A 125667-nucleotide genomic window follows, 5' to 3' on the forward strand; every position below is an offset into this window, starting at 1 on the left:
ACTGCCCTGATTCTTGGTGATGGACTGTAAAAGGTCTTCCTCAGAGATCTGACATAAAGCATCAGACGGTTGCTGCAGATTTGTACCTCCATGATGACATGATGTCCCGTTCCACCACATCCTAAAGCTGCTCTGTTAGCCTTTCCCAAACTGGGACTTTTAACCCCCACAGAGACAATTTCAGATGGTAACCAGATTATTGTAAAAGAAATAAATATCACATGAAATTTGGGGATTTTATAAGAAAGGTCAAAATGCAAAGAGGTCACCCTGTGAATCCTAACTGGGCCTTATCTCAGAGAGAGAAGCTGACCTGGAGCCTGAAGGCCGCCTTGCTAAAGCAGCGAAAGGTCAGAGAAGCTGCTGAAGTTGTTTCAGGGTGAAACAAACCTGTTCACACTGATCCCTGCGGCAGGAGCATCCACAACACCAGGATCTACATGAAGCTGACTGGAAGAAAAATCAACCTTTTTAACCCTGTCCTGTCCAGCAAGGTTGCACACAGAACGGCAGCCTGTGTGTCACATTTAGCCCGACAGCTTGACCCTGCCAAGGGAGACGTGTCTTATATATGGCTGCCTTGATATTCTGAATATTTAATTATTATTTTTATCGTAATAATCAGTCCTGATATGGAAGTGCTGAACCTGGCAAGGGAAGAGAAGGTGAAAGGTACAGAATTACAGTGTGAAAGGAAAAGTTGTCTAAGCTGCCAAAATCACAATATTTGCAAAATAATAATAATTTAAAAAAAAGAAATAATAATAATCATAGACTAATAATAATAATCATAAAATAATAATAATATAATAACAACAACAACAACAACAACAATAATAATAATAATAATAATGATAATACAATTTAAGCAATATATTAAAAGAATAAAGTATTGGATTGGGGTCCATCATGTCACCTTCATGTAGTCATTTTAAAACTACTTCTATGTAAAGACAAATACCTGACACTGAAGATGTTTTACCCATTAAATGGAGTCTGGACTGAAGAGGGATTATTTCTGAGGCAACACTGCCCCCAAAAGGCTTCCAGCAGGAGTGATGATTATTTTTATTAGTAGATATTCCTGCACTAATATTGATGAGAATACAGTTTATATTACACAGTTACAGACTGAAGACATAATAAAAAATAATAAAATGATGTAAGAGGAAATACAAATAGCTCCTTTTTAAACACTGCTTGCTAATTTAAAATCATTTCCCGACATTTAAAGTTTACACATCAGACATTTATGTTAAAGCTGCAGAAGTCCGTGTTTATTTAGCTCATGTTAAAACATCGCAGTCCGGCAGGTTTTCTGCTAAAATCCAGCAGAAATCCTCACATATGAAGATTTTAGGGATCGAGCTCCACTGGATCTGAAAGATGTCAAAGTTCAACGGTTATAAAAAACAGAATAGTTTTCCGTTTTCAGGCCCGTGTCTTGTGAAATTAAATCCTAGTGTGGAACAGGAAGTAGACATTCATGTAGGTTAAAGGTAGCTGGTATCCATGGTGGCGTCACTGACCTGTCCTCTCACCTCTTAAGATGGCCGCCCTTCCTGAATCTGGCTCTGCTGTAGAAAAGGGTCCTCTTCCTCTCCAGTCGCCCACCAGCCAATATATGACCTGCACACTCCGATCTATGCAGTGTGAAGTTTAACGAAGCTTTCCATCATTGACCTTCATCATGTTTGACGCACTGTGTATGGAATCAGATTAGTTTCAGAATCTCCAAGCAAAACTTTTTAAAACTCAAGCAAAAAACAACAATTAAAACCAAAACTTTCTCAAACTTAAAGGGTTCCTATGATGGTATTTGGAGTTTTCTGAGCTTTCTACAGTGTTACAGTGTTGAATCCTCATCAGACATGTGAACGGCACTGTTTTTTATCACCTAAACGCATGTTTGACTTTGAATTTGAGTTGCAGCACGCTCTCCGTTCTGTTTCCATGGCGACGAAAAACGCGTCATTTTAGAGAGTTTTTTCTACTTGGAAATCCTTGTGACGTCCCGGGGGATAAGGTTCGGTGATTGGTTACCTTCTACTGGATAACAAGGGCATGTACAAATACATCAGGCGGGTGGAAAACGTGGGATAAAGTTATTTCCAACGATGGCTGGTGAGTTTACCAAAGAGAGACATCCTGCTGCATTCGTTGCTGTGGGTTGCTGTTTTCCACTTCGTTTTCAGGCTCTGATTCAGGTTCCAACATGTAGGGCTGTATGCTATGTGTTGACATTGTATTTTGTTTTTTATTGAGTTCATATGAGCCTAATCCTTCTGTTTATGAGATGTTACAATGACGGCAAAAGCAGGTACGGTGCGCACTCCCGATGTAGTGCAGTGGCGGGAGGCGGGGCTTAATGCGGAAGAGTCTCAATCCACTCGTTTTGCCCACAGGCTGATCTGACAGCCTACAGAGAGGGTCGGTCTGAAGTAAATAAAGTGATTTGTGACAATAACTCCATCAATCCCAGCCCTTCTGGTCTCACAAATAAAAATAAATTAGCCTGAAATGCACAGAATAGTTCCACTTTAAGTAAAAGAAATTATCTCAAAATCAAAAATGATCAATCATCATGAAAAATGTTAGGCTTTTATTTGGTTAAATTGAGTGGTTTTATTTGTGTCACTCCAAAACTCACCAGCCAATCGGAATGCGCCCCTGAAAGAGCCCGCCCATGAATGGTTTGTGTCAGAAATGAAACCAAACCATCGAGAATCAAAACCAAAGACTGTGAAGCGCAACCAAAACAGCGAGAAGAGAGAAACAGGAAGAGGAAACTGCAAACAAAACTACTCAATTTACCAAATAAAAGCCTCATAGTTTTCATGATGATTGATCATTTTTGATTTTGAGATCATTTATTTTAAAAGGTTTTGCTTGGAGATTCTGAAACAAACCTGATTCCATACACTGTGTCGTTTCTTCCTGAACTATCAACCACCTAAATCTGAGAAGGGAAGTTCAACCCAAACCTTTTCAGCCTCGACCCACAAGATAAACGTTGCTGTTTGCGACGCTTTAAAACGGTCAGAATCTTCATGAATAAAGGAGGATAAAATGTTTTGCTGGTGGATTGTGATAACAGCTGTGATGACACCGTCGATGAAGGTCAGCATCTCTCACTGAGATGATGACAAATTCAGATTTTATTTACAGCCCAAGTAGCAGCTTGTTGCTTTTGTATTAAATAAACCAACGTGTTATTTTGACAGAGTAAAATAATGAAGAAATCATGTGTTAATAATCAGGATTTCATATTTACTTTTTGCATCAAGTTAATGCTTTTGACAACCTTTATAAAAATCCCAAACTCATTTGATAAATTTCGGCTGTCTTTGTCTTTACTCAGTGATCCCCTGAAATTATCTGGCGACACAGATGAGAAAGACGGTTCTGTAAGTAGACTCAATTTGAGTGAATTAAAATGCCATAAACTGGACTAAATTAAAACCTTTACATGTCCACCAGCAGCACTGATGGAACTTGTTATTTTTTGACAACATTTGTTTTTGTTTATCCTTTCATTCATTTTCTGAACTGCTTATTCCAATTCAGGGTCGTGCGGAAGCTGGAGCCTATCCCAGCTAGCTTTGGGTGACAGGCAGGGTACACCCTGGACAGCTCGCCAGTCCATCACAGCGCCACACACACAGAGACGAACAACCACACTCATGCTCACACTCACTCCTAGGGGCAATTTAGAGTGACCAATTAACCTATCATGCATGTCTTTGGATGGTGGGAGGAAGCCGGAGTACCTGGAGAGAACCCACGCATACACGGGGAGAACATGCAAACTCCACACAGAAAGGCCACTGACCAAACCAGCCAAGGATCGAACCAGCGACCTTCTTGCTGTGAGGCCACAGTGCTAACCACTGCGCCACCCTTGTTTTTGTTTATTTATTTTTAAATCATTCACATAAGAGGATTAAGTTCAGGTGTGACTGTTTGCAGCCACTCAACCTGTGCTTTCAGGAACGTTGCAGAAATATTCATTTCTAAAACGACTCATTCATTACCAACGAAAGATGTGCAGGGAAAACACTAACCTCCATCTCTCAACCATTTCTGGGTTATTATGGTTATTATGAACTGTCTGGCCTGATTCAGCCAAATAAAAACTCCATGGTTTATGGTTTGGGTTTGTTCAGACAGATGTGACCTAATTGTAAAAAACCTCCAGAGAAGAAGAAGAGAGAAATAAATTCTGTCTTTTGTAGGCTACAAAAACTCCCAAATACAAACAATTTTCCATTAAACCTTTTTTTTTTTTTTTAAACTCCCTTCAAACACCCCCACAAGTGAATCACCGCCCGAGTATGAAACTAAACACAGGCACTTATTCAGTAACCAGAATACATTTAGGCATTGAGTGTATTATTCTTGCCGAAGTGGAGCTGGAGAGCCACTCAACCCCTCGCAGAGCAGGGTTGTTTTAGCCGGGACATGATGTGTGTTTGTGTGTGTCAGGGTCAGGAGAACAGCACTGTGAAGACAGGATGAGAGGCTTTAATAGGTGTGGCCGTTTTCCCTCAAATTGCGATGAAGGAGAGTCGTTGCTACGGCAATCCGGAGGGACCTAAACTCTCCAAGTGGCCCTGTAGTTGCCAGCTCGGCTGGCCTCCCACATGCCAGTTAATGGCGGGGGCTCAGAGCTGCGCGACGAACCAATGAAATCACCGGATGGTAACAGGGAGCTTGACACACTTTGTGGTTGTTGAAGCGTCTCTTGGTTGAAAACAGAGGGAATGTAAGATCATTAGGATTTGTTTGTTTGAATCGAGTGTTAGTAAAACCTTCTTGAGTGTTCAGGTGTAAAGGTACACCTTACCACTTAACACACACACACACACACACACACACACACACACACGTAAAACAGAACTGAACCATGAATGAAGCGGATTTTGTTTGCTCGTGTTTGTCTCTCGTGTCTGAGAGACAAACACGGGACCACCAATTGATGGGACGGGACCACCAAACTCCAGTGTGGAAATAAACCGCGAACTAACAGAAACTGATCACATGTGTCAGAAATCAGCGTTTCATATTTAGTTTGTGGGATCTGAAACAGGACCTCTCTGCAGGTTAATCCGCTGATGCAAAACGCTGCAGTCCTCGTTCTGCTGCTCTTACACACACATCATTTCTAACTGGTTTTAAGCTCTCAGCATTCCTGTTTGGATGCGACAGGAAAAGTAACAACTATTTAGTCCGAAAGTTCGTTGACTGAAATTTACTGCTTTTAATGTTCTGATTGTTCTGGATCCACAGAAAGGGAGGTTTCATCCTTTAACTTAGTTTAGCTGGACGTCTTGTGGACAACTGAGTGATGTCATATCTGCAGAACATCTCGTTCTGGCAACCTTACCTGGAATAAAGTTCACATTTTTCGTACTGACTCATGTTCCTTCCTGGTTCCGGTTCTAATGAAGGTTTTGTTTCCTGGTTTCAGTTCTAATAGAGGTTTTCCTTCCTGGTTCTGGTTCTCATAGAGGTTTTCCTTTATGGTTCCAGTTTTCATGGAGGTTTTGATTCCTGGTTCTGATTCGAATTTAGGTTTTCCTTCATGGTTCTAGTTCTAATAAAGGTTTTGTTTCCTGGTTTCGATACAAATAGAGGTTTTGTTTCCTGATTCCAGTTCTCATGGAGGTTTTGTTTCCTGGTTTCGATACAAATAGAAATTTTCCTTCCTGGTTCTGATCAGATAAAATAAGATAAACTTTATTTATATAGCGCTTTTCACACAAGGTCACAAAGTGCTTCACAACAATAAAAACATAGAAAACCTGTAACATGTGGAAAAATAAATAAATAAATAAAAACAGTACAAAAACACAACAGTGTCACTGAGTTTTTTTGGAGCTAAAATGCCTGAACAAAGATGTTTTTAAGAGGTTTTTAAAAGCATCTACTGAATCCAGAGAGCGCAGATCCTGGAGAAGCTCATTCCAGAGATGGAGAGTGACAGCTTTAAAAGAACGGTCTCCGGTTTCCCGGTCGTTCTGGTTCTCATGAAGGTTTTCCTTCCTGGTTCCAGTTCTTTTGAAGGTTTTCCTTCCTGGTTCTGGTTCTAATAAAGGTTTTTCTTTCCTGTTCCAGTTTTCATAGATGTTTTCCTTTCCACTGTCTCTTCATGCAGTTTAGAACGAAGAATTGAATTGAGGAGAAGATTTGATCCAATCTGTTGCTTTACTTAACTAGATTATTACTTTTATAAATTGGTTTAAATGAACCAAGTAGCTTTTCCAAAAGAAAGACACACACAGATGATGTCTCCTCTTCCCTGAACCACTCTTTTACAATCTGAGTCCCATGAATCCTGGCATTATCTTAAAATGTAACTGTGCCATCTGGGAAGTATATAAAAAAAAAACTACGCATCCAGGTATCAGCTGATCTCTTTCTCTGGACACATCATGTTGTTGAACCTAGACCTGAACATAGACCTGACTCACTGCAGCAACCTCAGATCATAGACTGCCCCCACAGGCTTGTACAGCCTGATGTCTATATCACCTCATCTGCCTTCCTTCTTACCCAGATGCTCCAATCTCTCTTAAACCGGGTCAGTCTGGACCAAGTAGCAACTTCTAAAAGTGAAACCTGTGCAGAAGTGCCAAAATTTGCAGTTCCCCCCTCATCCACTAGAGGCTCCAAAACAACAACTCTCCATAGAGTCATTCATTCATTATCTGAACCACTTAATCCGATTAAGAGTCGCAGTGGAGCTGGAGCCTATCCCAGCAGCCTTCGGGAAAGTGGCGGGGCACACCCTGGAAAGGTCGCCAGTCCTACGTAGTCCCATAGACTCCCATGTTAAAAAGACCAACTTCACAGCAGAAATAAACATGTTTACAGCCTGGTTCAAAAATCCATTTTAGGTTTAATATGTCAGGTTTCATGACAACTGTGGGGTGAGTGAATTTTTTATAACTCACCCATTTGTAACTACTTTAATCTTGAACAGGTACCCTAGACAGGTCACCAGTCCATCACAGGGCTATGATAGCCTTGTGATGGGTGTCTCTGCCTCTCGCCCAATGATTGTTGGGATAGGCTCCAGCTTCCCCAGGACCCTGAATGAGACCAAGCGGTTTGGAAAATGGAAGAAAGGTACCTGATATACCGCTGCAAGAAGGCAAAGTGCAGCACAATTACATTTTTTAGCGGGTTGACAACATGACTTAACTTTAGACCACTTCTCTCCGTTAGCTGGTTAGCTCCTATTAGCTTCAGGTTAGCAAAGCTAGCTCTTAGCTATAGGCAGGCTGGAGTTCGCTGGATTTCAATCCTCGACCCCCACACTCACAGTTAGGGTGGCCAGATGTCACGCTTTGTGCGGGATAGTCCCGCATTTCTATTACTCTTCACATGTCCCACAAAATGGGGCGCTGTCCCGCATTGTTACGACCAGTCTTCACTGTTGTGATAAAAAAAAACAAAAAAAACAAAAAAAAACCAAACTGGCTTTTACTAATTGTGTGTGGCAAAAGTTTTGATGGCTGTCACATCACACCGCCTTCTGATTTGAGTTACACTCATGTCAATCAAACTAGGAGGCGGGACTTAATGCACATCTAGGATGCACCGGTGCACCAACTAACAAAAACAAATAAATAGAAAAATACATCGAGCGGTCATGGAGGACAGGGAAACGACTGCAGTGAAGAAGAAAAGGAAGTTTTGTCACAACAAAGAGTGGGAAAGCATATATTCCTGGGTTAAACCTGTTCGAGGAGACTGAGAAGGTATTTTGTCAGAGTAATTTTTCTATGTCACACGGTGGAGAATATGACGTGAAACAGCACCAAAAATCCGAGAGTCACAAAAAAAAACATGCTACTCAGAGGGAGGCTTCCCAGTCAATGGACATGTTCCTGATAAAGCCTCGACTGCTCATTCTGTTTGATTCTTAATAACGTGAAAGGAACAAAGAAATAGTATGCAAGCTTTTACTGTTTCCCTTTGTCAGAGAACTTGAATTTCAATAAAAAAATATATATATAATAACCCATTTGTTATGTTTGGATAGTAATATAATTACCAAAGAGCAGAATAGAAAGGTGTTTTTTTTTTTTAAAAACACCTTGTCATGACAGAGTGGAATCTCACATTGTCCCACATTTTCATAGTCTTTGTCCCACATTTGGTGAGAGAAGATCTGGTCCCCCCTCTCAGCTCTACCTCTTTGCCCATTTGTATATTTTCTGGGAGTGGCGACACACGTGACGCTGCCAAGATGGCGACTGTGGGAACTGCCCAATACTTTTTTCTTTTTCCCAATGAGCTTTAATCCAGCTTTTCAGATACCTACTGGTGATGCCACGCTCCATCCATCCATCATAAACAGTCTATGATGTGGACTCATAGACTGCATGACCTTATTCCAGCTCCAGAGACCAGTCTTTATATTTCTTAGCAAACTGAAGCCTTTTTCTCCAGTTAGCCTCACTGATTAGTGTTTTCTTATATCTACACAGCTGTTCAACCCCTTAAGTTCTCTTCTACTAGTTGTTCATGTGGGAAAGTTCTTACTGTCACTATTAAACGTTGTCCTGAGTTCTGCTGCTGTGGTTTTCCCATCAGATCTCTGGTCATCATGATTCTGGGTGTTTTTTAGACCACATTTCTTCCAGGAAGATGATGGTTTTCTCACTATCCTTCCAGTTCTTAACAATGCCTTGGACGGTTCTTAACCAGTTTCAGAAAATTCTGCATCTCGTAAAATGTTTTCTCTGCTTGACATCGATGATTTGCACCTTCTTAAACAGGGTGTTACTTTCCACTTGGTTGGTTAAGAAATGAGAAGCTACTGGTTGCACCAGTTTGGGTTTCATCATCATCAACATCCTCATCCATCAGGAAGCTTTTACCTGTGTGCTCAGGTGGTGAGCTCTGGATGTGGAAGGGCAGTGAAATCACACTAATATGGATCATGTAACGGATTAACTTGGTCATATTTGGACTACAGTGAACCAGGTTGACCTAACACAACCTCTCCATAATCTTGATTCAAACTGTTTTTCTCAGAACAGGGTGCCTTCAGCACAAAGCAAATGGCCAAAGGATAATAAATATCTAAGCTTTATGGAATCCCAGACTTTGTCGCAGAAACACTGCCATGTAAAACTGAAGCGACACAACTTCACCTGAACTCATTGTACGTAAAAAAGGAGAATCTGACCCCCACAAGGAGCAGCCACCTCCATTCAGGGTCCCTCCTGCTCCATAAAAGATTCATTTGTACTCTCACATCCATTTACCACGAAGGCTAAAGCGTATTGTAGTATTCAAAATCAGTTTTATTACGAAGGTCAAATAGATTTATAATATGTGACTTTTTCAAAACAACGCCGAACAATGGAGGCCATTGGACCCTTTGGCAGTTTCGTTTGTCTCCATTCAGCTCAGCCTCTCTCCGGATGTTCAGTCAGCTTGTCATAAAATGTTTTGCTATTTTTGTTGAACATTCATAACTTCATTTTTCCCAACTGCGTGCTTGCAAATTCCTCTCGTCAGTGTTGATGGTGAATTGTTTTTGACGGTAACAGACTCCAGCGAACTGCTAGAGGTCACATTTGTTGTGTAAGCATTCCTCAGGGGAGCCATTTTTCTTCTGCCACCTACATCTGCACCTCACTAATTCATGACCTGTCTCTGAATGCTTTGTTAGAAACAATGCCACCCCCAAAGCTACTGGCTTAAAGATCAGAAGAAGTGCTGTCATTTGCAAATTTCCTCTGACAAACACAGATAATTACAGGAATTAGCCGCTATTTTGTCATTAGCCTTCACTTTCAATGAGTCAATAATGAAAAGAGAAACAAGAGTCGTTGACAAAGACAGATGTCTTTGGAGGATTTCAAGACCCCCCTCCTCAACTCTTAGCCCACATATTTAATTTGCTGTTTTATTAATATTATTAATGTAAGCAAGCTTGAAGCTTTGAAGCGGAGAGTTTTTCTCCTGATTGGTATTGTGTGAGCGCTGATGGCTCGGCTCAGGGGAAGTCAGACTGATTCCAAATGCACTTTGTTAGTGGCATGATGAAAATGGCAGCTCGCCTTTTTAAAGCCGTATATTTGCGAGCATGATTATGGGGTGTGTGTTCACATGAATGAAGCCAAAACAATGACACACAATCAGCACTTCATAAACCAGCAAAAGGCCACGGACAGATTAATAAGTGCTTTCAAGATACACACATAAACATGCAAAAGACTTTTGGGAATTACAGATATATGTGACCCATTACACAAGATTTGGTTCAGAAGCATTTTTTCCATCTTTTGTCTTAAATCCAAATGATTAGGTGAAAGCAGAGATCCTAACATATAATTTACTGTTGATTTGTGTACGCACAAATGGGATTTGATGTCTTTCAGCATTAATAAGGGTAATATTTACCCTCTCTCTGTCCTGTCAGGACTTGGCAGAAAGGAAGAGTTAGCTCTGTAAAGTGAGAGAAAGACAATGGAACGATAAACGTTGTTGCTAATTATGGACTTTGTCTTTTGTCTCATCCATTTTTGTCCATCATTTCCCATACGGGCATGACAGTCTCTGTGGCGCAATTGGTTAGCATGTTTGGCTGTTAACTGAAAGGATGGTGGTTCAAGCCCACCCAGGGATGATATGTATTACATTGTACTGGTGAATGAATGAATTTCCCATATGGGAGGATTGCCAGGTTCGAAGTGCTTGTGGCTGATGAAGCAGAAGGGCGGACCAGTGTAAAAATATGGTTTTAATGCCAAACACGAACGGACACAAAATGAAAATGAACTGGCAGTTGGAAAAGAAACCAAGAGGTACACACACATGCACACACACACACACATACTCACACAAAGGAGTGCTACCAAATGGCCCAAAGCAAGGCCAAAGAAAAGGAAAAAAAAGCCAAGTTGGGTGGAGGGGCTCCGGAGGAGGGACCAGACCAAATGTCAAGGTAACATGACCTAAAAGATTGGGCTGTGGAGGCTGTGACATCAGAAGACTGGACATCTGGTGGATGTCCTGGGGGCTGGCACCACGGTGCACCCCAGGGTGGTCAACAGGGCAAGGCCCCCAGGAGGAGAGAAACACAAGAGACTCAGAGAGCGACAATCTGAGGCATGTGAGCCAAAAGATGCCCCCTTGGAGGCAGGAAATGAGGTGGGTAAGAAGCATTTCATCCTGGGACCCCCTTGGAAACATGGACTTGTTGTTGAGGGATCCATGAGAACAGAAGCAAGGCTTGACGTTGGCAGGGGTAAGCAGCTTGGTCCGACACAAAAGGCAGTGTGGAACCCAGCTGGGACCAAGTGGCAACCTCCGGTGGTTAAAAGTGAAGCCTACGCGGAAGTGCAGAAAAATGCAGTTCCCCCTTCATCCACTAGGGGCTGCAAAACAGAGCAAATCCCCATAGACTCCCATGTTAAAAAGACCAACTTCACTGCAGAAATAAACATGTTTACAGCAGGAATAAACATGTTTACAGCAGGAATAAACATGTTTACAGCAGAAATAAACATGTTTACAGCAGAAATAAACATGTTTACAGACTGGTTCAAAAATCCATTTTAGGTTTAATAGGTCAGGTTTACTTTCATGACAACTGTGGGCAGAGGGAATTTTTTTCTAATTCGCCCGTTTAAAAGTAATTTAATCTCAAAGTTCCATATATTTAGGGGCGTGTCCTTTTGATTGACAGGTACCAATCTCCGGCTTCAAGTCAGAAGAACGTAGAACAACCGCGGATTTTAGCCGGTTAACAACGTGACTTAGCTTTAGCCCGCTTACCTCCGTTAGCTTGTTAGGTCCTGTTATCTCTGGGTTAGCTCGGTTAGCTTTTAGCTACAGAAAGCTCGGAGTTCGCTCGATGTCAATCATCCACCATGACGCTATGCCCACATTTGTATTTTCCAGGCGAGACGACATGCATGACGCTGCCAACATGGCGACGGTAGGAACCGCCCACCGAGCTTCAATTCAGTTCTTCAGAAACCTATGGGTGACGTCACAGAGGCTCCGTCCATCTCTTTATATACAGTGCGTCTATGGCTGGGACGCAGGTGACGTGGAACAGGGCCAAGACACAGCCGATGTAAAACCCACCCGTTGTGTAGACAAGGTGGAACAGGGCCAGGAAGCAGTAGAAGACCTGAACACTGTCGTAGGGTCAGGTAATTGTGGAGTCTAAGTCTGTTTTTGAGGGCTGCTACCTTTTGGCCACCAAAGCAGTGCAGGTATCATCAGGAGAGCCAGACATTCCAGGTGGTGTCCAGGGCTTCAATCTGCACCCTCTGAATGACAACCAAAACAAGTGTTGCCCTTTTCTTGGGCCCAACCCCAGAAGAATACCCACCAGTCAAGATGGGACGTTTGAAACGGAAGCGCCAAAGCCTGTTTCCTTCCAATGAGACGGACTTGCTCCAAACGCTGCGTTAAAGCCTGTATCAAAGCTCTTATGCCACATGACCGCTGACGTCTGACACTTTGTACACCTTAACGAGAGACCGGAAATGACGTAACTGATTCAAAGCGTCAGCGGTACTGGTGCCGCCTCATCTATCAGAACGAGACAGCACCAGGCATTCCCTCCTGCTCGCCGTTTTACAGGCTTTACAGAGAGATTTAATGAGAAAAATTTCAGGATGCAGAATTCAAGTAGAAGAAAACTATCACGTGTATGGGAATACTTCGACTTTTTGTCACACACAAAAGAAGGAGGATATTAATATGGTATAAGATTAAATAGCATGTCATAGATCTATTCTATTCTATTCTATTCTATTCTATTCTATTCTATTCTATTCTATTCTATTCAATCCTACAGTCATTTAGCACACTTTGGAATGTAAGTTCCAAAGCGACTTACATATGAATTATTACTGTATAATTACTGTATTATTGTAATTGCTGATGAATTACTGTGTTTATATGGTATTGCTAAATATATATCTGTGACATTGACTATGATAACTGACAACAGAAGATTAGTTAATGATGAAATGTAAAATTTCATGGTGTTCAGGGTGTTGCTGACTAATGTGGATGTGTAATCTATCATTCAGGAAATCAGGATTGCTCTAAGTAATTCCCGTTGAGATGCATAAGCACTTTTCTCAAACTATCACATATCCCAACAAACGGATGTTGGCATACCTGCCATCTTGTTTCACAGCACACTTGACGTGTTGAATCTAAATCATGTGTCATAAAACCTAACGAGTAACAGGACAACACATTGGACCATAACTAATACACTGATAATACTGACTGTTACAACACATATAGATCATTTCCTCAGACTGAAGACAGCGGCAAGACTGACTGAACTGTTTGTGTTGGAGGTTAAATCAAGAAAAATTATTAGTGTGCCTGTAATAACTACAGCTGACCACTAGGTGTCACTGCTGTGGTCTATTTTATGAGGCTTTGAAGCTTTGACTCTTTTTGAGTACAATCAAACAGAAGCCGAAAAGCTTCACAGGGCTTCATCGACCCATCCCCACCCACAAGGTCTCTGGAGGTGATGCTGGGGGAGTCTGCTGCACTAGTGGCCTCTTCATTCTGTCAGGCTCGTGTGAACGTGGACCTGATTTGTTAAGTATGACCGTCTTATTGTCCACCCTGCCAACCATGGTAAAACTGAGTGAGTTGCCTAAACCATAACCTGTAGAACAGAGTTTATGCTGTCGTTTTATTTTCATTATTTAATTTTATTTACCTAAACCTCTTTTTTTTCAACTTTTCAATTATTATGGAAAAAGTCCCTCTAAGTACACGATCTGAAAGTTCTTATCAACAGGAGAACTCACGTGAATACTTAGCATCCAGTCTACTAAATGGGTATGAAGAGGAAACTGATTCTTTCGATAATGATTGTTATGACCCTGATTTGAATATGTTTGGTCCCCAAATGGCTGAATCAAAGAAATGTCTAACTTACACAGAAACACTATATTTCTTTGTGTAAAAGCTACCAGGCTACTTCAATATTTTCAACTTTTTATATGAATGTACGTAGTTTACCTAAAAATTATGATGTTCTCACGGACTATCTATCTTATTTGAAACATGAATTATCTGTTGTGGCTCTCACTGAGACTTGGTTAACAGATGATGTAGAGTCTCTATATGACTTGCCGAAATATACAGCCTTTCACTGCAACAAGAAGGGTAGGTTGGCCGGTGGTGTGTCCCTGTTTGTGCAAAACGGCTGCCACTTTATAACAGAGATGACCTTAGACTTAAAACTCCAAATATGGACACTGAATCTATCTTTATTGAATTGAAATTGGATAGAAATGAGCAGAAAATAATATTTGGATGTATTTATCACCCACCAGATACTAACTTTAATCATTTCAATAACAGCATGGCCAATACGCTGGAATTATTAAACAAAGACGGTAAAATGGCCTATTTTCTTGGTGGCTATGACATAAATCTCCTGAAAAGGGAATCATACCTACTAGAGTTTCTAAATAACTTGTACTGTAATTACTTTTATCCTCTCATCACGAACCCACCAGAATAACAGACAAATCTGCAACTAATTGACAGTATTCTAACTAATTCAGGATCCCGAAGAAGCCGGACCAGTGCAGGAATATGGTTTTTAATGCCACAAACCAGCATTGACTGACTGTAATGTGACAACACATGAAATAAAAGGGAACTGGTAATGTGAAAAGAAACCAGGAGGTATATATACATGCATATGATTTAACAGGAAGCAGAAAGCAAAACAGACGACACAAAACTACAAAATGAAACAGGAAACCAGAAGACTACAAAACCTTAAACCAAAACCCAAAAAACCATGACAGGGTTAGGATGTCTCTATGTGTGTTGCATGTTTGTCTGATGTGCTCTTACTGCTGCTTTCTAATGTGGTTTTAATACGGCAAATGACAAATAAGCTGAACTGAACTGAGGATTGATTTACCTTGAAAGTGTCTTTTTTTTAAAGAACAATTAAATTTGTTTTTCAGTTTTACTTAATGGTTAAGAAGACAAACTGACCACCATTTCATATCATTAGAGGAAATAAAACTTCTATTGAACTGTTATAAAAACATTGCAGGGAATTTTTTTTTTTTTTACTAAATCATTTAGCTTCATCAATGGTCCAAAATATCTCAGCACTTTAGATTCCAGTTTAACGATGTGTTTTCATTCTTCCTAACAGAAGAAAAAAACCCAAAAACATTAATACACACTGTGGTGTGTTTTGGGTGGCCTGGGATCTTCGTGAAACATATTCTTAGTTTGTTCCAAAAATAAAATAATCAACTCCTTAAATCTGTTGTGTGGAAAATAAATCATTTTGTGTTTTTACTTTAATAAAAACAGTAATTAGATGTCATCAAAGTTACATTTTTTTTTTTTACTTAAAACAATGTTATTAATTAAATATCAAGTAGTTTTTGGTAATAAAGTTAATGGTAAGTTTTAAACAAAAAAAAAAAAAAAGGGGGGGGGGTATATTGCTGTTTTTGTCCATTAATAACCCAAAATACATTTTACTGCAATTTATTAATAATTAAAACTAATCTTCAAATCAAATTCCAGCCATTTAGCAATTTATTTAGCAATTAAAGCAAAAGAAAAAAGGAGAAAAGAAGTGTAAAAGAATATTATTCTGTGATGTTTCATAGCAGTTTTTAGTAGAAAACACACAGATGACCCATGAAAGGGTGGTAAATTAAAAGTTTTGACCATGAAATCACGGTGCTTTCCTGCAGCAGCAACACTGCCGTGACGAGTCAATAGAAGCAGTTTTATGTGATTTTACATGAATTCAGAAATCAGAATAAAGCTCACACTTTAACCCCCACTGAGGACCAGTTTGCTTTTTGGGGGTATGGTTGTTGTACATTTGTTGGTTTACCGATATAAACGACTTTGAGCTGAGAACAAACATACTGAAGGAGAAATATTTCATCATATCACACGCACATCATGACGGTTTGTCTCTTGCTTTGCTTGTGATCGTTTCTGCAGCTGCTTCCTGCACAGCAGCACCTTGGTTAAAACAGGACACCAGAAATGTTTTAATGCAAACTTTATTTAAAAGTTCAGACGGCTGCTTTTGCTTAAACTGGGCATGGAAGCACAGACTGGATCTCATTCTCAGACACCCTTTCTGTTCCACAGAAGATGGTTCTGTAAATGAAGAAAGAGACACCAACAGAGGCAGAATAACGATGAGATCTTATCGCTGAGGAGGTCTATGACATTTCTATATAAGCACCAATTTTCTTTTACTTTTTATGGTAAATGTTCCTGAACAGCAATGAACTTTCCTCTGATAGAATCATGAGGATGTGATCATTTAAACTGTGTGGCATAATAAGTCATATTTTAAATGTTGTCTTTATTTCTCGTCCATTTGAGCACGTTTGTGTCATTATACTTGAGGATCCATTAATAAAATGTAATAACAGCTGTTTTCTCACCACAGGAGGGCATGACGGGACCATGCTGCCCTCTGGTGGTCAGAGCTGGCTCCTGCGATTCTCTTAAAACAACAAGAAATATCCCCCATTTTTCCTTAAACACAGAGCTTTAAGTGGAACAAAATAAGTGCTGGTTCTCCCTTCATGACTTGCTGTCAGTTTATCATGCAAGTATGGGACAAAAACATGGCTGATACTTACATGTAGATCTATAAATTGATCTGTAGATTAATAGTTTTATAGCCCAGAAATGACAAAAAATAAACACAGCAAGTTCTAAATTAAATCCACATTTGCCAAATTCAAAGTGCCATGGAGACGCTTTTATGAACTTCAAGCCTCATTGCTGGACATTAAAAATAACACTGAAAAGTAAATACATAAACGTACAGTTCATTAACCCTTTCATGCATGAATTAATAATAAATTTTTTTAAAAAGCTACATTTTTCACATTTTTGAAAAAAAAAAAAAAAAAAAAGTAGAATTTACTCTTCTTCTCCTCGCATGACCTGATAGATCCAGATGTTCCCATCGGATCGCTTCACTCCCAGAGCGGACATTTACTGCTGGTTCCTGGAGGTTCTAGTAGAACCTTCAGATATCAGAGCCTCTCTGTGGAACCAGATCCTAGTACGGCTTCAGGAACCAGATCCATGTCCGGCTTCAGGACCAGATCCCAGTCTGGCTTTAGGAACCAGATCCCAGTCCGGCTTCAGGAACCAGATCCCAGTCCGGCTTCAGGAACCAGATCCCAGTCCGGCTTCAGGAACCAGATCCCAGTCCGGCTTCAGGACCAGATCCCAGTCTGGCTTTAGGAACCAGATCCCAGTCCAGCTTCAGGAACCAGATCCCAGTCCGGCTTCAGGAACCAGATCCCAGTCCGGCTTCAGGAACCAGATCCCAGTCCGGCTTCAGGACCAGATCCCAGTCTGGCTTTGGGAACTAGATCCCAGTCCGGCTTCAGGAAGCAGATCCCAGTCCGGCTTCAGGAAGCAGATCCCAGTACGGCTTCAGGAACCAGATCCTAATCCGGCTTCAGGAACCAGATCCTAGTCCGGCTTCAGGACCAGATCCCAGTCCGGCTTCAGGACCAGATCCCAGTCTGGCTTTAGGAACCAGATCCCAATCCGGCTTCAGGAGCAGATCCCAGTCCGGCTTCAGGAAGCAGATCCTAGTCCGGCTTCAGGAAACAGATCCTAGTCCGGCTTCAGGAACCAGATCCCAGTCCGGCTTCAGGAACCAGATCCCAGTCCGGCTTCAGGACCAGATCCCAGTCTGGCTTTGGGAACTAGATCCCAGTCCGGCTTCAGGAAGCAGATCCCAGTCCGGCTTCAGGAAGCAGATCCCAGTACGGCTTCAGGAACCAGATCCTAATCCGGCTTCAGGAACCAGATCCCAGTCCGGCTTCAGGACCAGATCCCAGTCCGGCTTCAGGACCAGATCCCAGTCTGGCTTTAGGAACCAGATCCCAGTCCGGCTTCAGGAGCAGATCCCAGTCCGGCTTCAGGAAGCAGATCCTAGTCCGGCTTCAGGAAACAGATCCTAGTCCGGCTTCAGGAACCAGATCCCAGTCCGGCTTCAGGAACCAGATCCCAGTCCGGCTTCAGGAACCAGATCCCAGTCCGGCTTCAGGACCAGATCCCAGTCCGGCTTCAGGAACCAGATCCTAGTCCGGCTTCAGGAACCAGATCCCAGTCCGGCTTCAGGAACCAGATCCCAGTCCAGCTTCAGGAAGCAGATCCCAGTACGGCTTCAGGAACCAGATCCTAGTCCGGCTTCAGGAACCAGATCCCAGTCCGGCTTCAGGACCAGATCCCAGTCTGGCTTTAGGAACCAGATCCCAGTCCGGCTTCAGGAAGCAGATCCCGGTCCGGCTTCAGGAACCAGATCCCAGTCCGGCTTCAGGAAGCAGATCCCGGTCCGGCTTCAGGAAGCAGATCCTAGTCCGGCTTCAGGAACCAGATCCCGGTCCGGCTTCAGGACCAGATCCCAGTCCGGCTTCAGGACCAGATCCTAGTCCGGCTTCAGGAACCAGATCCCGGTCTGGCTTCAGGAACCAGAACCCGGTCCGGCTTCAGGAAGCAGATCCCGGTCCGGCTTCAGGAAGCAGATCCTAGTCCGGCTTCAGGAAGCAGATCCCGGTCCGGCTTCAGGACCAGATCCCAGTCCGGCTTCAGGACCAGATCCCAGTCTGGCTTTAGGAACCAGATCCCAGTCCGGCTTCAGGAAGCAGATCCCGGTCCGGCTTCAGGAAGCAGATCCCGGTCCAACTTCAGGGACCAGATCCCAGTCCGGCTTCAGGAACCAGATCCCGGTCCGGCTTCAGGAACCAGATCCCGGTCCGGCTTCAGGACCAGATCCCAGTCTGGCTTTAGGAACCAGATCCCAGTCCGGCTTCAGGAACCAGATCCTAGTCCGGCTTCAGGAACCAGATCCCAGTCCGGCTTCAGGAACCAGATCCCAGTCCAGCTTCAGGAACCAGATCCCAGTCCGGCTTCAGGACCAGATCCCAGTCTGGCTTTAGGAACCAGATCCCAGTCCGGCTTCAGGAAGCAGATCCCAGTCCGGCTTCAGGAACCAGATCCTAGTCCGGCTTCAGGAACCAGATCCCAGTCCGGCTTCAGGACCAGATCCCAGTCTGGCTTTGGGAACCAGATCCCAGTCTGGCTTCAGGAAGCAGATCCCAGTACGGCTTCAGGAACCAGATCCTAGTCCGGCTTCAGGAACCAGATCCCAGTCCGGCTTCAGGACCAGATCCCAGTCCGGCTTCAGGACCAGATCCCAGTCTGGCTTTAGGAACCAGATCCCAGTCCGGCTTCAGGAAGCAGATCCCAGTCCGGCTTCAGGAAGCAGATCCCAGTCCGGCTTCAGGAACCAGATCCCAGTCCGGCTTCAGGAAGCAGATCCCAGTCCGGCTTCAGGAACCAGTTCCCGGTCCGGCTTCAGGACCAGATCCCAGTCTGGCTTTAGGAACCAGATCCCAGTCCGGCTTCAGGAACCAGATCCTAGTCCGGCTTCAGGAACCAGATCCCAGTCCGGCTTCAGGAACCAGATCCCAGTCCTGCTTCAGGAACCAGATCCAAGTCCGGCTTCAGGACCAGATCCCAGTCTGGCTTTAGGAACCAGATCCCAGTCCGGCTTCAGGAAGCAGATCCCAGTCCTGCTTCAGGAACCAGATCCTAGTCCGGCTTCAGGAACCAGATCCCAGTCCGGCTTCAGGACCAGATCCCAGTCCGGCTTCAGGACCAGATCCCAGTCTGGCTTTGGGAACCAGATCCCAGTCCGGCTTCAGGAAGCAGATCCCAGTCCGGCTTCAGGAAGCAGATCCCAGTACGGCTTCAGGAACCAGATCCTAGTCCGGCTTCAGGAACCAGATCCCAGTCCGGCTTCAGGACCAGATCCCAGTCTGGCTTCAGGACCAGATCCCAGTCTGGCTTCAGGAAGCAGATCCCGGTCCGGCTTCAGGAAGCAGATCCCGGTCCGGCTTCAGGAAGCAGATCCTAGTCCGGCTTCAGGAACCAGATCCCGGTCCGGCTTCAGGACCAGATCCCAGTCCGGCTACAGGACCAGATCCTAGTCCGGCTTCAGGAACCAGATCCCGGTCCGGCTTCAGGAACCAGATCCCAGTCCGGCTTCAGGAAGCAGATCCCGGTCCGGCTTCAGGAAGCAGATCCTAGTCCGGCTTCAGGAACCAGATCCCGGTCCGGCTTCAGGACCAGATCCCAGTCCGGCTTCAGGAACCAGATCCCAGTCCGGCTTCAGGAACCAGATCCCGGTCCGGCTTCAGGACCAGATCCCAGTCTGGCTTTAGGAACCAGATCCCAGTCCGGCTTCAGGAACCAGATCCTAGTCCGGCTTCAGGAACCAGATCCCAGTCCGGCTTCAGGAACCAGATCCCAGTCCGGCTTCAGGAACCAGATCCCAGTCCGGCTTCAGGACCAGATCCCAGTCCGGCTTCAGGAAGCAGATCCCGGTCCGGCTTCAGGAAGCAGATCCTAGTCCGGCTTCAGGAAGCAGATCCCGGTCCAACTTCAGGGACCAGATCCCAGTCCGGCTTCAGGAACCAGATCCCGGTCCGGCTTCAGGACCAGATCCCAGTCTGGCTTTAGGAACCAGATCCCAGTCCGGCTTCAGGAACCAGATCCTAGTCCGGCTTCAGGAACCAGATCCCAGTCCGGCTTCAGGAACCAGATCCCAGTCCGGCTTCAGGACCAGATCCCAGTCTGGCTTTAGGAACCAGATCCCAGTCCGGCTTCAGGAAGCAGATCCCAGTCCGGCTTCAGGAACCAGATCCTAGTCCGGCTTCAGGAACCAGATCCCAGTCCGGCTTCAGGACCAGATCCCAGTCCGGCTTCAGGACCAGATCCCAGTCTGGCTTTAGGAACCAGATCCCAGTCCGGCTTCAGGAAGCAGATCCCAGTCCGGCTTCAGGAAGCAGATCCCGGTCCGGCTTCAGGAACCAGATCCCAGTCCGGCTTCAGGAAGCAGATCCCGGTCCGGCTTCAGGAACCAGATCCTAGTCCGGCTTCAGGAACCAGATCCCGGTCCGGCTTCAGGACCAGATCCCAGTCCGGCTTCAGGACCAGATCCTAGTCCGGCTTCAGGAACCAGATCCCGGTCTGGCTTCAGGAACCAGAACCCGGTCCGGCTTCAGGAAGCAGATCCCGGTCCGGCTTCAGGAAGCAGATCCTAGTCCGGCTTCAGGAAGCAGATCCCGGTCCGGCTTCAGGACCAGATCCCAGTCCGGCTTCAGGACCAGATCCCAGTCTGGCTTTAGGAACCAGATCCCAGTCCGGCTTCAGGAAGCAGATCCCGGTCCGGCTTCAGGAAGCAGATCCCGGTCCAACTTCAGGGACCAGATCCCAGTCCGGCTTCAGGAACCAGATCCCGGTCCGGCTTCAGGAACCAGATCCCGGTCCGGCTTCAGGACCAGATCCCAGTCTGGCTTTAGGAACCAGATCCCAGTCCGGCTTCAGGAACCAGATCCTAGTCCGGCTTCAGGAACCAGATCCCAGTCCGGCTTCAGGAACCAGATCCCAGTCCAGCTTCAGGAACCAGATCCCAGTCCGGCTTCAGGACCAGATCCCAGTCTGGCTTTAGGAACCAGATCCCAGTCCGGCTTCAGGAAGCAGATCCCAGTCCGGCTTCAGGAACCAGATCCTAGTCCGGCTTCAGGAACCAGATCCCAGTCCGGCTTCAGGACCAGATCCCAGTCTGGCTTTGGGAACCAGATCCCAGTCTGGCTTCAGGAAGCAGATCCCAGTACGGCTTCAGGAACCAGATCCTAGTCCGGCTTCAGGAACCAGATCCCAGTCCGGCTTCAGGACCAGATCCCAGTCCGGCTTCAGGACCAGATCCCAGTCTGGCTTTAGGAACCAGATCCCAGTCCGGCTTCAGGAAGCAGATCCCAGTCCGGCTTCAGGAAGCAGATCCCAGTCCGGCTTCAGGAACCAGATCCCAGTCCGGCTTCAGGAAGCAGATCCCAGTCCGGCTTCAGGAACCAGTTCCCGGTCCGGCTTCAGGACCAGATCCCAGTCTGGCTTTAGGAACCAGATCCCAGTCCGGCTTCAGGAACCAGATCCTAGTCCGGCTTCAGGAACCAGATCCCAGTCCGGCTTCAGGAACCAGATCCCAGTCCTGCTTCAGGAACCAGATCCAAGTCCGGCTTCAGGACCAGATCCCAGTCTGGCTTTAGGAACCAGATCCCAGTCCGGCTTCAGGAAGCAGATCCCAGTCCTGCTTCAGGAACCAGATCCTAGTCCGGCTTCAGGAACCAGATCCCAGTCCGGCTTCAGGACCAGATCCCAGTCCGGCTTCAGGACCAGATCCCAGTCTGGCTTTGGGAACCAGATCCCAGTCCGGCTTCAGGAAGCAGATCCCAGTCCGGCTTCAGGAAGCAGATCCCAGTACGGCTTCAGGAACCAGATCCTAGTCCGGCTTCAGGAACCAGATCCCAGTCCGGCTTCAGGACCAGATCCCAGTCTGGCTTCAGGACCAGATCCCAGTCTGGCTTCAGGAAGCAGATCCCGGTCCGGCTTCAGGAAGCAGATCCCGGTCCGGCTTCAGGAAGCAGATCCTAGTCCGGCTTCAGGAACCAGATCCCGGTCCGGCTTCAGGACCAGATCCCAGTCCGGCTACAGGACCAGATCCTAGTCCGGCTTCAGGAACCAGATCCCGGTCCGGCTTCAGGAACCAGATCCCAGTCCGGCTTCAGGAAGCAGATCCCGGTCCGGCTTCAGGAAGCAGATCCTAGTCCGGCTTCAGGAACCAGATCCCGGTCCGGCTTCAGGACCAGATCCCAGTCCGGCTTCAGGAACCAGATCCCAGTCCGGCTTCAGGAACCAGATCCCGGTCCGGCTTCAGGACCAGATCCCAGTCTGGCTTTAGGAACCAGATCCCAGTCCGGCTTCAGGAACCAGATCCTAGTCCGGCTTCAGGAACCAGATCCCAGTCCGGCTTCAGGAACCAGATCCCAGTCCGGCTTCAGGAACCAGATCCCAGTCCGGCTTCAGGACCAGATCCCAGTCCGGCTTCAGGAAGCAGATCCCGGTCCGGCTTCAGGAAGCAGATCCTAGTCCGGCTTCAGGAAGCAGATCCCGGTCCAACTTCAGGGACCAGATCCCAGTCCGGCTTCAGGAACCAGATCCCGGTCCGGCTTCAGGACCAGATCCCAGTCTGGCTTTAGGAACCAGATCCCAGTCCGGCTTCAGGAACCAGATCCTAGTCCGGCTTCAGGAACCAGATCCCAGTCCGGCTTCAGGAACCAGATCCCAGTCCGGCTTCAGGACCAGATCCCAGTCTGGCTTTAGGAACCAGATCCCAGTCCGGCTTCAGGAAGCAGATCCCAGTCCGGCTTCAGGAACCAGATCCTAGTCCGGCTTCAGGAACCAGATCCCAGTCCGGCTTCAGGACCAGATCCCAGTCCGGCTTCAGGACCAGATCCCAGTCTGGCTTTAGGAACCAGATCCCAGTCCGGCTTCAGGAAGCAGATCCCAGTCCGGCTTCAGGAAGCAGATCCTAGTCCGGCTTCAGGAACCAGATCCCAGTCCGGCTTCAGGAAGCAGATCCCGGTCCGGCTTCAGGAACCAGATCCCAGTCCGGCTTCAGGAAGCAGATCCCGGTCCGGCTTCAGGAAGCAGATCCTAGTCCGGCTTCAGGAACCAGATCCCAGTCCGGCTTCAGGACCAGATCCTAGTCCGGCTTCAGGAAGCAGATCCTGGTCCGGCTTCAGGAACCAGATCCCAGTCCGGCTTCAGGAAGCAGATCCTGGTCCGGCTTCAGGAAGCAGATCCTAGTCCGGCTTCAGGAACCAGATCCCGGTCCGGCTTCAGGACCAGATCCCAGTCCGGCTTCAGGACCAGATCCCAGTCTGGCTTTAGGAACCAGATCCCAGTCCGGCTTCAGGAAGCAGATCCCGGTCCGGCTTCAGGAAGCAGATCCCGGTCCAGCTTCCGGGACCAGATCCCAGTCCGGCTTCAGGAACCAGATCCCAGTCCGGCTTCAGGAACCAGATCCCGGTCCGGCTTCAGGACCAGATCCCAGTCTGGCTTTAGGAACCAGATCCCAGTCCGGCTTCAGGAACCAGATCCCAGTCTGGCTTCAGGAACCAGATCCCAGTCCGGCTTCAGGAACCAGATCCCAGTCCAGCTTCAGGAACCAGATCCCAGTCCGGCTTCAGGACCAGATCCCAGTCTGGCTTTAGGAACCAGATCCCAGTCCGGCTTCAGGAAGCAGATCCCAGTCCGGCTTCAGGAACCAGATCCTAGTCCGGCTTCAGGAACCAGATCCCAGTCCGGCTTCAGGACCAGATCCCAGTCCGGCTTCAGGACCAGATCCCAGTCTGGCTTTAGGAACCAGATCCCAGTCCGGCTTCAGGAAGCAGATCCCAGTCCGGCTTCAGGAAGCAGATCCTAGTCCGGCTTCAGGAACCAGATCCCAGTCCGGCGTCAGGAACCAGATCCTAGTCCGGCTTCAGGAACCAGATCCCAGTCCGGCTTCAGGAACCAGATCCCAGTCTGGCTTTAGGAAGCAGATCCCAGTCCAGCTTCAGGAAGCAGATCCCAGTCCGGCTTCAGGAAGCAGATCCCAGTCTGGCTTCAGGACCAGATCCCGGTCCGGCTTCAGGAAGCAGATCCTGGTCCGGCTACAGGAAGCAGATCCCGGTCTGGCTTCAGGAACCAGATCCCAGTCCGGCTTCAGGACCAGATCCCGGTCCGGCTTCAGGAAGCAGATCCCAGTCCGGCTTCAGGAAGCAGATCCCGGTCCAACTTCAGGGACCAGATCCCAGTCCGGCTTCAGGAAGCAGATCCCGGTCCGGCTTCAGGGACCAGATCCCGGTCCGGCTTCAGGACCAGATCCCAGTCTGGCTTTAGGAACCAGATCCCAGTCCGGCTTCAGGAACCAGATCCTAGTCCGGCTTCAGGAACCAGATCCCAGTCCGGCTTCAGGAACCAGATCCCAGTCCAGCTTCAGGAACCAGATCCCAGTCCGGCTTCAGGACCAGATCCCAGTCCGGCTTCAGGACCAGATCCCAGTCTGGCTTTAGGAACCAGATCCCAGTCCGGCTTCAGGAAGCAGATCCCAGTCCGGCTTCAGGAACCAGATCCTAGTCCGGCTTCAGGAACCAGATCCCAGTCCGGCGTCAGGAACCAGATCCTAGTCTGGCTTCAGGAACCAGATCCCAGTCCGGCTTCAGGAACCAGATCCCAGTCTGGCTTTAGGAAGCAGATCCCAGTCCAGCTTCAGGAAGCAGATCCCAGTCCGGCTTCAGGAAGCAGATCCCAGTCTGGCTTCAGGACCAGATCCCGGTCCGGCTTCAGGAAGCAGATCCTGGTCCGGCTACAGGAAGCAGATCCCGGTCTGGCTTCAGGAACCAGATCCCAGTCCGGCTTCAGGACCAGATCCCGGTCCGGCTTCAGGAAGCAGATCCCAGTCCGGCTTCAGGAAGCAGATCCCGGTCCAACTTCAGGGACCAGATCCCAGTCCGGCTTCAGGAAGCAGATCCCGGTCCGGCTTCAGGGACCAGATCCCGGTCCGGCTTCAGGACCAGATCCCAGTCTGGCTTTAGGAACCAGATCCCAGTCCGGCTTCAGGAACCAGATCCTAGTCCGGCTTCAGGAACCAGATCCCAGTCCGGCTTCAGGAACCAGATCCCAGTCCAGCTTCAGGAACCAGATCCCAGTCCGGCTTCAGGACCAGATCCCAGTCTGGCTTTAGGAACCAGATCCCAGTCCGGCTTCAGGAAGCAGATCCCAGTCCGGCTTCAGGAACCAGATCCTGGTCCGGCTTCAGGAACCAGATCCCAGTCCGGCTTCAGGACCAGATCCCAGTCTGGCTTCGGGAACCAGATCCCAGTCCGGCTTCAGGAAGCAGATCCCAGTCCGGCTTCAGGAAGCAGATCCCAGTACGGCTTCAGGAACCAGATCCCAGTCCGGCTTCAGGACCAGATCCCAGTCCGGCTTCAGGACCAGATCCCAGTCTGGCTTTAGGAACCAGATCCCAGTCCGGCTTCAGGAAGCAGATCCCAGTCCGGCTTCAGGAAGCAGATCCTAGTCTGGCTTCAGGAAGCAGATCCTAGTCTGGCTTCAGGAACCAGATCCCAGTCCGGCTTCAGGAACCAGATCCCAGTCCGGCTTCAGGAACCAGATCCCAGTCCAGCTTCAGGAACCAGATCCCGGTCCGGCTTCAGGAAGCAGATCCTAGTCCGGCTTCAGGAACCAGATCCTTGTCCGGCTTCAGGACCAGATCCCAGTCCGGCTTCAGGACCAGATCCCAGTCTGGCTTTAGGAACCAGATCCCAGTCCGGCTTCAGGAAGCAGATCCCGGTCCGGCTTCAGGAACCAGATCCCGGTCCGGCTTCAGGACCAGATCCCAGTCTGGCTTTAGGAACCAGATCCCAGTCCGGCTTCAGGAACCAGATCCTAGTCCGGCTTCAGGAACCAGATCCCAGTCCGGCTTCAGGAACCAGATCCCAGTCCAGCTTCAGGAACCAGATCCCAGTCCGGCTTCAGGACCAGATCCCAGTCTGGCTTTAGGAACCAGATCCCAGTCCGGCTTCAGGAAGCAGATCACAGTCCGGCTTCAGGAACCAGATCCTAGTCCGGCTTCAGGAACCAGATCCCAGTCCGGCTTCAGGACCAGATCCCAGTCCGGCTTCAGGACCAGATCCCAGTCTGGCTTTAGGAACCAGATCCCAGTCCGGCTTCAGGAAGCAGATCCCAGTCTGGCTTCAGGACCAGATCCCGGTCCGGCTTCAGGAAGCAGATCCTGGTCCGGCTACAGGAAGCAGATCCCGGTCTGGCTTCAGGAAGCAGATCCCAGTCCGGCTTCAGGAAGCAGATCCCGGTCCGGCTTCAGAAAGCAGATCCCAGTCTGGCTTTAGGAACCAGATCCCAGTCCAGCTTCAGGAAGCAGATCCCAGTCCGGCTTCAGGAAGCAGATCCCAGTCTGGCTTCAGGACCAGATCCCGGTCCGGCTTCAGGAAGCAGATCCTGGTCCGGCTACAGGAAGCAGATCCCGGTCTGGCTTCAGGAAGCAGATCCCAGTCCGGCTTCAGGAAGCAGATCCCGGTCCGGCTTCAGAAAGCAGATCCCAGTCTGGCTTTAGGAACCAGATCCCAGTCCGGCTTCAGGACCAGATCCCAGTCCGGATTCAGGACCAGATCCCAGTCTGGCTTTAGGAACCAGATCCCAGTCCGGCTTCAGGAAGCAGATCCCAGTCCGGCTTCAGGAAGCAGATCCTAGTCCGGCTTCAGGAACCAGATCCCAGTCCGGCTTCAGGAAGCAGATCCCGGTCCGGCTTCAGGAACCAGATCCCAGTCCGGCTTCAGGAAGCAGATCCCGGTCCGGCTTCAGGAAGCAGATCCTAGTCCGGCTTCAGGAACCAGATCCCAGTCCGGCTTCAGGACCAGATCCTAGTCCGGCTTCAGGAAGCAGATCCTGGTCCGGCTTCAGGAACCAGATCCCAGTCCGGCTTCAGGAAGCAGATCCTGGTCCGGCTTCAGGAAGCAGATCCTAGTCCGGCTTCAGGAACCAGATCCCGGTCCGGCTTCAGGACCAGATCCCAGTCCGGCTTCAGGACCAGATCCCAGTCTGGCTTTAGGAACCAGATCCCAGTCCGGCTTCAGGAAGCAGATCCCGGTCCGGCTTCAGGAAGCAGATCCCGGTCCAGCTTCAGGAACCAGATCCCAGTCCGGCTTCAGGAACCAGATCCCAGTCCGGCTTCAGGAACCAGATCCCGGTCCGGCTTCAGGACCAGATCCCAGTCTGGCTTTAGGAACCAGATCCCAGTCCGGCTTCAGGAACCAGATCCTAGTCCGGCTTCAGGAACCAGATCCCAGTCCGGCTTCAGGAAGCAGATCCCAGTCCGGCTTCAGGAACCAGATCCTAGTCCGGCTTCAGGAACCAGATCCCAGTCCGGCTTCAGGACCAGATCCCAGTCCGGCTTCAGGACCAGATCCCAGTCTGGCTTTAGGAACCAGATCCCAGTCCGGCTTCAGGAAGCAGATCCCAGTCCGGCTTCAGGAAGCAGATCCTAGTCCGGCTTCAGGAACCAGATCCCAGTCCGGCTTCAGGAACCAGATCCTAGTCCGGCTTCAGGAACCAGATCCCAGTCCGGCTTCAGGAACCAGATCCCAGTCTGGCTTTAGGAAGCAGATCCCAGTCCAGCTTCAGGAACCAGATCCCAGTCCGGCTTCAGGAAGCAGATCCCAGTCTGGCTTCAGGACCAGATCCCGGTCCGGCTTCAGGAAGCAGATCCTGGTCCGGCTACAGGAAGCAGATCCTGGTCCGGCTTCAGGAACCAGATCCCAGTCCGGCTTCAGGAACCAGATCCCAGTCCGGCTTCAGGACCAGATCCCGGTCCGGCTTCAGGAAGCAGATCCCAGTCCGGCTTCAGGAAGCAGATCCCGGTCCAACTTCAGGGACCAGATCCCAGTCCGGCTTCAGGAAGCAGATCCCGGTCCGGCTTCAGGGACCAGATCCCGGTCCGGCTTTAGGAACCAGATCCCAGTCCGGCTTCAGGAACCAGATCCTAGTCCGGCTTCAGGAACCAGATCCCAGTCCGGCTTCAGGAACCAGATCCCAGTCCAGCTTCAGGAACCAGATCCCAGTCCGGCTTCAGGACCAGATCCCAGTCTGGCTTTAGGAACCAGATCCCAGTCCGGCTTCAGGAAGCAGATCCCAGTCCGGCTTCAGGAACCAGATCCTGGTCCGGCTTCAGGAACCAGATCCCAGTCCGGCTTCAGGACCAGATCCCAGTCTGGCTTCGGGAACCAGATCCCAGTCCGGCTTCAGGAAGCAGATCCCAGTCCGGCTTCAGGAAGCAGATCCCAGTACGGCTTCAGGAACCAGATCCCAGTCCGGCTTCAGGACCAGATCCCAGTCCGGCTTCAGGACCAGATCCCAGTCCGGCTTCAGGAAGCAGATCCCAGTCCGGCTTCAGGAAGCAGATCCTAGTCTGGCTTCAGGAAGCAGATCCTAGTCCGGCTTCAGGAACCAGATCCCAGTCCGGCTTCAGGAACCAGATCCCAGTCCGGCTTCAGGAACCAGATCCCAGTCCGGCTTCAGGAACCAGATCCCAGTCTGGCTTTAGGAAGCAGATCCCAGTCTGGCTTTAGGAACCAGATCCCAGTCCGGCTTCAGGAAGCAGATCCCAGTCCGGCTTCAGGAAGCAGATCCTAGTCTGGCTTCAGGAAGCAGATCCCAGTCCGGCTTCAGGAACCAGATCCCAGTCCGGCTTCAGGAACCAGATCCCAGTCCGGCTTCAGGAACCAGATCCCAGTCTGGCTTTAGGAAGCAGATCCCAGTCTGGCTTTAGGAACCAGATCCCAGTCCAGCTTCAGGAAGCAGATCCCAGTCCGGCTTCAGGAAGCAGATCCCAGTTTGGCTTCAGGACCAGATCCCGGTCCGGCTTCAGGAAGCAGATCCTGGTCCGGCTACAGGAACCAGATCCCAGTCCGGCTTCAGGAAGCAGATCCCAGTCCGGCTTCAGGAAGCAGATCCCAGTCCGGCTTCAGGAAGCAGATCCCAGTCCGGCTTCAGGAACCAGATCCCGGTCCGGCTTCAGGAAGCAGATCCTGGTCCGGCTACAGGAAGCAGATCCCGGTCCGGCTACAGGAAGCAGATCCCAGTCCGGCTTCAGGAAGCAGATCCCAGTCCGGCTTCAGGAACCAGATCCCAGTCCGGCTTCAGGAACCAGATCCCGGTCCGGCTTCAGGAAGCAGATCCTGGTCCGGCTACAGGAAGCAGATCCCAGTCCGGCTTCAGGAAGCAGATCCCAGTCCGGCTTCAGGAACCAGATCCCGGTCCGGCTTCAGGAAGCAGATCCTGGTCCGGCTACAGGAAGCAGATCCCGGTCCGGCTTCAGGAACCAGATCCCGGTCTGGCTTCAGGAACCAGATCCCAGTCCAGCTTCAGGAACCAGATCCCAGTCCCATGATGCACTGGGAGACGTCCCATGATGCACTGGGGTCCTCTCTCTCTCTTTCCCAGCAGGATCCCAGGTTCAGAGTTCTGCTGCTTGTTGGTCCCGTTCCTGTCCCCCCCCCCACCCCAAACTTTAGTTTCCTTTGCTAAATCATCATTTCATGAACTGGTTTCTACACTGATGTGGATCATATACTGGATTCTAACTGGACTACGTTGACCTGGACTGAGTCTGTAAAAGTGACTTAAGAGTTTTTTGTGAATTTAGAGATTTCTGAGCCATGACGTGAGCCATGATCCCATCAGAAGTCTCACCTAATACCAGTCGAAAGTTTGGACACACTTTCCCATTGGATTTAATGGGCTTTTATCACAGTATCCGTAAACATTCTGATTCTTCTCAACTTTCTGCTTCTGTCCACAGATTCCATCCGAGAAAACAAGCTGTCCGTTTCCCTGACAGTCAGTACTTACATCTTATTGCTGCTTCCTCTGTGAAGCTCCACCTTGGACGCTCCGTATTTAGGCCTCATGGGGTTGATGATGTGGTTGTTCCACCGAAACCTCACCTCCGTCACCACACCCACATCCACCTCAGCATCAATCAGCACGTCATACACCCTTCCAGGGATCAGCGTTCCCCTACAGAAAAGGCCCGGTGATGAGGAGGGTTTTCAGCATGCTGCGGTGACTCTAGGTGACTACTCCGAGAAGGCCGCATCTCTGCAGACGTTACCATGGAAACGTCCAGAAGACAGTCTACTTACAGATGAAGCTGGAACTCCTTGGTGCTTTCCTTTTTTCCAGCAAGTGCCACAAACATGAAGCCGATGTTTGGCCAGCTGGGGCCGTCCAGGGTGACTGTCACTTTGTAGCTGTAGCCTGAAAACGGGAAAAAAACTGAGAGCTGACATGTAAAAGTTTCAGCTGTGGCTCTTTTAACGAAGCCAAATCTAGTTTAAACTACAGCAAACGTCGTTTGTGTTTCATTCAAACACATGCAGCTGTGCTCATATGTCTTCATCCCCTTTCATTAAAGAAAAGGCTGAATTTACAACAGTCACTCAAAAAACTGGAGACTTAAAAAAGGAACAATAAATAAAAACTTATAAATAGATAATTTAGTAATGTAAGACACTGTTTTTTCATTTAATTGCGTCAAAGAAAGAAAAAAAAAATACAAACTAATGTGTCCTGGACAAATTAGAGACTTTTCTGTTGAACAGTGGGACAAAATACCTGTCAACAGGTGCAGAAGTCTGACTGAGAGGAACAGAAAACACCTGACTGGAGCGGAAACATTAAAGGATTGTTCAACTAAATATTACTTTATGACTCATGTAATATGTAATAAATGATCTTATTTGTTTGCTTTTTAATTAGAAAGAATTAGAATTAGAAAATAATGTCGTGATTTTCATAAAATGTTTATTTATTATTACTTTAGTCAGTTTCAGCTTATTTCACAGGCAGCTGTTTTTTTTTCCTTCTTTCATGAAAGGGGATGAATAAATATGAGCACAACTGTACCAACAGAGAAAATTCATTTTCTAGAAGATGTAAAGTTTCAGCCACAGCAACAACGTCTGAGGGGCCATTAGACGAGTTAAAACTTCTCCACCGCATCTCTGCAGATGTTACCGTGGAAACATCCACAGTATGAGGATTTACTACACGTTTCAGATCACTTTAATCACATGGCAAATCTCATTAACTCGTATTTTATTCCCAGCAGAACATAAACAACGTGATGGTGTAGTTGGGGGGGGGGCACAGTGTTAGGAGTTTCCCTGCTGCAACACGCCTGACAGTTCCTGGTAGCCTTGTGCAGATGTAAGGTGTGTTGCAGCAGGGAAACTCCTAACAGTTGACTGTTGGTCAGTATCATGACGGGTATGAAAGGAGTATTTCAGAGAGGCAGAGTCTCTCAGATGGACAGATGGACAGAACTTCTCCGAGCTGAGACAAACTGGGTCTAAAACTGTTGGACTATTGCAGAATCCTCCATCTGCTGTGTAGAAGATCTTCATTATTAAGACAATCAGGAGGGTCTTTAGTGGTTTTCCTTCCTGATTCTGGTTCTGATGGAGGTTTTCCTTCCTGGTTCTGGTTCTGATGGAGGTTTTCCTTCCTGGTTCTGGTTCTGATGGAGGTTTTCCTTCCTGGTTCTGTTTCTGATGGAGGTTTTCCTTCCTGGTTCTGGTTCTGATGGAGGTTTTCCTTCCTGGTTCTGGTTCTGATGGAAGTTTTCCTTCCTGGTTCTGGTTCTGATGGAAGTTTTTCTTCCTGGTTCTGGTTCTGATGGAGGTTTTCCTTCCTGGTTCTGGATCTGATGGAAGTTTTTCTTCCTGGTTCTGGTTATGATGGAGGTTTCCTTCCTGGTTCTGGTTCTGATGGAAGTTTTCCTTCCTGGTTCTGGTTCTGATGGAGGTTTTCCGTCCTGGTTCTGGTTCTGATGGAAGTTTTCCTTCCTGGTTCTGGTTCTGATGGAGGTTTTCCTTCCTGGTTCTGGTTCTGATGGAAGTTTTCCTTCCTGGTTCTGGTTCTGAAAGACGATTTCCGACCTGGTTCTGGTTCTGATGGAGGTTTTCCTTCCTGGTTCTGGTTCTGATGGAGGTTTCCTTCCTGGTTCTGGTTCTGATGGAAGTTTTCCTTCCTGGTTCTGGTTCTGATGGAGGTTTTCCGTCCTGGTTCTGGTTCTGATGGAAGTTTTCCTTCCTGGTTCTGGTTCTGATGGAGGTTTTCCTTCCTGGTTCTGGTTCTGATGGAAGTTTTCCTTCCTGGTTCTGGTTCTGATGGAAGTTTTCCTTCCTGGTTCTGGTTCTGATGGAGGTTTTCCATCCTGGTTCTGGTTCTGATGGACGTTTTCCTTCCTGGTTCTGGTTCTGATGGAAGTTTTTCTTCCTGGTTCTGGTTATGATGGAGGTTTCCTTCCTGGTTCTGGTTCTGATGGAAGTTTTCCTTCCTGGTTATGGTTCTGATGGAGGTTTTCCTTCCTGGTTCTGGTTCTGATGGAAGTTTTCCTTCCTGGTTCTGGTTCTGAAAGACGATTTCCGACCTGGTTCTGGTTCTGATGGAGGTTTTCCATCCTGGTTCTGGTTCTGATGGACGTTTTCCATCCTGGTTCTGGTTCTGATGGAGGTTTTCCTTCCTGGTTCTGGTTCTGGTTCTGATGGAGGTTTTCCATCCTGGTTCTGGTTCTGATGGTGGTTTTCCTTCCTGGTTCTGGTTCTGATGGAGGTTTCCTTCCTGGTTCTGGTTCTGATGGAGGTTTTCCTTCCTGGTTCTGGATCTGATGGAAGTTTTTCTTCCTGGTTCTGGTTATGATGGAGGTTTCCTTCCTGGTTCTGGTTCTGATGGAAGTTTTCCTTCCTGGTTCTGGTTCTGATGGAGGTTTTCCTTCCTGGTTCTGGTTCTGATGGAAGTTTTCCTTCCTGGTTCTGGTTCTGATGGAGGTTTTCCTTCCTGGTTCTGGTTCTGATGGAAGTTTTCCTTCCTGGTTCTGGTTCTGAAAGACGATTTCCGACCTGGTTCTGGTTCTGATGGAGGTTTTCCATCCTGGTTCTGGTTCTGATGGACGTTTTCCATCCTGGTTCTGGTTCTGATGGAGGTTTTCCTTCCTGGTTCTGGTTCTGGTTCTGATGGAGGTTTTCCATCCTGGTTCTGGTTCTGATGGTGGTTTTCCTTCCTGGTTCTGGTTCTGATGGAGGTTTCCTTCCTGGTTCTGGTTCTGATGGAGGTTTCCTTCCTGGTTCTGGTTCTGATGGAGGTTTTCCTTCCTGGTTCTGGTTCTGATGGAGGTTTCCTTCCTGGTTCTGGTTCTGATGGAGGTTTCCTTCCTGGTTCTGGTTCTGATCAAGGTTTTCCTTCCTGGTTCTGATGGAGGTTTTCCTTCCTGGTTCTGGTTCTGATGGAGGTTTTCCTTCCTGGTTCTGGTTCTGATGGACGTTTTCCATCCTGGTTCTGGTTCTGATGGAGGTTTTCCTTCCTGGTTCTGGTTCTGGTTCTGATGGAGGTTTTCCATCCTGGTTCTGGTTATGATGGAGGTTTCCTTCCTGGTTCTGGTTCTGATGGAGGTTTCCTTCCTGGTTCTGGTTCTGATGCAGGTTTTCCTTCCTGGTTCTGGTTCTGATGGAGGTTTCCTTCCTGGTTCTTGTTCTGATGGAGGTTTCCTTCCTGGTTCTGGTTCTGATCAAGGTTTTCCTTCCTGGTTCTGATGGAGGTTTTCCTTCCTGGTTCTGGTTCTGATGGAGGTTTTCCTTCCTGGTTCTGGTTCTGATGGAGGTTTTCCTTCCTGGTTCTGGTTCTGACGGAAGTTTTTCTTCCTGGTTCTGGTTCTGATGGAGGTTTTTCTTCCTGGGTTCTGTTTCTGATGGAGGTTTCCTTCCTGGTTCTGGTTCTGATGGAAGTTTTCCTTCCTGGTTCTGGTTCTGATGGTGGTTTTTCTTCCTGGTTTTGGTTCTGATGGAGGTTTTTCTTCCAGGTTATGGTTCTGATGGAGGTTTCCTTCCTGGTTCTGATGGAGGTTTTCCTTCCCGGTTCTGGTTCTGATGAAGGTTTTCCTTCCTGGTTCTGGTTCTGATGGAGGTTTTCCTTCCTGGTTCTGGTTCTGATGGAGGTTTTTCTTCCTGGTTCTGGTTCTGATGGAGGTTTTTCTTCCTGGTTCTGGTTCTGATGGAGGTTTCCTTCCTTGTTCTGGTTCTGATGGAAGTTTTCCTTCCTGGTTCTGGTTCTGATGGAAGTTTTCCTGCCTGGTTCTGGTTCTGATGGTGGTTTTTCTTCCTGGTTCTGGTTCTGATGGAGGTTTTTCTTCCTGGTTCTGGTTCTGATGGAGGTTTCCTTCCTTGTTCTGGTTCTGATGGAAGTTTTCCTTCCTGGTTCTGGTTCTGATGGAAGTTTTCCTTCCTTGTTCTGGTTCTGATGGAAGTTTTCCTTCCTGGTTCTGGTTCTGATGGTGGTTTTTCTTCCTGGTTCTGGTTCCGATGGAGGTTTTTCTTCCTGGTTCTGGTTCTGATGGAGGTTTCCTTCCTGGTTCTGGTTCTGATCATGGTTTTCCGTCCTGGTTCTGGTTCTGATGGAGGTTTTCCATCCTGGTTCTGGTTCTGATGGAGGTGTCCTTCCTGGTTCTGGTTCTGATGGAAGTTTTCCTTCCTGGTTCTGGTTCTGATGGAAGTTTTCCTTCCTGGTTCTGGTTCTGATGGTGGTTTTTCTTCCTGGTTCTGGTTCCGATGGAGGTTTTTCTTCCTGGTTCTGGTTCTGATGGAGGTTTCCTTCCTGGTTCTGGTTCTGATCATGGTTTTCCTTCATGGTTCTGATGGAGGTTTTCCATCCTGGTTCTGGTTCTGATGGGGGTGTCCTTCCTGGTTCTGGTTCTGATGGAGGTTTCCTTCCTGATTCTGGTTCTGATCAAGGTTTTCCTTCCTGGTTCTGATGGAGGTTTTCCTTCCTGGTTCTGGTTCTGGTTCTGATGGAAGTTTTCCTTCCTGGTTCTGGTTCTGATGGAAGTTTCCTTCCTGGTTCTGATGGAAGTTTCCTTCCTGGTTCTGGTTCTGATGGAGGTTTTTCTTCCTGGTTCTGGTTCTGATGGAGGTTTCCTTCCTGGTTCTGGTTCTGATGGAGGTTTCCTTCCTGGTTCTGGTTCTGATCAAGGTTTTCCTTCCTGGTTCTGATGGAGGATTTCCTTCCTGGTTCTGATGGAGGTTTTCCTTCCTGGTTCTGGTTCTGATGGAGGTTTCCTTCCTGGTTCTGGTTCTGATGGAGGTTTCCTTCCTGATTCTGGTTCTGATCAAGGTTTTCCTTCCTGGTTCTGATGGAAGTTTTCCTTCCTGGTTCTGGTTCTGATGGAGGTTTTCCTTCCTGATTCTGGTTCTGATCAAGGTTTTCCTTCCTGGTTCTGGTTCTGATGGAGGTTTTCCTTCCTGGTTCTGGTTCTGATGGAGGTTTTCCTTCCTGGTTCTGGTTCTGATGGAAGTTTTCCTTCCTGGTTCTGGTTCTGATGGAGGTTTCCTTCCTGGTTCTGCTTCTGATGGAAGTTTTCCTTCCTGGTTCTGGTTCTGATGGAGGTATTCCTTCCTGGTTCTGGTTCTGATGGAAGTTTTCCTTCCTGGTTCTGGTTCTGATGGAAAATTTCCTTCCTGGTTCTGGTTCGTTTGGAAGTTTTCCTTCCTGGTTCTGGTTCTGATGGAGGTTTCCTTCCTGGTTCTGATGGAAGTTTTCCTTCCTGGTTCTGGTTCTGGTTCTGATAGAGGTTTTCCATCCTGGTTCTGGTTCTGATGGAGGTTTTCCATCCTGGTTCTGGTTCTGGTTCTGATGGAGGTTTTCCATCCTGGTTCTGGTTCTGATTGTGGTTTTTCTTCCTGGTTCTGGTTCTGATGGAGGTTTTCCTTCCTGGTTCTGGTTCTGATGGAGGTTTTTCTTCCTGGTTCTGGTTCTGATGGAGGTTTCCTTCCTTGTTCTGGTTCTGATGGAAGTTTTCCTTCCTGGTTCTGGTTCTGATGGAAGTTTTCCTTCCTGGTTCTGGTTCTGATGGTGGTTTTCCTTCCTGGTTCTGGTTCTGATGGAGGTTTTTCTTCCTGGTTCTGGTTCTGATGGAGGTTTCCTTCCTGGTTCTGGTTCTGATCAAGGTTTTCCTTCCTGGTTCTGATGGAGGTTTTCCATGCTGGTTCTGGTTCTGATGGAGGTGTCCTTCCTGGTTCTGTTTCTGATGGAGGTTTCCTTCCTGATTCTGGTTCTGATCAAGGTTTTCCTTCCTGGTTCTGATGGAGGTTTTCCTTCCTGGTTCTGGTTCTGGTTCTGATGGAAGTTTTCCTTCCTGGTTCTGGTTCTGATGGAAGTTTCCTTCCTGGTTCTGGTTCTGATGGAGATTTTTCTTCCTGGTTCTGGTTCTGATGGAGGTTTCCTTCCTGGTTCTGGTTCTGATGGACGTTTTCCTTCCTGGTTCTGGTTCTGATGGAAGTTTTTCTTCCTGGTTCTGGTTATGATGGAGGTTTCCTTCCTGGTTCTGGTTCTGATGGAAGTTTTCCTTCCTGGTTATGGTTCTGATGGAGGTTTTCCTTCCTGGTTCTGGTTCTGATGGAAGTTTTCCTTCCTGGTTCTGGTTCTGAAAGACGATTTCCGACCTGGTTCTGGTTCTGATGGAGGTTTTCCATCCTGGTTCTGGTTCTGATGGACGTTTTCCATCCTGGTTCTGGTTCTGATGGAGGTTTTCCTTCCTGGTTCTGGTTCTGGTTCTGATGGAGGTTTTCCATCCTGGTTCTGGTTCTGATGGTGGTTTTCCTTCCTGGTTCTGGTTCTGATGGAGGTTTCCTTCCTGGTTCTGGTTCTGATGGAGGTTTTCCTTCCTGGTTCTGGATCTGATGGAAGTTTTTCTTCCTGGTTCTGGTTATGATGGAGGTTTCCTTCCTGGTTCTGGTTCTGATGGAAGTTTTCCTTCCTGGTTCTGGTTCTGATGGAGGTTTTCCTTCCTGGTTCTGGTTCTGATGGAAGTTTTCCTTCCTGGTTCTGGTTCTGATGGAGGTTTTCCTTCCTGGTTCTGGTTCTGATGGAAGTTTTCCTTCCTGGTTCTGGTTCTGAAAGACGATTTCCGACCTGGTTCTGGTTCTGATGGAGGTTTTCCATCCTGGTTCTGGTTCTGATGGACGTTTTCCATCCTGGTTCTGGTTCTGATGGAGGTTTTCCTTCCTGGTTCTGGTTCTGGTTCTGATGGAGGTTTTCCATCCTGGTTCTGGTTCTGATGGTGGTTTTCCTTCCTGGTTCTGGTTCTGATGGAGGTTTCCTTCCTGGTTCTGGTTCTGATGGAGGTTTCCTTCCTGGTTCTGGTTCTGATGGAGGTTTTCCTTCCTGGTTCTGGTTCTGATGGAGGTTTCCTTCCTGGTTCTGGTTCTGATGGAGGTTTCCTTCCTGGTTCTGGTTCTGATCAAGGTTTTCCTTCCTGGTTCTGATGGAGGTTTTCCTTCCTGGTTCTGGTTCTGATGGAGGTTTTCCTTCCTGGTTCTGGTTCTGATGGACGTTTTCCATCCTGGTTCTGGTTCTGATGGAGGTTTTCCTTCCTGGTTCTGGTTCTGGTTCTGATGGAGGTTTTCCATCCTGGTTCTGGTTATGATGGAGGTTTCCTTCCTGGTTCTGGTTCTGATGGAGGTTTCCTTCCTGGTTCTGGTTCTGATGCAGGTTTTCCTTCCTGGTTCTGGTTCTGATGGAGGTTTCCTTCCTGGTTCTTGTTCTGATGGAGGTTTCCTTCCTGGTTCTGGTTCTGATCAAGGTTTTCCTTCCTGGTTCTGATGGAGGTTTTCCTTCCTGGTTCTGGTTCTGATGGAGGTTTTCCTTCCTGGTTCTGGTTCTGATGGAGGTTTTCCTTCCTGGTTCTGGTTCTGACGGAAGTTTTTCTTCCTGGTTCTGGTTCTGATGGAGGTTTTTCTTCCTGGGTTCTGTTTCTGATGGAGGTTTCCTTCCTGGTTCTGGTTCTGATGGAAGTTTTCCTTCCTGGTTCTGGTTCTGATGGTGGTTTTTCTTCCTGGTTTTGGTTCTGATGGAGGTTTTTCTTCCAGGTTATGGTTCTGATGGAGGTTTCCTTCCTGGTTCTGATGGAGGTTTTCCTTCCCGGTTCTGGTTCTGATGAAGGTTTTCCTTCCTGGTTCTGGTTCTGATGGAGGTTTTCCTTCCTGGTTCTGGTTCTGATGGAGGTTTTTCTTCCTGGTTCTGGTTCTGATGGAGGTTTTTCTTCCTGGTTCTGGTTCTGATGGAGGTTTCCTTCCTTGTTCTGGTTCTGATGGAAGTTTTCCTTCCTGGTTCTGGTTCTGATGGAAGTTTTCCTGCCTGGTTCTGGTTCTGATGGTGGTTTTTCTTCCTGGTTCTGGTTCTGATGGAGGTTTTTCTTCCTGGTTCTGGTTCTGATGGAGGTTTCCTTCCTTGTTCTGGTTCTGATGGAAGTTTTCCTTCCTGGTTCTGGTTCTGATGGAAGTTTTCCTTCCTTGTTCTGGTTCTGATGGAAGTTTTCCTTCCTGGTTCTGGTTCTGATGGTGGTTTTTCTTCCTGGTTCTGGTTCCGATGGAGGTTTTTCTTCCTGGTTCTGGTTCTGATGGAGGTTTCCTTCCTGGTTCTGGTTCTGATCATGGTTTTCCGTCCTGGTTCTGGTTCTGATGGAGGTTTTCCATCCTGGTTCTGGTTCTGATGGAGGTGTCCTTCCTGGTTCTGGTTCTGATGGAAGTTTTCCTTCCTGGTTCTGGTTCTGATGGAAGTTTTCCTTCCTGGTTCTGGTTCTGATGGTGGTTTTTCTTCCTGGTTCTGGTTCCGATGGAGGTTTTTCTTCCTGGTTCTGGTTCTGATGGAGGTTTCCTTCCTGGTTCTGGTTCTGATCATGGTTTTCCTTCATGGTTCTGATGGAGGTTTTCCATCCTGGTTCTGGTTCTGATGGGGGTGTCCTTCCTGGTTCTGGTTCTGATGGAGGTTTCCTTCCTGATTCTGGTTCTGATCAAGGTTTTCCTTCCTGGTTCTGATGGAGGTTTTCCTTCCTGGTTCTGGTTCTGGTTCTGATGGAAGTTTTCCTTCCTGGTTCTGGTTCTGATGGAAGTTTCCTTCCTGGTTCTGATGGAAGTTTCCTTCCTGGTTCTGGTTCTGATGGAGGTTTTTCTTCCTGGTTCTGGTTCTGATGGAGGTTTCCTTCCTGGTTCTGGTTCTGATGGAGGTTTCCTTCCTGGTTCTGGTTCTGATCAAGGTTTTCCTTCCTGGTTCTGATGGAGGATTTCCTTCCTGGTTCTGATGGAGGTTTTCCTTCCTGGTTCTGGTTCTGATGGAGGTTTCCTTCCTGGTTCTGGTTCTGATGGAGGTTTCCTTCCTGATTCTGGTTCTGATCAAGGTTTTCCTTCCTGGTTCTGATGGAAGTTTTCCTTCCTGGTTCTGGTTCTGATGGAGGTTTTCCTTCCTGATTCTGGTTCTGATCAAGGTTTTCCTTCCTGGTTCTGGTTCTGATGGAGGTTTTCCTTCCTGGTTCTGGTTCTGATGGAGGTTTTCCTTCCTGGTTCTGGTTCTGATGGAAGTTTTCCTTCCTGGTTCTGGTTCTGATGGAGGTTTCCTTCCTGGTTCTGCTTCTGATGGAAGTTTTCCTTCCTGGTTCTGGTTCTGATGGAGGTATTCCTTCCTGGTTCTGGTTCTGATGGAAGTTTTCCTTCCTGGTTCTGGTTCTGATGGAAAATTTCCTTCCTGGTTCTGGTTCGTTTGGAAGTTTTCCTTCCTGGTTCTGGTTCTGATGGAGGTTTCCTTCCTGGTTCTGATGGAAGTTTTCCTTCCTGGTTCTGGTTCTGGTTCTGATAGAGGTTTTCCATCCTGGTTCTGGTTCTGATGGAGGTTTTCCATCCTGGTTCTGGTTCTGGTTCTGATGGAGGTTTTCCATCCTGGTTCTGGTTCTGATTGTGGTTTTTCTTCCTGGTTCTGGTTCTGATGGAGGTTTTCCTTCCTGGTTCTGGTTCTGATGGAGGTTTTTCTTCCTGGTTCTGGTTCTGATGGAGGTTTCCTTCCTTGTTCTGGTTCTGATGGAAGTTTTCCTTCCTGGTTCTGGTTCTGATGGAAGTTTTCCTTCCTGGTTCTGGTTCTGATGGTGGTTTTCCTTCCTGGTTCTGGTTCTGATGGAGGTTTTTCTTCCTGGTTCTGGTTCTGATGGAGGTTTCCTTCCTGGTTCTGGTTCTGATCAAGGTTTTCCTTCCTGGTTCTGATGGAGGTTTTCCATGCTGGTTCTGGTTCTGATGGAGGTGTCCTTCCTGGTTCTGTTTCTGATGGAGGTTTCCTTCCTGATTCTGGTTCTGATCAAGGTTTTCCTTCCTGGTTCTGATGGAGGTTTTCCTTCCTGGTTCTGGTTCTGGTTCTGATGGAAGTTTTCCTTCCTGGTTCTGGTTCTGATGGAAGTTTCCTTCCTGGTTCTGGTTCTGATGGAGATTTTTCTTCCTGGTTCTGGTTCTGATGGAGGTTTCCTTCCTGGTTCTGGTTCTGATGGAGGTTTCCTTCCTGGTTCTGGTTCTGATCAAGGTTTTCCTTCCTGGTTCTGATGGAGGATTTCCTTCCTGGTTCTGATGGAGGTTTTCCTTCCTGGTTCTGGTTCTGATGGAGGTTTCCTTCCTGGTTCTGGTTCTGATGGAGGTTTCCTTCCTGATTCTGGTTCTTATCAAGGTTTTCCTTCCTGGTTCTGATGGAGGTTTTCCTTCCTGGTTCTGGTTCTGATGGAAGTTTTCCTTCCTGGTTCTGGTTCTGATGGAGGTATTCCTTCCTGGTTCTGGTTCTGATGGAAGTTTTCCTTCCTGGTTCTGGTTCTGATGGAGGTTTTCCATCCTGGTTCTGGTTCTGGTTCTGATGGAGGTTTTCCTTCCTGGTTCTGGTTCTGATGGAGGTTTCCTTCCTGGTTCTGGTTCTGATGGAGGTTTCCTTCCTGGTTCTGGTTCTGATGAAGGTTTTCCTTCCTGGTTCTGGTTCTGATGAAGGTTTTCCTTCCTGGTTCTGGTTCTGATGGAGGTTTTCCTTCCTGGTTCTGGTTCTGATGGAAGTTTACCTTCCTGGTTCTGGTTCTGATGGAGGTTTCCTTCCTGGTTCTGGTTCTGATGGAGGTTTTCCTTCCTGGTTCTGGTTCTGATGGAAGTTTACCTTCTTGGTTCTGGTTCTGATGGAGGTTTTCCTTCCTGGTTCTGGTTCTGATGGAGGTTTCCTTCCTGGTTCTGGTTCTGATGGAAGTTTTCCTTCCTGGTTCTGGTTCTGATGGAGGTTTTCCTTCCTGGTTCTGGTTCTGATGGAAGTTTTCCTTCCTGGTTCTGGTTCTGATGGAAGTTTTCCTTCCTGGTTCTGGTTCTGATGGAGGTTTCCTTCCTGGTTCTGGTTCTGATGGAAGTTTTCCTTCCTGGTTCTGGTTCTGATGGAGGTTTACCTTCCTGGTTCTGGTTCTGATGGAAGTTTTCCTTCCTGGTTCTGGTTCTGATGGAGGTTTCCTTCCTGGTTCTGGTTCTGATGGAAAATTTCCTTCCTGGTTCTGGTTCTGTTGGAGGTTTTCCTTCCTGGTTCTGGTTCTGATGGAAGTTTTCCTTCCTGGTTCTGGTTCTGATGGAAGTTTTCCTTCCTGGTTCTGGTTCTGATGGAGGTTTTCCATCCTGGTTCTGGTTCTGGTTCTGATGGAGGTTTCCTTCCTGATTCTGGTTCTTATCAAGGTTTTCCTTCCTGGCTCTGATGGAGGTTTTCCTTCCTGGTTCTGGTTCTGATGGAAGTTTTCCTTCCTGATTCTGGTTCTGATGGAAGTTTTCCTTCCTGGTTCTGGTTCTGATGGAGGTTTTCCATCCTGGTTCTGGTTCTGGTTCTGATGGGGGTTTTCCATCCTGGTTCTGGTTCTGATGGTGGTTTTCCTTCCTGGTTCTGGTTCTGATGGAGGTTTTCCATCCTGGTTCTGGTTCTGATGGTGGTTTTCCTTCATGGTTCTGGTTCTGATGGTGGTTTTTCTTCCTGGTTCTGGTTCTGATGGAGGTTTTCCTTCCTGGTTCTGGTTCTGATGGAAGTTTCCTTCCTGGTTCTGGTTCTGATGGAGGTTTTCCGTCCTGGTTCTGGTTCTGATGGAGGTTTTCCTTCCTGGTTCTGGTTCTGATGGAGGTTTCCATCCTGGTTCTGGTTCTGATGGTGGTTTTCCTTCCTGGTTCTGGTTCTGATGGTGGTTTTTCTTCCTGGTTCTGGTTCTGATGGAGGTTTTCCTTCCTGGTTCTGGTTCTGATGGAAGTTTTCCTTCCTGGTTCTGGTTCTGATGGAGGTTTTCCGTCCTGGTTCTGGTTCTGGTTCTGATAGAGGTTTTCCATCCTGGTTCTGGTTCTGATGGAGGTTTTCCATCCTGGTTCTGGTTCTGGTTCTGATGGAGGTTTTCCATCCTGGTTCTGGTTCTGATTGTGGTTTTTCTTCCTGGTTCTGGTTCTGATGGAGGTTTCCTTCCTGGTTCTGGTTCTGATGGAGGTTTTCCTTCCTGGTTCTGGTTCTGATGGAGGTTTTCCTTCCTGGTTCTGGTTCTGATGGAGGTTTTCCTTCCTGGTTCTCGTTCTGATGGAGGTTTCCTTCCTGGTTCTGGTTCTGATGGAAGTTTACCTTCTTGGTTCTGGTTCTGATGGAGGTTTTCCTTCCTGGTTCTGGTTCTGATGGAGGTTTTTCTTCCTGGTTCTGGTTCTGATGGAAGTTTTTCTTCCTGGTTCTGGTTCTGATGGAGGTTTCCTTCCTGGTTCTGGTTCTGATGGAGGTTTCCTTCCTGGTTCTGGTTCTGATGGAAGTTTTCCTTCCTGATTCTGGTCCTGATGGAAGTTTTCCTTCCTGGTTCTGGTTCTGATGGACGTTTTCCGTTCTGGTTCTGGTTCTGATGGAGGTTTTCCGTCCTGGTTCTGGTTCTGATGGAGGTTTTCCATTCTGGTTCTGGTTCTGATGGAAGTTTTTCTTCCTGGTTCTGGTTCTGATGGATTTTTTCCTTCCTGGTTCTGGTTCTGATGGAAATTTTCCTTCCTGGTTCTGGTTCTGATGGAGGTTTTCCGTCCTGGTTCTGGTTCTGGTTCTGATGGAGGTTTTCCATCCTGGTTCTGGTTCTGATGGTGGTTTTTCTTCCTGGTTCTGGTTCTGATGGAGGTTTTTCTTCCTGGTTCTGGTTCTGATGGAGGTTTTTCTTCCAGGTTCTGGTTCTGATGGAGGTTTTCCTTCCTGGTTCTTGTTCTGATGGATGTTTTCCTTCCTGGTTCTGGTTCTGATGGAGGTTTTCCTTCCTGGTTCTGGCTCTAATGGAGGTTTTCCTTCCTGGTTCTGGTTCTGATGGAAGTTTTCCTTCCTGGTTCTGGTTCTGATGGAAGTTTCCTTCCTGGTTCTGGTTCTGATGGAAGTTTTCCTTCCTGGTTCTGGTTCTGATGGAGGTTTTCCTTCCTGGTTCTGGTTCTGATGGAGGTTTTTCTTCCTGGTTCTGGTTCTAATGGAGGTTTTCCTTCCTGGTTCTGGTTCTGGTGAAGGTTTTTCTTCCTGGTTCTGGTTCTGATGGAGGTTTTCTTCCTGGTTCCGGTTCTGATGGAGGTTTTCTTCCTGGTTCTGGTTCTGATGGAGGTTTTTCTTCCTGGTTCTGGTTCTAATGGAGGTTTTCCTTCCTGGTTCTGGTTCTGGTGAAGGTTTTTCTTCCTGGTTCTGGTTCTGATGGAGGTTTTTCTTCCTGGTTCTGGTTCTAATGGAGGTTTTCCTTCCTGGTTCTGGTTCTGATGGAGGTTACCTTCCTGGTTCTGGTTCTGATGGAGGTTTTCCTTCCTGGTTCTGGTTCTGATGGAGGTTTCCTTCCTGGTTCTTGTTCTGATGGAAAATTTCCTTCCTGATTCTGGTTCTGATGGAGGTTTTCCTTCCTGGTTCTGGTTCTGATGGAGGTTTTCCTTCCTGGTTCTGGTTCTGATGGAAGTTTTCCTTCCTGGTTCTGGTTCTGATGGAGGTTTTCCTTCCTGGTTCTGGTTCTGATGGAGGTTTTCCGTCCTGGTTCTGGTTCTGATGGAGGTTTTCCTTCCTGGTTCTGGTTCTGGTTCTGATGGAGGTTTGCCATCCTGGTTCTGGTTCTGATGGTTGTTTTTCTTCCTGGTTCTGGTTCTGATGGAGGTTTTCCGTCCTGGTTCTGGTCCTGATGGTGGTTTTTCTTCCTGCTTCTGGTTCTGATGGAGGTTTTAAATCTTTTTTCTTGATGACCGTAAGAATCGACGTATAAATAAAGCTAAATTGAACTGAAATGATTTCCATGAAATGATAAAACGTCTCCTGTTTACCTTCTACTGGGAATAAAACTTGAGTTAATGGGAATCAGCTAATTCTGGTTTTACTTCCATACATGTATTAAATCATGTGGCTCCTTATTAAACATATTTTGATTAAAGCTTCTGTCTATAATTTGTTCAGCTTAACATGATGGAAAATGTTATCAATAAAAATGTTCATTAATAAAACTTGGACAACATGAAGGATCATGAAACTGGTTGCTGGACTTCTGATATACAGACATCAGAGTGGGAAATTATGCCGTTCCTCCTGAACAATGTGGACATTTTTGTTGCCCTTCACAGTGAAATGGAAGCAGTCACACCTTTATTTTTACCAGGAGGAGGACAACAGCGGACTCACGGCTGAAAGGCTTTGATCCACCGGTGTTCAGGAAGTACTTTGTCTCTGAAATGCCGTTAGTCACGGTGAACTTGTCAGCAGAGTGGCCCATCAGAGGACACTGGCTGTCTGCACATGGGAAACACTTTCCCTGCGAAGGCGAGAACACGGTGAGATGTGAGGAATGCCTGAACGCCAGTCTCCTCCTGTCACTGAACACTCAGATTAGAAAGTGATAACCGAAGACTTCTCCTGCTACACTCTTTTCAAACGTAAATATGAAGGTGGTGAAGGTGCAGCTGAGTTGCTCAGAGGGATCAGGCTGACTGACAACTGCAGGAGAAGCTGCAGGAATAACAGCAGAGGGCGTTTATGAGGTGAGCTACAAGGAGGCGCTGTCATCTTCTGCAGGGACAGTCACATGAGGTCATTCTTGGCTCCCCGGGCCTCCTTTGATCGGGACATGTGTCCAAAGCGGGGATAAACTGTCATTAACGCCGACAGCTGCAGATACAAGTGCTCCCCATGGAAGACGTGAGGGAAGCCCGTCTACAGCGCTGCATGTGCCGCAACAAAGAATCCAGTCTTGGTGAATCAATTCCTGAAAGAAAAGACGTGGTTTGCGGCGTATCGATGTCATCCAGCGGGGACAGGTGGTGGCGTGAGGCGTCATGGTGGAGGAGCGGGACGCCCTGTCCTTAGAGCCACTCTGAGGGCAGCAGAAACCCTCACTGCGGGCTGTTTTATGGCCAAATCCTGGTTCTAGCTGAACAGAATTGTTTTTTTGTTTTTGTTTTTTTTAAAAAAAGTTTTTTTTATTTTTATGAGAAATTAAAATAATTTTAAAATGTTTTTTTCTTTTTGTCTATTTTTTTTCAGTATTTAACCCCAATTTTTAATTTGATCAAATTTTCTTTCAGGTATCAGCATAAATCAAAAGGATCAGGAAGCGATGCAAATGTAAAAAACCTGAACAGACAGAAGAAAAATGAAAATATGAATTTTACATCGACTATTTTCACTTAACAAAAATCTCTTCTCGTCATTTAATTTGTTGCTACATGTTGGACCTGCTGCACGTTCTCAAGGCGAGTCTGAGTCTGAAGGACCCTGAACATCAGGGTTCTGACAGGATCAGGGATCTGATAGGATCAGGGTTCTGATAGGATCAGGGTTCTGATGGGATCAGGGTTCTGATGGGATGGGATCAGGGTTCTGATGGGATGGGATCAGGGTTCTGATGGGATCAGGGTTCTGACGGGATCAGGGATCTGATAGGATCAGGGTTCTGATGGGATGGGATCAGGGTTCTGATGGGATCAGGGTTCTGATGGGATCAGGGTTCTGATAGGATCAGGGTTCTGACGGGATCAGGGATCTGATAGGATCAGGGTTCTGATGGGGTCAGGGTTCTGACGGGATCAGGGATCTGATAGGATCAGGGTTCTGATGGGGTCAGGGATCTGATGGGATCAGGGTTCTGATGGGATGGGATCAGGGTTCTGATGGGATCAGGGTTCTGATAGGATCAGGGTTCTGATGGGGTCAGGGATCTGATGGGATCAGGGTTCTGATGGGATGGGATCAGGGTTCTGATGGGATCAGGGTTCTGATGGGATCAGGGTTCTGATGGGATCAGGGATCTGATGGGATCAGGGATCTGATGGGATGGGATCAGGGTTCTGATGGGATCAGGGATCTGATGGGATCAGGGTTCTGATAGGACCATGGTTTTGGTGGTGGACTTTACATTTCTAATGCCTTCCTCCATAGAGTCTGTAAAGAAAATGAAGACCTACTTTAGCAAAGCTGCTCTGGTCAGAGCAGGGGAATCCAACGAAGCCTTGGGATTTACTGATACTTTCTATGTAGTACTCGTAGGCTCGAGCGTGGTTGCAGACATCAAAGTTCGACGTACCTGTCAAAAGATGGAAGCAAAGGAGCGAGAAGGATGTGAGAGGTGGAAAACATGGACATGAAGATGAGCTGATGATGTAATGAAGACCTGAGAAAGGTTATTTTATTTTCTCAGCTACGACAAACCTCCCTCCCCTCTCACAGCTAAATGTGAATTTGTTATAAATATTTGTCGTTTTGCTGATGGACATGAGTATTTTCTTGACAATATTTCAGTAGGAACCTTCAAAACATGTTCTCTCTTTAGCAGGATTCTTTCTGGGGGCCTTAAAATGTGCTTCAATGTTTGGTTTGGATCATTATTCCTTCTGGAACAGTTTTAAAGTGGAATAATTTCATATTTATGGTCATTTTTATGCCCTGTACATGCATGACATGTTGGGACAACCTTTAGCCCAGGAAGCAGGGCATTTGGACCGTATCTGCGCTACTTTTGGCGCTTATGCTCCAATTACGGCCCTGGCAACAACTGTTGTGTGGGCCCGATGTGCTCCAGACATTGGGAGCCGGCTGGATAGGTTACAGCAGTTTTCATGTGGACCACATATGGTGGAGTTTTGGTAGCATCATTTAGATGGAGTTAAGATTAAATAAACAGCAAACAAAGTTACAGATGGGCTACAAATGGGCCTGCTTAACGTGATGAAAAATGATGGAAAATGTTATAATAAAAATGCTCATTAATACAACTTGGACAACATAAAACAACCTTTTTATGTTGTTTTATGCTATAAAAACAACCTTTTGGGTCTGGAAGACCTTGAAGGATCTTGATGGGGATGATATTGTTGGAGAAAGACAGACATTTTTTTTAAAAAGTGTCATGGCGGCATTTGTTTTCCCTTTCAGTGCAGGGCATTCACCAGGAACTCCAACACCTCCAGCTATGCAGCTTTGGCTCCCATTCTCCCTCTCTTATCTACAGGATCAAACGTGGCAGATTCAGCTGCAACAACACCTGACCACTCCAGTCCCACCCACCCCCACCCTCTTTTCTCCAGACCCCCGGCATGGCACCAATGCTGCCACTTGATCCTGGCTGCTCAGTGGCACATTTCAGAGGACGGCCGTCGTCATCCTTTTTAGAAGATCTGCTCAGAAAGGTGCAGCTTGAATAACTCCGCAGGGGTTTCTTTATGATTTTTCCATTGGGACAACTCCAGTATTCCACAAGGCGCCCACTCTGCATTGTTAAGTCGTGTGGTTGAGGAAACATGAGTCATTATATTAGTAATGACTGCAATGAAGCCTGGTGTCAGCTTGAGATCACTTGATACACCATGTGAACATCGGAGGTCACATTGTCTGTTCATACCAACTGTTTGAAGTTTAGTTGATTAGTTGATAATAAAAGATGAAAAGAGACGTGCTACGTTGGTAACCGTGGCAACAGTAATGTTAGCGACAAACGGACAAAACAGAAGACAGAAAGAATATCTGGAAGGACTATGTCAAACAGCGGCCCATGGTTACTAATGAATGTATCTTATCTGCCAGTTTTAAAGTTATTTTATTTTTTCAGGTTAATTTAGACCATTGGTTGAACAATAACCAGAGTAAAAAAGGCAGAAAGGTCAGAAAGAAAAGTCTCCCGATCCCTCCCCATCATAGTACTGTATTATGTTCATGTTCTACCGAGATTGTTAGTTGAAATCACTGCAGATAAAATATCCATCATATTGTTTTAACCGTACTGAATAACATTTAATCAGTTAGTTTGTGATGAAGCCCCAGATCTCTCATAGAGGGACAGAGCGGCTCTGACGTCACCCTGCAGCGGTGCAGCGGACCGTGCGTGTGTTTCTCTGCATTAACGCTCCAGTGGTTACGCCAATTTCACAGCAATCTTCAAGATTTAAAAAGGTCCGTGCTGTTCACATGTAGATTTTTCCAAGTCCGAGTTTTTCTTACGCTGTCATAGAAACCAAACACCGCACGTCCTCCTCAATTTCCTTCATATTGTGAAAAAATATGCATTTTCAGGCAGAAAATCGCCATATTTTCATTGGAATCCGTTAAAAGGTGAGGGCGGCACTTCCGTTCAACACTCTTATCTTTCAGGCTCGATCACCTGACAGCATGCCGTGCACACACACTCACTCACATTCATATTCATTCATACACAGTCACACACATCCCACAACACTATCATATTTTACCATCATCTATGATTTGTTGCAATAGTATCTGCTGCTGAACGAACTGCAGGTGCTGCAAACAGCGGTTACCTTGGCAACACCACAACAAGAGACATTAAATAGTCCACTCAGCCACTTCTTGTTAAAAACATTATTTCAACAGTAAAAACAAAATTAGTAGTTGATCTTATATTATTTCATTTGTGAGTGACCATGGTATAAGTGGGATAATGCCCTCCGAGGTGTACACTGATGTGAAGCAGAGGACGGTTCACATCTCCACGTCGTCCATTAATTTCTGATAATGGACACCTCGTCGGGCATTAGCCCTTACCTAACAAACAGCTGCAGCTCCAGTTATTCTTTAATCAAAGACACATTCACATCAGCCTTTTTGATTCGAATCCGAGACTGTTTGCTCAGAAAGTCCGCTTCGTTTGGGGAAATGTGAACGTGATGAAATGAATTCTAATTCGGATCAAAGACACGAACTCGGTCCACCACAAACACACATCTTGGTACGTTTCAAGCGGACCAAATACAGGAAGTGGACTACAAAAACAATCTCTTCTTGCTTTTAATGTAGCATTGCATTGTGGGTGAATACATAGCGATGACGTTAAGAGTCCTCTGCCTTATCTGTTGTTCATACTGTGTCCATTGTTTCAGTGTATTTCTGCAGTAAACTTGCATAAGACGAAATAAAAACCTAAAACAGGGATAGTTTCATCTCCATATTTAACCCCCAAGAGGAGTAAACTGAGTTTTCTTCTTCAAGTGGGTCTTGTCCTCTCTTTTGCTAAATACTAGTGCAGCGCCACCTTTGGTCAGAATGGGGATATATTATTGTAAAGGTTTGGCGCGTTTGACCAAAGTGCAACATGAACATGATCTCGGTTTGCATTGATACACAACAAAGCCGAGTCCCCAACTGGACCAAGTCTAGTGGACTATCCTGATGTGAATGTATCCTAAGAGTCTACAACATGTTACTGTAATTTTACCTTTAGAAATGTTTCATCCACATTCTTCATAAATAGACCTTAATATCTGACAGTAAACCAGGACAAAGTAACAGCTTCAACTTCAGTCTGGTCATGCAGCAGAGGTGATCACCTCCTGCTCTGACTGCAGTGTGGAGCTACATGAGGACCGAGGACTGAGAGTTTAGGACGTGGGAGGGGGAGAGGGAGGGTGACAGGGGGCTTTGCAGCTGCTGCTAACAGAGAAGAGAAAACTACACAATCTTTCAGTGTTATTCAACAAAAGTCCTGATAACACCAGAAAAAGACACAAGACTTGTTGATGCTCCTTTTGTCTGTAAATAAACTCACTGAAGGGTCTGAAACATTGCTAAATATTACACCAATGTGGCTAAGTTAGTAGTGGAAATAGTGTGTGCATTAGTGTAATTGGTGTACCAGGAAATTGTGCTCTGACAAAAGCTCCACAATTAAATGCAATATTTGACATACGATTAATATAATCGTAATTAACACGTTAAAGTCCTACCTCTTATAAAAACACAACTTGACTACAGGTGTAACATCTAATTTAAAATCACCATCCAACTTGACCCAGGTTGGTAATGTTTTTCAATAGAAGTGGATTCACAGGGGCCTTATAGTCCAAACACTGTCACATCTGGTTTTTTTTTTTTCATTGAAATTTAAAAAGTTCAGGGCCAACCAAGCTTACATATCCTCTAAACAATCTAAAGAGGTTCGATGGTGCATGCTTTTTCAGGATGGAGCCAATAAATTCAATGAAAAAAGCATTAACCCTAGAACTGAGCCCTGTGGAACTCCACATGACAGGGGACCACACAGAAGGAAGGATCTATCCTTACAAGACTTGAACCAGTTAAGTGCTGTGTCACAAGTTGATAAAAGTGGGAAAAGTTATAGCTACTGTGTCAACAGCAGCAATTAAATCAAGCAAAGCTAAAATAACATCATCTGATTACTAAATAATTGAACTAAATCACTGAACAGATGTGTCTTTCTCTTTAAACACTGGTCGCCCTGCTTCACAGGAATCTCCATCAGGACATGCTGGTCATAACTTGTTTAGATTTTTTAACAATTCTCAATGATTTTTCTCATTTCAGCCCAAAGTCCATTATTTATATGAATAATGTTATGTCTTCATTTAGCTTGTCAAATTCATTGCATGTTGGAAGAAAATCTTTGTATCACATTTTGGTCGATTTTTGCAAGTTGTAGTTTTCTGTTGGCTACAGTACTGATTATGCACATTAATAAGGCAACTGTTTTTGTTGATGATGGATAAGAAATTGTGTGGATGCAGCAGATGAAAGAGGCACCAGGAGGTCCATGTGGAATTGTCACTTCTAATTAATCAGTTCAAATAAACATAAAACACAATCATTTTGTTTCCTGTAAATTGGATTGCATTTTTTTTACCTGTAGATTAGAGTGCTATCGTTGAAAATCCCATATATGCAAGATGATACGGTAAGATTCTCAGAATGTGAAACACCATGGTGTAAAATAAAAAGTGATTTGTTTAGCATAAATGATCTCACCCTCCCAGATGGAGTCCAGTTCGGTGGGGCTGCCTCTGTTTGCGGAGCAGCCTGGCATCAGTTCCCCTCCATTGGGGTAAAAGTCGATGTGACCCACTGACTCTGTCATCCCCAAACCTGAGAGGGAAGAAGCAGAAATCCAACAGGTTATCTACACTGTATTGCCAAACACTCACCACTCACCCACCAAAATTATGGAATTCAGCCATGTTGATAACTTCCAAGGCCACAGGTGTAATAAATGAAGCTTCTAGAGATGCAGACTGCCTCTATGAAACATTTGGGAAAGAATGAGTTGCTCTGAGGAGCTCTTCCACCGTGGTGCCGTGACAGGATGCTGCCTGTGCAACAAGCCCAGTGGGAGAATGTCCTCGCTACTAAATCCTCCACAGTCAACAGTCAGTGGTTTTATAACGAAGCTGAAGCGACTGAGAACAACAGCAGCTCAGACAGGAAGTGGTCACCATGTAAAATGACAGAGCAGGTCAACAGATGCGGACCAGAGGTCGCCAACCTTCAGTCCCTACAGACCTCCAAACTTCAACCTGGTCTTCAGGTTAGCTCCACAGCAGTGGCGAGACAGGCTGGTGGTTGGTTTCCATGGCGAGCTGCTGCATCAGAGCCAAACAGCAACAAGTGCAAAGCAAAGCGTCGGATGTGTGAAACTGGACTCCAGAGCAGTGGAAACATGTTCTCTGAAGTGACAAATCTTGCTTCTCCATCTGGCAATCTGACTTGTGAGTTTGGGTTTGGCGGTTGCCATGACAGCAGTTCCTGTTTCACTGCATTGTGCCAAATGTGAGGTTTGATGGAGGGGGGGATTATGGTGTGGGGCTGTTCTCCAGTAGCTACTTGGTCCCTTAGTTCCAGTTAGAGGAACTCTGAATGCTTCTGTATTCTGAGAGATTTCATGTTCCAGACTTTATGGGACCAGTTTGAGGATGTTTCCTTCCTGTTCCAACATGGCTGCACACCAGGACACAAAGCAAGCTCCATAAGGACATGATGAGTCAGTCTGGTAGACTGGACTGGTCTGCACTGGGTCCTGACCTCAGCAGGACAGAAGACCTTTGGGGTGAATCAGAGTGGAGACTGCGAGCCAGATCTTCTGGTTCATCATCAGTGTCTGACCTCACTAATCTGTTTCTGGAAGAATGGTCAAAAATTCCCATAAACGCTTCTAAACCTTGTGGAAAGTTTTCCCAGTAAACCAGAAGCTGTTGTACCAAACCCAGTTGATTAGGAATGGGATGTCACTAAAGTTCATCTGCATGTTAAGACAGACGAGGGAACATGTTCAGCAATATGGTGTATCAGTATGAAGACTTCTTCAGCGATACGCACCGAGTTTGGACTGGAAGGGAAGGCTGTCTGTGTGAATGACATCCACCAAAGTAGCATCGTTGGTGTCCAGATGAACAGAAGCATCAGTGCCTTGGAAGTACGGCTCAGCTGGATCCAGTCCTGAACAGAAAAGGACCATTTTCAACCACAAAGCTCTTCAGGATTTACATCTCATCCCATCCTGTGGGATGAAATCATCAGGGCAAGGACTTCTCTGTTACATAAGTAGAAGTGGAATCTGAAGAACCATTTCTGACTTTTAACAAATGAATTTCCATTTATAGGTTTGAAAATACCATAAATCCACACAAACATAACAGAAAACTGCAGATTCTAGGAAAAGATTGACTCTTTCTTTTATTGGCTGTAATCCAACCACAGCTCTATAAATAGTTTTAAAACTAAGACTTTAGGTAATCAAATCAACACATATTCTGCAACAAATGAGACAAAAAACTTTCAGCTCCTAAAAGAAACTTCTTTTCCCACAAACCAAACCAGGCTGTAAAGGTAAAATATGGATCACATTTTAAAGGTCGCATATATTCAAAAAAATGTATATGAGTGTCAGAAATCCCACAACATTATTTTAAAAGTGTTTTAGTCCTAATTTAGCCTTTTGTCCTTAATTTCAGCAGTTCAAAGGGTTCTCGCGAGCTCTCATAAGAACTGGATGTTTCCTGTCTCTCACCTCATAAATTCTTCATGAGTGGCATCTGTCCACGCCCATTCCACGCCCCTCTCGGGGAGAAGATGCAGCGTTCGCTGGTGACTGCTCACTGATATTAAAGGGCAGACTCAGCTGGCTGGTTGCAAGGGTCAGTATCCACTACTAGTGGGCGTGGTTATTTCCCTGCATGAAGTCACAAAGCGAACGACCTTTGGCTCACTCATCTGAGCTCACTTTCAATAAAAAGTTGAGAGAGGTGACAACATGTTCTCCTTTTTGAGCTTCATACACAGGCTAGAGAGACACATATGTCGGTTAGAAAACCTTTAGAAAGTGAATTTAGCTAAATATGGGACTTTTAAGATTAAACAAAGTTAAACAGTTAACAGCTGATCAGGACACAACTCCTCTGATCTGCAGATCTTCTCTTTGTTGCGCTACTCATCCTCTCTGATCCTCCCCATCCCTGCCCTCATCCCCACCCATCCACTGTTTATCTTTTATCATTTTATGATCATCTATTCCTCCTTTTCTTATCATTACTACTTCCATCCATTTTAACTCCATTAATAAATTCTTCCGTCTAATTTCTTTCTCCAGCCTTCATTATCCAACTGTATATCTATCTGTCCATTTCTCCTTGTTTTATCATTACTCTCCTTCCCACCAACCTCTCAATCCATTCCTCAACTTTTCATCACCCCTCCCTCTGTCGCACATCCAAGTTCCTCCCTCCCGTTTCCAAACGTCCATCTTTCTCTGAATCCTTTATTTCATGGTTGTATCATTCATCCAGAGGTTCATTTACACGTGTTGATTATTAGACATAACGTTAGTAGTTAAAGGGTTAAACAAGGTGGGAAAAAAGGGAAAACACCATCATTTTAGCCAAGATTAAAGTTTGAAAAGTAACTTTTGACAGATGAAAAGTTCTGCTACTGAGTAAATAAATTACTTACTACTAATTAGTACTGTTCAGAATCACAGTTAAATATTTAAGAATCTTGTTTTTTTTTAATCAAAATTATAGACCTAAGATTAGAAATGAGCTAATAATCAGTGTGAATCCTGCAGCAGGTTTACCTGAGATCCGGGCCAGACCGGGAATTCTGCCTCCCACCTCTCCTGCAGCGTGAGCTCCCACGCTGTGTCCGATAATGTGGAACTTATCAGCAGTCTGCTGGAAGTGGCCCTGCACCGTGTAACATGTTAGTTAATAACACTGAGCTTATCACACCTGTCCAGGAAGGTAGAAAGATGAGAATTTCCAGTCAGCTTCCAGGTGTGACCCTTTTCTGGGTTCTTTCAACACATTTGTTGTGTCATGTTCAGCTCATTTTATATGATGCTCAACCGTTATAATAAACATTTCACATGTAATTAAACATTAATTGTATTTGTCTCCTTGAAAGACTCAATGGAAAGAGAAGGAAGCAGCTGATCTGTGTTAAAATAAGAGTTCTGGTCTGGGTTTGTATGAGCTGTCTGTTAGACGCTGTCAGATTGTGTGTTGGGGGCCTCAGTTATGATTCAGACATTAAAATCAGTCCAATCAATCAGGTTTTTTTTTCTCTTTTAAACTAGTCCTGTCCAGCATAATGACAGCATAATGGTCGTCTGGCTGGCGTGTTGTGCTCAACACATTCACTCTACCAAGAGGAGCCTTTGGATGTGAGGACCTCCCTATTTGTTTGTTATTATACTGTTTATTATCATAGATATGTTTTTGCCTTTACTGCCTATAACTGCAGGACCGGACTGGAGAGAAAGAGATAGTTGAAAGACGTGTTGGAAAAAGGAAAAAACTGAGAAAAGAAGAGAAAGTGGGGGAAAAAAAAGGGAACAAGTGACAGCAGCTGCAATGCATCCCTTAATAGAACAACTAAACATGTCGTCCTCCTGACTCCATCATGTAAAAGCCTCCAGTTCTCACCGAGTCCGAGGTTTCCACTGCAGACTCCCTGGTTGTTCTGCAGGAAAGTAGGCTCGCCTCACAGTGATGAACCGGAGGTGTCTGTTCCGTTTTAGTTTAGCATAGCTCTTAATTTTACCGTGGATATTTACGGAATTAGATGCTGATCACTGCATCAGATAAAGCATAATATTTTGTCTTTTTTGGCTGTTTTTCGCAGCTATTTTTGTTTTGATCAAAGAAGCAAACTGTTCGGAGAACATTTGGAACAGATTCTCAGGTTTTTCTTAAGTTGTTTAGTTAAAGCAGCTTTTCTTTGGTCAGCAACAGTACATAGTAAAAGTGCTTCATCTGGAGTCAGAGGGTTGTTTAACAGGTGATGAGGTGCAGTATTTACCATGAGGAATGTGATCATGAAGGCCACCTGAGCAGCCACCACCCGGGCGTTGTTGGCAGCCTGAACGTAACGACACCTTGCTCCTGTCTTCCAGTCCACTGCGATGCAGTTCACATTCTCCTTCTTCACCACAGCCTGAACAATAAGTTCATCAAAACAACAAAAACAGAAAATTCTGGAACAGGTTTTTTCATATTTACGTCCAGCTGTGATGTTGTATCGTAAGTCTGTTTATAGGGAGCTTGGTATGAAATGTTAGACCTGCAGGACTAGAAAAAGAAAAAGAAATGGGAGTGACCAGTGGTGTAGTCCAGAGTATACACAGGTACACAGAGTACACCCACCTCTAAACCCCACTGGGATGCTGCTTTTACAATTACCAATGTCCCGACACGTGTACTACATCAACCAGCAGCTCAGCTAAGTGTTATGCACTGGACCATGGACACGCCCACACCAGCCAGATTCCAGCGCAGCCAACCTGTTCCTCATTCAGCCTCCAGCCTTAAATACCACAGCTCTTCAGTCAGTCATCGACGGACCTCGGAACTGCATCCAGATCCATCCCTACCTTCCCTTCCCACGCCCCGACTCACCAACCCCGAATAACGTTCTTGGTTTGACTTCCCGGTTCTGATCTCTCTTCGTCTCCCGGACTCTTCGGCTTGATTACCTGGTTTTGATCTCCTGCCCGTCTATCTGGTCTTCTCGTTAGCTGTTTACCTTGACAGCTTGGTGACAGCTTCAGTATTTTCCCTGGTGTCTAATAATACTGATTCTCATCAGACCTGTCTCAAAGAGTCCTTCGTTACACTAAGGTTATCTATGTTATACTGGTGCAGTTAACCATCAGCTGAATTATCTTTAGCATGAACATACACATAGTAAGAACATATGTATAAATGTCTATGAGTCTGTCTCTCTGGTCTGTGTACCAGTATTGGTTCAGTCATTTCATAACTTTTCCTCTCTGAAACCAAAGAGCAAAACTTATGTGACAATGACAAAATATTCTGATGGACTAAATAAAGTACTTGGCTGCGCAGTGGCGTATTGGTTAGCACTGTGGCCTGCCAGCAAGAAGGTTGCTGGTTTGATCCGCGGTTGGGGCGGGGTTTGGAGTTTGCATGTTCTCCCCTTGTATGCATGGGTTCTCTCCAGGTACTACGGCTTCCTCCCACCGTCCAAAGACATGCATGTTAGGTTAATTGGTTTCTCTAAATTGCCCACAGGAGTGAGTGTGAGCGTGAGTTGTTGTTTGTCTCTGTGTGGCCCTGCGATGGACTGGCAAGCTGTCCAGGGTGTACCCTGCCTTTCGCTTAGAGACTGCTGGGATAGGCTCCAGTTTTCCCGCGACCCTTACTTGGACTAAACGGTTAGGATAATGAATAAATAAAGCACTCTTACATTTAACTTTTTCTTTAACAGTGGTTTTCTGGGCTACTTTATTGTTTTTAAATGACATTTTCCAGACTAAAACAACACACTTAAATAGGGCAATCAGTTTAGATAATTACTGACGGTAAATAAAATCTATCGTGCTGCTTTTTGCAGTTCCATGTCCTTAAAATGTGTGTGTGCTTATCTGGCTGCCGGTGAGTTTGGTGTCGTGTGTGTAAGTTTGGTAGAGAAATACGATGCAGCGCTCAAAATTGCTTAATTTTTTTATATCTCCAACTTCTTCTTTTTTTTTTTTTTAAAGTAGGCCTTCATTCACAGTTTAAAAAATGGTCCATCACAGAATAAAATTGAGACATATTAACATGAACGACATGCCTCATTGTCAAGCAGATGACAGCTTTACCATTCAGAGACAGTTTGTGGTAAACATGTTTCTTCCACCATCTCTGTATCTTCTCTCTCAGGCTCAGTCGGGTTTAAACATAAATGGCTGACTACAGAAAGTTGCTGCTGTCAGCTAGCTGTCTATCATTAGCTGCTGTTGTTGTTAGCATCTGACGTACCGGACCCTCAGACGTACTGGGCCTGTCCCCCCTTCCAGCCTCTGGACTTCCAGCGATCAATCAGCGAGCACTTCATTAACATTATATAAACTAATTATCTATGTTTATCCAAATCTTGCATAAAATCTCACAAGAAAACTTTAGTTATGAATAAATGGTAAAAACAAGCACTTTTTAAACATTTTTTGATTTAATAAGTTTTTTTTAACAATTTAATTACTTAAAAACACTGAGAGGACAGTGGAGAACTGAAAAGACCAGGTTATGACTCTAAAAAAAAAAGCCAAAACATTGAGAGTATACCCACTTCTTGAGGGATCACTACTCCATTGTATGAACATTACAGTTTCTATAGAAGTTCCAACTAAATGTCTCAAAATGTTTGACAATCATGTGTTACAGGATGCATTTTATCTGCAGACACAATAGAATCAATGTAGGGCTCAGTGGTTTAATGGACCCTCAAGCAGTGGGTATACTCTGAATTTTTCGCCCTTTTTTTAAAAAAAAAAACCCAGAAAAAGCAGCGCAAAAACAATGCTGTTTCAGAAAAGTGACATGTAAAACTACTCTATTTAGTTTACCCCAAAAATCCATCAGTATATTTGGTCCATGTAATATAATTTCTGCTCTTCGGTTTCAGGGAAGAAGAGTTATGAAATGACTAAACCAATACTGGGACACAGACTGGTGAGAGACAGGCTTATAGAGATATACACATACATCTTTATTATGTCTATGTTTAGGCTAAAGTTAGTGCAGCTGATGGCTAACTGCACCAGTGCAGCATACTGGTAACCTTAGCTGGGCTGCTGGGTGACGTAGGTGCACATGTATAGCAATGTTTGTAATTGTAAAAGTAGCCTCACAGGAGTTTAGAAGTGGGTATACTCAATGCTGACTGAAAAAGAAGTCAGTACACTCCATATACCCGTGTATACCCTGGACTACACCATTGGTAGAGCTCCATTTTCAGATTTAGGAATTGCCCCTGCAAATCAAAATGGTTAAAAGGAAAAGACATGAAAGATTTGGCAAAATCATCATCAGATTTAAATGCTAATCAGTTTAATACAACTGCAGCTGTGATTCCACATTGATCAATCATCAGAATTTGGCAGGTCGTTGGAGCAAATCCAGTTAGAACGGCGGTAAACAAAATTTACAGACTGATTTCTAGGGTTTGGCTTAGTATAAAAATAATATAGAGACTTTTTCTTTGCTCTCTTTTTTGCATTAAGTATGGTTGTTGTTGTTATTCAACAATTTTCTAAAAGTTTCCCTTGTGCGCCTCTTACCTTGCACATCCTCTGAGGCCAGTCCTCATCTCCTTTAACCAAATAACCCGGAATGACGAACCGAGTCTTTCTCCTCCCGCTGTAGTTGGATGCATCGATGGATGAGTCAGGCTTGATCTCCTGATGCCAGTTAAACAAAGGATTGGGCTTTAATCAGACTTTTCAAGTCTCAGTACAGTTACATTCAAAGTAAAAAATACACATTCAGTTTTGCTGAAATGATTCATTCTGTTGATATTTTTAAGCTTCCTTTCCTCAGAAGTCAAATGGAGAATTTCTGATTCGCAATTATGGAGACAAAGACACACCAGATAGAAAGCAATGGCCAAATAATCCAAAAAACTAAACACCAGACAACAAACTGCAGAAACAAAAATGCTGATTTTCAATTGGCGTGACCAGAATTGTTTATTTCAGCACGAACCCCCACTGCTTCCTAAACCTAACCGAGTTACGTTATTGTCTATAAGACGAGGAAGAATTTCACAGTTTGCCATCCAACCTCCCCTCCTGCCAACTCATGAGGATATTATAAAAGAAAGATTGAGAGTTATGTTTTCCCTGAGGTGGAAATGCTCATGTTTCCATGAAGCAGTGCAGGGAAGGAACATTTTAAAGGTTTATGGGTGAAAAACAACCTGCTGTTTCAGGACTGAGTGCATTTGTAGAGTTTCAGTCCTTCGTCTTAACAAGAAACGGTTGTTATAAAGATGGAGAAGAAAATATTCACTGTAAAACACGGAAATCCTCTTGATTTGTTGAAATGAATAAAAATGTATCCTCATGTATTGGAGTGGTTGCTTATCTGATTGAATTACATTTGGCCTTCAGCCAGTGGCAGTGTCCATGGCATATAAGCAGCTGTCCTCTCGGTCCTAGAGACTAAAAGGTTTGCTATTAATGTCCTGAAAGATTGGCTGGACTGTTAGTTTGCCCTGGCATTTGAACTGCACACGCTGTCGGTAACTGGGTTCCTACGGTGCTTTATATTGTAATAGGTAACTACCATCAGAGTGGGGACAAAAGGCTTTCCTTCAGCGGGACCCTGCTGATCGGTATGTAGCTGCCAATATCTGACTCTGGTGTAGAGAGAGACATTTTTGCAGGAATCCCATGTGTCATTGGATTCTTGCAGGATTCACACAGGATGGAAGTCAATTTTACTAATAATCATATTATGGGGACGGTACAGGGGAGCAGATGGGAGTGGGAACCAACCAACCAACAGCCAACAAAAGATAAAAAGGACAGGCACCACTATTTTGGAGTTTTTTGCTACACTATAACCAAAGTAAAAAAAGAAAAATACACTAACCAGAAGCCAACACTGCTTCTGGCTAATGCTTCCCTGTTGGAACTGAAATAAGAAAAAAGAAATGGAAATAGCAAAGAAACCTATATGGATTTACAACAAAACGTCACAAGTAATGATGAAAAGGTTTGCGGAGTTTTATCATTTGCTCAAATTCAACGTATTGCATAAATATTAAATGAATTTTTTAAAAATGGGAGCTGGAGTCATTGTAAGTGGGTGTGGGATGGGATTGGGAGTAATTTTATCGGGATTGGGATGGGACAGGTCTTTTTATTTTACTTTGGCCCACGATTGGGACAGGACAAGTTTATGCTGTGGGAGTGGGATGGGACTGGAGTGAAAATCCACTCCTGTGTCTCCGTCTACTCTGGTGGGCTGCCGTTGTTTAAATTGTTCTATCCCTCCTAGACCAGGAGTATTCAGTTTGATCCCACAAGGTCCCAATCCAGCAGGTTTTCCATGTATCCTTGCTCCAACACAGCTGATAAAAATGAATGCGTCTTTGTGCAGAACCTGGTAAGCTGTTAGATGCAATTAGTTTGATTCAGGTGTGTTGAAACAGAAATACATGGGAATATGCCGAGTTGAATATGCCTGTCCAAGACACAGGGAACCTAGCCTCTTCCATGACCAGCAAGCCAAACTGCCCCCATTTTTAGCTGGTTTTATTTTATTCTCTTATTTCTTTTACATTTCTCAAGTGAAACTTGTCACTATTCTTTTGTATGTGAACCTGAGTAAGGTTGACTTCCCTGGGTGAAACTCCCAAGGTGGCGTTGTCATGCACTTGTGTTTATTTACTTCCAGGATCTCCATTAGATGCTGCTGAAGCAGCAGCTAGTCTTCCTGCGGTGCTATCATAAAACAAAATTAACAAAATTAATTGAATCAATATTTAATTCGCACCACACAAAACCCTAACCCACACTATATTTCAATCTATAGCCACAAGATTACAGACAAAAATGAACAATACACAAACAAACACGTAGCAGAAGGAGATGATTATCCACACACAAAACAACACTCAGGCTGGTGTGATTCACACTAACTATAAAAAAATAGCTTAAATCTCTTAAATTAAAAAATAGTTACATTTTTGTGTGTATTTGAGTTTATTTTTAAACTTTATTTTACTCGATAAAGACTGCATAAAACTGTTTCCTGCACAGCACATGAACAACAGGAGTTTAAAAGCTGTGAGGAAGCTACCTGTTAAAGTCACCTGTTGTCTTCCCCAGCAGCGTTCCCACGATGAGATGACTAAATACTTCTGATCCTAACAACATGTACTGTTACGGCTAAACTGTATTTTCATACATAAACCTAACTAATCATAAATAACAGAAAGAAAAAATCTTGCGGAAATGTTCGGTCAGACGGGGTCTGAATCACCAGACGACTCCTACTCTCCGATGAACAGCTTCAAAACGACAAACATCTATCTGGATACAAAACCTGCAGTAAGCATGAGTTAACTTGCAAACATTGACCTTTTCTTGTTGCGTTGTTGAATTTAAGCTGTTTTTTAGTATTTCCTAATTATAAATAAGACAGCAGCCAGACAACATGGAGTCAGACACCAACGTTACTGAAGCAGAACTCAGCTTTTCTCCAACATGAGGCTTCGTTCCCGCCTGCATCCCAGCACCTTCTAACAATATTACTTTTATAATCGATAAAGTCTGGAAATGATCTGATCTGATGTCATCAATGAATTCAAAATACACACATCACCAGTGAGAAACATGGTTACCCCCTGCCCCTCACCTGGTAATACTGGTTCTTCTGGGTGAAGAGGAGGAAGAGGGTGCCGAGGCGTTCAGGGGGCCAGGGTATAGCTGAAGCCGGTCTCTGTGGGGTCCCCCCCCAGGGAGGAAGGTCACTGAAGCAGCCCAGCTCTTCATAGCAGACCTCAGCTGCTGTGGATGAGGATAGAGACAGCAGATAAATCCTCCTTTACCCAGAAGTTCATTCACTCTGTTTGCTTTGATTTTTACAGACACTGTCAAATAAACATGTTCATAAGCCTAACCAAAGCTTGTCATAAAAAGCAGTTGAGTCTTGTTCCAGTTTTCTTCCATCAGATTCATTTAATGAGACTAGTTTGACCTTTTTTTCACACATGTATATGTTGGCAGGTGTCCTAGTGGTTCTGGGAATGGGCCGTTATGCTGGATGTTTTAGGTTCAAATCCAACAAGTAACATTTCACCAAATATTTCTGCACAATACAAGTAATCCCCTCTTTCCACATTTTATTCTTCAATAAATTATTCCCCTCTCTCTTTGCAATTTTCACCACTTCAAAAATATTTTTTTATATACTTTATCAGATTGGAAAGAATGCTGCACATCTGCTAGCTGGTGGAATGTCCTGCCACTAATTTTAGTAACATTTTCAGCTATTTTGCATTATACATCAGTAATTATATTATTATACATCAGTAATTACACATTTTCTCGTTGCAATTTTAAATGATCTTTTTGTTAAAAAGTAAACAAATAAATTAGGAAAAACACCAACGTAGCATTGAATGATTAAAATGAACATTTTAATACACACAAAATCTTTTATACTGTTTTGAAATGTATGAACCATTAAATTACAGAGTTTACATGCAAAATAATCCAAGTTTGATTATTTCCTGCTGCCTCTGCATGGCGAATGCAGGTTTTTGTACTGCAGCTTTTAGGTTTATGATGTAAGAAGACAAGTTAGCAGAAGTTTTAACCCTTTGATCCACTGTGTCCCCTGAAGTAGACTCAGGCTGTTTTCATGTATATTCATAAATGAGGGTGGTATATTTGCACCACTTCAGTGGACATTAGGAGAGTTACCCAACACACTGCCAATCACTGAAGAATAAACTCATATAGTTTAACATTTCATGTGTACACAGACATAATGAAATTACCAACTTTACCTCAGCGATCAACAGAAAAGAGGCCATTTTTAGAAGATACTTCTATCATATAAATTTGACAATATACTATTTTAGAGATATTTCTATGAGAATACATAGAATAAATAAACTAAATAAAAAATAAAAAAATATTAAAGAAAAGTGTTTCTACATTTCTGTTTAGGTAAAAGGTGTCATTGATTATTAATAATTCATGCATCAGAGAGTCAAGCACATTTTTAATGGGAGGTTATATCTTTTTAAATCTTTCATACCTTAAACATGAAATAAATAGGTCATTACTGGTGAACTGGTTAACTTGCAAATGTATCTGCTGATATATTTTATCTCACATTTAAGTACAAATGATACAGCATATAAAAGAGTAAAAATTAATACCAAACCACATTTAAAATTTTCTTACCCTGGCAATGCTAAAACAACCAGTGACACCAGTATGATGACAACTGTGAATAATGCTACTTGATGATGGTGTTATATTGAAAAAATAATCCCCAAACTGCTTCCAGGTTGCTGAAACGAGCTGCCCACTGCTCTCTAGTGCAGCTGTTCCCCACAAATTGTCATTAGTTGCATGAAGGGGGTCCTGAGGGTGAGTCTTTAACCACTGCTCTGGTGAAAAACTAGAACCAGTTAAAGCTAAACACTGGTGGTGCTGAGGTAATTTAGTGGGAACCCCCAGAAAATTCCTGTTTAGGGCCCCAAAAAGTCTTGGGTCGACCCTGGCATTGAGGACTGGCAGGTGCCATCCACCCATTAATGGTTTCTGTCATCAACCCCCTACATTTCCAGTCCTTTAGCTGTCTGTATCCCATTAACATGTCTGCTTTTGCTTGTATCCCAACACGGTTTCAGCATGTCGCTTTCCCCAAATTACCAACCAGATCCGGATTTTAGAGGTTGCATTCGCACATACGTGTGGTTATATATAAGTATTCTACATTAACTTACCATGTGATGCCGCGATGGCAGAGCAGAGGAGAGTCATCATCCACATCACAGCCATCTGCTGGAAAACATCAGTCTGATAAGAAGTTTTAAGAAAGAAATGAACTGAAGGTTTGATCGCTGTACGCACCTTGAGGCCAGATGAGCAGGTAGTGAACGGATTCAGACTCTGTCAGCTGCCTTTTAGCCCACGTAGGGATCAGGGAAACAAACAGATGTCAGAGGGTTGATATGTTCACGCACGAGCACACACTCAGCTGAACATGGAGGTTTACCTCAATGTTACACATCAAATAGCTGCTTTAATATTTCCTTTGTGCATCCTCCATCTAAATATATCAAATTTACAGTAAAAAGCTCAAGTTTAACCTCACAGATGTTTATTTGATCAGAAAAAATCTGTTTCATGTTAATAGTTTCTTCAGGGCAGAAGTCCCATGGCCGGGTTTAAGGAGGACTTGTGAAGTGTGTGTGGTCATGCGTCATGGAAAAAGAAAATAGAAAAGCTTCTTCTGGAGTTTTTAGGTATTAAAACATGTGAGACAGTTTTCCAAACAAGCCAGAAACTTGATGAAAAACAGTCGAGGTGGTTGATGATTAACTGCATGATTATGCAGCTGTTACACAGATTTCAGACACTCGTCCTCTTGATCATCTCCACCTGTTCAACTCCCAGTTAGATATCTAACCAGCCAATCACACGGCGGCAACTCAACACGAAGACGACTTGCTGAAGTTCAGACTGAGCATCATGATGAGGAAGAAAGGAGATTTACGTGACTTTGAACGCAGCATGGTTGTTGGTCTTTCACACACAACCATCTCTGGAGTTTCCAGAGAAGGTCTGGAGAAGAGAAAATCTCCAGCGAGGAGCAGCTGTCTGGACCGGAACTGAAGCAGATATCTACCAACCATGAAGCAGATGGTCTCCAGCAGCAGAAGACCACAGCGGGTTCCCTCCTGTCAGTAAGAACTGGAAACTGAGGCTACAATTCACACAGACTCACCAGAACTGGACAATAGAAGATGGAGAAACGTTGCTGGTCTGATGAGTCTCCAGTTCAGCTCCACATTCACATGGTAGGATCAGAATCTGCTGGAAACATCATGACAACATGGATCCATCCTGCTGTAGATCAGCATTGGGTCCACTTTGGTCCCCTTCAGTACCAGCATTAGTTACTATGAATCTTAAGTTGGCTTGTATGTGTATGTATATGTGTTGATACTGGCGAGTGCGTACGTGTTTGTACATATGTATGTATGTGTGTGTCTGTGCATAGATTTGTGTATATATATATATATATATATATATATATATATATATATATATATATATATATATATATATATATATATACGAATGTGTTTTTCTTTGCTCTCTCTTTATCTTTTTCACTTTCTCTCTGAGGTGTTTTCTCTTCTTTCTCTTTCTGTCTTTCTTCTGTCCTCTCCGGTCCAGCAGTACAAACTCTACAATTCAAACAAAAACACAAAATATATATAGAAATAAAATAAAAATTCAGAAAGTCAAGGGGATCATTATATCTATAAAGCTTCCCTTGGCAAAGAAAATTTGCTCAGCAGAACACAACATCCAGACCATCATTCTGCTTGCCTAAATGCTGGAAAAGACACACAAAAAAAAAACAAAAGTACCAACATAACATGGTTTAACCTCCACAGCCTACCTGAGTGTTGCTGCTGACCATGTCCATCCCTTTCTGAGCACAGTGTAGCATCTTCTGATGGAAACTTCCAGCAGGATGATGCACCATGTCACAAAGCTCACATCATCTCCACCATGACGATGAGTTCACTGTCCTCCAACGGCCTCCACAGTCACCAGATCTCCATCCAGCAGAGCAGCTTTGGGACGTGGTGGAACGGGAGATTCTCATCATGATGTGACTGATGCAACTGTGTGATGCTTCATGTCAACATGGAGAAAACCTCTGAGGAATGTTTCCACCACCTGGTTCAGTCTGTCACACCAAGAAATAAGGCAGTTCTGGAGGGGAAAGGAGTCCAACCCGGTTCATACATTTCCTCATTTATAAATTTCATTTCAGACTTCAGAGCAAAAAACAAGTTAAAGTTAATCCTGCTTGTGCTTGTAGACCTCAAGCAATGTGCTGATCATTTTTCTTCCTGTCTGTCCTCCTAATCCTGCAGCTTCTTATTTTAACACCCCATAAATGTCCAACAGATGGCATCGGAGAGTAAGTACCTGTACTTCAGTACCTTCAGCTGCTGCATTCAGATCTCAGCTGCGCTACACCACAGCTCCTGCCTCCTGCACCAATGTTTCCACGCTGGGATTCATGGAACGTCACACCGATTTCCAAAGTCTAAATCATTTAATGATTTCATGTGTCCCAAACAACACAATGCAGATCAGCTCTGATTTAACGTATCCACCTCACGTTACTGGTTTTTACTGTCATCGTCTTGTTTTAGCTGCTAAAACTCTGCTTTAATGACAAACTTTCATGTCTTTCATGTCTCGCACACAGGTTAGTTTTCATGTTATCAGATTAATCCAGACTACTGAAGTGATGGAGGAGTTTAGAGCCATCACCTGCCAGATGACCTGCATCTCAGACATCCAGAGCTAAATGGGAATAGTCAGGTTGGGTAAACAGGCCTGCGGGGGCCAATCTTTGCCAGATGATGCAGAGAGATGCCGGGGTCTCTCTCTGTGAAGAGTGCTGGGATTTGGAGCAGGGTTAATCCCATGTGAAAACAGCCCTGCATGCACTCTGCTCTCCTGGGCTCCTGGATAAATACCAGCCAATTAGAGGTGTCTGGAATGGGTTTTACACAGGAGTTGCAGCTCCTGCCACAAGGTGTGTCTGTGTCTGTGTCTGTGTGTGTGTGTGTGTGTGTGTGTGTGTGTGTGTGTGTGAGGGGCGACTTATTTTCCGCCTTTTTAAATCCGTTTGGATTTAAACTGGTTAAAATGAGTCCTGACAGTATGAGGAAAAGTAGAGCTGAGGAGGTAAAATATTAAAAATAAAGGCTGATGAGTGGTGAACACGACGACGCTCAGACTGGAAACCAGTTGCAAGTCATTCATCTGTAGTAGTTAAAACCATTCTAACAGCAGAACCAGAGAATTATTTACAGTAATAAACCAGCTTATAATCTGTGTTTGACTTGGAACAATTTCAGGATGAACCTTTATTATAGATATATAAATATATAGAAAAATGAGGCTAAAACTCTTCTATATGGGCTGAAAAGTTTTGTCTTTCTGCCACCAACCTCACTCATTTCTCTAGTTTTTCATTCTAATTTGACATTTATTTCATTTTATTTTGCTTTTTCTGTCTGAAATAAATTAAAAACGTTCAGTTTAGTCTCCAAAGTGAACAAAACTTTGCTTTGCTTGATGGGGCGAATCAGGACAATCCAGACTCTTCTGTTTGGAGACTTGTGTCCGAGCAGCAGTTTGCTGATTGTTGTTACGAACATGACTGAGTCGTGAAAAACACTGGGAGCAGAGAGCTTTGGATAAACAGTGCAGGGAGAACTGGGTGGACTGGGTGAGAACTGGTTAAAGTGGCGTTTTGGCAGGAAAGATGGATCTGGGCATGTGATGTCACTCTTTGGTTTGGGAGCAGCTGCTTTGAAGCTTTGCGCTTGGCTTGCGGCCATCTTCATCCGGATCTTTTCGGAGCCTGAAGTGACCGTAAAACAACAACATGGAGCTGGAGGGTGATGCCTGGAACCTGGTGACACGGAGTTTTACTTTCTATGACTGATATCCGTTTAATTCTCAGATTATTTGCAAAGAGACCACCAACAGCCTGAGCAGAGGGATGGAAGGAGTTTTATCTTCCGTGAGAGAAGTCGACGTCTTTCTAAGAGGGCGTCAACTGGAAACGCTTCAGAAGTCACATGGTCGTCACTGGTTTTACATTTTAGCTTCAAATTAGCTTCAACTCAGACACAGTACAGAGTTTCATACAGAAGCTCAATCAATTTCAGTCCAACATCTCAAAATGACTCACTGCATTAAAATAAAATAAAATAAAATAAAGCGATGGACTGGTGAGCTGTCCAGGGTGCACCCTGCCTTTCCCCCAAAGACTGCTGGGATAGGCTCCAGCTTCCCCAAGACCCTTCATTGGATTAAGCGGTTAGGAAAATGAATGAATGAGTGAAAGTAAAATAAAATAAAATAAAATAAAATAAAGTAAAGTAAAGTAAAGTAAAGTAAAGTAAAGTAAAGTAAAGTAAAGTAAAGTAAAGTAAAATTAAATTAAACAAATACTTAAAAATAAAATAATATTAAAATATAGTATTAAACAACAAAAAGTAAAACAATTTAACAATATAATAATATAGTATGAAACAAAATGACAAATAAAATAAACATATTTTAATAATAAAATAAATGAAATAGTATTGTTGTGGACTCTTACTCATACTCTATACTCTTACATACATAATTCACCATTCGCATATTTAGCTTTATGTTCCAGGTTATCATATGTTCCCGAAAACCAGGAACCCTGAGCTCAGTCTTTGGCCTCTGAAAGAGCTGTGTTATGTTGGATTGGTCATTTTGTTTGAAACTCTACTAAACAACACATTGTTGGGTTGTCAATATGAGAAATTTCCTCTTCACATTTCTGTTCCTATTTCTACAGTTTCAAACAAAATGAAAAAAACATATTTTAATAACATAATAAAATAGTATTAAACAAAATGAAAAATATAATAAAATGTTTTAATAAAAATAAAATAAAATGGGACCAAACACAATTAAAAATAAAATTGAAATTTCTAAATAAAATAAAATAAAATAAAGACACAACAAATCATTATTGCATTCAGGTCTGTCATTATTATGTCCAGCTAAAGCAGAATAAGTGCACTGTGTGTGTGTCTGATGACTTCTGATTACATGTGTAAGGTAATGAGTTAATGTGATGTGTGGTACAGGTGCATAACAGGACCAATAACACGACACGATAACATGCCAACATTAATTCATCCATCTTTATTGACTTTATAATTTATGATTACACAATCCTTGCAAATGTCTTCAGGTCTGTCGACTGTCCAGCTCATCACCCTTTGACATGGCTGACCTGCGCGCTGACCCTCCTTGCTGACCCTTTCTTTTGCTCAGCCTTGCTCGGTATTGATCACAGATAACCCAAAACTGGGAACAAATTAAATAAATATCTACAAACAAGCCAGGCGTGAGAATGTAGAAAGTAAAGCATGCTCTTATTGTCTCGTCAGGCAGCTGGTCCCAGTCTGATCCACAGCCTTATTTATTCCATGGACCCATGTTAAAAGTGGACATGCACTTAAAATCCCAACAAAAAAACTTTATTTTGTTTTATAATCTTCATGAGCCCACGTGATAATATGCAGATTTTGAACTGCTCAGGTGATATTGCAGCCTCTCTCAGCTCATCTTGCAGGACAGACAGCGAGTCTGCAGCAGGTTCACATGCAAACACACATGCAAACTAAAATCTTTCCTGAAGGCGACGCAGAGATGGAGGCAAAAAGTCTTTTCACATCAACCGAAATGATTATTTCACCTTTTAACATCACATCCTATCACGTCTTCCACATACGGACAGGTTGCATTATTATTATTATTATTATTATTATTATTATTATTATTATTATTATTATTATTATTACTACTATCATTATTATTATTATTATTATTATTATTATTATCATCATTATTATTGTAGTTATTACATGATGATAAAGAATAAATTATTTTCTTCATTTTATCAGTGGACTAAATAATCACTTCAGATTAAAATCTTTCAAAATTTTTTCACATTATTTATTGTGTGTGTGTGGGGGGAGGGAGTATTTTAGGATTACTGTAATTAAATATCTTTTTTTTATTATTATTATTGTATTTCTTTGCTTATTATTATTTTTTATTAATTCTTATTAATAGTGTTTTTATCTGTCTTTTTCTCTTATTTTGTTATTTTCTATTGTGACTTTTGGAAAAACACAATAAGTTCTGTGTGATCATTGTGTGTGTGAGTTTGTTGAAGTGTGTGTTTATGCCACTGCCTTGCTCCGCAGGTGTCCGTCCAGCCTCTCCGTTCTGCTCAGGAGAAAGAAGTCCTGATACCGATTAATCGTTTTTATTGCAAATCACTCTGCTGGTTTTGTTTAAATAAAGTGATTCTTATTATGAGAAACAAAATAATAAAAGAACCTCACTTCTAATATCTCTGAATGTGATGAAGTGAGATCTCTCCAAGACGATCATCTTTCAGTGGGTGTGAACTTTTTGTCAAAGTTTGTTTTTAAATGATCCCAACTTTTTGTAACAGTGTCGGCTTTGTGTTGCATGATGGGTGGAAGGTGTGGACTGCAGCAGACCAGTTCTCCTGTTCCACCATGCTGCTGGGATGATGCAGGATGTGGTTCAGCATGGTGGAACCTGCAAGGTCTTCCCTGAAGGAGACGTTGTCTGGATGGGAGCAGATGTTCCAGCATTGATGGAGCTTCCCAGATGTGGAAGCTGCCCACATCTGCACTGATGCAACCCCATCCCATCAGAGATGCAGCTTTTCTACTGTCCACTGATAACAAGCTGGATGCTCCCTCTCCTCTCCAGTCTGCAGGACACGCCGTCCATGCTGTCCACAAAGAGTTCCACATCTTCATCCAGGTTATCTCAGAACATTTTAGATGATCTCTGGTCCAGAGGAGACGGCTTCTGCTTCTGGATCCTCTTCACATCCAGAAACATGGGTTAATCTGGATGGCATTAATCCGGCCTCCAGTACCACAGTGAGAAACCTTGGAGTCATTATTGACCAGGACTTGTCTTTTAGCTCATATTTAAAACAGGTTTCTAGAACCGCCTTCTTCCACCTGCGTAATATTGCTAAAATTAGGGTCATCTTGTCTCAGAAAGATGCAGAAAAATTAGTCCATGCCTTTATTACTTCCAGACTGGATTACTGCAATTCCTTATTTATGGTTCGTCCCAAATATGCCCTGAAAAGTCTCCAGCTGATCCTACATGCTGCAGCGAGGGTTCTGATGAGGACTAGCAGGAGAGATCATATTTCGCCAGTTTTAGCCTCTCTACACTGGTTCCCTGTTAAATCCAGGATAAAGTTTAAAATTCTTCTCCTCACATATAAAGCTCTCCATGACCAAGCTCCATTGTACATAAAAGAGCTTATAGTTCCATATTTTCCAAATAGAGCACTTCACTCTCATACTGCAGGTTTGCTGGTGGTTCCCAGAGTCTCAAAGAGTACTAAGGGAGGAAGGGCCTTTAGCTATCAGGCTTCTCTCTTATGGAACCAGCTCCCACCGTGGGTTCAGGAGGCAGACTCCCTCCACACCTTTAAGATGGAGCTGAAAACCTTCCTTTTCCATGATTCTTATAGTTAGGATATGAGCATCTCCTGAGTAGGAGTCTGCATGTACAGGGCCCAAATGTCCAGGTTCTGCTCTTTGCTCTTATAGTTATGGGTAGTCTAGCCATCCATTACTTATGTAGCAATGGGGATGTTACCTGATGCACTGAGAAGTATATTATATTAATGTATATATATATGACAATATTGCCGTCTCTGAATTATTTCTCCTTTTTTCCGCAGGTCTTCCTGAATAAGTGCAGTTGTACATGTTGATCTGTCTTTCCTGTCCTCTCCACCCCAACCAGTCGAGGCAGATGGCTGCCCTCCCTGAGCCGGGTTCTGCCGGAGGTTTTCTTCCTGTTAAAGGGAAGTTTTTTCCTTCCCACTGTCGCCGTGTGCAGCTCAGGATGGAGGATTGGATCCAAGTCTCAATGCAATCAGTTGGTTTCTATTATAGGATATGTATGAATTGGCTCGAAATGATCTGTTTGTAAAGTGTCCTGTGACAACATTGTTGTGAAGTGGCGCTGTACTAATAAAGTTGAATTGACTTGACATCTGGCTTCTTCTCTGCATGACGAAGCTTTAACCTGCATTTGTGGATTTCTTGGTGAACTGTGTTCACAGACTGGGATTTCTGGAAGTTTTCCTGAGTCCATGCAGTGATTTCCAGTAGAATCATGTCTGCTTTTAATGCAGAAGATCACCAGCATCTAGCCTTGTCCTGTGCATACAGAGATTCCTCCTAATTCTCATTACGCAAGGAAAGTTCATTTATTTAGCACAATTCAACAACAGGGTGATTCAAAGTGCTTTATAGAGACAATAAAAGATTAGGAAATAAGGAGCATAATTTAGAATTAGAACATGAAAGCAAGGAAATTACATTAAAGGTGGAGTATGTAAGATTTTCGATATTTTCTAAATAAATTAACTAATAGAAAAACTACAATCATAACTAGAGAGTTTTTCATGACAAATGACAAAAAGCACTTTTTTTTTTACTGGTAGGCAAACATTTAAGAAGGGTCTTTGTCATTAATTAAACTTGTAATCTAATAACACATCAAATATGGACAGACTGGAACCTACAGGTTTAAAAAAAAAAAAACTAATTATGATTGTAGTTATTTTATTAGTTAATTGATTTTGGAAAATATTGAAAATCTTACATACTCCACCTTTAAATGGGATCTTCAAAGTTTGAGGAACATTTTTCTGAAGTTATTTTACAACTTTTAGACCCAGTTTGTCTTCTAACCTCTGTCCATCTTTCCATCTGAGAGACTCTGCCTCTCTGAAATGCTCCTGTCATCTTACTGACCTGTTGCCATTCAACCTAATAACGCCTTGTCAACCTTTCGTTGCACCTCTTCCAGCTTTTACAGATGTGTCGCTGCCATCAGATTAATTTTCAGCTCGTTTTCCATTAAATAGTAAAATGTCTCACTGATCAGCACCTGATATGATGTTTACCTTCTACATAAAACACGGCCTGATGAAGTTTGGAAATGACATTTTGAGCAACTTTCTGTGGAACAAAGAGGATCTCTCAGCTCTAGCTGTGTGGATGGCATGCATATTGGAGTCCATTATTAGGACAGTGGGGGGGGGGAGTTCTAAGGCAAACGGGAAATTACATGCAAGACAGCACAAGCTGGAGGGGCTGGGGAAGAGGACAGAAAAGCTGGGTAGGTTGGGTCTGCACTGCAGCGGCTTACTGTAGGAATGTTAATCCTCCTAATGTATTACAGTTGGAGGGAGAGTCGGACCACAGGCTGAACGGACTGGTTGGAGACGGGAAAAGAAAAAGAGCGGGAGGCGATTACAAGGTGAGGCGTAAGAGGAAAAAGAAATAAAATAAATATGATACACAATTCAGAAAGAGGTCACTGTGGGATTGTATGTAAGCTGTTGCACGTTCGAGTTCTGCAAAGTGGAAAATAAGCTTCAAATCCTATAAACAGCCCGAATCTTCGACTTAAAGAGCCTTCAGCTGCTTCTCTGTGCTTCTCTCCATTGTCTTTGTTTTGACTCGAGGGGGGGGGGGGGGGAGCCTCAAACTAAAGTCGCTGTGGTGGAGAATCAAGCCGACAAAAAGGTTCAAATCAGCTGTTTTAAATATGTTCCCCTCTGATCTCTGTGTTCCTCTCCATGCAAATGGCTGCTTCCACCCTCAAGCTTAGAAGAATTTGTTTGGGGTTCTCAGAGAAGTAAAAAGCAACAATAAAAAGGATTAATCTCCATTTCTACTTTGCATATTTTATGTGTTTTAATACTGAAATCCACCTCTTTCCTGTGGAGAAGCTTATCGGTGAAGGAGGAAACAGGAGGGAAAAATCCATTAAATGCAACTTAACATCGAGGATTCATCTGATTTGGTTGTTTTCCTGCAGCTGCTGCATCCATGCTGCTTATTTTAGTCAAATATCCTGAATGGGGGTTGCTGGATGTGAACCAGCAGCTCTGTGGGTCCAGTACTGGGAGGCTGAGGAGGGTTACATCTTGGTCCTCATGCTTTGTTCAACACTTTGACCCTGCAGAATGATTTTTCAGCCAAAGACCTCCTTACCCAGCGGTGTCAGTTTACGCCTTAGCTCAGGTTTCCCATTCGGCACAATCTGATGTCCAGGTGGTCGAACCAGTTCAGTAACAGCATAATAACCTAAAAATAATGAAAACTAAAAGTTTTGCTTATTGTTTTAATATATTATAAAGATGTTTACATTTAAATAAACTATCTTTTTTAAAAAGATTAAATGAGCTGTTAAAAATGAGCAAAATTTGTTGTCTGTATATTTTATTTTTAATTAATTTCATTTGATACTTTTATGATATAAATTAATTTTAAATAAAATTTCTAAAATAAATGTGATATTTTCTATCAAAATGTATTCATAAAATTGATCAATTATATGTATTTTGATTTTTATAGATATCTTTTCAACTTTGTGCATAAAATATATTTGATTTACAAACATTGTTTTATATTTTTAAGTTTATGATTCATTCAACTTGTTTTATTTATTAATTTATTAATTAATTTTATTTATTTCACACATTAACTTTTTATATTAGTGCTTGGATTCCATTTTTAAAAAATAATCTAATTAATTAAAGCCTTTGTAATTAACTAGTCTTTTAATAACATATTGTTTGCCCAAAAAGCAACATTTTTATAAATAAAATAGATTTTAGTGGAGGAATAAATGAAATAATAAACACAGACATAAATATCATAAATCTGGGGTTTTTAAAAGTCTGGAAACCCCTTTTAATTGAATTTCTATCAATTCAAAATTGCTAAAATAATATAAAATATCCATGGCCAAACTTAAGAGACTGAAATTTAAATTTTATCTTAAGTAAATTAACTAACAGCTCAAGTCTACAACATGTTACAGTACTTTTAACATTTAAATGTTTTTGTACAGACTCTTCACTAACAGACTATTTACTATTTTATATTTACTATGTGACAGTAAAGCAGACTGTGTTGTGGCTTCATTCTGGTCGTGCAGCAGACATGAACACCTGCTGCTCTGGTTGCAGCTGGAAGCTGGATGCTGCAGTAAGATCAAACGCTATTGGCTGTCCTAAAAGTCTCTAAACGACATCATTACCTAATTTGCATAATCCATCTGGTACATAGTTATAATGATGGAAGATGCTGCAGAGAGGAATAAATTTTACAACATAAAAACATCTTGTCAATATTTTCTTTGTTTTTTTATTTTTGTCATTTGGTTTTTAATTGGGGATCTACAACATGTTTCAGAACTTCCAACTTTTTTAACTAGTTTTTGTTTAAACTCTTCATTAGCAGACATTAACATCAGTAAGCCCAGACGGGATCAGACATAGCAGTTTGTGCATTTCATTTTACATCTGGTAAAGATGGAGCACCTTCTCCTTCTCTGGGGGGTTGGGACTGCTGCTGCATGAGGACCGAGCCTCTTCAGAGGGCTTCTGGATGTGGGAGGGGCATGTGCAGCAATGCTGATTATTAAGAATAAATAACACGTACCTGCTTTCACATCACATCAGTCCGATAGCCGCAGAAAAAGCTGCTAGATTTCTCATTAGTTGCTTTTTGGTAAAAAAAAAACAAAAAAACAAAAAACAAAAAGCAACTAATGACTCATGAAGTGTCCAAAAGTTTGCTAAATGTAGCAACAAAGTCGCTACAAGTCCAGGCTGCAGCCTGGAGAACAAGGCGGGGATGGATATTGGGCGGGGTTGGACGTCCAACATTTTGACTGGATTAACCCCAACCCTAACTGTAACCCTGACCCTAACCCAGCCACGCCCATTGGACATCCAACCCCACCGGTTGACATCCAACCACGCCTATTTGACATCCAACCACACCCATTGGACATCCAACCTCGCCCGTTTGACTTCCAAGCCCCGACATTTAACATCCAACCACGCCCATTTGACATACAACTCCGCCCATTTGACATACAGCCACGCCCATTGGACGTCCAATCCCGCCCACTGGACTTAGCACCCCGCCCAATATCCAGGCCGACCCCCTTCTCCAGGCTACAGCCGGGGGTTATTGGCTGCTGCCGCTAACACAGAAGAATAAACAATACACGCTTACACATCATTCAGCAAGTCTTCAATAACACCAGAAAAAGTTGCTACACTTGTTGGTTGTTACTTTTTCTTTCATTAGAGTTGCTAAAGAGGTCTGTAAAATCGCTGCACATGCCACCAAAGTGCTGCGTTTTTAGCGGACGTCTACCGTGTGCATCCCGGTGTACCAGGAAATTGTGCACTGATGATTAAATCTGTGCAAAAAGTAAAGTCCAACCTCTAATCTATTTTTAGCGGTATTTGTTTTTGCATAATTCTAGGTGTAATGGAAACCCACCTAATGTCCATTGATTTTGTTATACACTGTTATAAATATTGACATCTGCGATGTGTTAATGAAGACTTGTTGCATGTTCATTACTTTTCATTCACTACAACTTAAAATTGTCCACGTCCTGTCGTGTCAGTTTGCTGTTGCACACTTTGTTTGATGTAACTTCCATTGCAGCTTTTGTGTCACGGCTAGTTACTAGCGTTGTGTCACCCTTCCAGGACTAAACAAACTGATTTTTCTACTCTGTTGACAAATATGCTGCACAGAAACACTCATTCATTTTCATTAATCTTTACCAGTTTGTTTGTTTCTTGTAACCGTAACAGCAGCAGTGGCACAGACTGCGTAAACATAACCATGCTTGCATTTTATATTTGTATATTCTCACTTTAGCACAGCAGCTAATTCAGCATCTATCTTGCATCCGATCTCCGTTCTGAAGTTTTTCTAGCCAGTAAAAGTCCATCTGATGTTGACTGTTTTCTCTTGTTCTGCCATTTCCTCCACTTCTTTTCCTCTCTTCCTCTGATTATATTCTCTTGAGTTTTTCTGCTGAATCTACCAGTGTGTTAATATTCAGTTTGCTAGCTTGTGACACAGCATGCATAGTGATATTCGGCTGTAACATAATGTATTGGCATAAGAAGTAACAAAGCGTTTGTTGTCAGCCCAGTAAAAAGATATACTTTTTACTGTAAGCGTGTCTCTGATCACAGCGTTCTCAGGTGACAAGTGCTGGGCTGTAGTTGCCGGCTAAGGCTTCGAGACGTGTAAGTGTCTTTCTCTTTAATCTTTTGCACACTAAAAACTTAATCCAAATTTAACTTAAAATGTACACTATGTGTTTTTCATAGGCGACCTACATGTGTTTGTATGTCTGTGCCATGAAAAGTGAAAAAAGAATAAAATAAAGACGAAGAAGGAAGTTGCCAGACTACTGTTCATTCTAAGGGTGCAACACATTGTTTCTCATGCTTAGGATGCTGCAAGGCAGCAATGGCAAGAACAAGAAAAACGTCTTGCTAGTGGAATATGTAACAGGCTTTCAATTGCAGATAGAAAGGGGAGGCCAGTAAGTCAACCGCCGATAATAAATACAAAATTATATCCATAGAAATACAGACAGGAGGTAGAGGGAGGCAGCACCATTCAGCTCCACTTCTACTGGAAACAGAAGCACCAAAGTCAAAGCAGTCATAGTGGAGTTAATAATCATGCTAGGACGGTTAGCTACGGCAGATACGGAGCAAAAGGAGCGACACCAAGCAGCATTTGATCCTCATGGTCCGGTTAACTTACATTACTTGCATACATGGGGGTCGCACTGCTTTGTTCTGCTCCTTCTGCTCCCTAGCTGCTGTAGCTAGCTCCACTAGCTAGCATGAATCTTTACTCCCGGGCAGTTTGTTGTCGGTGTTTTTGACTTGAATAAATAGACACAGCGCTACTCTACTGGATTGTATTTATGTTTAAGTAGTTCAGCATGAACGGTCAGTGTTGTAGGGTTAACACAGTCACTGTTCAGCCAGTAAAATGTGAGTATAAACATTTTACCTTTTAAAAAACTAATTTTTTTTTAGAGAGTAAGGTAGTGTTACTTTAAGGTTAATTATATGTACATGAATAATCTTTAACAAATGAAAAAATTAATCTGATCACTTTGGTTTTGCTCTATTTCTGGTTGGATTGCTCCTTCCAGTCCCATTAAGGACTAGAATTGTGCAAAAACTAAATATTGCAATAAAAAAAACCCGCTAATGGAAACACTTACATTCAGAAGAAAAAAGTCTAAAATATTGCTAAAAGTATTTACGCTCTCATGAGTGTGGAAGGAGTTGGACACACACGGGCTTTTAATCACAGGGATAACACTTAGGTAACGCTGGAACATCATGCAGGAAACACAAAACGATCTGAAGAAGGAAAGAAGCCAACGATCTGAATAAACCGTGGAGGGAGAGACACAGGTGAAACACGTGAGGGTAATCAGGCGGCTGGTAGGATGGGGTACACGGGGAGGGGGGGCAGACGAGGCTCCTAGAAAACAAACAGGAGAATTAGACATAAAACTAAAAAACAAACACATTTACATGTAGACTTGACTTTGAAAAATTGTGTGGAACTCTGGAAACCATGGATGGACTCTATGAACACTTAAGAAGGACTGAGTTGTGATGCCCTTAGTTCTTGAGCTGCTCTTCTTTCTCTTTTTCTTTGTTTTGTTGTTTTTTTTTTCATTTGTTTTGTTTAAAAAAAGTTTTGACAATTTACATAAAGTGGGAAAAGATGGGGGGGGAGAAAAAATAAAAATATAAATAAAATATGTCTATGCATATGTAGGCATATAAGTGTATGTATGTGTGGGTACATGTGTACATATATGTATTGTATAGACCTTGTAAAAACAAACTAATACCAAATGTTGTACACACACTTATTTTAATTGTGAACTCTCCCCTGCTAAACCACATAAAAAATTAACTAAAAAACATCTAAAGCGCTAAAATAAATGGAAGAAAAGAGAAACAACCCTGGTAAAGGAACATAATCCTGACAATAAGGTTGTTTTTCAGACGATTTGATACAGAAATACATCGCAAACGTGTGATGGAAACACTTTGTTTGCATTTATGTGTCCGCGGACGTGACGCTGAGGGTCGTGACCAGTTCATTTCCCTGAAAAGATGACGCGGTGTGGAACAAACAGTAACAAATTTCAGAGTTTTAGAAAATAACACAAGGAAGAAAAGCTATGAAAAGACGTAGCAAATTCTCCGCAGCAAGCAGAAAACCACAAATTAACGCTACGTTGCTACTTTGCATAAGCTGCAATTCTCTTAAAATCTTGTTCCTCTCACGAGATTTTACGAGAATTGATGCTAATGTGCTAAACACTTTTAATGGAAACACCCCGCAAATCTTAATTGCTGTTTGTCGAAACTTATCACTTTTATTTTGGGAAAAACGTAACGGAAACGCAGCTTTTGTTTGTGTTTTAACGTCGAGCTGGACTTCCTTGATGTTCTGGTTTCTGGACTCTGGGTTTTTCTTAAGTTTTTGTTTTCTGTGTTCTGGATGTACTTCCTGCCCCTGTCTCTCCTGCTTCTCAGTTGCTGAACTCCACACCAGCTTCTTGTTTTTCATGACCAGAATAACCACTTACCTTCGCTCAACGCATTCATCCTGTATTAGTTTGTCTTCGTTGCTTCACTTTCCTGGTTTGTCTGTTATGAGTTTGGGTTTAAGAACATGTTCATTTAGTTAAATCCTGGTTCTGGCCTTCCAGTTACTCCTGTGTTTTTCTCTGACGGTGGATCAGAATAAATGAACAGAGCATTATAAAGGATTAATCTTCATGTTTTACCGACTTCAGAGTTAAATAGAGCTGTAACTGGTGAATGTAAGCAACAGCAACTTGCTGGCAGCAGCTCTGAAACGTTTGGCAGGATTGTTGGTGCGTTAAAATGTCTGTGAAACTTTACATTCCCGGGTTTAACGTATCATCCTAAATCTCCGTCCCTGTCAGGAGATGTGTATATCAGAGGCAGATGTAGATGTTAAGGTCTCAACACTAATCTGCTGTTGACTGTAAAAGTGATATTGGTCCCCAGGAAGGACCAGTGACAGATTAAAGACGGATCCAGTTACACGCAGGCACGTCAGTTATGGGATTTTGGCTAGCTGCTGACATAACGTCGTCTGAGAACTTCACGTCGTGGTTTTTTGCTTTTTGTTTTACTTTTTCTGGAGACGTGCACAGAGTTTTTAGACGGCAACATGATCTGGGATCTGTGAAGCACATCTCAGGGTAAAATGCTGTTTGGGGTTTTAATGGGATCAGGAAATGCTCCAGCTCGGCCAGTTTGAACCTCCAATATTTATTTTTCTGCTTCTAAACAAAGATTTGTGGGGGAAAAAAAGCTTTGGTTTGTTGTTTTCCTGGTTTTACTGATGTCAGTTTGAGACCAAACTCAGATATTTTGATGCAAATCAAGAGGCTTTGGTTACGTGAAGTTTTTTAATTCGGAATTAATAAATCGGAATTAAATCCTTCGGAATTCAGTGAAATTTCCAATGGAAATTTGCATAAGGAATTAAGTGTTTACATGGTTGGTTTTCATCAGTTTAAAGCGGAATTAACTTTTATTCAGAATTAATAATTCAGAAATAAATAATTCGGAATTAACGTATTCTCCTACGAGTTTACATGAAAATAATAATAATACGACTTAACGTTTACATGAAACACATGGGAAGGGTTTTGATTGGACAGAGGGTGCACGTGACGTATGACGTATACGGGGAAAAAAAACAAAGTTTGCTCCCTGCTTCTCGTCTTTTCAGTCGTAACTTGTAAAAACTACATAATAAGAACCAGTTTCACCACTATTTTTATTATAAATGTGAAGTAGCAGCTCAACACGAGCATACTACTTCACTTTCTGCAGCAACTGAGAAGGAGAAGAAAGATAGACCAACGAACACGGGAGGCAAAACAACGCGCGTCATCGGGACAGGACAAGGTAACGAGCATGCTCAGAACGACTGGAATTAACTTAGAGCGGAATGAAGGTTTACATGACAGAGGAATTAAATAGGTTTGGAATTAAAATGCGAATAAACAAGACACTTACATCGGAATTACGTTTAATTCCAAATAGAAATTAGCATTAGGAATGAAGTGTTTACATGTTTGTTTTTCATCAGTTTAAAGTGGAATTAACTTTTATTCGGACTTAAACAGGAATTAAAACTCCCGTGTAAACACGCGGATTGCCTCCTCGTGACTCCGTGTTTCTCTCAGTAAATGGTCCTGCTGGTGATTGTTGTGGCAAACCATTAATTACTGGTTTGCTAAATTCAGCGTTCATTGACATTTTGCACGTGCCACACTTTTCAGCACAATGACAGTGAACACGATGCAGAAAAATCATCCATGCCATCAGCTGATTTCTTTAAACAAAGAGAGGTCCGAGGCTCTGATTCCGTCTCTGAAAAGGGAAAAGAAAGAGGCTGTTGTTCGGCAGCAACTTGTTTGTTAAACCCTTCCACATCTTCCTGCTCCGTATTCTCGGAGGTAATCGTTAGAACTTCCTGTGGTTCTGTCCAGACCACGGTCCGCAGCCTCTCCTCGCCGGCCGGGGTTTTTCCAGTGTGTGTAAACATCAGGGACCGGCACACATCTCCCCTCCAGTGGAATATTGATTGAGAGGAGCACTTACTGTGACCGTTTCACCTCACTCCACAAAATAGTTCTATGAGGAGCCACCAGGAGACAGGAGTCATGGCTGAGGTGGGGGGAGCAGCTTCTACCTCCAAAACCTTTGGTTTCCAGTTGTTGCTCTTCCTTTGAATGCCTGAAACCTGGACTTTCTAAGCAATAAATACTGTAGCAGATATTATATATGAGCTCATTTACATTTAAGCCTTTTCAGAAACTAATTGGTTTTGTTCAGTTTAATGATGAACAGCTTTTACACGACTGGTGAAACTCTTTCAGTCTTTAAGGCCAAATAAGCCTCTTTTTTTTTTTTTTTTGTGGGGAAAAAGTCTTAATTAACTTTCTATGATGAGACAAAGTGTAAATAGTCGGACTGGATTTGACCTTGTCGTTAGTTCCTGCAGTTCCTGGCTTTGTGGAGTTTAAATTAAATATTATTAGAAAATTAGTCATAATTCTGCTCCAAGACCTGAAGCAGAACAAACGTATTTATTCTTAGACAATCTTTTGTTCAGCTCTGATAAAATCTCCGCTTTATGCACTATTTATCATCATTATCATTACCATCATTCACTTTTATTTATCTAGTGTTAAACCTAAAATGCCCCTCAGCCCCAACAACACCACATTTCTATTGTCTGTTTTTATTTGTTTCTTTTATTCTGTATTATTTTCTGCAACTTTCAGCTTGTTTACATTTTGAAGTTAAAGACTGAAAAAGAGCAGAAAATGCTGGAAACAACCTGCAGGTTTCCAGGTTTGGAAGTATCAAGAGGGTTTTTATAAAATCCAGTCTATCTTTTATTCTTCAGCCTTTAATTTTTATCATAATAATCTGCTCTCATTGTCTTCTACATTAAGTAAAATGTGTGTACTTGTAATAGCTGCTGAAAAGACAATAAATAATTAACAAATAATTTTTTTTTTTTTTTAAGTAATTAATACCTCGTAGGATGGAGGGGGTTTGAGTTGTGGAGCTTAAATTCAGTTTCTGCGAAACAGGGATTTTAATAAAATGAAATGAAGAATAATTTGTTAATCCCTAAAACCCCAGGAAATTATTATTATTACTGTCATCATCATTATTATTTATTATTATTATTATTATTATTATTGTTGTTGTTGTTATTCATATTGTTATTCATATTGTTGTTATTATTTCAATTTTTATTATTATTATTATTATTATTATTATTACATTCAGTTATTTAAGTCATATGTAGTCACTAAATTGTAATTTTCCAGTTGTACTATTTGATTTGATTTGATTTGATTTGATTTGATTTCATTATTTTTTTAAATAAGTTTGTAAGAATTTTAAAACATTCGTCTTGTCGTTTTCAAAGCGGTACATAAAGATGCCTTTTAGGATTTAGGAACACGACGTGATGAACGGTATTCGGAGAGCAGCATTTTAACAAGACAGCAGAAACAAATGAAAGTGTGACAAAGTGTTTCCCGGGGCCGGTGTGGATTAACGGGCTGCTAAGCAGTGGTTTGCGGCCTCGCGGGGGCACCTCGCTTCTTGAGGCCCTTATGTAATCCTGGCACCCTGTCAGCCCCACGCAGCCTCTGTGAATTCCTGCCGTGTTACTGGATAGTCCGCTGTTACCACACAGAGTGTAGGTCAAACATATCAGAGAGCAGCCATCAGGAACATCTATATCTCCCCCAACCCTCCCTGTCTCTCCAGCCAACTACGATCTGTCACTCTTGCATAAGCGTTGCCATGCGTTGCCATGGCGGCGAGTTTTAGCTTCCATGGTGTTGAAGCCGAGGGAACATCGTGCAGCTGTTGAGCGGGGGACGCTCTTGTCAACGCAGAAGTCCACTTTGGTTTCATAGAAACATCTTTTAATTGGTTCTTTAATGAGACAAAGCAGGCTACACCAGGAAAAAGCTTGGTTTTGTTATAACAACTGCACTCTTACATACATTTTTACAGTCATCGACTCCCTTTTTTATAACACCACACAAATCTATATACTCAATGGCTTTTTAGAGTTTTACTTGAAAATGTTGCTGATATTCTGGCAGATATGCTTGTGAATTGCTAATTGTGTGTTTTTAATCTGAGACTGTGCCCTCCCCACCCCACCCCCATTGACCTGTGACCTTTCCAAAGGTGAGAGGAATTCACAACAAAGTTTAAAGTTCCTAAACGTTGTGCTCGGCGTAAATCGACCTAGGGTCTTTGCTTCTGAACAACATGCTTTTCTCGGTTTTAAAGTACTACGTTTTTCATATATTTTTTCGTCACATACAAAACAGAGAAAGTCAGTATATACACCCTCCGTCTCCGTGGCAACCACAAGTCCGTCTCCCTGCCAACATGTCGAGCAACGATCCAGCGGAAGCGTCCTCGGTTTCAGTCTGTTCTCTAATCATGCAGTTCAAAGGAAGGAACATCATCGTGGACACAAATCTTTAGAAATCCTTTGAAGTGGTTGGTCAGTTCAGCAACAAAGTCTCAAACTGGAGGAAAATCCTTCGAAGAGGGGTGGTCCATCTGAGGATCTCTGTGTGTCGCGTCAGTTCGGTTACCATCAAAACTCCAACTGCACATCCGGCAGCGTAGCGATGGAGCTGAAGGGGAGGGGAGTGGGGTAAAAGTGGACTTACAGCTGATAGTTTAGGTTGGGTTGGAGTTTCCTCATCTTCATACCGGCCGGTCGACGGCGTACTGGCAGGGGCTGAGGTTGGACACGGGGTTCTGCACCGCAGGGTAAGCAAAGTTGGTGTGCTGCTTGGCTTTGAGCCGCAGGCTGGCCAGGCTGGAGTTGCAGGTATCTCTGTACATGTACGGACTGGCTGTGGTGGCGTACGGACAGGTGGCTGCCGTCACCGCCACCGAGTTGAGTGCCGTGGGGCTGTTGAGGTTGCCCAGGTTGTTGAGCCCAGTGGCAGGAACTCCAGTCACTGCTGAGGGCACCATGCTAGAGGCCATGTTCATGGAGGGGATGGAGCTGGGGGGGGAGAACATGGGCTGGGATGACAGGGGGCTTACATTCATTGAATTAAAGAATGGGAAGCTCTTGGCAGAGAGCGGGCTGCTCGCTAGACTCTTGGTGGCCCAGTTATTGTAGGAGTAGCCTGTGTACATGTCGTCGTAGGGCTGCATGAGTCCGTTGAACTGAGCTCCGAAGCCATTTTTGCACAACTCCGCCTGCTGGTTCCTCTCCCGCTTCCTCCACTTGGCCCGCCGGTTCTTGAACCATACCTGGAGAAACCAAATGGGGAGAAGAGGGTCAGTGTGGTGGAAGAGCTGCTCACCGTTCCACGTGACAACCTGCAAAAAGCTTTTTCAGATTTTCATTTTCAAACAGAAGCCGAGAAGTCGCAGGAAGACTTTTTTTTAAGGTAAAACTGCCAAATCCTGATGAGTTAATCGATCTCATTGGGATGTTTTCGCCTCCAGCTTCACTCATAATTTAAGCTAATTTGATTTTTGAGAACAAAGAGAGAAAAACTTATTTAATTATTTTTCAAATGAATGTTTCCATCAAAAACTGAAGTCAATAAAGTCTAATTCTAAAATACATCCAGTCAGAGTGTTTTAAACCCTCTCAAATGATTTCAGTAATATTGTGTGCATAAGTATCCAGCAATCTGGAAAGACACAATGATCCCAGAAAGTAAGTTTGAGTGTATCATCAAACAGTCATATTAGGCTGAGCTTATTAAAACTAATCATTCACTTATTTAAATAGTGAGCTTCCAATGAAAGAAATGTCAGGGAAGGGCAAGCTTCACATTTGTCATTTTATGGTCCTATATTTAGAGGATATGAGTTGGATTAAAGCTTTAGTGGAAATTTTAAATTGAGTGGTTTTAGAGACGAGAGCGAGTTTCCCTGTGGGGAAAGTTCTGGACAAACTTTAGATTTTACATTTCACGGTGAGAAAAGTGTTCAGAATCCTTCTGCTCGCCTGGTAAAACTCACGTTTGTCTGACATGAACAACATATGTTAACTGATGAAGCAGCTCCTCTTCCTCCTCTGCCCTCCCGGCAGACCTGCTGTTCTGCTGTGGATGTTAAAGGCTAAAGCTTCCCGATCATCTGCGGTCTTTTCATTCCTACAGCCAGGATCCGTGGACTCATTCTGGACCAGGATCTGGACTTTCTCTCACATGTAAAACAGCTTTCTGGGACCAGCTTCTCCCGCCTGCCTCACCTTACAAGAATGAGGAGCATCCTGAGGGATGATTTTTTACTTCCAGATTAGAGGACTGTGAATTCTGATTATTGAATCCTCATCAGAGATCAGATTTTTCTCTTCGTCAGCTTCCTCTTCAGTCAGGGACAGAATTTAAACTTCCTTTTCTCACATATAAAGCTCTTAGTGGCCAAGATCCATGGATCTCAGAGATCCAGATGTCCTCATCACTCTCAGACTGGAGATTTACTGCTGGTTCCTGGAGGTTCCAGTAGAACCTTCAGCTGTCAGATCCTCTCTGTGGAACCAGATCCCAGTCTGGCTTCAGGAAGCAGATGGATGGATGGATGGATGGATGGATGGGTGGATGGAGGGGTGGATGGATGGATGAATGGAGGACTGGATGGATGGATAGATGGATGGATGGATGGATGGATGCATGAATGGATGGATGGAGGGGTGGATGGATGGGTGAATGCATGAATGGAGGACTGGATGGATGGATGGAAAGGTGGATGGATGGATGGATAGGTGGATGGATGGATGGATGGACAGATGGGTGGATGGATCGGTGGATGCATAAATGGATGAATGGAGGACTGGATGGATGGATAGATGGATGGAGGGGTGGATGGATGGATGGATGGATGGGTGGATGCATGAATGGAGGACTGGATGGATGGATGGATAGGTGGATGGATGGATGGATGGATGGATTGACGGATGGATGGTCAGATGTATGTATGGATGGATGGGTGGATGGATGGATGGATTGACGGATGGATGGTCAGATGTATGTATGGATGGATGGGTGGATGGATGGATGGATGGATAGGTGGACGGATGGATGGATGGATGGATGGATGGATGGATGGATGAACGGATGGATGGATGGATGGATGGATGGATGGATGTTGTACCCTGCTTTTCGCCCAAATACTGCTGGGATAGGCTCCAACTTCCCCGTGACGCCTCATTGGATTAAGCAGTTAGGGAAATAAATGAATGAATGCTTATGAAGGTCATTTTCTTTGTTTGTTGTGTGTTTACTGACTCACGTCTGTCACCGTGCTTTGTACTTAATGTATTTACCTCTGAATGCCTTAGACAGAACTCTCTTCCAATAGAGGTTTTTAAATATGGAGTAGGTAATGTTGGGGAGCTAGTAAGATTTTAAAGCGGCGCCCTGTCTTGGCTCCTCCCCCTCTGGTTTTTCTCCAAGGCTTTTGTATTCGCAGCTTTTTCCACCAACGATTTTCTCTTTCTCGGCTGTTTAGCAGAAGGAGGCAAATAAACTGAGCCGAGTCGGAAAAGCCTTCCTGCATTTTTTCAGCCATGTTTGCCTTCCGAGTTTCTTCTTCACTACTTTGTATTTTCATCCTAACACGCTGTTTATATGCAGGGTGTGGCTATCAGGTATTCACTGCTGGAGGGGGAGGAGGGGAGCCGGGAGAAGAAGCTACGAAATATAAGAAATGAACAACTTCAATTCGGCCCAAATGTTTTACAGATTTACAGTAAACTGAGGGGTCTAACTATATTCCTTATTGTTCATGATTACAGAATGTATAGACTGCTATCAGGACGAGGAACCACTTCACCCAGAGTAACATTACCTACCCCAGTCTTAATCTGAATGGGATGTTTTTCTGGTTAAATAAATCTTAAATAAAAAAGAGGAAAATATTAAAACAATAAATCAAAATAAAAGGAAAACGAGAGATGAACCAAGTCGTTCTTTCCTTTCATTAATCTGAACTCTGGGGACTGAAAACATCTTTCAGCAGCTGCCTACAGGCTGAAACGCTTTGCTACCAAACCAGTCAAACCTTAACAGACCATCTGTTGTATTCAAGACATTTCATTCCAATTTAATTGAACTGAAATTTGACTGAATGAGATCCCCATCCCTTTTTATTTTCCCTTCGCTGTGCCTTGCAGGTGGCTGAGCTTTAGCAGGTAGAAATGAGGGTTAGAATGACGATACAGTTCCCACATTTTACTCTTCACGCTTCTCTCCTCCATTTCATTCCCTCTACATGAACACTGCAGTAAATCTGATGAATCGTGACTCCAGAGTTTCAGAAATATGGACACATGTTTAACACCCACGTCAGAGATTTCCTCCCAGCATGTCCACAGTCTCCGTCCCCGCAGACCGGATCACACATCATCAATAAGTTCCTTCTGACTGATTAAAAACAGCTCCTGACAAATCATATGAAGTACGCGGGGCATGCGGGAATCCGTCTGCATGCGCAGCTTTAAAGAGACACTGATGGACATTTGGGGACAAGACAATGAGCGGTGTGTTGTGCTTTCAAAATAACAACGGAGCGTGCACGCTATGTGACCTTTCATCCAGCCAACATTAATTTGATCCATTACTTGTCAGGCAGGCCAGCGACTGTATTGTCATCCATCAGTGTGTCCTCCCGCTCCATATAGCCGCAGTGAGCGAACCTGGGTGTGTCCGCATTCAGCTGCACCTTTGACATTTGAGTTTACTGAGCGGAGGAAATAAATCATCTTCTAATGCTGGAAACTATTTTATCCCTGAGACTTCTTTTCTTCATTCTGTGTCAGAATAAACTGGTGTGTTTTTATGATGGTTTAGGCAGTTTGGAGACCAGAGACGTCCCACAGTCTTCACAACCACACAGGGAACCAGAGCTCACGCAGAGGCTTCGTATCGTCCCAGTCAACACGCCGAAACGCTTTCTGTCCTCCGTCCAGGTTGGCAGAGACAGAACAGAAGAAACTACAGCGCTGAGCAGCGCAGCAGCCTGATGAAAATACTTATTTCTGAAGTCAAGTCTGAGAAAATGAAACCAGCTGATTTACAGAAACTCCAGCAGTAAAAAAGCTGATGTCTGGTCGATCGTCTCTTCTAACGATCAGATTTCATCCATGTCACAGGTTTGATCCTCGTCTTGTTTCCAAATTTCTGTGAAGTTTCAGATTAAAAAAGTTGCTTCATTTGTACTGATCTGATCAGACTGGTCTCCCAGAGACGCCTGATGGATGGAAAACTGAGATCATTGACAGTATTGATCTGAGTTTCTCTCAACCAGTCAGCATTACTGATCAAAATCATTGATCCTGCATGGACCAGGATTATTGACACATATCCTGCCGTTAAGGGTTTTTATCTTCATCATCTGAACAATGAACTCTGCTGTAAATCTACTGAAGTTTGGCTGCTTGTTTGAACTTTAGGTGGATGTGTTCAACTCACACAAAGGAACGGAAGGAAAGGAAAGGAAAGGAAAGGATGGAAAGGAAAGGAAGGAAAGGAAGCGACAGGACAGGAAAGGAAAGGAAAGGATGGAAAGAAAAGGATGGAAAGAAAAGGAAAGGAAGGAAAGGACAGGAAAGGAAAGGAAAGGAAGCGACAGAAAAGGAAAGGAAGTGACAGGAAAGGAATGGACAGAACAGGAAAGGAAAGGAAAGGATGGAAAGGAAAGGACAGGACAGGACAGGACAGGACAGGAAAGGAAAGAAAATGAAAGGAAAGGAAAGGAAAGGAAAGGAAAGGAAAGGAAAGGAAAGGACAGGACAGAACAGGAAAGGAAAGGAAAGGATGGAAAGGAAAGGACAGGACAGGACAGGACAGGAAAGGAAAGAAAATGAAAGGAAAGGAAAGGAAAGGAAAGGAAAGGAAAGGAAAGGAAAGAAAATGAAAGGAAAGGAAAGGAAAGGAAAGGACAGGAGAGGAAAAGACATCCTGATATCTCCCTGAAACACAGTTTTCCGGGTGCAGCAGACAGAAACAGGTTTTGTTTCTTGGCTACAGGGTTCGTCTGACTGCTGAATGTTTTGTATTTCAGTAAACAATCAGAAAATTACAGTAATGTTATCAGTGAACACAGTAACTTCATCAGTAAACACAGTAACTTCATCAGTAAACACAGTAACTTCATCAGTAAACACAGTAACTTCATCAGTAAACACAGTAACTTCATCAGTAAACACAGTAACTTCATCAGTAAACACAGTAACTTCATCAGTAAACACAGTAACTTCATCAGTAAACACAGTAACTTCATCAGTAAACACAGTAACTTCAACAGCGAAGATTACGATCCATGAATACAGATTCAGGATCTCACTCCTCTCTGGATGAAACTCTGATCAGATGTTGGGAGACAAAACGGCTCCTCAGCGTAAATAAAAGCGGGCGTGTGGTTTGTAGGACACGGTGCACCCACCCTGACTCGCGCCTCGGTGAGGTTGGTCCACACAGCAATCTCCTCCCTGGTGCTCATGTCCGGGTAGCGGTTCCTCTGGAAGGTGGCCTCCAGCTCCTGGAGCTGCTGGCTGGTGAAGTGGGTCCTCTGCCGCCGCTGCTTCTTCTTCAGAGATCCATCCTCGGCACTGGACTCGTCCAGCTGGTTCTGGTGAGATTTCTCTGTGTCTGCAGGAGGAAAACAGCGGATGTAAGGCCCAGAGGACAATCCTGGCCTAACAACCCGTCTGCATTTATTCTAAGAACGTGACGAAACAAGTGGAGATAAACGCAGTGAAAGAGTTCCTGCAGTTTCCTGCTCATCTCAACATGCAGGGATGTTTTCTTCCTTCCAGGGCAGAGAGCAGCTGGAAGCAGCCTGGAAATCACCAGCACACGTGTATTTATGTACATGTCTGAGATTATTGTCAGAAAAACACTACAAGACATCACACACACTGCTGTCTTATTGTTCCTGCTGGTAAATATGACCTCCTCCAGGTGGGACGCTAATAGATGTTAACACCCAGCCAGGTAGCAGAACTCCTCGCTCACATCACTTTCTGCTAGAAACAGGATCTTATAGGAGTCAGCTTTAATCTGAGCATTTCTGCCATCCTGATGCTTGTTGACAAACGTTTGTTTACCGTTTCCCTCTGCATGTGCTGCGTGTGGTGTGTGGACCTGCAGGCGGCGCCTGTCAGGCTGCTGGTTTCTGCGCGGGGAAGGGGACATCTAAGCCCACACTGCCAGTGCTGCGTTCGCTGACAGGTGACCGTGTGGAAAAACCATCTTTCTTTAGTCCTGTGACGACTGATGGACGTTGGTCTGCTTCACATCCTGATACCAGATGAGGATGGGAGCTTTTATAAGGTCTGAGCCAGCAGGGAGGGAGCCTCCGCTGGGCCCCGACGGCACCAACAACAAGCAGTCAGATGCTTTCTGGCTTAGACTGTGTGAAAAATGCAACAATATGATGGAAATGATCAACATTTATAAATGTTTTTAATCTTGAAACTGGGTGTAGTGGGATTTATCTGGCAGGAGCTGGATGGTGAATGATGTAACCCCACTCATCACAGGACTCAGCTCTGGTCCTCAAGTCCTGCAGGTTTTAGATGTTTCCCTGCTTCAAAACTCCCGTTAACAGGTCACTTTGCAGAGAAGGAGCACAGGTGTCAAACTGGGCCGGTCTCCTGCTGGTTTTTGTTGTCTCCCTGCTCCAACACGCCTGAATGAAATGAATAAATAGGTTGACAAGAAGCTGCTGGATCCATTTGACTTGAATCAGGTGTGTTGGTGCAGGGAAACAACAAAAACCTGCCGGATGCCGGCCCTCGATGACTGCAGCTTCACACCTCTGTCCCAGGCTGACCTGGACGCTGCGGACTTCTTCTGTCCTTTGTGGAAGTGGTTTTAACGACCTGTTGTGTTTTCACAGAGCCAGAAAACTCAGCTCAGACGTGTGTGTGTGTGTGTGTGTGTGTGTGTGTGTGTATTCACATTGTTTCAACGTGGCTTCTGATGCAACAAGAAAAAAACATCATCCTCATACAGTTGTGCTCATATGTCTTCATCCCCTTTCATTAAAGAAAAGGCTGAATTTACAACAGTCACTCAAATAACTGGAGACTTAAAAAAGAAACAATAAATGAAAATTTGCAAAAATATAATTTAGTAATATGCTGTATTTTCATCTAATTGAGTTGAAGAAAGAAAAAAAAAAAAAAAAAACAAACAAATGTGTCCTGGACCAATTAGAGACTTTTCTGTTGAACAGTGGGACAAAATACCTGTCAACAGGTGCAGAAGTCTGAGAGGAACAGAAAACACCTGACTGGAGCGGAAACATTAAAGGATTCTTCAACTAAATATTACTTTATGAACAATGTAATATGTAATAAATTATCTTATGTGTTTGCTTTTAAAAGAAATATTTCTATTGAACCAGAATTAGAAAATAATGTCATGATTTTCATAAGATTTTTATTTATTATTACTTTAGTCAGTTTCAGCTTATTTTACAGGCAGCTGTTTATATTTATATTTATATTTATTCAGGGTATGAATAAATATGAGCACAACTGTACGTACAGCTGTGTTCAGCCTAACGAAGTATGTTAAACACATCCTGACAATGCTGCTCAGCTTCTGCAGGACTCCTTTTGTTTCTCGTTCTGCAGAAAACAGAGGAAACAGGAACGGTTTTCCAACCTGCACCTGGTCTTTAGTTGCCTGAATATGTCTGAAAAATCAAACGCTGTGGATGAAGCAGGTGAAGAAGACATCTGTCCTCTGAATGTTTATGTTTCTCTGTGATCGTTCGTGACTTTCAAGCCACATTTCCATCCATCTGACCACAGAAGAGGTTTCCGCTGCGCCTCAGACTGTTTTAAACAAGCTTTGCTCCGCGGTAGACGTCTGGATTCCTCCTCAGATGTGCCTTCTCATGTGCATGATTGCACTTTCATTACAAATGTACATTTTTCTGAGGCTATTCCACCATTTTTAGCTGCAGAACCTCGACATTTGAGAGCCTCTGCCTCTCTGAAATGCTCCTTTTTCACGCTGCCACACCACTTAACCTGTTGTCTGACGCTCCTCCAGATGCTTTTATTAGCATCACTTCCAGGCTTTTCCAACGCTTTGCAGACACGTTGCTGCCATGAGATCCCCAATCAGCTCATATTCTCCATGAAATGATCAAACATCTCAGTTTCAACATCTGATATGTTGGTTTTGTTCTACTGGGAATAAATGACGACGTTTGGTTTTGTTGGTTTTGGGGTTACATGACATAAATATTCATGAATTATTCTATACATAATAAATGTAATATATTGTGTTGTGTGTTAAATTTAGACATGAGTTTAAATTAGAATAAATTTAAATGGGATGATTTGATCTGAAATTATGTGTGACTGAATGTTTTTCATCTGAAAATGTGGAACAGCTGATGTTTTAAAAGCTGCAGGACCTCAGCAGGTGGATCACACCAGTTCAACACAAACATGTTAAAAACAGTCCTTCTTAACCAGAAAAACATTTCCATGTACAGTTGTGCTCATATGTCTTCATCCCCTTTCATTAAAGAAAAGGCTGAATTTACAACAGTCACTCAAATAACTGGAGACTTAAAAAAGGAACAATAACTAAAAATTTGCAAAAATATAATTTAGTAATATAAGACACTGTTTTTTCATTTAATTGAGTTGAAAAAAATTTTTAAAAAAACAAACAAACAAATGTGTCCTGGACAAATGAGAGACTTTTCTGTTGAACAGTGGGACAAAATACCTGTCAACAGGTGCAGAAGTCTGACTGAGAGGAACAGAAAACACCTGACTGGAGCGGAAACATGTCTCATGTAATATGTAATAAATTATCTTATTTTTTTGCTTTTCAAAAATTTCTATTGAACCAGAATTAGAAAATAATGTCAGAATTTTCATAAATTTTTTATTTATTATTATTTTAGTCAGTTTCATCTTATTTTACAGGCAGCTGTTTTTTTTTCCTTCTTTAATGAACGGGGATGAATAAATATGAGCACAACTGTAGACTCTCAAGTGATTGACCAAAAAGTGTCTGATGTCCTCCTGCAGAGGCTGCAAACAGCAGATTAGCAGTGTGGAGCTGCTAAAGATGGAGCTTTTTCACATATTTTTGTTGTCTGAGCAGCAGCTGGTAACGGATGCATCAAAACAATCCAGCTGAGGACAGAATTATCCAATCACACGTCAGCTGACACGGGCTTAAACATCCGGCTGCATCCGGAGCCGTTCGGGCACGGTGAATGATTGTTAAAATGAAAGGAGCACACATCCATGTTGTGTCTACCAGGCTCCTCTCCAGAACATCTGACTCCCGCAATTTGAGGACCTCACAGAAAGAAGTGAAATTAGCTGCAGAGCTAATCCGGAGGATTAGGCTTTTGTGGCTGGGGCAGGTTGGGCTCTGTTTGGCGAGGGCTTAGCTCTCTGGGAGCAGTTCGGAGTGATCAGCGGGGTTTGAAAAGAGGCTCCACAGGGCCACCAGCAAAACCAATAAGAGCCCGGCTGAGGCTGTTATCTGGCAGTAAACTGACACTGGGTAAGCCGTCACTTAAGGCCAAAAGTCTACAACACAATACAGAGGAAAGGCCCGGCCCTTTTCCACTGATGCACCCCCTAACAATCTGACTGGTAATGTGCGGATATGACGAGGGGTCGGCTTCTCAGACGACTCTTCAGGAGAAGCATCTCTGAACCGAACCACAGCGGAGGAAAGATGCTTGGAAACGAGCTTGATGGTTTTATTCGCTTCAGATTCAGGTTTTTTATCTCCAAACTGAAACCCGGAAGTGTTCAGAAGCAGCCAGAGACACTTCACAAGAGCGGCCCTTTTTTTTTCTAAAAGGGGAAAGTTATTATAGGAGCACACACACACACACACGCGCGCGTGATTTGCCTGAGGCACAGGCGTCAGCCCTGCTCATGTAACCACATCATTCCTCCCAACAATCAAATCCAGATTTACACCATTTTTTCTGTATTATGGAGATAAAAGCATCGTTTGGTTTAAACAATAATCTTCATTTCAAGTTTTCTTCATGTAAAATCAGCAGAAAGCTGCATCAGGTGTGTGTCTCACACATTCAGTCTGCAGATGCGTCTTTAATTGGGTAGAAACCATTTCTCACTGGAAATAAAGCAGGAAAATCAAACCAATGACAAAAAAAAAATGTTTCATCCTTTCATTACTGGCATAAAACTTTTTTTTATTTGTTTGGTGTTAAAATCTGGGAATTAAATGAAAATTTCTGGATTTTCTTCTACATTTAGGAAAATAAAAGGTCAAACTATTTTTGTTGACAGTTTGTAATCAGATTAAATTTACAGAAAAATGTAAATTAAGTTGGAAAAATACTAAAATATTATAAATAATTAGAATAATATTTCGATTATAAAGTAGATAAAAATCTTTTAAGACTCATAAAATTACAGAAAACTTTTCCTCCAACATGTTTGACTGAATTTCTGATCTCATGGATTAAAACCAGGTTTAACACAGAAACTCTCCACAGCTGCTGATTATTATATTGATAAAAAATCAGCTGATTATCTGAAGCCTCTGACGTCATCGGATCCAAAAGATCAAACGAGGTCGCGTTCAAAGACACGGCCACGGTCGGATTTTCGGCTGCATCATCCAGAGGGCATTAAGAAGCTATCAGTCAGCAGCAGGCCGCGGCTGTGGGGTTGCACACATCTGCCGCGTGTGCGCGAGCACGTGACTGCGTGTAGGCTCGACGACACGCACATGAAGGCCCGGTTCCGGGAAGACAACATCAGTTTGTTTTCATGTTGGACAGAATATTTCACTGGACATGTTTTTATTTATAAGATGCGCATAAAAATAAATCAATAATTACCAATTATTCTATTCTATTCTATTCTATTCTATTCTATTATGTTATGTTATGTTATGTTATGTTATGTTACGTTATTTTATTTTTATTTATTTATTTATTATTTATTTTGTATTTATTTTATTTATTTTATGCGTATATTTCTTAATCTTTCTGTTTCTGGAGAAGTTCAGAAACAGAAATTATGTGTTTGGTCCAGGTTCATCTAAACTGGCGCAGATCAGCCTGTAAAAGCGGCGCAAAAAGAGCGAAAGATGTAAAGATTATTTTAGTTTTTAGTTTTTAGTTTTGTTTTCGTTTTTCTCCAAACCAAACAGCGCAAATATCTGCGCTTTTCCCAGGTTTTCTGCGTCAGAAAGTCACATTTAAAAAGGCAGAAATGACGCGCAGCTCATTGAGATGATTTGGAGTTCTTGAATGGTTTTGTTTTTTGGTTTTTTTTTAGATGTTTTTGTTTTTCTGTGATGTGTCGGGGTGCAAGCGGACGTGCACGGTCCAGACAGATGCGTGCACAGCTTGTTGACTGACCGCTGTTGTCCTGGCCCTTACATCCCTGCTCGTGCTGCGGCGTCCCGGAGCCGGAGAGCGACAGCGCCGGGCTGCGGGCTTCACTGTCCGTCAGCAGGTTAAAGTCCATAACCAGGCTCTGCAGACACACACACACACACACACACACACACTACCATCAGGCTGCTGATGAAAACATTTCAGCTGTAGAAGAAAACATGGATTTATTTCCACATCAGGATAAAACCTTCAGAATTCATGGTTCATAAGAAAGTTTTAGCTTTTTTTTTCCTTTTAGAAACTTGATGATTTGTTGCTTTTTGTCTTCTTGTTGTGACTTTATGTGTGTTGGAATAAACATAAACACCGACATGTTTCTGTTCTGTTTCTGTTCAGCTGCTCTTCACACACAAGCTTAATGCAAGCATAAACCAAACAAATAACCTGAAATGAGAATAAAAGATTTCTGATTTATTTCAGTTTTTCTGTCATTAAAAAAAAAGATAAATATACAAAGTGACCCTACAGGAACACATTTCACCCAGCGTTGCTTTAAAAGCCGGTTTTGTGCATTTTTCCTGCTTTTCAGATAAAAAAAAAAAAACCCCACCACATTTCACCGTGTCCTGCTTTTCTCCACTACGCGCCGTGGGAAGGTAAATCCACGCGGCGTGTTTCTGTGTATTTGTTGACTCGGTCCGGTCTTTCCATGGACTCTGTGTGTTGGTTGTGATCCGGATCCTCTTCAGGAGGCTGACATCAGCAGCTAAAACCAGCGCTGCCTCTAATTCGGGAAACACGCGGAGAGGAATGAAGGCCCCACTGTGACATTTTCACAGCAAATTCAAGCCGCTGAGAGAAATAACCGCCTGTTTATTTCTCTGACAGCAGTTAACACCTTGACAATCTGGAGAGAGGGAGGGGGTGTAAATATAGTCCCCCACCCCACGCACCCACGCACCTCCGAGCTGATAGGGTTTGGATGATTTATGACTCTGCTGCAGGTAAAGTCAGAAAATTCTGCTGAAAGCGGCTCCTTCATGCAGGGAACTGTTCCACCTTAAACATCAGCTGCTGGTTTGTTTCCCTGCTGTCATCAGGAAGTCAAAGCTGCCCCCCCACGCACCCCACGCCCCCACCCTCCAGGTGACCCACCCCAGTCCGGGCTGTGCGGTTCCACGCTTTCAGAAAGAAGCAACAACAGGATTACTTTTTCAGAAACACACTCCACCCCCACCGTGATGTTTCCCTGCAGTCTGTTTGCCACCATGCCAGCCTTTTGTATTCCAGTCACATGTGCCTCGCGATGCCCCCCCCCCCCCCCCCCCCAACACACACACACACACACACACACACACACACACACACACACACACACACACACACTCAACAACACACTTGATTAAACTTGTTCCCTCAACATCAGACATCCTGTTCTGCTCCCATCAGCTCCACCTGCACAGCTGCTGCTGGATGAACAGATGTGACATAAACGCTGCTCATTCTGGACTAAAAAAAAAAAAAAAAAAGTCTTTTTCTGGCTTCTTTTATAATTCATTTTATTGTATTTTAACTAATTTTCCACAACCAACCAACCACAACTAAGGCGTGCCACTCAGAAGGCAAAGCAAAGGCTGATAGTTTTGCTTTTCTAGTTATTAATATTGATATTAAAAGCGCCGAAAACGGCACTAAAATCTGTCAAAACAAAGCAGACAAACATTCCTCACATCGTGTCCTGATTTAGCTGCTTTAATAGACATCTGGGAGGCATGTTAGGTCAATATTTATGATGTTTTAAAGAGCTGAAGTAACCTGGAGACTGGTTTTGTGTCAGATAAAACCCAGCAGCCCCACTTTGTGCTGGTTTTCCCTTCCTGACTTGTGTGTCTGTCCGCGTGAAAAGCAACATTTTTCTGCTTTAAGCTTCAGCACCTTGACTTTCTGCCTCATCTGACAGTTGCAGCAACATTTCCCTCCATCCGACACATCTGTCGCTCCACAAACAGCCCACGTGAATGTCCCCAGCATCACCGTGGGACGAAGACTTGAAAGAAAAGACTCATCTGGTTCGTGTTGAGCATCCGTGAGAATGATGGCCGCATCTCACTGCAGATTAGAAGACAGAAAAGTGGGTCTTCTGCTGGCAGCCGGGGGCTACCGCTGCATCCATGGGAAGAAAAGATGCAGGACTCAGGATAAGGCCAAGCCTCCCAGTGGAGAGATTACCTTGCTAAGCGCGCTGCCTTCGTGTCGTGGCCGTGGGTTAATCAGCCTCTGATATGGATTTGTGGGTGAAAGTTGACTTTGGGGTCAGTTCATAATATTGTTCTTCCCCCCCCCCCCCCCCCCCCCTTTCCCTCTGAGCATGACTCAGTACCAGCACGTGATGGGTCTGTTTCCAGATTCCAGGCCAGAACCAGAAGCAGCGCGCGGGACGACGTCTGTCGCGCGCATTAGTCCTGTTTCAGTCCTGCATTCTGGCAACTTGGGCCACGTTTCACGGCCTTCTGTCAGTCGTGCTGCTGGACACTTTGAAGACAGCTTGAAACTCCGGTTTGGAAATTCACCACAGACACGGTTTGTGTCTGAGAAACGACGCAGGTCTCGCGCCAGTTTACCTGATCTGTAGCTTCTCAAAATCCCTCCGCGATGTACTGCGGCTGGAACAGTTGAGTCAGATCGGGGTTCAGAGCAACAGCTGTCCCTTTGTGGGCTGTGTGTCAGAGAGGCCCAGTATTTTGGTTCGACATATGACTGGGATCCAGTTCTGCGGACTTTATCCGCGCGCGCGCAGTGATGGATGGACGGACTGGTGTCCATGTGGTGCTGAGAGGCAGCAAGGGTGTGTGTGTGTGTGGGAGGGGGGGATGCAAGCCAGTTATTTTGTACAGAACAAGGTGTCTGTACAACCAACCCTTGCCCCTTACACACACACACACACACACACACACACACACACACACACCAGCCCTTCATCTCATCAGAGGCTCTATGATTTCATTTCCCAGGAGCCCCCAGAACCAGTCCCCTCTCCCCTCAGCAGGTCCAACAACGTCTGGATGAGCTGGATCTGCTTGAAGCAGACACCTCTGGCTTCATGCCCCCCTCGCGCGCGCGCGCTTCAGCCTCGCTGGGATGGTTCCGTGTTTACTTATGATGCTGAGGTGGGGGGGGGATGAGGGCCTCCGTGGACACAGTGAGATTCTGGTTTGATGAGCAGTCGTCCAATCTCATTTAAATACATATCTGGTTATGATGATAATAATAATAAAAGCAGAGGAAGCAGGATCCATCTGGCGGCGCGCGCGCCAGTCTGCATGCATTAGCCTGGGAATTATTCATAAACGCGTTGAGAATTAATTCCCGGGATTAAGAGTTGATTAAGATGTGTGTCACTTTGCTGTCTGGGAACTTATTAAGGGCCTCCTGGAAGAGGCGGCAGATGGAATTTCACTCCAGTGTTTGTAGATGTTAATTTCTGCCCTGCTGTAGGAGCCATTTGCATATGATTGAGCAGGAGGCCGAGGCGCTGCAGCAGCACTGATGAACGGAGCTCCCATCACGTCTTCTACTTTTCTGCACACACTTTCACTTGTTTCAGAAAAAAAACAACATTTTTATCTTTTAGCTTTTTGAGAATTATTTAACTCTTCAACTAAAATAATGATGAATTCAACAACTGAATGAACTTAAAAATAACGTCTGGGTTGATTTTAAGGAAATCTCTGCAGTTTTTTTTTTTTAGTGCGCAACATGTTTAAAGGGACATTCTGCCTGTTTTATCTGCGCATAACAGTGCCTAAAATAACATTTAATCTGTTTAACTGATTCAACATGAGGCTGAAAATAAAACCTGTGAAATAGACAAGAGGAAGGAAAAAGCAGCAGTCTGAGCTGGAATCGTGGCCTCTCAGGACCAGGAGCAGCTCGGGGCCCCGCTGCACACGGCTGACTGATAACTCATAAAAAGAAGGATTTACATTTACACCCTGGGGCCAAACGTGAAGTTGGAATTAAACGAATCTTATTTCCACATGTCCGGCTTCTCTGATGGATGCAAAGAAGGCCAGAAAGTGAAGGCCTGCAGGAGGAAATCTGACCTGCTGGTCCTGAAACAAAGTCAAGATCAAATCGGATAAATGTGATGTTTTCTTAGAAAAAAAAAAAAAAACAATAATTAAATTAAATAAATAAAACTGTTCATTTATAAAAGAAAAAAAAATGCTGTCATAGCAGCAGAGTGAATTCTGGCGTAAAGATGGACCATCAGGCCTTTCTGATCCATTCATTTTCACATAAAACAGAAGGTTTTTTTTATTTTCCTTTTCTTCACTCACGGTTTTCTGGACGTATTTATTCATTTATTTATTTATTTACCAGGAAGAGTGGAAAATTATTTAAAATTAAGTTTTGAAATGTCTTTAAGAATATCTGCTTAAGAATATGCTTATTTATTTATTTGTTTATTTATTTATTTTAAGTTTTTCTTTAATTTATCTATTGGTTGTTATTGTTGTTTCTTTCCAAGATACTGTTTTGTTGTTGTTGTTGTTGTTGTTTTTTTGTTTTTTTTAGCCTGGATGCATTAAAAAAAAAATTCATCGTAAACTTGTACGCGTGAATATGTGCGCGTGCGTTTTAGCGGTGCTGGGTGCAAAGTTTAGTTTGTGTTTGTTTTGTTGTTGTTGCTGCTGTTTTTGGTCCGTTTTGTGTTTCTTTTCTCTCTCCCTGCCGCCTGAAACTAAACCTTTTAATCCACAATCCAGATCAGTTTTGGCCTCTAATTCTCTCCTCAGAGCTCCTCTCGCGCCCCAACACGTCCTGGTCCTGGTCTCTCAGAGCCGTACGGCTGCAGGGAGGCTGCTGGCTGGGGCAGAAGGCGCCTCGCGCACTGTGGAAACCGCGCTGAGCCTCGAGCCACGAGCAGGCCTCACAGACAGACCGGGATGGGACAGATGGACAGACCAGGATTGGGACAGACAGAGAGACGTGTTCCCAGGACGTCTATAAAGGTGATGTCGAAGCAACGCACGCGCTGCTGCTGTTATGGAAAGTTGTGAACTGCGTGCTGAGTTGCGCTTTTTGGGGAACTTTTACGCAGAAACAGATTTTTTTTTTTTTTTAAAGCCCAGAAGAGACTCCACACAAAGAGAGAGAGAGAGACAGGCCGAGAAGTAAAACTAGAAATGAAAAGAGGAGCAGAGGGAAATACTTACATGCAATCCCGGTCTGGTTAAATTAATCCGTGGAAAGGGAACGAGCTCTGCTGCGGGCTGATGGCTGTCCTGGCCGCAGGGTTGCTGGTGACATGGACAAAAAAGTTCCTGGGTGCGGCAAAGAGTCAGAAAATACGTGTGCCCGTCACTTCTCTTCTTCGTCTCCTTCCTCCTCCTCTTCCCCCTGTGCTGTCAGACATGAAGGCTGTGGAGGAGTGAGGCTTGATCCCCACGCAGAGTATAGAGGGGAGGGAGGAGGGCGGGAGTTGACTTCATGCTAAATATTGTGTGACAGGTCCACTGTAGGAAGGACGGCCCCTTTGTTTTCTCCCTCCCTCCCTCTATCTATCTGTCTGTGGAAGCACCACGCACGCATAGACACGCTTATGTAGACACATACCTGCCCTTCCTTCTCATCTGTCTACCAACACCCTGTCCGTCCATCACCAGCTGCAGCCTCCACAGTGACTCTTTATTCACCTGAACTGGTTCTGGGACGTAAAAGAAAGTCTCGAAGCTTCCTGTTTTACACATCTCACCTTAAATCTTATTTTAAAAAGTCAAAGGTAATATAAATCAAGCAGCATTTGCAGTGAGAGATCTTGACCCTTGTGACACACGGACATTTTACGCATGCAAAAACCTCCTCATCCTTTGTTGTAACTCAGGCCTGATATTTGCATGAAAGGGTGGCGAAGGAAAGTCAGATCGGAGCTAAATCTGCATGAGCTCTTCTTTACGAGGATTCTCGTCCAGGGCTGAGTTTTCTCATTGTTTCTGAGTTGAAGGTGTCCAAACAGTTGTTGAGGGGAACCCAAATGAAACCGGGATGGATAAAAAAAAAAAAACAGTTTAAAAAGTACAGGTGATGAGGTCATCAGATGAAAAAAATCATCACTGCTGCGGTTCTGAGAGGTAAAAAGATCTTCCTCCTGCCAGGAGGCCGACGACCAGCGGGTCATGGAATAAAAACTGGTGCAGTCGAGTTGTAAAAGGAACAAAATCAGCTTTCAGAGAACAGAGAGAAAAACAGAATCTGATTAGATGGAGAGAAGGATTCTGAGGATGGAGAGAAGGATGATGATGATGGAGAAAAGGATGATGATGATGGAGAGAAGGATGATGATGATGGAGAAAAGGATGATGATGATGGAGAGAAGGATGATGAAGATGGAGAGAAGGATGATGAAGATGGAGAGAAGGATGATGATGATGGAGAGAAGGATGATGAAGATGGAGAGTAGGATGATGATGATGGAGAGAAGGATGATGAAGTTGGAGAGAAGGATGATGATGATGGAGAGAAGGATGATGAAGATGGAGAGAAGGATGATGAAGATGGAGAGAAGGATGATGATGATGGAGAGAAGGATGATGAAGATGGAGAGAAGGATGATGAAGATGGAGAGAAGGATGATGATGATGGAGAGAAGGATGATGAAGATGGAGAGTAGGATGATGATGATGGAGAGAAGGATGATGAAGATGGAGAGTAGGATGATGATGATGGAGAGAAGGATGATGAAGATGGAGAGAAGGATGATTATGATGGAGAGAAGGATGATGATGATGGAAAGAAGGATGATGAAGATGGAGAGAAGGATGATGAGGATGAGAGAAGGATGATGAAGATGGAGAGAAAGATGATGAGGATGGAGAGAATGATGATGAGGATAGAGAGAAGGATGATGAGGATGGAGAGAAAGATGATGAGGATGGAGAGAAGGATGATGAAGATGGAGAGAAGGATGATGAGGATGGAGAGAAGGATGATGAGGATGGAGATAAAGATGATGAGGATGGAGCGAAGGATGATGAAGATGGAGAGAAGGATGATGAGGATGGAGAGAAGGATGATGAGGATAGAGAGAAGGATGATGAAGATGGAGAGAAGGATGATGATGATGGAGAGAAGGATGATGAGGATGGAGAGAAGGATGATGAGGATGGAGAGAATGATGAGGAGGATAGAGAGAAAGATGATGAGGATGGAGAGAAAGATGATGAGGATGGAGAGAATGATGAGGAGGATAGAGAGAAGGATGATGAAGATGGAGAGAAGGATGATGAGGATGGAGAGAATGATGATGAGGATGGAGAGAAAGATGATGAGGATGGAGAGAAGGATGATGAGGATGGAGAGAAGGATGATGAGGATGGAGAGAAAGATGATGATGGAGAGAAGGATGATGAAGATGGAGAGAAGGATGATGAGGATGGAGAGAAGGATGATGAGGATGGAGAGAAGGATGATGATGATGGAGAGAAGGATGATGAAGATGGAGAGAAGGATGATGAGGATGGAGAGAAGGATGATGATGATGGAGAGAAGGATGATGAGGATGGAGAGAAGGATGATGAGGATAGAGAGAAGGATGATGAGGATGGAGAGAATGATGAGGAGGATAGAGAGAAAGATGATGAGGATGGAGAGAAAGATGATGAGGATGGAGAGAATGATGAGGAGGATAGAGAGAAGGATGATGAAGATGGAGAGAAGGATGATGAGGATGGAGAGAATGATGATGAAGATGGAGAGAAGGATGATGAAGATGGAGAGAAGGATGATGAGGATGGAGAGAAAGATGATGATGATGGAGAGAAGGATGATGATGATGGAGAGAAGGATGATGAGGATGGAGAGAAAGATGATGATGATGGAGAGAAGGATGATGATGATGGAGAGAAGGATGATGAGGATGGGGAGAATGATGATGAAGATGGAGAGAAGGATGATGAAGATGGAGAGAAGGATGATGATGATGGAGAGAAGGATGATGAAGATGGAGAGAAGGATGATGAAGATGGAGAGAAGGATGATGAGGATGGAGAGAAGGATTCTGAGGATGGAGAGAAGGATGATGATGATGGAGAAAAGGATGATGATGATGGAGAGAAGGATGATGATGATGGAGAAAAGGATGATGATGATGGAGAGAAGGATGATGAAGATGGAGAGAAGGATGATGAAGATGGAGAGAAGGATGATGATGATGGAGAGAAGGATGATGAAGATGGAGAGTAGGATGATGATGATGGAGAGAAGGATGATGAAGTTGGAGAGAAGGATGATGATGATGGAGAGAAGGATGATGAAGATGGAGAGAAGGATGATGAAGATGGAGAGAAGGATGATGATGATGGAGAGAAGGATGATGAAGATGGAGAGAAGGATGATGAGGATGGAGAGAAGGATGATGAGGATGGAGAGAAGGATGATGATGATGGAGAGAAGGATGATGAAGATGGAGAGAAGGATGATGAGGATGGAGAGAAGGATGATGATGATGGAGAGAAGGATGATGAGGATGGAGAGAAGGATGATGAGGATAGAGAGAAGGATGATGAGGATGGAGAGAATGATGAGGAGGATAGAGAGAAAGATGATGAGGATGGAGAGAAAGATGATGAGGATGGAGAGAATGATGAGGAGGATAGAGAGAAGGATGATGAAGATGGAGAGAAGGATGATGAGGATGGAGAGAATGATGATGAAGATGGAGAGAAGGATGATGAAGATGGAGAGAAGGATGATGAGGATGGAGAGAAAGATGATGATGATGGAGAGAAGGATGATGATGATGGAGAGAAGGATGATGAGGATGGAGAGAAAGATGATGATGATGGAGAGAAGGATGATGATGATGGAGAGAAGGATGATGAGGATGGGGAGAATGATGATGAAGATGGAGAGAAGGATGATGAAGATGGAGAGAAGGATGATGATGATGGAGAGAAGGATGATGAAGATGGAGAGAAGGATGATGAAGATGGAGAGAAGGATGATGAGGATGGAGAGAAAGATGATGAGGATGGAGAGAAGGATGATGAGGATGGAGAGAAGGATGATGATGGAGAGAAGGATGATGATGATGGAGAGAAGGATGATGAAGATGGAGAGAAGGATGATGAAGATGGAGAGAAGGATGATGAGGATAGAGAGAAAGATGATGATGATGGAGAGAATGATGAGGAGGATAGAGAGAAAGATGATGAGGATGGAGAGAAGGATGATGAGGATGGAGAGAAAGATGATGATGATGGAGAGAAGGATGATGAGGATAGAGAGAAAGATGATGAGGATGGAGAGAATGATGAGGAGGATAGAGAGAAAGATGATGATGATGGAGAGAATGATGAGGAGGATAGAGAGAAAGATGATGAGGATGGAGAGAAGGATGATGAGGATGGAGAGAAAGATGATGATGATGGAGAGAAGGATGATGAGGATGGAGAGAAGGATGATGAGGATAGAGAGAAGGATGATGAAGATGGAGAGAAGGATGATGAGGATGGAGAGAATGATGATGAGGATAGAGAGAAAGATGATGATGATGGAGAGAATGATGAGGAGGATAGAGAGAAAGATGATGAGGATGGAGAGAAGGATGATGAGGATGGAGAGAAAGATGATGATGATGGAGAGAAGGATGATGAGGATGGAGAGAAGGATGATGAGGATAGAGAGAAGGATGATGAGGATGGAGAGAATGATGAGGAGGATAGAGAGAAAGATGATGAGGATGGAGAGAAAGATGATGAGGATGGAGAGAATGATGAGGAGGATAGAGAGAAGGATGATGAAGATGGAGAGAAGGATGATGAGGATGGAGAGAATGATGATGAAGATGGAGAGAAGGATGATGAAGATGGAGAGAAGGATGATGATGATGGAGAGAAGGATGATTATGATGGAGAGAAGGATGATGAGGATAGAGAGAAAGATGATGAGGATGGAGAGAAGGATGATGAGGATAGAGAGAAAGATGATGAGGATGGAGAGAATGATGAGGAGGATAGAGAGTAAGATGATGAGGATGGAGAGAAGGATGATGAAGATGGAGAGAAGGATGATGAGGATGGAGAGAAAGATTATGAGGATGGAGAGAAGGATGATGAGGATAGAGAGAAGGATGATGAAGATGGAGAGAAGGATGATGAAGATGGAGAGAAGGATGATGAGGTTGGAGAGAATGATGATGAGGATAGAGAGAAAGATGATGAGGATGGAGAGAAGGATGATGAAGATGGAGAGAAGGATGATGAAGATGGAGAGAAGGATGATGAGGATGGAGAGAATGATGAGGAGGATAGAGATAAAGATGATGAAGATGGAGAGAAGGATGATGAGGATGGAGAGAAAGATGATGAGGATGGAGAGAAGGATGATGAGGATGGAGAGAAGGATGATGAGGATGGAGAGAATGATGATGAGGATAGAGATAAAGATGATGAGGATAGAGAGAAGGATGATGAGGATGGAGAGAAGGATGAGGATGGAGAGAAGGATGATGATGATGGAGAGAAGGATGATGAAGATGGAGAGAAGGATGATGAGGATGGAGAGAAAGATGATGAGGATGGAGAGAAGGATGACGAGGATAGAGAGAAAGATGATGAGGATGGAGAGAAGGATGATGAGGATGGAGAGAAAGATGATGAGGATGGAGAGAATGATGAGGAGGATAGAGATAAAGATTATGAAGATGGAGAGAAGGATGATGAAGATGGAGAGAAGGATGATGATGATGGAGAGAAGGATGATGAGGATGGAGAGAAGGATGATGAGGACAGAGATAAAGATGATGAGGATAGAGAGACGGATGATGAGGATGGAGAGAAGGATGATGAAGATGGAGAGAAGGATGAGGATGAGAGAAGGATGATGATGATGGAGAGAAGGATGATGAAGATGGAGAGAAGGATGATGATGATGGAGAGAAGGATGATGATGGTGGAGAGAAGAATGATGATGATAGAGAGAAGGATGATGAGGATGGAGAGAAGGATGATGAGGATGGAGAGAAAGATGATGAGGATGGAGAGAAGGATGATGAGGAAAGAGAGAAGGATGATGAAGATGGAGAGAAGGATGATGATGATGGAGAGACGGATGATGAGGATGGAGAGAATGATGAGGAGGATGGAGAGAATGATGAGGAGGATAGAGAGAAAGATGATGAGGATGGAGAGAAGGATGATGAAGATGGAGAGAAGGATGATGAGGATGGAGAGAAAGATGATGAGAATGGAGAGAAGGATGATGAGGATAGAGAGAAGGATGATGAAGATGGAGAGAAGGATGATGATGATGATGGAGAGAAGGATGATGAGGATGGAGAGAAAGATGATGAGGATGGAGAGAAGGATGATGAGGAAAGAGAGAAGGATGATGAAGATGGAGAGAAGGATGATGAAGATGGAGAGAAGGATGATGAGGATGGAGAGAAAGATGATGAGAATGGAGAGAAGGATGATGAGGATAGAGAGAAGGATGATGAAGATGGAGAGAAGGATGATGATGATGATGGAGAGAAGGATGATGAGGATGGAGAGAATGATGATGAGGATAGATAGAAAGATGATGAGGATAGAGAGAAGGATGATGAAGATGGAGAGAAGGATGATGAGGATGGAGAGAAAGATGATGAGAATGGAGAGAAGGATGATGAGGATAGAGAGAAGGATGATGAAGATGGAGAGAAGGATGATGATGATGATGGAGAGAATGATGAGGAGGATAGAGAGAAAGATGATTAGGATGGAGAGAAGGATGATGAAGATGGAGAGAAGGATGATGAGGATGGAGAGAAAGATGAGGAGGATAGAGAGAAAGATGATTAGGATGGAGAGAAGGATGATGAAGATGGAGAGAAGGATGATGAGGATGGAGAGAAAGATGATGAGGATGGAGAGAAGGATGATGAGGATAGAAAGAAGGATGATGAAGATGGAGAGAAGGATGATGAGGATGGAGAGAATGATGATGAGGATAGAGAGAAAGATGATGAGGATGGAGAGAATGATGAGGAGGATAGAGATAAAGATGATGAAGATGGAGAGAAGGATGATGAAGATGGAGAGAAGGATGATGAAGATGGAGAGAAGGATGATGAGGATGGAGAGAATGATGATGAGGATAGAGATAAAGATGATGAGGATGGAGAGAAGGATGATGATGATGGAGAGAAGGATGATGAGGATGGAGAGAAGGATGATGAGGATGGAGAGAAGGATGATGAAGATGGAGAGAAGGATGATGAAGATGGAGAGAAGGATGATGATGATGGAGAGAAGGATGATGATGGTGGAGAGAAGAATGATAATGATAGAGAGAAGGATGATGAAGATGGAGAGAAGGATGATGAGGATGGAGAGAAAGATGATGAGAATGGAGAGAATGATGAGGAGGATGGAGAGAAAGATGATGAAGATGGAGAGAAGGATGATGAAGATGGAGAGAAGGATGATGATGATGGAGAGAAGGATGATGAGGATGGAGAGAAGGATGATGAGGATGGAGAGAAGGATGATGAGGATGGAGAGAAGGATGATTAGGATGGAGAGAAGGATGATGAAGATGGAGAGAAGGATGATGAAGATGGAGAGAAAGATGATGATGATGGAGAGAAGGATGATGAGGATGGAGAGAAGGATGATGAGGATGGAGAGAAGTATGATGAAGATGGAGAGAAGGATGATGAAGATGGAGAGAAGGATGATGATGATGGAGAGAATGATGATGAAGTTGGAGAGAAGGATGATGAAGATGGAGAGAAGGAAGATGATGATGGAGAGAAGGATGATGATGATGGAGAGAATGATGATGAAGTTGGAGAGAAGGATGATGATGATGATGGAGAGAATGATGATGAAGTTGGAGAGAAGGATGATTATGATGGAGAGAAGGATGATGAAGATGGAGAGAAGGATGATGAGGATGGAGAGAAGGATGACGAGGATGGAGAGAAGGATGATGATGATGGAGAGAAGGATGATGAGGATGGAGAGAAGGATGACGAGGATGGAGAGAATGATGATGATGATGGAGAGAAGGATGATGAAGTTGGAGAGAAGGATGATTATGATGGAGAGAAGGATGATGAAAATGGAGAGAAGGATGATGAAGATGGAGAGAAGGATGATGATGATGGAGAGAAGGATGATGAGGATAGAGATAAAGATTATGAGGATGGAGAGAAGGATGATGAGGATGGAGAGAAGGATGATGAGGATGAGAGAAGGATGATGAAGTTGGAGAGAAGGATGATGAGGATAGAGATAAAGATTATGAGGATGGAGAGAAGGATGATGAGGATGGAGAGAAGGATGATGATGATGGAGAGAAGGATGATGAGGATAGAGATAAAGATTATGAGGATGGAGAGAAGGATGATGAGGATGGAGAGAAGGATGATGAAGATGGAGAGAAGGATGATGAAGATGGAGAGAATGATGATGATGGAGAGAAGGATGATGATGATGGAGAAAAGGATGATGAAGATGGAGAGAAGGATGATGGTGATGGAGAGAAGGATTATGAGGATGGAGAGAAGGATGATGAAGATGGAGAGAAGGATGATGAAGATGGAGAGAAGGATGATGAGGATGGAGAGAAGGATGATGAGGATAGAGATAAAGATTATGAGGATGGAGAGAAGGATGATGATGATGGAGAGAATGATGATGAACTTGGAGAGAAGGATGATGAAGATGGAGAGAAGGATGATGAAGATGGAGAGAAGGATGATGGTGATGGAGAGAAGGATTATGAGGATGGAGAGAAGGATGATGAAGATGGAGAGAAGGATGATGAAGATGGAGAGAAGGATGATGAGGACAGAGATAAAGATTATGAGGATGGAGAGAAGGATGATGAGGATGGAGAGAAGGATGATGAAGATGGAGAGAAGGATGATGACGTTGGAGAGAAGGATGATGAGCATAGAGATAAAGATTATGAGGATGGAGAGAAGGATGATGAGGATGGAGAGAAGGATGATGATGATGGAGAGAAGGATGATGAGGATAGAGAGAAAGATGATGAGGATGGAGAGAAGGATGATGAAGATGGAGAGAAGGATGATGAAGATGGAGAGAAGGATGATGAAGATGGAGAGAAGGATGATGAGGATGGAGAGAAGGATGATGAAGATGGAGAGAAGGATGATGAAGATGGAGAGAAGGATGATGATGATGGAGAGAAGGATGATTATGATGGAGAGAAGGATGATGAAGATGGAGAGAAGGATGATGATGATGGAGAGAAGGATGATGAAGATGGAGAGAAGGATGATGAGGATGAGAGAAGGATGATTATGATGGAGAGAAGGATGATGATGATGGAAAGAAGGATGATGAAGATGGAGAGAAGGATGATGAGGATGAGAGAAGGATGATGAAGATGGAGAGAAGGATGATGAGGATGGAGCGAAGGATGATGATGATAGAGAGAAGGATGATGAGGATGGAGATAAAGATGATGAGGATGGAGCGAAGGATGATGAAGATGGAGAGAAGGATGATGAGGATAGAGAGAAGGATGATGAAGATGGAGAGAAGGATGATGATGATGGAGAGAAGGATGATGATGATGGAGAGAAGGATGATGAGGATGGAGAGAAGGATGATGAGGATGGAGAGAATGATGAGGAGGATGGAGAGAATGATGAGGAGGATAGAGAGAAGGATGATGATGATGATGGAGAGACAGATGATGAGGATGGAGAGAAAGATGATGAGGATGGAGAGAAAGATGATGATGATGGAGAGAAGGATGATGAGGATGGAGAGAAGGATGATGAGGATAGAGAGAAAGATGATGATGATGGAGAGAATGATGAGGAGGATAGATAGAAAGATGATGAGGATGGAGAGAAGGATGATGAGGATGGAGAGAATGATGATGAAGATGGAGAGAAGGATGATGATGATGGAGAGAAGGATGATGATGATGGAGAGAAGGATGATGAGGATGGAGAGAAGGATGATGATGATGGAGAGAATGATGATGATGATGGAGAGAAGGATGATGAGGATGGAGAGAAGGATGATGATGATGGAGAGAAGGATGATGAAGATGGAGAGAAGGATGATGATGATGGAGAGAAGGATGATGAAGATGGAGCGAAGGATGATGAAGATGGAGAGAAGGATGATGATGATGGAGAGAATGATGATGATGATGGAGAGAAGGATGATGAAGATGGAGAGAAGGATGATGAGGATGGACAGAAGGATGATGATGATGGAGAGAAGGATGATGAGGATGGAGCGAAGGATGATGAGGATGGAGAGAAGGATGATGAGGATGGAGAGAATGATGATGATGATGGAGAGAAGGATGATGAAGATGGAGAGAAGGATGATGAAGATGGAGAGAAGGATGATGATGATGGAGAGAAGGATGATAAAGATGGAGAGACGGATGATGAGGATGGAGAGAAGGATGATGAAGATGGAGAGAAGGATGATGAGGATGGAGAGAAGGATGATGAAGATGGAGAGAAGGATGATGATGATGGAGAGAAGGATGATAAAGATGGAGAGAAGGATAATGAAGATGGAGAGAAGGATGATGGAGATGGAGAGAAGGATGATGATGATGGAGAGAATGATGATGATGATGGAGAGAAGGATGATGATGATGGAGAGAATGATGATGAACTTGGAGAGAAGGATGATGAAGATGGAGAGAAGGATGATGATGATGGAGAGAAGGATGATGAGGATGGAGAGAAGGATGATGAAGATGGAGAGAAGGATGATGATGATGGAGAGAAGGATGATGAGGATAGAGAGAAAGATGATGAGGATGGAGAGAAGGATGATGAAGATGGAGAGAAGGATGATGAAGATGGAGAGAAGGATGATGAGGATGGAGAGAAGGATGATGAGGATGGAGAGAATGATGATGAGGATAGAGAGAAAGATGATGAGGATGGAGAGAAGGATGATGAAGATGGAGAGAAGGATGATGAAGTTGGAGAGAAGGATGATTATGATGAGAGAAGGATTCTGAGGATGGAGAGAAGGATGATGAAGATGGAGAGAAGGATGATGAAGATGGAGAGAAGGATGATGATGATGGAGAGAAGGATGATGATGATGGAGAGAAGGATGATGAAGATGGAGAGAAGGATGATGAGGATGAGAGAAGGATGATTATGATGGAGAGAAGGATGATGATGATGGAAAGAAGGATGATGAAGATGGAGAGAAGGATGATGAGGATGAGAGAAGGATGATGAAGATGGAGAGAAGGATGATGAGGATGGAGCGAAGGATGATGATGATAGAGAGAAGGATGATGAGGATGGAGAGAAGGATGATGAGGATGGAGATAAAGATGATGAGGATGGAGCGAAGGATGATGAAGATGGAGAGAAGGATGATGAGGATAGAGAGAAGGATGATGATGATGGAGAGAAGGATGATGAAGATGGAGAGAAGGATGATGAGGATGGACAGAAGGATGATGATGATGGAGAGAAGGATGATGAGGATGGAGCGAAGGATGATGAGGATGGAGAGAAGGATGATGAGGATGGAGAGAATGATGATGATGATGGAGAGAAGGATGATGAAAATGGAGAGAAGGATGATGAAGATGGAGAGAAGGATGATGATGATGGAGAGAAGGATGATAAAGATGGAGAGAAGGATGATGAGGATGGAGAGAAGGATGATGAAGATGGAGAGAAGGATGATGAGGATGGAGAGAAGGATGATGAAGATGGAGAGAAGGATGATGAGGATGGAGAGAAGGATGATGAGGATGGAGAGAATGATGATGATGATGGAGAGAAGGATGATGAAAATGGAGAGAAGGATGATGAAGATGGAGAGAAGGATGATGATGATGGAGAGAAGGATGATAAAGATGGAGAGAAGGATGATGAGGATGGAGAGAAGGATGATGAAGATGGAGAGAAGGATGATGAGGATGGAGAGAAGGATGATGAAGATGGAGAGAAGGATGATGATGATGGAGAGAAGGATGATAAAGATGGAGAGAAGGATAATGAGGATGGAGAGAAGGATGATTATGATGGAGAGAAGGATGATGAAGATGGAGAGAAGGATGATGAAGATGGAGAGAAGGATGATTAGGATGGAGCGAAGGATGATGAGGATAGAGAGAAAGATGATGATGATGGAGAGAAGGATGATGATGATGGAGAGAAGGATGATGAGGATGGAGAGAAGGATGATGAGGATAGAGAGAAGGATGATGAAGATAGAGAGAAGGATGATGAAGATGGAGAGAAGGATGATGAAGATGGAGAGAAGGATGATGAGGATGGAGAGAAGGATGATGAGGATGGAGAGAAGGATGATGATGATGGAGAGAAGGATGATGAGGATGGAGAGAAGGATGATGAGGATAGAGAGAAAGATGATGAGGATGGAGAGAAGGATGATGATGATGGAGAGAAGGATGATTATGATGAAGAGAAAGATGATGAGGATGGAGAGAAGGATGATGAGGATAGAGAGAAAGATGATGAGGATGGAGAGAAGGATGATGAGGATGGAGAGAAAGATGATGAGGATAGAGATAAAGATTATGAAGATGGAGAGAAGGATGATGAAGATGGAGAGAAGGATGATGATGATGGAGAGAAGGATGATGAAGATGGAGAGAAGGATGATGAGGATGGAGAGAAGGATGATGAGGATGGAGAGAATGATGATGAGGATAGAGATAAAGATAATGAGGATGGAGAGAAGGATGATGAGGATGGAGAGAATGATGAGGAGGATAGAGATAAAGATTATGAAGATGGAGAGAAGGATGATGAAGATGGAGAGAAGGATGATGATGATGGAGAGAAGGATGATGAAGATGGAGAGAAGGATGATGAGGATGGAGAGAAGGATGATGAGGATGGAGAGAATGATGAGGAGGATAGAGATAAAGATTATGAAGATGGAGAGAAGGATGATGAAGATGGAGAGAAGGATGATGAAGATGGAGAGAAGGATGATAAGGATGGAGAGAAGGATGATTATGATGGAGAGAAGGATGATGAAGATGGAGCGAAGGATGATGAGGATAGAGAGAAAGATGATGAGGATGGAGAGAAGGATGATGAGGATAGAGAGAAAGATGATGAGGATGGAGAGAATGATGAGGAGGATAGAGAGAAAGATGATGAGGATGGAGAGAAGGATGATGAAGATGGAGAGAAGGATGATGAGGATGGAGAGAAAGATGATGAGGATGGAGAGAAGGATGATGAGGATAGAGAGAAGGATGATGAAGATGGAGAGAAGGATGATGAAGATGGAGAGAAGGATGATGAGGATGGAGAGAATGATGATGAGGATGGAGAGAAGGATGACGAGGATAGAGAGAAAGATGATGAGGATGGAGAGAAGGATGATGAGGATGGAGAGAAAGATGATGAGGATGGAGAGAATGATGAGGAGGATAGAGATAAAGATTATGAAGATGGAGAGAAGGATGATGAGGATGGAGAGAAAAACGATGAGGATGGAGAGAAGGATGATGAGGATGGAGAGAAGGATGATGATGATGGAGAGAAGGATGATGAGGATGGAGAGAAAGATGATGAGGATGGAGAGAAGGATGACGAGGATAGAGAGAAAGATGATGAGGATGGAGAGAAGGATGATGAGGATGGAGAGAAAGATGATGAGGATGGAGAGAATGATGAGGAGGATAGAGATAAAGATTATGAAGATGGAGAGAAGGATGATGAAGATGGAGAGAAGGATGATGATGATGGAGAGAAGGATGATGAGGATGGAGAGAAGGATGATGAGGATGGAGAGAATGATGATGAGGATAGAGATAAAGATGATGAGGATAGAGAGACGGATGATGAGGATGGAGAGAAGGATGAGGATGGAGAGAAGGATGATGATGATGGAGAGAAGGATGATGAAGATGGAGAGAAGGATGATGATGATGGAGAGAAGGATGATGATGATGGAGAGAAGGATGATGAAGATGGAGAGAAGGATGATGAAGATGGAGAGAAGGATGATGATGGTGGAGAGAAGAATGATGATGATAGAGAGAAGGATGATGAGGATGGAGAGAAGGATGATGAAGATGGAGAGAAGGATGATGAAGATGGAGAGAAGGATGATGAGGATGGAGCGAAGGATGATGAGGATAGAGAGAAAGATGATGAGGATGGAGAGAAGGATGATGAGGAAAGAGAGAAGGATGATGAAGATGGAGAGAAGGATGATGAGGATGGAGAGAATGATGAGGAGGATAGAGAGAAAGATTATGAGGATGGAGAGAATGATGAGGAGGATAGAGAGAAAGATGATGAGGATGGAGAGAAGGATGATGAGGATAGAGGGAAGGATGATGAAGATGGAGAGAAGGATGATGAGGATGGAGAGAAAGATGATGAAAATGGAGAGAAGGATGATGAGGATAGAGAGAAGGATGATGAACATGGAGAGAAGGATGATGATGATGGAGAGAAGGATGATGAGGATGGAGAGAATGATGATGAGGATAGAGAGAAAGATGATGAGGATGGAGAGAATGATGAGGAGGATAGAGAGAAAGATGATTAGGATGGAGAGAAGGATGATGAAGATGGAGAGAAGGATGATGAGGATGGAGAGAAAGATGATGAGGATGGAGAGAAGGATGATGAGGATAGAAAGAAGGATGATGAAGATGGAGAGAAGGATGATGAGGATGGAGAGAATGATGATGAGGATAGAGAGAAAGATGATGAGGATGGAGAGAATGATGAGGAGGATAGAGATAAAGATGATGAAGATGGAGAGAAGGATGATGATGGTGGAGAGAAGGATGATGAAGATGGAGAGAAGGATGATGAAGATGGAGAGAAGGATGATGATGATGGAGAGAAGAATGATGAGGATGGAGAGAAGGATGATGAGGATGGAGAGAAGGATGATGAAGATGGAGAGAAGGATGATGAAGATGGAGAGAAGGATGATGATGATGGAGAGAAGGATGATGATGGTGGAGAGAAGAATGATAATGATAGAGAGAAGGATGATGAGGATGGAGAGAAAGATGATGAGAATGGAGAGAATGATGAGGAGGATGGAGAGAAGGATGATGATGATGGAGAGAAGGATGATGAGGATGGAGAGAAGGATGATGAGGATGGATAGAAGGATGATGAGGATGGAGAGAAGGATGATTAGGATGGAGAGAAGGATGATGAAGATGGAGAGAAGGATGATGAAGATGGAGAGAAAGATGATGATGATGGAGAGAAGGATGATGAGGATGGAGAGAAGGATGATGAGGATGGAGAGAAGGATGATGAAGATGGAGAGAAGGATGATGAAGATGGAGAGAAGGATGATTATGATGGAGAGAAGGATGATGATGATGGAGAGAATGATGATGAAGTTGGAGAGAAGGATGATGAAGATGGAGAGAAGGATGATGATGATGGAGAGAAGGATGATGATGATGGAGAGAATGATGATGAAGTTGGAGAGAAGGATGATGATGATGATGGAGAGAATGATGATGAAGTTGGAGAGAAGGATGATTATGATGGAGAGAAGGATGATGAAGATGGAGAGAAGGATGATGAGGATGGAGAGAAGGATGACGAGGATGGAGAGAAGGATGATGATGATGGAGAGAAGGATGATGAGGATGGAGAGAAGGATGACGAGGATGGAGAGAAGGATGATGATGATGGAGAGAATGATGATGAAGTTGGAGAGAAGGATGATTATGATGGAGAGAAGGATGATGAAAATGGAGAGAAGGATGATGAAGATGGAGAGAAGGATGATGAAGATGGAGAGAAGGATGATGAAGATGGAGAGAAGGATGATGAAGATGGAGAGAATGATGATGATGGAGAGAAGGATGATGAAGTTGGAGAGAAGGATGATGATGATGGAGAGAAGGATGATGAAGATGGAGAGAAGGATGATGAGGATGGAGAGAAGGATGATGATGATGGAGAGAAGGATGATGACGATGGAGAGAAGGATGATGATGATGGAGATAATGATGATGAACTTGGAGAGAAGGATGATGAAGATGGAGAGAAGGATGATGAAGATGGAGAGAAGGATGATGGTGATGGAGAGAAGGATTATGAGGATGGAGAGAAGGATGATGAAGATGGAGAGAAGGATGATGAAGATGGAGAGAAGGATGATGAGGATGGAGAGAAGGATGATGAAGATGGAGAGAAGGATGATGAAGTTGGAGAGAAGGATGATGAGGATAGAGATAAAGATTATGAGGATGGAGAGAAGGATGATGAGGATGGAGAGAAGGATGATGATGATGGAGAGAAGGATGATGAGGATGGAGAGAAGGATGATGATGATGGAAAGAAGGATGATGAAGTTGGGGAGAAGGATGATGATGATGGAGAGAAGGATGATGAAGATGGAGAGAAGGATGATGAAGATGGAGAGAATGATGATGATGATGGAGAGAAGGATGATGAAGTTGGAGAGAAGGATGATGATGATGGAGAGAAGGATGATGATGATGGAGAGAAGGATGATGAGGATAGAGATAAAGATTATGAGGATGGAGAGAAGGATGATGAAGATGGAAAGAAGGATGATGAAGATGGAGAGAAGGATGATGATGATGGAAAGAAGGATGATGAAGTTGGGGAGAAGGATGATGATGATGGAGAGAAGGATGATGAAGATGGAGAGAAGGATGATGAAGATGGAGAGAATGATGATGATGATGGAGAGAAGGATGATGAAGTTGGAGAGAAGGATGATGATGATGGAGAGAAGGATGATGAAGATGGAGAGAAGGATGATGAAGTTGGAGAGAAGGATGATGATGATGGAGAGAAGGATGATGAAGATGGAGAGAAGGATGATGATGATGGAGAGAATGATGATGAAGATGGAGAGAAGGATGATGGAGATGGAGAGAAGGATGATGAAGTTGGAGAGAAGGATGATGATGATGGAGAGAAGGATGATGATGATGGAGAGAAGGATGATGAAGTTGGAGAGAAGGATGATGATGATGGAGAGAAGGATGATGAAGATGGAGAGAAGGATGATGATGATGGAGAGAATGATGATGAAGATGGAGAGAAGGATGATGGAGATGGAGAGAAGGATGATGATGATGGAGAGAATGATGATGATGATGGAGAGAAGGATGATGATGATGGAGAGAATGATGATGAACTTGGAGAGAAGGATGATGAAGATGGAGAGAAGGATGATGATGATGGAGAGAAGGATGATGAGGATGGAGAGAAGGATGATGAAGATGGAGAGAAGGATGATGATGATGGAGAGAAGGATGATGATGATGGAGAGAAGGATGATGATGATGGAGAGAAGGATGATGATGATGGAGAGAAGGATGATGATGATGGAGAGAATGATGATGAACTTGGAGAGAAGGATGATGATGATGGAGAGAAGGATGATGAAGATGGAGAGAAGGATGATGATGATGGAGAGAATGATGATGAAGATGGAGAGAAGGATGATGAAGATGGAGAGAAGGATGATGATGAAGTTGGAGAGAAGGATGATGAAGATGGAGAGAAGGATGATGAAGATGGAGAGAAGGATGATGATGATGGAGAGAAGGATGATGATGATGGAGAGAAGGATGATGATGATGGAGAGAATGATGATGAAGTTGGAGAGAAGGATGATGAAGATGGAGAGAAGGATGATGAAGATGGAGAGAAGGATGATGAAGATGGACAGAAGGATGATGAAGATGGAGAGAAGGATGATGAAGATGGAGAGAAGGATGATGAAGATGGAGAGAAGGATGATGATGATGGAGAGAATGATGATGAAGTTGGAGAGAAGGATGATGAAGATGGAGAGAATGATGATGAAGTTGGAGAGAAGGATGATTATGATGGAGAGAAGGATGATGATGATGGAGAGAATGATGATGAAGTTGGAGAGAAGGATGATGAAGATGGAGAGAATGATGATGAAGTTGGAGAGAAGGATGATGATGATGGAGAGAAGGATGATGAAGATGGAGAGAAGGATGATGAAGATGGAGAGAAGGATGATTATGATGGAGAGAAGGATGATGATGATGGAGAGAATGATGATGAAGTTTGAGAGAAGGATGATGAAGATGGAGAGAAGGATGATGATGATGGAGAGAATGATGATGAAGATGGAGAGAAGGATGATGAAGATGGAGAGAAGGATGATGATGATGGAGAGAATCATGATGAAGATGGAGAGAAGGATGATTATGATGGAGAGAAGGATGATGATGATGGAGAGAAGGATGATGAGGATGGAGAGAAGGATGATGATGATGTAGAGAAGGATGATGAGGATGGAGAGAAGGATGATGAAGATGGAGAGAATGATGATGAAGTTGGAGAGAAGGATGATGACGATGGAGAGAAGGATGATTTTGATGGAGAGAAGGATGATGAGGATGGAGAGAAGGATGATGAAGATGGAGAGAAGGATGATGAGGATGGAGAAAAGGATGATGAGGATGGAGAGAAGGATGATGAAGATGGAGAGAAGGATGATTATGATGGAGAAAAGGATGATGAAGATGGAGAGAAGGATGATGAGGATGGAGCGAAGGATGATGAAGATGGAGAGAAGGATGATTATGATGGAGAAAAGGATGATGAGGATGGAGAGAAGGATGATTTTGATGGAGAGAAGGATGATGAAGATGGAGAGAAGGATGATGATGGTGGAGAGAAGGATGATGATGATGATGGAGAGAAGGATGATGATGGTGGAGAGAAGGATGATGAAGATGGAGTGACGGATGATGAGGATAGAGAGAAGGATGATGATGATGGAGAGAAGGATGATGATGGTGGAGAGAAGGATGATGATGATGGAGAGAAGGATGATGAAGATGGAGAGAAGGATGATGAAGATGGAGTGAAGGATGATGAGGATAGAGAGAAGGATGATGATGATGGAGAGAAGGATGATGATGGTGGAGAGAAGGATGATGAAGATGGAGTGAAGGATGATGAGGATAGAGAGAAGGATGATGATGGAGAGAAGGATGATGATGGTGGAGAGAAGGATGATGAAGATGGAGAGAAGGATGATGAAGATGGAGAGAAGGATGATGATGATGGAGAGAAGGATGATGATGGTGGAGAGAAGGATGATGAAGATGGAGAGAAGGATGATGAAGATGGAGAGAAGGATGATGATGATGGAGAGAAGGATGATGATGGTGGAGAGAAGGATGATGAAGATGGAGAGAAGGATGATGAAGATGGAGAGAAGGATGATGATGATGGAGAGAAGGATGATGATGGTGGAGAGAAGGATGATGAAGATGGAGTGAAGGATGATGAGGATAGAGAGAAGGATGATGATGATGGAGAGAAGGATGATGATGGTGGAGAGAAGGATGATGAAGATGGAGAGAAGGATGATGAAGATGGAGAGAAGGATGATGAGGATGGAGAGATGGATGATGAGGATGGAGAGAAGGATGATGATGGTGGAGAGAAGAATGATGATGATAGAGAGAAGGACGATGATGGCGCTGTCTCACCTTACTATGTGTCTGGATCTGGACGTTTCATTGGACCATTTATCCTCCTCAACATGAACATGTTTATCTTCGGCCATGCAGACGACATGCAGCTACATTCACCCGTGTCCTCAGTAAGTCACACTGCTGCAGGAGGATCTCTTTCTGCTTCTAAACACCATTTCTGGTCATAGAAAGAAGCTTGGTTAATGTTATTCCCCAACATTTAATGACCTCTGAGTGTCTGATGGAAACTTAATAAACGCTACAGCTTTGTAAAGGCTTTTCTCCAGGGAGTTTATAGGAGGTCAAATGGGTTCATTAATGGACTTTAATGGACCAAAGTCAGATCTCCGCTCTCATTCCATCAAACCTGCAGTTTGGACATGGGCACATGTTTCTGATGGGGTCAAGCTGCTGGATCATCCTCACCTATGTGTGTGTGTGTGTAAAAAAAAAATTACGTTACCTTTAGCGGCTTTTTGTAGTTTTTAGTTGTACACTCAGAGACAGAACTTTTCTTTTCAGGTTTTTTCCAGTAAGTTAGAGCCAGCTTAGATGACTGTGAACCCAGGTTCTGTAGAGTCCAGGTCACAGCATGTCTGATGATACACTCCCCTTCTGTCTGCTGTGCTACTCTACAAGCATCAATGATAATACTTTTTATCACATTCAGTGTTTCTTTTTCAGCTCTTGATGCCATGATTTTTCCCTACTTTTTCCTTTTGGCAGCTTTCTGGTCATTGTTTTCCCTGTTAGTCTGTTTCCTTTCTGCCTGATCAACACCAAGCTGCACTCGTTGGTCTTCTTGTTGTTCGCTTGTTATAAAGGAGTTTTTCCTCCCTACAGTCGCCAAGTGTAAAAGGGAATCACTGGGTTTCTTTCAGTTCAAATGGCAAATCAACTCCAGTTTTTATAACACTTTTATTTTGAGCTACATCTGAATCAACATAATTACTTTCTAAAACACGTTACACACCTGACAGTTACTATTATTAATATGTAAATACTGACCAACATATTGGTGTTGTCATCATGGCTTTGTTACTATGGAGACGTAAGCTAAGAAAAAACCATGCTAAAGCAGAAAGAGCTGCCAGCCTGGCTGCAGATGTATTCAAACATTTTATTTAAGTAGCACAATTTACACTTGACATGTTTGTCTGTTGGAAAACTTGTAAAAGCTGCACAGAACTACTTTGAGGTGTTGGAAGTTAGACATTTAGACAGAGATTAATAGTTCCACACTGATGCAAGAAAATCTACATTTCATGCTTGTTTGATAAGAGTTAACACACACAGCTGTGCTTTCAGATAGAACATTAGCGCACACAAAACCCGTGTTTCATGTTAAAGTGGCCACATCGGCGATGGAGCTGCTAGCTTGCATAATAACCTGCTGATTAGGTATGAAAAATGACCAAAACTGCAGCACAGGTGTATTTGCTTTTCTGTGAGAGAAATTCTAATGCTACAGCAGCGATAAACTGCTTTTTAGATTCTCCTGATATTCAGGTGAGACTGGTGTGTACAGGTGGGAATAGTTAAGGAGCGAGGACAAAGACAGATGAGGAAGTTTGATCTTTTTCACAACCAGCACCGTTTTCCAGGTTGCAGCCACAGAATCAGAAGATTTTACACACTGAAGATGGACCAGACAGTTTAAAACACGCATGAAAATCCTCCTTGTTGTCAAAATTATAACTATAATATATATATATATATATATATATATATAATTCATTCATTCATTCATTTTCCGAACCGCTTATTCCAATTCAGGGTCGCGGGGAAGCTGGAGCCTATCCCAGCTGGCTTTGGGCGACAGGCAGGGTACACCCTGGACAGCTCGCCAGTCCATCGCAGGGCTATATATATATATATATATATATATATATATATATTATATATATATATATATATATATATATATATATATATATATATATATATATATATATATATATATATATATATATGTATGTATATATATATATATATATATATATATATATATATATATATATATATATATATATATATATATATATACATATACATATATATATATATATATATATATATATATATATATATATATATATATAACAAAATTATATATATTACATATATATATAAACATACAAAATTATACAAAATTATACAAAATTATACATATACATATATATATATATATATATATATATATATATATATATATATATATATATATAACAAAATTATATATATATATATATATATATACATATATATATATATATATATATATATATATATATATATATATATATATATATATATATATATATATATATATATATATATATATATATATATATATATATATATATATGAGACTTTTACATTAATGAATTTATCCTCCATTGCCCAGAGGTAAACTGTATCTTGTTTAGTTTAGCATTGACCTGGATTTACTGTAAATTCGGCTTCATTTTATTTTATTTTCAGCTTTTTTTTTCATCACTGATCACGTGACTACAGGCTTTCAGTTGTTTCAAATCCACTTATATATATATATATATATATTTATATGTCTTTGTGTGTGTGTGTGTAGAATAAAGTGTTGTCATTGCCTCAAACATATCTGCAACAGAGAAAAATATCTGTATATTTGCAGAGAAAAGTTGCAAATGCAAGCCTTCCAGGTGATCAAACAGCTTGCAGAGAGCAAATAAAGGCCTAACATGCCACATGCTTTTAACATAGAGTCACACTTGGAGCGTGGGTGTCGAGCAGAGAAACATGATATCTGAGAAATCTCAGCTTGAATCTCTGCATCTCATACACACTGCAGCCAGGAAACCCATTTGATTATTGGCAGGATTTTTCTCAAATCCTGTGTTAAATTAATTTTAACTCCTTTTCTTTAATAGTCTAAATAGAAAGCTGAAAGCCAAAGAAGCCTTTTGTGTGTGATCCAGTAAAAATCACAGTGATATGCTGCTGTCACAGTGTGAAGACAGAAAAGACAGAGAGACAAACACTGTGCATAGTTATTGGTATTATAATTCATTCATCATCATTCTAACCTCTTAGTCCAATTAAGGATCACAGGGAAGCTGGAGCCTATCCCAGCAGTCTTTGGGCAAAAGGTGGGGTACACCCCGGACAGCTCGGCAGTCCATCACAGGGTCGGTATTATAATTGTAGTTCATTTAATTTTATTGTTTTGTAATGCTGCTTGGTATTTCCCAGTCTAGGATCTACAATGCAGACTGTCTGATTGTGGCTCTGGTTTTATATCTCCAGGACTCCTCTCTTAATGCATTGGAGGGGTCTGAGTAGCCCCTCATAGCTGTTTTGTTGAGGGTGCCTCTGGTAGACCATCTCAAAGCGATTAAAAGGAAACTGGATGTGGATGGATTACCACCTCCATGGGGAGTCACCACCCATGGGGAGGAAATGGAGGCTGGCACAGAGTGAACTGGATGGCAGGTGAAGGTGAGAGCCTGGATGTGCCAGTTTGCAGTAACACAAACTGGTACTTGTGGCATATAGAGAACATACTGATTGGAACGTAGGTGCTTTTTGGACTGGGAATGCGTCAGGTTTTCCCAGGAGAAGCTGGAAAGTTGTTACTAGTCAGAGTAAGATTTCTTCTGCCTCCATGACCTGGATTACAGGAAGCAAACAGATGGGTGGATAGAGTTCAAAATATTCCCAAAACTTCTGGTCAAAACACACTGAAACCTTTGATATGGCAGTAGATCATCTCTGATGGGGAAACAGTTACGCTCGTCCTGTGGGGTGTATTTAAGATTATGAATAGATGATCTTTTGATTGGAAGATTTGCTAAAATAATCATTTGTGCTAAAAATGAGATGTAATCAGCAATCTTGATCATGACCAAGCTTTCATTACAACAATCACAAAATGGTAAGGTGCATATCATGTCAATAAAGATGTATTGATCAGATCCAACACAGATGTAGACAGCTCATCCCTGAAAAAAAACAACAATGCAGTAAGTGGCTTCTTACTTCCCAAACATCCTTGTGGGAAGACACAAAATCCAAGACGTTAATCCATTTTAGAGGCAAAGAAACCATTCAAGAAGATGCAGAAAACCAGGTTAAGAACTGCCCAATGCAATATTAAACACTGCAGGGTCGTGGAAAGCCTTTTCCTCCAGGAAGAAATGTGGCTGTAAAACATCCTGATCAAAGGTCACTTAAACCAGGGATAGGCATCTCCTGCTGTCTTGGGCCAGAGTCTTGCAGTCTTAAATAAAAAGGATCTGCAACAACTTGTTGTCAAGCTCTGCACAAACCTCTTGATGACCTATTCATTTTAGTCAGGTGTGTTGCAGCAGGGAAATGTCTAAAACTTGCAGGACCCAGAGGTCTGTAGTTGGTGATCCCCGACTTAAACATCTGTTAATCAGATGGTAAAAATACAACAGTAGAACTTAGGACTGTGTTTGATAAAGAAAGTAAGAACATTTCCACATGAAAAATATGAAGAGAACTCAACGGAACAGCCATAACAAAACCACTAATCGGTAGGCTAACTGGAGAAAAGGGCTTCAGTTTGCTCAAAGACTCCAGAGCATTGGAAGAAGGTCATGTGGTCTGATGAGTTCAGGTTTACCCTGTTCCAGAGTTATGGGAGCATCTGGGTATTGGCTAAGGACAACACTATCCAGCAACTCCACAGATGTCCTTTTCATTTTCTTCTCGATGTTTAGCAGAGTGTTACTGAGGAATTATTACAGTAAAGAAAACCTATTCAAGCCCTGCTTCCAGGCCAGCAGGTGGAGCTGGTAAATGGAGGCTACGTCAGCTGTTGCTGCTAATGTATTTTGTAGATTACTTTCAGTCTATCATAATAGCGACACTTTAAAGACTTGACTTGGCTGCTATCTTGAATTTGCTTGATGGTAAAGTGTGTTAATCCCATAGACTCTATATAAAAGATGGATGGAGCCTCCTTGACGTCACCCATAGGTTTCTGAAGAGCTGAATTACAACT

General features: G+C 43.6%; 2 protein-coding genes across 2 annotated transcripts; both read right to left on the reverse strand.

The window, feature by feature from the left end:
- Positions 1–16106: 16106 nt before the first annotated feature.
- LOC306762262 (inactive pancreatic lipase-related protein 1-like) lies at positions 16107–79817 on the reverse strand (the record flags this gene model as incomplete). The annotated part of the gene is made up of 16 exons (XM_079248704.1): positions 16107–16176; positions 30370–30537; positions 30663–30777; positions 45019–45148; positions 46797–46915; positions 51601–51717; positions 52945–53064; positions 54698–54806; positions 55924–56058; positions 59186–59305; positions 62271–62457; positions 64378–64432; positions 76225–76333; positions 78449–78517; positions 78584–78672; positions 79799–79817. The coding sequence occupies 16 exons, from the start codon at positions 79815–79817 to the stop codon at positions 16107–16109; spliced, it is 1731 nt and encodes a 576-aa protein (XP_079104830.1).
- A 3886-nt stretch (positions 79818–83703) lies between these two features.
- Positions 83704–101578, reverse strand: pitx3 (paired-like homeodomain 3). Its single transcript, XM_079248402.1, has 4 exons — positions 101378–101578; positions 96180–96297; positions 90225–90430; positions 83704–85076 (listed from the first exon to the last, which is right to left on the reverse strand). Exons 2-4 carry the CDS (start codon positions 96286–96288, stop codon positions 84516–84518), a joined length of 876 nt encoding a protein of 291 aa, XP_079104528.1. The 5' UTR covers positions 96289–96297; positions 101378–101578; the 3' UTR covers positions 83704–84515.
- Between the last annotated feature and the right edge of the window lie 24089 nt (positions 101579–125667).

Source organism: Telmatherina bonti (genome assembly GCF_933228915.1).
Source record: "Telmatherina bonti genome assembly, chromosome: 11".
Taxonomy (NCBI): Eukaryota; Metazoa; Chordata; class Actinopteri; order Atheriniformes; family Telmatherinidae; genus Telmatherina; species Telmatherina bonti.

Coding starts and splice junctions, on each gene's coding strand:
- pitx3 (XM_079248402.1), bottom strand. CDS start 96,288: ATGGACTTTAACCTGCTGACGGACAGTGAAGCCCGCAGCCCGGCGCTG. Junction 90,431..96,179: donor TAAGGGCCAGGACAACAGCG/GTCAGTCAACAA, acceptor TTCCTCCTGCAG/ACACAGAGAAATCTCACCAG. Junction 85,077..90,224: donor TCACCGAGGCGCGAGTCAGG/GTGGGTGCACCG, acceptor TGGTTTCTCCAG/GTATGGTTCAAGAACCGGCG.